The sequence below is a fragment of the Drosophila montana genome, unplaced genomic scaffold (genome assembly GCF_035044405.1).
Source record: "Drosophila montana isolate Dmon_TW-CO22-7 unplaced genomic scaffold, ASM3504440v1 contig_1417_1, whole genome shotgun sequence".
Classification (NCBI taxonomy): domain Eukaryota; kingdom Metazoa; phylum Arthropoda; class Insecta; order Diptera; family Drosophilidae; genus Drosophila; species Drosophila montana.
The window spans coordinates 413,383-557,561 of NW_026996370.1; the positions used below are offsets into that span (position 1 = coordinate 413,383).

The 144,179-nt window shown below is 42.3% G+C and overlaps 5 protein-coding genes and 3 long non-coding RNA genes across 11 annotated transcripts in view; 4 read left to right on the forward strand and 4 right to left on the reverse strand.

The window, feature by feature from the left end:
• Positions 1 to 28,672: 28,672 nt before the first annotated feature.
• Positions 28,673 to 34,766, reverse strand: LOC135429690 (cationic amino acid transporter 2). Of its 3 annotated transcripts, XM_064684119.1 has the most exons (8): positions 34,546 to 34,766; positions 34,012 to 34,354; positions 33,014 to 33,264; positions 32,670 to 32,954; positions 32,498 to 32,602; positions 31,631 to 32,440; positions 31,281 to 31,556; positions 28,673 to 31,184 (listed from the first exon to the last, which is right to left on the reverse strand). In XM_064684119.1, the coding sequence occupies exons 3-8, from the start codon at positions 33,252 to 33,254 to the stop codon at positions 29,755 to 29,757; spliced, it is 3,147 nt and encodes a 1,048-aa protein (XP_064540189.1). In that variant the 5' UTR covers positions 33,255 to 33,264; positions 34,012 to 34,354; positions 34,546 to 34,766; the 3' UTR covers positions 28,673 to 29,754. The 3 variants fall into 3 exon arrangements, with proteins under 3 accessions (XP_064540189.1, XP_064540182.1, XP_064540199.1); XM_064684112.1 differs by having other exon boundaries at positions 34,012 to 34,766; XM_064684129.1 differs by having other exon boundaries at positions 28,673 to 28,932; positions 34,012 to 34,765.
• A 2,356-nt stretch (positions 34,767 to 37,122) lies between these two features.
• Positions 37,123 to 39,093, forward strand: Best3 (Bestrophin 3). Its single transcript, XM_064684144.1, has 3 exons — positions 37,123 to 37,282; positions 37,345 to 37,455; positions 37,517 to 39,093. The coding sequence occupies exons 1-3, from the start codon at positions 37,212 to 37,214 to the stop codon at positions 38,994 to 38,996; spliced, it is 1,662 nt and encodes a 553-aa protein (XP_064540214.1). The 5' UTR covers positions 37,123 to 37,211; the 3' UTR covers positions 38,997 to 39,093.
• Positions 39,094 to 39,729: 636 nt separating this feature from the next.
• Best4 (Bestrophin 4) lies at positions 39,730 to 42,103 on the forward strand. The gene is made up of 6 exons (XM_064684582.1): positions 39,730 to 39,885; positions 39,953 to 40,063; positions 40,120 to 40,870; positions 40,919 to 41,128; positions 41,511 to 41,718; positions 41,779 to 42,103. The coding sequence occupies exons 1-6, from the start codon at positions 39,815 to 39,817 to the stop codon at positions 42,021 to 42,023; spliced, it is 1,596 nt and encodes a 531-aa protein (XP_064540652.1). The 5' UTR covers positions 39,730 to 39,814; the 3' UTR covers positions 42,024 to 42,103.
• Positions 42,104 to 42,192: 89 nt separating this feature from the next.
• LOC135430030 (uncharacterized) lies at positions 42,193 to 42,813 on the reverse strand. The gene is made up of 2 exons (XR_010436519.1): positions 42,673 to 42,813; positions 42,193 to 42,431 (listed from the first exon to the last, which is right to left on the reverse strand). It is a non-coding gene; the product is annotated as an uncharacterized LOC135430030 (long non-coding RNA).
• A 1,479-nt stretch (positions 42,814 to 44,292) lies between these two features.
• LOC135429684 (uncharacterized) lies at positions 44,293 to 113,215 on the forward strand. The gene is made up of 3 exons (XR_010436447.1): positions 44,293 to 44,412; positions 77,476 to 77,554; positions 113,191 to 113,215. It is a non-coding gene; the product is annotated as an uncharacterized LOC135429684 (long non-coding RNA).
• LOC135429831 (putative inactive polypeptide N-acetylgalactosaminyltransferase 12) lies at positions 68,322 to 70,102 on the forward strand. Its single transcript, XM_064684309.1, has 3 exons — positions 68,322 to 68,660; positions 68,783 to 69,406; positions 69,468 to 70,102. The coding sequence occupies exons 1-3, from the start codon at positions 68,322 to 68,324 to the stop codon at positions 70,074 to 70,076; spliced, it is 1,572 nt and encodes a 523-aa protein (XP_064540379.1). The 3' UTR covers positions 70,077 to 70,102.
• Positions 95,464 to 101,108, reverse strand: Tollo (Toll-like receptor Tollo). The gene has a single exon (XM_064684390.1). It carries the CDS (start codon positions 100,598 to 100,600, stop codon positions 96,497 to 96,499), a length of 4,104 nt encoding a protein of 1,367 aa, XP_064540460.1. The 5' UTR covers positions 100,601 to 101,108; the 3' UTR covers positions 95,464 to 96,496.
• A 30,414-nt stretch (positions 113,216 to 143,629) lies between the features above and the next one.
• LOC135429822 (uncharacterized) overlaps positions 143,630 to 144,179 on the reverse strand; it is a 1,124-nt gene continuing 574 nt past the window's right edge. For both annotated transcript variants that reach the window (XR_010436469.1, XR_010436468.1), the window contains exon 2: positions 143,630 to 144,179. This exon is cut by the window's right edge. This is a non-coding gene — a long non-coding RNA (uncharacterized LOC135429822).

Genomic DNA, 144,179 nt, shown 5'->3' on the forward strand with positions numbered 1-144,179 from the left:
ATTTCGTAGGCTGTGTGTGTGTGTTGGTGTGTGTGTGTGTGTAAGTTGCTCCTCTTTTTAGTTTACTTGGGAGTAACGGTATAAAATGAAAAAACTTAACGAAAATCAATTCCACTTGCAATTGGCCAAAAACTCTGCACACATATTTGCGGCCGCTACCCTTCGGTCACAGTTCAAGAGTTGCGGGGTGTGGGGGGGTTGGGCTGAGTTAATTGTAATTGGCGTAGCCAACTTAACGGTTTACAGTTACTCCCTGCCGCACATTATATTACAACATTTATCTGCATCACTTTCGTATTTTTGTATTCGTATGCTTTTCGTTTTTTTTTTATTTTTCGGGTTTTTGTTTTTAGGAACCTTGTTGGAATTTTTAATTGCTGCGGGCCACTCGCGACGTTCTTTTATCACTTTTCTATGTTGTTTTTTTTTTGTTGAGACAAAACTTGTAACGGTTCACGTGTGGGTTTGCATGCGGGCGTGCGGCGTATCTTTGGTATGTCTGGCGCGCACGTTGGCTGAGTGTCGACTGACTGCCGCAACGTGCGCAGCTCTCACTTAAATAGAGAGACGGTACACAGCGAGCGTTGCGTTGCGTCGGCTGAGGAGCCGAAGACTGCACAATACACGGCACGACAGCAAGAACAACAACAAGCACGACAACGGCGAGCGCAATAGAGAGGGAAATTTCAAAGGGAGAGCGCAACACAGCGGGAGCGCAAGCCTTAAAGGAAATTTGCTCCGCTTGAATGCGCTCCACAGAGCGAATGCTACAGAGATGCTGCTGTTGCTGCCTCTGCCGACGACGTTGCTGCTTAGAGGGTTTCTAATCGCATCAAACAGCTGGCGTCCTTTTTGCCCATGGTACTTTTTAGTACTCGCCGCAGCCCATTTGCCGAGAGCCGATTCGACTCGACTCGAGTAGAGTCGAGTCTCACAGGCTTCGACTTTGTCTCTGTTTTGATAATGAAAATATATGATGTGCAGGCGGCCAGCGCCAATCTTCATACAAATGTAATTTATTTTTATACGCATGTGTGTGTGTGTTTGTGTGTGTATGGTTGCCTGCTGTCTCTGTCTGCTGTGTGTATGTTTGTGTGTGTGTGTGTGTGTGTGGGTGGCTGTGAGCGTGTGACATATAAAAATAATAATTCCTTACATTCCATTAAATTACAATAATAATTTTAATTAAACTGTTTTGTTTGCGCTTGAGGTAACATTCTCTCGGCTCAGCTCGGCTTGATGACTTCCTTTGCATTCAGGAATTATCATCATCGTTATCATCATCAGCATTATCATTGTCCTGGCTGTGATTGTGGCCTGTTGTCATTGGCTTTATGATAATTTCTAAATTGGCTTCAGCAAGTGCTCTTTGCCTTGTTTCTTTTTTTTTTTTTTTTGCTTTGGGTTGGGATAGGCTCAAAAATCAATATGCTGCATTTTTGCTTTACGCCTGAGAAAGTAGCCTAAGACGATAATGATAACGATGATGAGATGATGATGCTGATGATAATGATGATAGTAATGGGCTCTGGGCGCAAACAGGAAGTTGGCAAACATGGATATGCTGTTAGCCAGTTGGGCGTAAACGGGTCAAGCATTCTAGACTTGAGAACGGAAAAAAGATTGCAAAGGCTGTTGGGCATCAAGAGATACGCTAAGACTTATAAAATATAAGGGACCACAGAGCATATACATATATATATACATATATAAATATATATATGTATATATCTTAAAGACTTCATTAAAAACTCATATTAATTTAAGCCTATTAAGCTGCTTACATTTTGTAAACTAACAAAATTACCAGGGAACGTCTTTTATCTGGATACGTTGCACTCTTTTAGCTAGATACCAATTTTTGTTCACTTTTCCCACAGTTTATTTTTATCAAGATCTTTGCGAAAAACTAAGCCAAGTAAGAGCTGATGCACTTTTGCAAATTCGCACCATCTGCAAGTTAAACATCTCATCTCAGTTGAGCTCAGGTATATGACACCTGCTGGCCGCCTGTTTGGTAAACACAGGTCCCAGCACTCTAATCAAGATGCAGCAAGGTAGAAAAAAGCGCCTTTCAGCCTATTTACTAAACTTATCTTTATAGAAGAAATCTGTTTAAGAAATGCGCTAAAATTCAAAGCTGCCTATGGCATCTGAGTGCCAACTGAATGGTCGTGGATGTTGGGATAAGGATGTATAACTCGGCGCATCCGCTCTTCAGCAAGCCGATTTGCTGGTCCTCCGCACGACATTCGCCTAATGCAAAAGCCAATAGTCATGCACTATTCACAATTGTGCGGACAATTGGCAATGAAAGGGAAGTCCAAGGTAAACACTTGCGGATGTAAGAGATTATAAAGAGATGAGAGACAGCGAGTGCGAGTGCGAGGTGGTCTTCATCTATATTTGCTTTAAAGGACACTTTATGCTCAGGGCCATTTATCTTCGAAGGAGTCGTTTGTCTCTGCTGCATTGAGGAAATAAAAAATTTGTTTGTCAGCTGGCCTGCCCGTCCGTCTGTCCTTTAAGGGTTGCATTGTGCAAAAAGAAGAGGAGAAGAGAAAAAAGTGTCCTTTTTTTTTTTGTAACGGAAGCAGGAAGCAGGACTCTCGCCTGTACAACTAGGTAAAGATGTCAAGTCACCCAGTTGAAGTCTGGCCTTGTCCCGTCCATTTTTCTCAATATAATGTCTATTGATTTTTGGCTTTTGATTGTTTACATATTTGCCGTATTTTGACAACTAAATCGCCAGACAGCCCGGCAGCCAACTCACACATAAGTCGGCCCACCCAGGCCCAGGCCCAAGATCTGGCTTGCACTTTATAAATTAAATGTCAGCCGTACAGTTATTGACCATTTGACTTGACACATGGCTCGATTTCCGGTCGCATTTCCTCTCCAGCTCACTTTTTTTCTCTGGTTTTCTCATTTTCTTTTCTTGGTTTTTGTATAACCCACAAAACTGTGGCCACTCCTGCGGAATATCGCCGTGAAGGTCGCCCAAGCAATTACTTTGTACGTCTAATGGCAGTCCAACTGCAGTCCAAGGATTCGCTACCGTCTACCGGCCCGTCGTGTGTGTCCTTGACTTGTGCAATTTAGCCAAGCCCGTCCGCATACACTCGCCGTGGCCATTAGATAAGCGCCAACTGCCTTCAATTTGTATCACTGATGAAAGCTGCCGATATGTCGTACGGGCAGGTTATTCTCATGGCTGCCTATCTAACGAATAGAGCTTTTTAATACAAAGATAAAATCAATTCTAGCTAACATGTTGCTACTATGATAAGGTCATAACCTTATAGAAGAACTAATAAGTTGGAGTTATATATAGAAATATATTGTAAAGAGATGAAATAGATGTACTTGGTATATTGTTATTGCTAAGAAATGTCATGTGTGTAAAAAATTTGATCAAATCATTTTTAAAGATTAATTTATTTTTAAACTTATATTATCTTTACAGCTGCATACTTATATATACTTCGACTTTACGTACAAATGTGGGCTTTCAACTCAAGTAAAAAAATGTATATAAAAAAATACTGTCAAGGGTAAGTCAGTTAATTATAATTATTATTATTATTCGAATCCGGCCAGTTTGGCATATTTTTCAGTCGAAACGTTTTTCTTTTATAAGATATCTCTATATAAATATCCCTGTGTCCTGACTGACTAATTGAATGTCTAACTAACTGAATGACTGACTGACTGATTGACTGACTGGCTGATTGACTGACTGACTGACTGACTGATTGACTTGTCTAACTGACTGACTGACTAGAGAAATTCCACCCGCTAGTGTGGAAAAAACGCGAAAAACGTTTGTATCTAACTTCTTTGTTTACCATCCAATGGTCTTCAAAATCATTTGCAAAGGTCTTTGCGAAAATTCATCAGATATGTGTTTTACAATCTTTGCAAATTAATTTGATCAAGCTGCGCACCACAACTCGAACATGGGTGCAAACAATTGATTTCAAATGTTGTTTCTTTATTCGGTGGACTTTAAACATATTTTTAAAAAGACGTGTAGTTCAAGATGTATATCTATATATTATAATCTTAACAAAGTCCGAGTACTGTATCACAAGCTCTATAAGAAGATTCAATCGAAAAAAGAGTTGATGTTGATCAAGGCCAGCTTCAAAGAAGCTTAAATTTCCTCTGACGTTTCTTGGTTCTCGTTTGATTTGGAGCCTTTTTAATTAAACTGTGCCATGAGAGATGTTTTTTCTCAGGCAGGTGAGCCGTGTGTCTATTTGAAAATAAGACAACTTCCTTTGGAACTAATTTTCCACTCTCTACTGTAGCCTTCTCCTGTAGATGGCTGCGCTGTCAAAGGCTGCTTTACAATCTCAATTCGGTAATATTCCCTTTTTATTATTTGAGTGGAGCTTCAGCTAATAGGAGCTAGGATGTCCCTAACTAGGCAAAGCCTCGGCTGTAAGTTGTAGCTTTAGTTTGCTGCTAATGAGCAATTCATGTCAATTGCTAATTAGTGCGCTGAAGATTTTTATCTGCTTTGGCTGACTTATCGCTGCCATTTTTATAACCCAGAAGCAAACGCAAATGCAGAAGCGGGTCCAGGACCGGGACCCGGTCCGGGCCCAAATACAATGGCCAAGAAATTAGCAAACCCGGCCAAGATAAGTCAATTAGGTTTGGCTTTATAGCTGCCAATGGCGACCAAAACAAAAGCCCAAAGACACAGACAGTCGGCCAGAAAGTTGTGCGGGGGAAGGGGATTGTGTTGGATTGGGTGGCGTGGGCAAATGGGCGCTGCGGCAAAAAGAAAGGCAAATCAAATAAAATGAGGCCAAATAAAGGCAACAATTAATAAACGCAAACACACAGAGCGCCGCAAGAAATAAAAGAAAAGAGGAAAGAAAAACAGCAGCCACGACGAAACTGAGCCGGACGCTGCGTATCTGTATCTCATCCCAGTCCGCTGCTGTTTAAGGACATTCCGCAGAGCGTGCGGTCCAATGGTAAGGGGGGCGTGCGGGGTGATTGGCCGTGCAAGGCGAACTGTGTGGAGTATCCTGACGTGTATGGGCAATTTAAGCTGGCATTGGACAAGCAACTGACAGGCGGGCAGGCGGGGTGTCATAGGAGCCGCACAGGATACATTCCGCCCCGCTACGTTTGTCGTTTAATGCCCCCAGAGAGACGCAATTGTTACATTTAATTGTGATTTTTGTCTTCGTGCTAAAGCAGCTTTCAGCTTTCAGCTTGCAGCCTTCACTGCGTCAGCCCACATCCTTCAGCTTTTTGAGACATTTAGCCTTGTCCAGCGCAGCCGTAAAATATGCAGCCTTTCTCTCAGTGTAGCGCTTGCCCTGAGTGAAAGTAATCCGAAATGCTGTCATTAGGCTCTGCCCAGGATCGTCCGACTTGAACTCGGACTCGGACTCGGACTCGTAGCTGGAGCCGGCTATGGAACCTACGCACAATTAAGAATGACTTGAAAGCCGCTTGGCTAATGCCATTGTTGTTGTTGTTCCCTCCCACACACACACACACACACACACACACAGAGACATACACACCGTGGCGAGTCCCTGCTCTGCACTGCTTGAGAGTTATGGCACTGTCGAAAAGTGGACAGCACTGTGGCATTTATCTACTCGGTCATTTCTCATAATTTTCCTTAGCCGAGAATTATTGCCAAAGTTAATATTAATGACGTTGATGAAAATCTTGTCATTCGCATAATAATAAAAAGAAAAAAAAAGTAGACAGAAAAAATGCGCGCCAGGAGCACATAAATAAGCCCAGCTATTGCTGGCAGGACTCTCGCCGCAGCCCGCTACAAAAGGCCCAAATTGATAACCACCAAAAAGTTGCTCGCATGTGGACACAAAAAGGCGACGGCGACGTTGGCAAAGTCGACGCCATTTACATTTGAAAGCCAAAGCCTGCGGCACAATGGCGTTGGGCGCCATTGCATCCTCCGCCAGATGGATCCAAGGATGCGAAGAAGCTGCGGCTTATTAGCACCCGACGTCGCGGCTGCTGCGCTGCTGCTGATGAGGCTGCGTCTGCGGCTGCTGGTGATATAATTTTAATAACTTACATAATATATTCTTTTGTGTGATGCCAGGCACATAATTGTTAGAAACATTAGGCAAATCATTAGCCCAGCAGAGCGGGCGGAGTGGGGGGTGGGGGGCTTTTGGAGGGGGGGAACTACTGACGTAATTTGCGGCGTGTTTAGCCATTTGTTTGCTTAGGCCAAACAAAATGTTGCACACTTTCAAGGAGTATTACTTACGACCAACATCGCTGATAAGACTCGAAACTGGGGCAAGCCGCGGACGGGCCAGCTGCTGGGCAACTGTTTTTGTTCCAGAAATGTGTTTGTAGAAGAGGTCTTGGCCTTGAAAACACGCAAGAAAAACAGCTTGCAACGAATTGGCAAAGTTATGCAACAATCTTCAGTTGTTGAGTGGATGAGAAAGTATACGAATTTAGCGTAGACCTTATTACGTATATTAAGCTCTGGTACCGAAAGAATTTGTGTGTCATACGTAGTTTCTTGTTTAAACGAGAGTATGTGGGGATATACTTTATTTACATTTACATTATTATTATTAACCATTAAAATTAGTATTGTTATTATAATTATTACCAATAAAATTGGTATTGTTATTATTATTACCATCAGCATTGTTATTATGATTAGCATTAGTATTGGTATTAGTATTATTATTAGCATTAGTATTATTATTACTATTATTACTATTAGCATTGTTATTATGATAAGCATTAGTATTGGTATTAGTATTATTATTAGCATTAGTATTATTATTATTATTATTATTATTATTATTATTATTATTATTTTAATTATTATTAATAATATTACCATTAATATTGGTATTAGCTTTATTATTATTATTACTATTACCTTTAGTATGTGTATTAGTACTAGATTTGATATTATTATCACCATAAGTATAAGTTTTTGTCTAATTGTTATCATTATTACCATTAGTATTAATAATAATTTTATAATTAATTGTATTATTATTATCATCATTATTATGATTAGCTAAAAACTTTAACCAACTTTGGTGTTTTGCTAAGTCAATATTACATCCAAAAACTAGCCTGGAATTAGAGTCCACTTTTCTTGATGAATTATTTCTTAGCACTATCAGATCAGGTTAGCTTATCACATAAGTTCCATTCAAAACTTCGGCCAGAAGTAACATTTTTGCTTTATTTCCTTGTTTTTCAAGATAGCCTGAGCTTGTTTTATATACCATTAAATCGCTTGGCAAAAAAAGGGTTCGGTAAGAGGGTTACCAATGATCGGGAATCGCTTTGTCAGGCAATATGCCAAAATTTAAACAGTTTTTTAATAATTCATACATTTGCTTAAACAAAAATAGGCAATTTTTTAAAAAAAATATTTAAATTTCAAGAGCAGGCAACTCTAAGCGTCTCAACTTTATGATTTTATGCCAATTCCTGAAGGGTTCCAATTCAATTAGGGCTGTGCAAAAGGCTTTTCACTCTTACAAATAAGATTTCTATGTAAATCGCTTAGGGAGCACATTTCAATTTCCAACGCTCAATAATCGATCCATCACATAATTTCGAATGTTATCCATCAAAACACGTGACATCCAAAGAATACACTCATTGCTCTGCGAGAATATGCGTTTGGAGTTCATTTCGAAATAACTGAATTTTAACAGGTATCATTTATCATTGCAATCTCGATTGTGGAACATTTTTGTAGAATTATGCGATTGCATAAAGGAATCTGTCAGCTTTTGCTCTAGACGGCCGCCTGGCATGTTCTGTGCCTGCTGTCAAAGCATTCCAAATTGAGTCAACCAGTACCCAGTCCAATCCAATTCCGGCCCAGCCCGGCAACAAATCACAATCAGACACAATTATTTTTCAGGTCTATCGTGTACGCTTTTCTTTTGTTCTCCGTTTCTGACCCAATTGAGAGCGCTTGTTACTAGCGCCTACTCCTATTTCATAAATTTACGGTCTATGCGGAGGCCGGCAACCGCCCCTAACTAGGAGAAAGTGTCAATTTCCAAGCGATTTCAATCCAACTGCTCGAACTTGTATTGGGTTTTATTTTGTTGTTATATTCTTTGTTTTTTTTATGATGCGGTACTCGATGTATTTTTCCTAGGTACAACTTTTGCAGGATCGAAACAAAGGCGTGAAAACAATGTCCTGCATTGCGGGCCAGCAATCAGTGTTGCTTTGTCCCGAGTCCAACAGATTTCACACTGTTTAGCTTGACATTTGGCTGTCTGTCAATCAGGACATGACATTGTCCTGCCGGGTCTTGGTCCTGTTCCTGCTCTGACTCGACGTTCTGGCCATGCCGTGAAGTGTGACTGCTCGGTATGACAGCTACTATAATGCCATTAACAGCATGGACAGCGCCGCAGGACTTCACACCAAAAACTCATTAAATCAATGCGAACCCCTCCCCCCCCTCCCAACCGGCTGTATAAAAACAATGCCGCGCATATATACGAAAAGCGTTAGAAAAAGAAAAGTCAGTTGTTCTGGACCCGAAATTTTTTCTTTAGCTGTGCGCCGCATGAGACATTCGAAAACAACAAAAAATCTTAACGCTACGCAGGATGTAAAATTCTGACCAAGATGGAACCATGTGCAAGACGTTTACTCTTTTGTATGCGCCCTCTGTGTGTGTGCGTGTGTTCGTGTGTGTGTTTGTGTGCGACGCTAGGTAAATGAAGCTGAGAGCGCGACAGCTGTTTGCCGTGGTGAGTTTCCTGTGCAGCCTTTGCAGCCATTACAAAAATTCACCACTGCAAGGCGCTCTCCCCATCACTTTACGCTCACTCACTCTCGTCTGACTGCCTGACTGCCGCTTGCATGTGTTTTGCTTCGGGCTGCGGCTACACTGGGTCAGTAAGGGAAATTTTTTTAATGTCGAGTTCTCTCTCCCTCTCTCTCTCTCTGCCTTACTCTCACACGCTCGCCGCGTGGGTGACACATTTCCGTAGTACGTTTGCGTTTTGTATTTTGTTTTTGTTTTTGTTTTGCTTTTACGTGGAGGCAAATACAAAAATAACTTTTAATTAATTGATGCATAATCATTCTAATTATGCTGGTGGCTTTCATTTTGCCTCTGAGTGCGATTAAGCTGCATTTGCATTACACTTAGGCTCATGTAGCGCTGCAGTACGAGCGAAAGAGAGAGCGGGAGCACAGAGCGCAAAAACAAATTGCAACAACAACAAAAAAGATAGAAAAAAAAAAACAGAAAACGTCAGAAATAAAGTTTGGACGCCTTTTTTACAGTTGCTGCACTTTTCGTTCAAGTCTCGTGACTTACTTTTTCACACCAATTCGGTGTCAATGTCGCCTTCGCACCTTGCCTCTCTCGCTCCTCTCTGCGTCATCTTCGTGCCCTTTCAACGTGTCGCGCACACGTTTCCAAATAATTTCATATTTATTGACAGCCATTGAACTTTTGCAGTTGCAGCTGCAATTGCTTGTCGTGTGGAAGGGGAAGCCGCCATCTTAAGCTGCTTTTACAGTTGGCACGAGCAGCAAAAAATGGCGGCAGCGGAAGATGTGATGAGCGTCAGCAAAGGCTTGAAGTATGCAATTTTTTTACTGCTAATTAGAGGTTGGCGTTTCTCCTCTTGACATGAACTAACTAAGCCCAAGGTTGTTTTTCTTTTTAAAAGCCTGAATTATGTTTGAGGAACTTGACGAACTTTGCTTGCGAACTTGACGTCTCAGTTAAATGTTTAAAAATCACAAATTAAGGCTCAAATTAGAAAAGTCATTATAACAAGCACGGCTTAAAGGAACTTTTCAGGCATGTTAAATAAATTAAACACAAAAATTTATTAAGTTTTATCATTGTTTTACGAGAAAGAGGGAAATTTTATTTTTTGTTAGTATTAGAATCTATTCATATTATAATAATAATAATTATAATATTTATTAATTCGTTCTCTACTTGACTATTAAACATTTACTTGGACATATTCCATCCCTTAGCTTATAAGCTTAAGATTTTTAACTAAGAAGATTAAGAACTAATACAATAGAATTGTAACTCTCTCTTTTCCCTAGCCAACCTTTTTGTTTTTTGAGTGAAAAATATTATAAACATATTTCTCTTAATAGCGTAGCTTGCAAATGAACATGGAAGCTTTCCGCTTTGTGCACAATTCCACATAATATTTGTCACGAAGATTTAAGTCATATAGGAAAATGTGCAAAAATCTGTACAATGTTGCCATGCAGTTGCCTTTTATTGCAAACTTTCGCTGAAAATCACAAACTGTTCATGTGCCAGCTCCTGTTATACTCTAGCAAGAACATCCAGCACTCCACTCCACTCCACTCCGCGTCTTTATTCCGGCATGCTGGCTTCTCATCAAGTGCTGCGTGTTGTGTGCTGTGTGCTGTGTTCTCGGCTCGCATGAGACGACGACGGAGTTGACGGCGCTTCAATTTTGACACAGTTTTGAGGCAAGTTTTAGTTTTATGCTCGGTTGAACCAAATCGTTGTGCGTTGTACTCAACGTGCCACGCGCTGTGGCAGCCAGCGTTAACTGGAGCTGAGGTTGAAAGCACTCCAGCAGCTCTGCAACCGCAAATATGCACGCGATGGCAGCTCCCATCAGCTTAGAGGAGACTCCTCCAAGTAGGTGTGGGCGCCTACAAGGCAAGGCAACAACTCAAACAGCAACTGCCATTAAAATGCCTGCCGGCAGTTTTGTGGAGCGTCGCTTGGCTTTGATTTCTGTCAAAGGTGCGCAGAGCATCAATTGTCTGCCGGAGTCAACTGCAAAAGGGTTCGCTGCCAGATGTCAAAAAAAAAAACAAAAAACACCAAAATTGAGAAATGAAAAATGACGAGCAAACGCCACCATGGAAACAATTAAAACGGCGCTGGGGCGAAATTTTTCAGGCATATTCAAAGCAAATAATTGACTTGAAAAGCGACCACGGGCACATCAAAAAACCAGGAAGCGCAATTAGTAATCGAAATGGCGGGGGAAATTAATTAAAATATTTCTGCAAATGGGTTCGAGGGTGGCGGCAATTAAATACCCTTCCGTATGCCATCATTAGCTGAACGCCGAACATTGGAGGGTTCACGGTGCTTAACCACAAAAACTGAAGGCTGCAAGTGCGCCAAATGCCTGGAAATAGGTTGGAGCTAACTTAAATCATAATATAAAATACTTTTTAATGTTTATAAATTCTAATTTGAGTTAGTTTAAAAACCCGGCAACTATAGCAGCTGGAAGATTAATATCCTTTAAGGAAGCACATGAAAACTAAGTAAGAATAAATAGATAAGTCTATATGAACTCTGGAGCTATAAAGTGATACCTTGTGAAACTTTAAAGAAAGCGTATTTCGAACATTTAAATATACTCAGTAACTAGGTGCTGACATGGCCTAGAAAACTGAACTCTCTGAACCCGCTGTCAAATGTCATGAAATGCCATTAAAATCGTGTCAATTGTAATATGTGAGCAAATGCTACAAAATGCCAGTTAGTTAAGCTCCCAGTTCAGCCAGTTAAAACCCGTTGGCTTTTTTATTTTATAGGCAGCTTTTAGTTGGATTTAAATTTGTCACGGCCCAACATGACAGCCATACGATATCATATACTATACAGATCCATGAGTAAATATGCATGCCCATAGAGTATAAGCACTACTTCAATAGAAATGTCACAAAAATTTCTAGTAATTCTCATATTTTTTTTATATTATTTGAAAATGCGCAAATAAATTTTAATGCCAGCTGCACACACACACACACACACACACATGTGTATATATATAGATATATATATGTATGCATATGGCGGACAAAAAATGGGCAAACGGTTGAAGTTTCAAGTGCAATCACACACTCACACATTCTCAGTCACACATGCAGCTTCCCTCTCGGCATGTGTGTGTGTGTGTGTGGAAAAATGCCATAAATTAAATTTTATGAAAAACAATTACGTATAGTCAAAGTCCGTACATCCCATGCCCCCCCCTCTAGCCACAAGCTCTACCTCTGACAGCTCTACATGTGCCCGGACTGCGGTTTACACTTGTAAGCATTTTCCCTGGCATATTTCATGGTGTGCGAGCGGCAAAAGGGAAAGGGCACAAAGACAAGCCGTAGCAGAACCAGAACATGGCCAACATTTGCAAGTGTGTAAATTTTATTTTATATATTGTTGCACGCGGAGTTTGACGTGGGTGGGAGGTGGTTAAGGGTGGAGGGGGGGGGGGGGGGGCAGCTATACCTGCAGCGCTTAAATTAGCCAAGAGCCACTACACAAAATGTGGGGCAACAGGTCGTAAGAATTTGGGTGTGTTCTGCGTGTGTGTGTGTGTGCGACAATTTTGGTTGCTTTTACTTTCGCTGCAATTGGGGCTTGCCTTGGGCACCTCTGGCTGCCTATACATCATTTCCGCTGTATGGTTTTATATGCTTTTAATAGATGCCTGCATTGGAAGCAATTTATTTGCAAAATGTTTGCGAATCTGAAATGTCTGGAGTCGGGATTCTAGATTGTGGTACTCTGCTAGAGGAAGGGGGTTGTTGCTGGAATTGTGGGTTTGCTTTTATTTGCATTTTATGTATTCAAATTGTGACATTTACAGACACACACACACGCGCGCTCTTACACATGTTCCACTTCTCATAGTCATAGATATTCATTTGTGTGCCAGTCGCTGCTGCTGCTGCCACACACAAACACCTCACACTCACACCCACACACCTGTTTCTCCTGCTCTCTGCACGAATGAATCTAATTGCGCAAATGTGTGTTAAATTATATTTTTGCATACACAGAAAATCGCACACAACCCGAGCTGCAGGCGGAGCAACATGAGCAGGAGCATCACGAGCAGCAGCAGCAGCAGATGCTGTGCTCTGTGGTTGTTCCAGTTGTTGTTACTCTGGTTTTTACCTGCTTTTCAGGTGGGTGCCAGTTGGCTGAGTGTTTTGTAGGCGTGTGTGGCTGCAATCGGCAGAGGGTCGAGGCAGTAGTTCGTCTCTCCAGGTGACACGTAAATAGATCACGCAGATAGACAAATGCATCATATCCAGTTGGCAAATGTGAAAAGAGAAAACTTTAGACAGACAAATCGAATAAGGTTTATAAGAAAGCTAAACTAAATAAATTATAAAAACTAATATCAGATATTGCGTGAGTTTATATTTTAGACTATTAATTTCTTAATTCATTACGATTAATTAAACATATGTTTAATTGGAAAACTATATGCTCGACTGTCTAAAAAAATATTCTTTCATTTTCATTGAATGTTGAAAATGGTGAAAATATGCTTTTAAGAAAATTCCATAAAAAATGTTGTTGCCTTAATTTTAGATTAAATTATTTCTAACCGAATCTCATAATCCCATTTTTACAAAATAGAAATGAAAAATTTTGAAGAATTTCTTGCTGCTTAAAATTAATTTCTACAGAGATTTTAGCTATAATTTTCCAAACATAGCTGAAATTATAAAGTTTAAAAACTCCAATAACAAATATCTTGCTCCTTTTATTTTAAACTAAAAATACTTCGAAGTCAGTTTCTTAGCCCTAGTTGCAGAAAGGTTATAAGACAAAGCGGAAAATAAAATTTTAAAAGATTCCAAAAAATATCTTGTGGCTTATAATTTAAAAACGAGCTTCTTAGACCTAGCTAAAGGTTTCCAAATATAGCCAAAAATATATTTTTTAAAAATTCCAATAAATAACTGACCCTAACAATTTCTTCAATGAATGACTAAACCCCAGAGAACTGTTATAGTTAGTTTTTTAAAATGATTTTATTATTCAATTAAATCCCTTATAAGTTTCAATTCTGTAGCATTTGTTCCCGGCCTCTGAGACATGCAATTGAATTGCAACTGGAACTTGTTGGCCGACCCTCGTTTAAAATAAAATGTGCCAACCATTGCCTACATCCCGGCGTAGGTTTTTTTTGCTCCTTAGCCCCCCCCAAACCCGCCACACTCACCATTGCCACAAACGCCCCCATCCTTTGATGCTTGGCATGTTGTATGGCTGGTGTGCCATAATTGTCAGTAGCTTTTGTTGAATAATTGCTGCCATGCCCAATGTCGAATGCCGGGGAATGCCAGGCCAGATGAGCATAACACACATGGCAATGCCAGGGGCACTTGCTGCAGACTTTGCAGCTCCGTCGCCGCTCCCCTGCGTGGCCCCTCTCCCCATGCGGGCACAAATAAATAAGAGCAGCCAACACGGGCCATGGACTTGGTGTCTCGCTCTTCAGAACTTGGAACTTGCCATGGAAATTTAATACATTTGGATTTAAAAGTCAAGACATGTTGTTGCCTCTGCGCGTTGCCAGGCGGCTCTAGCTGAGCAGGGCATGGGAGAGAGGCAGATGAGGGGGGGGGGGGGGGGGGGCAGCGTTGACCCGGGCACAAACAAATTGCGACTTACACGTTGCTATTTTACATAAATTACAAAAACAAGCAACAGCAGCAAAGCAACCCGGGCCTGTGGCATGCCACGTACGTTGGCAACGTGCAGAAAACGGGCGACATTTTTATCAATTAGTTTAATCTGCCAGCCAAAAAGGCGGGAGGCGCACGCCCAACTGTGTGGGGAGCCGCGCCTTATCAACTGTGGCAGCAGCAGTTGACAGCCATCCCCCCTCCCTCCTCCCTCCCTCCCTCCCTCCTCCTCCTCGACTTCAGCAATCGCTTTGCTGTGGTTTTGTTTTCCTTTTGGCTTTTTTTTTATGCAGACAAAAATCCTTAAAATTGATTTTGATTTTCGATTCGTGCCAAACAAATCTCAGGGCGAGACATCAGACAGTCCCCAAATCAGGCAAATTATATTAATTTCCACATTGTCAGTTGCTTTGACACAAATACCAAATACCAAATCAGAAGAAATCTTTGCCAAATGCTTCGCGCCAGACAAGCAAATTAGAAAATCGATTATTTTAAAGCACATACAGGGAGCACAAGAGAGATGGAGCGAGAGAGTGGGGTGAGGGAGGAAAAGAGACAGAGAACTTGGGACATTAGCCAAATTCAGACGAGGCAGACGAAAAAACTTCTTCAAAATGGCACAAAATGCCAACATGCCAAATGAAATGAAAGAAAACTGAATGAAAAAAAATTGAGAAGAAAATATGTTGTGTGTGGCATGGAAATTTGCAAATACGCTTGCGGAGAAAACTAACAAAGCAAATGTTGATTCTGAGTGAAGCTTCTGAGTAAAAGTAAACAACAGAAATATTATATAACAATTTTATTAAGTTTAGCAATTATAAATATATATAAAAGTTAAGAAAATAAACAACAACAAAGTTAAGATAATTTTTAATAATTATAAATAAAAACAATCGGAGTTTTTACTAGCTTCCAATAACAAACAAAACAATTAACATAAAGGATAATGTTTCAATTCCCATTAAGAAAATAAACGGCAAAAAGTTAACAGATTTGTTATAGAATTTTATTTAATAACAATCGGAATATTTGATACTCTTCCATAGACCTATTATGCACCGCCAGCAGTAAATATTAATTCTTACATGTTCTCACTTCATTTTTTCCCATATGGAAAATAAACGGCAAAAAGTTAAGAGAATTTTAAAAAATCTTTAATTAATAGCAATCGGAATTATTTGAAGCTTTCTTAAATAATAATACTTGCATGTCCTCCATGTTTACTTTATTCTACTAAGCAAAAGATCAACATGAAGTTCAATGTGAAATTTCCCATAAAGAAAACCATTTTACTATTTTCCAATGACAAACAAACAATAAACATGCAGTGAAATAATTCATTTACAATGCAGAAAACGAAGGGTAAAAAGTTTAGAGAATTTTAATAGAATTTAAATTAATACCAATCAGTATATTTAGAGTCTTTCAAAGATAATTTCGCCTAATTAAAGCCCAAACTCTTCATATAGAACAGACTCTTTGGGCTTAAGCAATGCAAATGATCGTGATAATAATATACGTACCTACTTTGGGGTTGCCACCTTGTGTGTTGCCAGGGCTGCCACCTTTTGTGCAGCGCAAAGACAAAGCTTTAATGGGTCGCTAGCCAAAAGGGTAACTGAGGGACAGCAAAAAGGCCCATGCGTCGGTCTGTCTGTCAGTCTTTTTGTCTGCTTGCCAACACATGGGCGTCTGGGCGTGGCCAGCACATACACACACACACGCACGCACACACACACACACACGCACACACACACAAGTTGGCGTATACATACATAGTTGGAAAAAACACTAAAATGCTCTTATTCAAATGCAGATTATCCTCTGCCGCACCCACACACACGCACACACACATACACACGCACAACTACAGTCGCCTAGGCTTAGTCCAAGGATTTACTTTCATTTGTGTACGAGGAGTGCGTGTATGTGTGTGTGTGTGGGTGTAAGTGTGTTTGTGGAGGACTCTACACGACAACGAGAATTAGACAAATGAAGTAGAATTTTGTATGTGGCACACGCACACACACTCACACACACACACATGAATTTAAAGTGCACAAGAGAAAGGCAAGAGGACACTTAAGTGCCTCCTCGTTGTGTTCACATAATTCGATTTATGTAGTTGCCAGTGTTGTTGTTGTTGTTGTTGTTGTTGTCGTTGTTGTTGCTGGAGTTGCAAGTCCGAATCCGAATCCGTATACTCAGCCACCTCATCCAAATGACAGTCACTCCACACATACACACACACACATTTGTCGCAGTGCGACTGGCTCGTAATTTCCATAAGTGTTTTTACATATTGCCATATATTTCAAGTGCTGGTGGCAATAATGACACTTTTTGTTTTCCAATTGCATGCCCAACAAGCCAAAAAGCTCATCATCATCATCATCATCATCATCAGCAGCAGCAGCAGCAGCAAGAACAACATCATCATCATCATCATCTGCATCTTGAGAAGATGTGTGCAGACAGGACAATTGACAGAGCTTGGTCAAGTTTTGAGTTGTGTCGAGTTGTTGGCCATATGGATTGTTCATATTTTTGGCAATTATCGATTTGACACATTTCGGTTTTTGGCCAATAAACATTTTGACCCGAAGTGGACACACAGAACATGCCACAACAAGCCTCAAATATTATGCATTTGATAATCAAATTTATAACACAATACAAGTGCAAATATTTCGCCTAAATGTACGCAATTGTGTTACACTTTGGCATTCAAACAATTTGGCATCGACAAGTCGAGTATTTACGGCCAGCCCACTCGCATTGACAGTTGTTTTTCAAAGAAATTACAGTTGCTCGTTAGGAAAATTTAGGTTCAAGTAGAACAGTCGCCCAATTCCTCAATACTTGGCAAAAATTAAACTTAAAATTTGTGACTAATGCCAAGAATGTGCTATGGAAGTTGTCTTAAGTAAATTGCAATTAGTACAAGTTTTTCACTAAAGGGCGGAAAGTGCAGGAAAAGTAAAAAGGGCAAGATATTACGACTTTCTTCGGCGCTCTGAAGATTTAATACCCTTGCTGACATTTGCTTTACGGCTGTACATGAACTTTGACCAAGAATTATGTTTCCACATTTACATGCCACATTGATCTAGAGGCCAAACCATGAACAAGGACCCAAACCTCGTGAAAATCGGATGAGATTTTGCCGAGTTATGGGGATGGGAATTTTTGACCTATGTCTATATAGGATATGTTATGGTAGTCTATATAGGATAGGATATGGTACCCAATATCACATGAAGTTTGACCAAAAATAAGGTTGCCAGATTTATATGCCAAATTGATCCAGAGGCCAAACTATGCACAAAGAGCCAAATCTCGTGAAAATCAGATGAGATTTAGCCGAGTTATGGGGGTGGGATAAGATATTTCAGGGTTCTTTCAAACAACGTATTCATTAATTTCTTAAATGTACAAAGCATAGTTATTAAGAATTTGAAAACTTGACAAACCTAAAAATATAGCAAATTATTTTGAAATTAATTTAAAAATATATTCTGTCAAAATTTAATCTTTCTCTTGCTTTAGCTGGCTTAACGGAAATCTTATGAATATCTGTTTATTTGCTTCAGTTTGCTTTCGCCAACATTTTCTCTCCTGGACTGCAATATGGTGTGAAATGTGCCCTATATCAATTCAGCGTCTACCAGGAAAAACCTATCGAAGCGAACTGGTAGCAAAATTCGTGCTAATACACGAGAATGCATTGTAAAAACTTTTCAATTCACGTTAACTTCTTAAGCGACTTTGTAATGTGGATCTTTGGGTATCAAATTTCTTGTTGTCACAACAGCCGGCATGCCCTTAAGGGTCGGGATCCTTCGTCGAAGGGTCGTAAATCCTATTAGATCCTTCGGCGCTGCAACATGTGGCGGCTGCATACAGAAATCTGCGTTGCACGTTGCAATTCCTTAAGAAACTGAGCCTTCTTTGTTTCGGTCTAATCGGCTTTAGCTCCATTGCGACAATTGTTGCTGTCAACGAATGTCAGGTAGAGACCCGTCCGTCTTTTCTGGGCAGCCTTAGTTTTATAGACTTTTCAGTTGCTATATCTCTCTAGACTCTCCTCTAAACTTTATGGGCTTTCAAGTTCTTCTAACAGCTAATGCTTGTCGCAGCCCACGGAGCTGCCATTATCAAGCCTTGTTGATCTTCACACCTAAAACAAAAATAACAAACGTAATCTAAGACTTTTCCCTCTGGTAGCCTATCTCTGATTTCAATTAAAACAAGAGCCAAGCTCTGACAAGATCGCAACGATCGTTGATCGGAAATGACTGAGCAGTTTTCATGAGGCGACCCTTGTATTGTCTTAACAAGTTCCATGTTGAACGAACGAAGCCATAAAAAACGGGCGTCTCCCATTCCCAAATCTATTTATCACGAGCAGCACAAAATAAACGAGATCATGACAAATCCGTGCCGGCTGACTGACTGTCCCGAGTCCCGAGTCCGAATCTCATGGCTGGCAATGACTTTTCAAGAAACTCTTTGCCTGCTGTTGTCCCACCATATGGCATCGGGAGCTGGGTCTGCTCTATGTTCGTCTGGCGCTGTCTGCCATATGTTCGACTCTTGCTCGGCAATTATCCTTTTCCGTTCTGGGCTCGGTCTCTTTTTGGCTATGGCTATGGCATTTAAGAAATTAGTTTCAGTTTCGGTTCTGTGGACCAAAGGGACGCCGATGCAGCATGTATCTGTGTATCTGTTGGATACAAGCCGCACACATAAAACCGCAGCTAATGTGCTTATGTACGCTCAATAAGATGCTGACAGGCAAGGTGAAGGGCGTGTGTTTGTGTCAGTTGCAACATGTTCTGTTGTTTCTTTCTTTTTTATGCAGCGAAAAAAGGTTTTTCTTGTAGTCGTCATAAAAGTGCCACCAACTTTGTGCTGCATAGCTCATCAAAGCCCTATCTCTGGCAAGTATCTGCATATGCATGTAAATATATATATATATATATGTTTGTATGTATGTTGTCTGAGATAGCGAGGCACTAAATCTAACGCCCCTGCCAATGGGTACTTAGCAGCAGCTGTCATATCCTTGGCGCTACACAGTTTATGCTGCTCCTAAGTGTTCCGTCTAAGGACGTTTTCTTCGTCTCAGCTTGCAGCTGAGCTCTTTGGCTCTGCCTCTGGAACTCCGCCCGGACAGACTTCAGCTAGTTTTGTGTATTTTGATACTTTCGGTGTCATTTATCATGACCTTCTGCTGCAGTTTCACTCCGGCTCTAGCGCTAAATATAGCAGGCGTCTAGCAGCCACATCGGAGAGTTAATAAATAGTCAAAATTATGCCATCGATGATAAAGTCAGCGCTCGCTGTACAAAAGAATTGAGTACATTTTTAATGGACTAGTGTTAATAATGTGGCATATAATAAGCTAGATTTATCTCTTGATTTGAATAGTCTTCATTTCTTTATTTAATGCATTTAAAAACTTCAATTAAATTGAATTTTCTTACTCATTCCTTTTTTACTTTAATATTTTCATATAGACGCAACTGAGAATTCAAAGTCTTTGGCCATCAGGAAAATTACTTACCAAAAATTTAGTATATTCTTGGAAATTTCAATTTCGTATATCATTAGCATAGTTTTCCCCTGACTCGGCCAAAGACAGTGCAACGAATTAATTTGTTGCTTGCCAAAAAAAAAAGAAAAAACGAAAAGTAAAATAAAAATGAAAAGCGAAAAATCTGCGCTGTTCTCCAATCGCACGCTGACTTACTGACTTGCCTGCGCCGCTGCTCCCCGCCCCCGCCTCTGCCCCGAGCTGCGCCCCCCTTTTGGTATCACGACTTTTGCGTACAAGTGAATTTTAATTTAATTTCCATACAACTAGACGGTTGAGACAGACGTGTGCGCCAGCTCAGAGCTCAACCCGAACCCCTGACTTGGTTATAGGTTGTCGGCAGTGCGGGAGGGGTGGGGCGGGGGCGGGGGGCTAGGTGGCGGGTAGCGGGCGCCTGCCCCTTCAGAGGTCCGGGCGCTTTAATTGTGTGCGGCATGACAGCGCACAAAATGGCGACGAGAGTTGCACGTCATCAGGCACACAGCTTCCATGGCTGCTGCTAACCTCCAACCCCCCCCCCCCCCCATCACACTCCTCCGCTCCCCCTCGACAGACAACGGCTCTGTGCGATTTTCGTATTTAGTTAAACAAAATTAAAACGTGATTTGTTTTCTTGTTTTCGCCTGGCACTTTCTACTACTTCATCGTCTCTGGCCTTTCGTTTTGCTCGCACATTTTTGGCGTTCCTGAAGCGTCTTGCCCTTAGCGGGAAAACGGCTGCTTCTGGCTAGCAAATGCTCCGCCCGCTTGGCTGTCAGTCTATCCGGCTGTCTGGTCGGGCTGCTCTTCATTATGTTGCAAGTTTAAAGCGTTTTAAATTCAATGCGCGCCCTTTGTGGCACCAATTGAAAATTTATTGCATTTACAAGTCGATTTATTATGCAAGTCAACGGCAATGGGATCTGCACGGAAGTCGGGGAATGGGGAATCGGGGAGTTGGGGACAAGGATACGAGTCGTGGCATTGCGGTAGCTGCTTCTCATCAAAAGTGCCTGCGGGTTCTAGTCTATGCCGCTGCTGCCATTTTCCAATCTGCACTTTCATTTCAATGCCCGTTGACAATTTCCATTTGGCGCCAGCTTCTCCAGCCGCCGACTTTCACCCCCGCCCTGGCAACCCCCTTCCCCTGCCAGGACCACGAGCCAAGTGAACCGCAGCTGCTAACCAACTGACATTTAGATTTGATTTGAAATGTTCAAATTACCAACATTATAAAAGATGAACAGCGTCAGCTCTTAGCTCTCAGCTTCTAACTCAGACAGTAGCTAAAACGTGGGTGGTTTCAAAAGTTATGAGCGTGATTAATGGAAGAGCTGATGAACGTAAATTGTATTTAAACTTAACAATAGCTTTAATTGTTAATTAATTATATCAAGGAGACTCTTTGTTGTCGCTTTCATATTATATTCATATTTAAAGTGAAATTGATTGAATAAAAATAACATAAAATAAAAACTTAATATTTACAAATATATATATGTACTTGTATAAGTTTGTGTATATATGCGTGGATATATGTATGCATGCTCTTGATCTTGATCTCTTATACATACCATACGCAGGCTTAGTTTGCTTAGCGCTGTTTGCTAAATTAAAAGTATTGCCTTACTATGCGATTCTCATACATTTTCCCTCTTTCATGCATGCATGATCTCCTTTACCAAATGCAGTCCAAGTTTGCATGGTCCTACTATGCGATTCTCATGATTTTGTTTATTTTTATTTTTAAGCATTCATGATCTTTTGTAACAAGTTCAGTCCAAGCCTGCCTAGCATTGCCCTACTATGCGATTCTTATAAGTTCAAATACAGACTTTCATTTATTAATAATAAGTATTTTAAAACAAGTATTTTATATTATTTTTCTCCTGCGTTTACTCTAATACCCTCTCTATTTCTTTTGTTTTGCTTCAGTGACGTGTAAATATAAAACAACAATGACTCCCTGCTACGGATACTTGGCAACAAAGTAAGCATGGGTAAGTTCATAATTATTTATTTATTTTATATGTTTATATGCAATTTAAATCTGTGCACGGGGTTTCTTTATTAATATATGATTATTCATTATTTATAAAAATGCATAAAGGATTTTAATTCATACAAGTTGATGCCATATGCATATGGTATATATATACTAGGCAATACCTTTTGAGCAACCCTCGTCGACGCACGCAGAATTCCATCCTGTTTGTCTCTCTGTGTGTATGTGTGTGTGTTTTAAACGCATCAAATGCTTGCGTGTGATTAGTTTGCATACAATTTGTTGCGGGGGGTTAGTGGAGGGGGGTGCGTGTACATGAGGCATTGGATGTGCGATGAGGTTGAGATTGGATGAGCTTCTGGTTGAGAGAATGAAGCCTTGTTGACAAGTGGCTGGCAGGCAACGTCGTCGTCGTCGTCGTCGACGTCGTCCTTGTTGGCATCATCATCGTCAGTGCTTAATTTCGCGGTTTCACGCTTAGAGCGCGTAATTCCATTCCTAACTACTCCAACAACAACATCAACAATGGACAACAACAATAGGCAACAACAATCGGCAACAACTACAACTGAAATGAGCATTTGAATACTAAAGGAATTGATAATGCGGAACAACGAGAATTTGGGCGGCTTTTGTTGTAATTGCGCTTGTAACTGGGCGTGGCTCAACGGTGTGATGCGCTCTGATGTGTTGGACTGTAATGTGTGTGTGTTCGAGAGTGTGTGTGTGTGTGTGCTCGAGAGTGTGTGTGATGTGTGTGCTGATGTGTACGCCTTGTTAGCAGCACGTTAGTCGTTCAGTTAGTTAGTTACCGCTTACACATTAGGCTGATAGGCGGCGCGTTATAGCGAGTAGGTGGGTCGCGTAGGGAGGGAGGGAGGGGGGGCAGTGACAGGGGAGCTGGGTCTCTAATGTAACTGCGTGGCAGGCAATCAGCAACAACTTGCCAAAAACTCACGTGCCAGCTGAACAACTGACAACACTCACAATTGCCAACATTGCCAATGGCAACAAACGTAATTTTTGTGTCCAAAAATTGTGGCTAATGAGCATTTGAAATACGCACATTTGACTATCAACAGCAACAGGCCTCGTCATATGCACACGAAAGAGCGAGAGAGGGGGGAAGGGCGAGTGTTTAAGCCTGGCCAGAAGCGTACGTTAACGGCGCCTGCTGGCAACTTGTTAACAAGCTGGCACCCGCAGCTGCCGCTGGACAGTCTGGGAATTGCGGCCCGGTCCCGAGCACTGCCATCGACTCTTGTTCTGCGCTTGTGCGCTGACAATTAAGCCCAGTTAATATGATTGCCACTTGATGTCCTGATGGTCCACTCCATACGGCTGCCAAACGAGCCAGCGCAATGCGCCACTAAAATGAAAGTTCTATAATATTTAGCTACAGATTGGCAAGCAACTATGAAAGTTGGACTCGATTTGACTTTATCCATATAGGGTAACAGAACCTGATTATCCCACAAATTGATCAAGTAGTTATAATACTGCTTAGTTATAATAATGCTTCACTTATTATTTAACAAGCTAAAATATAATTTGCATTTGGCGGCAATTACACGGATAACTGCACTGGATAGTATTTATCCAGAGAGTGGACATTCTGAATGGATAAATTATTCTGTTATGCGTTGGACTGCCGACTGCAGCTGCGCAAGAAAGCAACAGATAGAGAGAGCGATCAAAGCGGATAACAATTTTTAAGTCCATTGCGTCTACTGCATCAATGGTAACAATGCTTTTGATCCCGTTACCTGGTTGTTTATCCAAAGCGCTTACTCATAACGCGAGCATTACGAATGGTTGTTATTGTATTAGTGCAAGTGCGAAAATTTAGTTTGTGCGCGTCATCTCTTTTGATCGGTCGTATTCTGAGCGCGTGTGTATAAAAACGACAGTGAACCAAATTAAATTACATAATTATATTGTTATCATTGTGTTTAACGTGATTACCTTGTGTTAAATGGCATTTGTAAAAGTGTTTCCGTTCTTCTCAGTTGAAGTTGTGTTTAAAAATCGGTAAAATACGCAATCGTTTAATTTATGGTGCAAAGCTTTTTCATTTTTGGCGCACATTTTGGCAAAATATATGAGAGAGAGAGGAACAGTAGAAAAAAAAAGTGAGTACATTGCGGTATTTAAGACCCTTTGCGTGCCCTTACATTGGGTATTCAAATTGTTTACTTAATGTATAATGCATAGAAAGACCTAAAGACATAAAGTATTTTTATTCTTAATCAGTATCCATTGTATTATATATTACATAATTATACCGTTGATTTACATATATATCGATTCGAATTTGTGGTAAATACTCGTGCCAAGGGTATTCAGTTGTCGTTATGATTTTGGGCCATCATCCATTTATGGGCCATGTATCATAGTAGACCCATTTCTGCCATGCGGTTCTGCATAGCGCAAAATCTAATGTCAGCTTAGCGCACAATTTGTTGCTGTTGACAGCTGTGAGAGATTGTTGCTGATGTTGTTGTTGTATTTGTTGCTGCTGCTGCTGCATTCGGAGCAAAGTACGAAGCGAATAGGGACAGAGAACGTCAAGAACGGCAGCAACAGCCCATTGCAGGCATTTGCCATTTACCATTGTCCTGTTATTCGGTTCTGTGTCTTCTATGCCAGGATGTTGGCAGAGTTTCTGCTGCTTCGGTTGCTGCGCTGCTGCTGCGCTGCTGCTGCTGTGAGTGTCAGTCACAAATGCTAACGACATTTTGTTATTTACTTATTGCATTCATTTAGTCGGGCTCTCTCTTTCGTTCTCACTTTCCTATGACTAACGCACTCTGGACCACATTACCTCATCTGTGCGGAGAGGGAAGGGAAGGGAAGGGTAGGCCGAGTAACTCTCGTCTTGTGCTCATCTCTTTGCTATTTTTAATCTGCCGCCCTTTTGTATTGCACTTAACTTGGGCTGCAGTCTCTTCGCTGCCTCTGACTCGAGTTGAGTTGAGTCGAGTCGAGTGCATTGTAGCGTCTGCTCCTAGACCAGAATTTTAGTTGAACAATGGGCCTCAAATAATGGGGCAAATTGAATTTGAATTGGTTGGCTGCTCGGTTGCTTGGTATTCTATGCACGGAGACGTCTTCTGTCTTCGCAGTTGTGTTCCCCTACCCTGCCCTACTCCCGCCGCGTCTTGAGCTCAATAATTGTGCTCATTGTCAAGGAATTCAGTGTGAAAACAATGCGCAAGTCGTAGGAGTCCTGCTGGATGGGTGCACTGGCTCTATTGTGCGTGCTCTGTAAATATTATTCTACTTAAAAAATGTAGAAGCAGCAGCTAGGATACAAGATACGAAAAAATTAAAAAGGTTATGACAAGCAAAGCATTTGTCGTAAATGGTATAACGCCAAGCCAAGGGAATGGAAAGATAAATGGAAAATATAGAAATGTTGAGAGCTGTGTGCACAATGAGAAGAATGCGAAGAAACAGGCCAAAACGACGAACTGGCCATAAAAATCAATTGAAGTCGAGTTGAAAATCAGAGCCGTATTATTCCCTTTCGTTGATTTGTTGTTGTTCTTATTCGGGTTCGGGTTCGGGTTCGGGCTCGGACTCTTGCTGCCTGTTGTGGCAAATGACAAAGGAGCAATTATGTTGAGGTCCAGGCACACAAGGATTCAATAAAAGTGCTGAGAGCTCAAGCGAATTATAGTTTATTTCAAACAAATTGTGATTAACAATTTGCTGTTTTCAGTCAGAAATTAAATAAAAGAAGTTCCCAATAGACAAGTAAAAAAAATGTATAGGGAGTGAATTATATTTGAAAAATATGATTAACCAAGAATGAAAGCAAATAGAATAAATTGTTGGCTAACTTTTCCAAAAGGGGAGGCCCTGTGGCTAGGATACAACGGCAAAGTACTCAAAAAACTGTTCTTTCGAAATGATTATGAAGATATTGTTAAATAGGTTCCCTAGGGCTTTCTTATATATTTTCAATAAGAGCAAATACCACAATCCTTTTAAGCGGAAGCTGCTAACACTTAACCCTAATGTTAGTCATCAAAGAGTTATACCCGAAGCCAACCGCATAATCCTATACAAATACTGCCTAATCCAACTCTTGCACAAACTAGATCCACCTCTCAGTTGCATGCCTCAAATCCGTGCTGAACACATGCAACATTCTCGGGCAGACCGCAGTTGAGACCTTGACATAGGTGGGATTTATTGTTGCATTTGTCGTTGGCCATGGCCGATTTAACAAAATGCTAAACCAGATGCTAATCCTTTTTTCGGTAGTCCAATTCCATTTCCTATTGCACTACCTGCAACCGCGCAGCTGTTGTCATTGTTGCCACTGACTAGTTTTTGTATTTTCCGAATAGGGACGACAAATCCACTGATCCACTTTGCGTACAGTAGCAGCCGCCTTTATGTTTTGACAAAATGTTTTTGGTGAGTGCCCATTGACTTTGGCCAGACCAACCCGGGCAGACCGACCAGCAGACGACGCACATGAGTCTCCTTCGTCTATTTTTCCATGCAGGTTGCATACGAGCCCGCATTCGCATTCGTATTTATAATTTACCTGAGCCTTTCCGACGTTGACAATTTCCGCTTTTGGTTAGGGCTACAACTACACACATATTTTAATTTTCGGAACAAAAAAAAAACCATAATAGAAGAGAAAAAGGGAAAATTGTGTCCAAGCAGAGTCCAATACGCATTTGTAGCGACTATAAGCGGATTATGTTTTTCCTGAATGCGGAGGAAATGGAAACTCGCAATTTTTATGAATATGAAAAGCCGCTTTGGCCAGCAAAACTAACTAACTTCAAACAAAAATATTACAAGAATACTAAGAAAAAAACAAAATAGGTCCTGGAATGTTATTAGAGCTCAGTCCAAAAGCTTACATTTGTGTATATACCCTTACAGATTTGGCGTTGATTTTATGGAACGGATCATAGGGCTTCTATATGTTATACAAATATCAATATTTAGCTGAAAATTTGTGTGCGGCAGCCTAAAGAAATACCTATGTTTTTAAAATATCTGTAGGCATCGGGCATATTTGTAAAGCTTTCTCAATAAGAGTGCTTTGATTTATTTATCACAAGCTAAATTTCAGCGCACGTGAACTTTAATCCAACTATTAACTTATTATGCTTGTTTGCTTAACTTGTTTAAATGTTTTAAATACTATATATATTACATAGATTTATTGAACTCCAGCTAAAACTAAGCAGGGGGAAACTTTTATCCAGCTATTATGCTCTGAAAGCTCTCGTGAACTTTCGAATTTGTTTGCTTAATAACGACAATATGCTGCTTAATAATGTAAATAGTATATAGATTTGTTTTCCTTGTGTTTAGGCCGAGCACAGTTGAACTCTAATCCAGCTGTTTACTTTAAAAACTCTTAAAGCCTTCATAAGACTTCCAAACATTCAGAAATGTGGGATGTTATGTGGCAGTCTGAGCGTATTTCTTCAGTCACTCGAACTCCAAAAATATTCCACAATCCCCTCACAGATGGATAGTGTATATAGAAAAGTGTTCGGCGCGCTGTTGCTTCCTCTATTGAATATAATGCGCTTGCTGCTCTGTTAATTAGTTTTGGTTTTGGTTGTGCAATTTGTCACAGAGTCGTGTGTGGACTGTCTTAAAGTCTTAGCCCCGGAGACTGACTTTAAGTTTTGGCGCCCATAAATATGCCATAAAACTATTTGGTCGCTTGGCTAGATAAAGGGGAGGCGGACAGCAAGTGTGGCAAACGGACAAAACAAACCGAAAACCCACCACCAGGGAAATAGTCGGAGGGGGCGCAGCGCAAGGGGAATTGCGGAAGCTATGAGACTAGCGAGACTTCTGAGACTTCTGCGACTACTGTGCACCATAACAAAGTTAATAATAATAAAGCAGAGCAGAGCAGAGCAGAGCGGGCAGCTGTGGTGAAGGAGGAAGGGATAGAGAGGGGTCACAGGCACGCCCCCAGACAGAAAGATATTCATTCAGTGTATTCAGTGAGTGGTGCCAGCAAATACGATTACAATTTGTTACACTTACACAGCACAAAAATCGAGACCATCCCCCTAAAGAAAAAGGAGCAACAACGCCAAAGAGTCGCCAGTTGTGGTTATACAAATCTGGAATCTTGAATCTGGCCTCATCAACCTGACCAGAGAAATGCCCAGAAAACGAGCGCATAAATCAGGCAGCGCTGCCCCAAATCGATTGGGTGAAAGGGAAGGGCAAAGGCAAAGGCAAAGGAAAGGGCCCGAACGGCCCAGGGGATGTTTCAGTCTAATCAAAATCAATGTCAGGCAAGGGGAATGAACAACTGTACGAGTCTCTTGGCACACGCTCTCTCTCTAGCCGCTCTCCACCTCTCTGCCCTGTAGACGATCAGCGGACATGAATTAATTTATCAAAGTCAGTCAGAAGACAGGGCCTTCGGGAATTAAACGACAATGACGATCCATTCATGACTTATTAATAAACTAACGATCGTCTTGGGCTCTGCGCTCTCCACTCCGGAAGCGGCTGCTGCAGTTGCTCTCGACATTTCCAAATGGATGCCGATCCACTTGGCTATGGAGTAAATAGGTAAAGCGTTTGACTTTTATTAATTACAACTAGATCTTTATTTATAACAACAAATTGTTCACATTTATCAAATTGGCTTAGGACATAATACATAATACATCTATGTATTAATTATCATGTTTCGATTGTGTTCTATTCTTTGCCCTCAGGTTCTTTGATGTTGTTGTTGGGTCTTAAAAGTGTTCAGAATATTTGAGTTTCTGCCAGCCGGCGCGTTGTCTCCGCATTTCTCTATAGCTATTGGGCAGTCCATAGAAAAAGTATATGGATAGACCTGGGTAATTGAAAATCGAACTGATCGGATTAGATTTTTACAATTATAATACTTGGCAGCTATCATGCACATGCAATAGATTTACGTTTATAATACCATTCTTTTAGACTACATTTTTGATCTATTATAATAATTATATGTAGATTGCTTTTTATTGCTTGATTTGGAATAATCCCTGGGAGTGTTTTATCATAATATGTGCGAATAAGTTGTATCGACACTCGTTTCACTAATATTCTTTGGAACATTTGCTTCCCTTATTGTTTTGGTTAATATCACAAGGTTTATAATAAAAACCAGTTTTCTCTAGGAAAAACTAAATCCTAACTCTCATATTCGTTGCTCGATAGGGTTTAATAATCGATTTAAAGGCGTTTCAAGTTCAAGTGTTTAAAATGCTTACTTAGTCTAATTATTGATACAAATATTTTCTTTCTATTGGATACTCTTCATGAGCTAAGCACCCAGTTATTTATTACTAGCCCTCGCGTAATGTATCTACAATTGCTTGCTCTGCATTCAACAGATTTCGAGTGCCTTCCGCTTCAATTAATTGGCCCTGTGGCACAGCCGCAGACCAATAACTTCGCAATTTCAGAATTTTGCAATCGAATTGCACGCGTTTTCCGCTGTAGAACTAAGCACTTATCATCTAGTATTGCCTTCATGTAACTAGCTAACCGTTCTATAGCAACAGGAAATGCAACTACATCTACTACAACATTTGATTACTACAGATTACTAGAGTGTGCAGCAGAAACGGTAGCTACATTTACAGTATGCTACAAAATCGAGAATTTCAACCCTCATCTTTGGCTTGGCTCATTCAATTGGCGTTTCCTCGACGTACACCGATTGCGGCCGACGGCGCATCACCACATCCGCTCCCGGACGTTGTTGGAGGCGATGCGAGGGACCTCGTTGCAATATGGCCTCCAATTTCGCTTTGAATGGCACCGGCTCTGACTCTGCTCCTGCTTCTGCTTCTGATGCGGTTGCGGATACGATGGGCGTGGAGTCAACTGGAGGCTTGACTGCAGTTATCTCCATGTTCTTGGCATCCACCACGAGCTCTCGACTCAAACTGGGTCGCTGTTTGTGCAAACTAATGCTGTTTATGGTCCTATACAAAACCGGATCGAATTTCGGTGCGCGCGGTATGTGGCCAGCTCCAGGCGCTGTGGCCACAGCACCATCCTCATCACCATTGGCATTAGCATTGCGGTTACTGTTGCCATTATTATTATCAGCTTCAGTTGCATTCGCCTCCTCATTGTCCGTTTTTAGTTCTCGGATAGCCTTCAGCAGCAGCAGGCGGACATCGGTTTCACTTTTCGATTGCTTTAGCTGCGGCCTTGCAGGCTTCTCTTTCTCGTCTCCTGTCGCCGCCAGATGCGGCGGCTCTTCGTTTCGCTTGGCTCTGTTCGCATTCGGATTCAATATTAGATGACTTAGTCGATTCTTAAACTTTTCCGAATGCAACGGATCGTCTACGGCAGAGGCAACCGAAGCCTGCGAGGCTATTGAGCCAACGGAAGGAACTCGCTTGAGTTGAGCTCTAAGCAGGGCTGGCGTAAGCTGTGCTTCTTCTGCCTGCTGCTTGTCTGTCTCTAAGCCTATCCTCGCCGCCTGTAGCTGCTCGTAGAAGGCGTCGCTGTCGAATAACTCCTGCAGCATTTCGCTGGCTGCCTGTTTGCACTCCTCGCGCCTGTACAGATCCAAGGATCGCTGACTAGCAACTTCATCATCGCTGCTGCTGCTGTGCACAGTGGCCACAATGGTGGTCTCTATCACACTGGGATACATTTCCGAATCGATGCTAAAGTTACGCGCAAATATATGCTGTTGGTCCAGCTGCTGCTGCTGTGAATCCTCCGCATCTAGCACATCGTCGAGCATCGCTATGACAGAGTGCTCGTCCTCAGCTTCGTTGGCGCTCAGCGTAGTCCTGGAATGTACGCTCTTTGTATCCTCCACATAAAAAATCTTGCCATTGGCATTTTTGTGCTCCTTCAAGTCCTCAAAAACCTCGCTCATATTCTGTATTTGATCCAAGCTGCTGGAATTCCTCACAATTTGCGTTTCATTCGTAAGTGTGCTCTGCTTGGATAGGTAGCCATTGCCATTGCTACCGACCAAGGGTAGTTCCTTGGGCATTTTTAATGCTTGGTAGAACGCAACACGTTCGGGATTACGTTTTTTTGGATCTTTGATGTCATAGAGACACCAGCATGCAATGTATATGGGTATACCTAAGGCATTACGGTTAGTAGTACAATTTTAAGGTAACATGCATTAGTCAAAGGCTACAACATGCAAATTAATAGACAACTGTGCGGGCGACTCACCCACAATCATCCAGACACCAAAGCGTATCCAAGTCCAGCTATCCAGCTGCAGCATGAGATAGATATTAATAAAGATGCTAATCGCCGGCACCACCGGCACAAAGGGCACCCGGAACAGGCGACTCCGTGCCTCACGTGGCTGTAAACAGGTAAGAAACAGCACCACGGCAATCAGCACAATGAATATAATCAGCAGGGTCAAGGCCCAGGGCCGCTCGGAGCTGATGGCGGGATAGGCCTGCATTAGTAGCACTCCAAGACCTAAGGAGAGCAGACCTGCAAATGGCCAAGGTGTTAAAATAAAGTTAACAACGAGAAATAACTGAGGCTCACGCCTCACTTGCACCTACAAAACAGAGTTGTCAGCACGCCCACAATTCTCGTGGAGATCTGATTGGGCTCCGCCACGCGATGCACATTAAAGAGCTGTGTGCACATGGAGCTCCAGGTGAAGCGTACATTTCGCGTCGTCAGCGAGGTCGCCTCGGAGATAGCTGGAGATGACTGCCCCACGTCTTCGCTGTATTCCATGTAACGTAGAATGGTTATGGAAACGGCAACCACGCTATAGGCCAGCAGAGTGCCAATAGATAGCAGGCTAACCAGCTGTGCCAGATCGAATAGACCCGCAAAGAGAGCCGTAAATAGAGCTGCCACAATGGAGCCCGTTACTGGCACCTGAAAACGTGGACTGATCCTGCCCAGAAAGCGAAACAGCAGACCATCCTGTGCCATGGAATACATGACCCTGGGCAGTGGAAACAATGCGCCAAATAGACTGGCCAGCAGGCCCACCAGTCCGCCAATGGTAACAATCCACATGGCCACCGGCCAGCCCACATACTCAAAGGCGTAGGGCAGCGGGGCATTGATATCCTGCGCATAATACGGCAACATTAGCGTCAGCACGGTGGATACGCCAAAGTAGCACAGGAATATGATGAGCAGCGATAGCAGAATGGAGCGTGGTATATTCTTGCGTGGATGCCGCACCTCCTCGCCCGTGGTGGCAATGCAATCGAAGCCCACAAAGCCGAAGAAGCAAGTGGCGGCGCCCTTTAAGGTGCCCTCGAAGCCAAAGGGAAAGAAACCGCCATTTCCTATGTCGGTGCCGTTCGCAACACTCGTAGATGCATCCACAGTCCAGTTGCTGAAATCAGCTAAAAGAAGAGACTATGCATTATTTAGCGGGTAGTAGGAATAGATAAGAGACTCACCTTTAATAGCGCCAGCTATGATGACAAAGCCCAAAATGAAAATATTAACACATGTGACAAAATTGTTGGCCATGGCAGAGGTCTCCACGCCAAAGGCCAAGGCAACTATAAAAAGAGAAATCAGTTTGAAAAGGGATTTAACTTCAACTAAATATCGCTTCGAATAACTCACCGCCAAAGACCACAACCAAGCCAAAGGCGAGGAAATCAAAGTAGCTGCCCAGAAAGCTGACATGCATGGGCGCCACCTCGGCAAAGGTTTCCTTCAGCGTGTCATTAAGCAGCGTGTCCAAATAGAGACTTATGCCGCGACAAACGCTGGCCGTACCAATCACATACTCCAATATCAGATTCCAGCCAATCACAAAGGCCACGAACTCACCAATGCACACATAGCTGTAGACATAGGCGGAACCCGCCTTGGGCACGCGAGCACCGAATTCCGCATAGCAAATACCTGTCAGGAAGATGTATTTAAGAGTATGTCAATTTGAATGGAGCTCGTTTGCCGCTCACCTGCCAGGAGCGAGGCCAGCGCTGCTATGGCAAAGGATATCATTACCGAGGGACCCGCCTGATCCTTGGCTATTTGGCCTGCCAGCACATAAACGCCCGCGCCCAATGTAGAGCCCACGCCCAACGCCGTCAGATCCCACAAGCCCAGGACGCGATTCAGTTTGGTCTCACCCTCGCTGCCATCGGCCGTAAGATGTTTGCGGCGTGTTAGCACCTTCCACGCCGAATATTGCTGAACCATTTCGGTATCTCTGCGAATAAAGGTTCATTAAACCTCGCGTTTCGTTTTGGTTTCTGTGTCTATAAAAAATTCCATCCATCTAAGTCTTAGCTTAGGGTTCATTCATTGCAGTAGCTGTAGCTGCCAAGATCATGCACATTAATTGACATCGCCATACCACATATGCCATGTCCCAGGCGCTTATCAGTCCAGCTTTTTGTTTTTATTATTATTATAAAATGCAGTACAAATTATTGAGCTCAAATTGCAATCATAGACAAGTCGTGGCAAATCAAATCGAGGCTAGGCCATTGTTCCTAGTTCGAACTCAATTGTTTTACTTGAGTCTGATTATTTACTTTTTAACTGTTGACGCTTAGAAGAGAGGCAAGAGAGGTATCCTTTCCCTGGTTTTACTTAATGAAAGTTGATTCTTTGTGGAAATTGGTCTCTTTTATAAGAATCTGTGTTGGGCACGGTTTTGCATTCGTTTTGGGCCTGGTCCTCTTATCCAATGACTAACCCACCTAACTGATAAGCATAGATGCTCAACTATTTGGTTCTAGGCAGTTTATTTACATTTGCGCTTCCTCTTTAAAATTTTATATTCTTGCTTATAAAGATAATTAAGTGGGTCTAGGTGAGGCGGGCAGAATGTCGAATGAAGAGTTATGCGCGTGTGTGTTGGATTTATATAATAGTAGTTATTATAATGAGCATATTTTAAGTGTATATCTAATGATAAATTATTTTCTACATAGTTAATTAGTTGACTTACCAACTTTTAAACAGTTGCCGACTGCTGCAATTGCTGCAAACTCTGTCCAAATATTTGCTTTCTGCCGGCTGAGTCTGAGGGAGGGGCGGGTGTATGGGTGTTACTTCCAAGTATGAGTGCGAATACGAGTATATTCGATACGTATTCACAGTTCGCTGCCGACGACGACAACACAACTGGCAGAGTTCGAGCTCAAAATGCGTCTGGCAGGCGGACGTTGAGTTACAGCCGCGAATTCGAATTGTTCTTTAAGATAAGAAGACAGCAAATAGCACGAGAGAACGAGCGAGAGGGAGACGGAGAGAGCGAGCATCAGATACTGATAAGAGATACAAAAGCGCCGCTAGAAAAGTGAGCAAACGGTAAACAATATGAAAAACTACAAATGCTGCAGGTAAATGCTTGTCAGGGCGAGCGGGCGAGGCGGCAGTTCGAGCGAAATCTGCTTGTAATTAGAGCGCCTATGAAAATTAGCAGGTAAAACAAAAAAAGAAAGGAAAAAGATGCTGTGACTGGTCAGGTTTACGATCTTACGTGCCACAGATATCAACTCTCTCAGCTGTTGTTGTGGCCGGTGCCGCAGCTCGCCCCGCACTGGCAGCCGACTTCGAGTGTCATTTATTGTTATTTATGTTGTTGAGATAAGATTGTTATTTGCCGTATTGAAGGTAGTATTATTTCCGATCTGACGACGACTCGGCCTTAACGCCGACGCGGTTTAATTACTTCGCTCTCACTGCAGCTGTGTACGCGCTCGCGGAATCACGTTAACTGAAACTGAGTGATAATAAACACTTGCCTATATGGCCCACAGCAGCAGTAGCCGCAGCGAATATAATGCAATATCAGTTAGCAGAGAGCGACCGAGAGAGAGAGTGAGAGAGAGAGAGTGAGAGAGCGAGCGGAGAGCAGTCTTAAAGTTAGCTCTTAAATAACACTTCAACTTGCTCGTAAATATTTGTTTTATTTTATTTTATGGGTCAGCTAAAACGAGTTGAATAATATTTATAGATTGCCATCAATTCCCTAATGCAGTTCCAAAAATAGCTAAACTCTGTCCATATATCTTGTTCCATCTATTTCCAAATGTATTTTTATCATCATTTATACAGTAATCTATATTAGATTTCCATTTTGTTTTTCTAAAATTTAATTGATTCACTTTGGCTGCCTAGATAAGACTTGCTGAAGTGCAAAAGGCAATCTTTACATTCACAAGTGTCAAAGACATGCACAATAAGTGATTTTAATTAGTATATACTCTGTGTATGTATGTAATAAAATGTTTAATTTATGAATATACTGATAATAACGAGATACCTAGACAGCATTTCAGTCAGGTCCGGTAATTTCATGTATTACGATTTGTATCAGAAGTGAGAACTTCGACAAATTTAAATTGAATTGTTTTGCAGTTGACGCTTCAAAAACTGACGCAACAAATTAACAACCCCCTTGAGGGGGGACTCACTAACCCATACGTGTGCCTGTATTATTGTTGCTGAAACACTATTACATATATCTCATATGTGTGATAAACGCCTCGCCATTAGCAACTATTAAATTATCTATAAACTGATTACGGGCATTATTAAACCAAGGCGATCTATGGCCGCTCCCGGCCGTTTATGGCTATGCGTCATATGGGATTATACACTGAGCGAATTGATCAAGAAGAAAATCATACGTGTATTTAAAAGTTGTGAATAACAAATTCTTTTAAAACTGCCCTTAAAGAATGCTTGCAATCTTCTTATTTTTGAATCAAATGCCCATTTCATTTAATACAATTAACTTTTTTCGCTAAGTGTATTCGTCACTTTTCGGATTACGCAGTAATAGTCATAGGGCAAACGATCAAAAGGAGCTATAGCATCGACGACACGGGTATGAGTACTCATACTCATAATCGTAATCGAATGTACGCTCCGCTGATAAGATACTCGGAATGCTCTTCACACTTTCACTCAGGGCACATGATACGATTGGGCGTATGCCAAGTGAGGTGGCGAGGGGGTCTAAATCACGCAGCTCACGTTGTGTGGGCATTAAAATTTTACTGCCACCGACTGGCAAAGCTACCTACTAAGTAAATTCCCCCACACACACACACACACACAAGCTCACAAAGCAGCATGTTTTTGGAATTGTGGGGACATGGGAGGGGGGCCATTGGGAGTTTTCGAAGAAAATGTGCGGAAATGCCTAGCACTTGTGGCTGAGATTGCAAATTGGCATTGCGATTGCCTTTGTTGTCGCCAGCAAATAGAAATAATCTAATTTAAATAATTAAGCTCACAAATTAAATGCCTCAAATTGCGTTGCTGAATTCATTTAACGCCAGAATGACAATAAATGAGTTTTACTTCACTTTTTATACCCTAAACCCATTGAAAACGGGTATATTAGTTTTGTGTAAATGTATGAAAGGACGCATGTACCACACCATAAAGTATATAACATATGTATATTCTTGTTTGCCATGTCCGTCGTTCCGTATGCATGAACCGATCGATCTCAGAACCCATAAGAGCTAGAGACCAGGAACATTAAAACGTAGGTCCTCCTAGTGCCCATGCTACGAGTTTGTTTCCGGTAAACGATAACTTGATCCGTTTCCAATCAATTGATAACAACCAATATCGAAATTTGTTCCTTCTGAAAAGAGTTCTTAGTATGGGTGCGAGGTATAAGAGGATGGCAAGCTAGTCGGGCCCTCCCGACTATAGCAATCTTACTTGTTTATGTATGTTTTTTAATAAACGTTTGCATAAATGCAATATATATACATGTATTTAGTCATGCAGTATACATATTTATTAATATATGTCCCTTTACCAGACCAAGCTAAAAAAAAGTATTCTTAAATATTGCCCAACTATGCAATTCTCGTAAGGCCAATTAAGACACATTGGTTTTTATACTTGTTAATAATAAAGAAGAAAATTTAGACTTGGACAAGGGTTATAAGTAGTATTAGTATTAAGTTTTAAGCTTAAAGTTGCAATAGCTTCCGCTGCCTTGACTTTTGCTTAGAATCCAATTTTGGGAATATAACTTAGTAGACCTTCGCTTGCCTCCGTTGAGGAACTTTAGTAGGCCAAGCCACAAGTCATTCATATGTTCAGAAATCCTTAACCAGGTTGATTTCAATTCATTTCGACCTGCTTTGTAGATCGATTTGTAGAACGTGCTGAAACATGACTGTTTCCTATACTGCAGAGGTAGCTACCTGCCGCCGTTTCGGCTGCTTCTGGAAGCTACTGGTCAGGTAAGCCACATCTTGTTGTTAATTGTAAATGCATTGTAATAGCTTTCGAAAGCCACCGCTAGATGGCGTGCAAGCATTTACAAAATAATTTGGGCAGATTTGTTGGCCTTCTTGTTCGCTTTCTATGCCATGGCCTTCATGTATCGCTACTTGCTCGGGGATGAAAACAAACGGTTTGGAAAATCGATCATTCGTTTCGCATGTCCTATAAATCCCGCCCTACCCAATACCCAGCACTTTTGAAAATATTGTGGAATATTGTCGAAGCTATGGAGCTCTAATACCGCTGTCCTTTGTGCTCGGTTTCTATGTGGCCATTATTGTGGAACGCTGGTGGAGTCAGTACATCACGGTGCCCTGGCCGGATCCATTGGCTGTCTATGTGAGTGCCCTGGTGCGTGGTCAGGATGAGCATGGACGACTAATGCGTCGCACCATAATGCGTTATGTTTGCCTCTCTCTGACCATGGTGCTGACTATGATATCGCCGGGAATCAAGCGTAGGTTTCCCACCTATGATTACTTTGTGGAAACGGGCCTGCTCAACAAGAACGAGGCATTAATTATAACAAAAATGGATGAAAAGTTTCCAAAGCATTCCAAGTACTGGATGCCGCTCATGTGGGCCTGCAGCATTATGACGCGTGCCCGTAAGGAGGGACGCATCTGGGATGATTTCTCGCTCAAGTCCATGATCGACGAGCTGAACAAGTTCCGGGCGGGCTGCAACATGCTTACACATTACGATATGATCAGTGTGCCACTTGTTTACACCCAGGTGGTCACACTGGCAGTCTATACATATTTTCTGGCTGCCATTTTCGGTCATCAGTACATCGAAATGAACGAAAAGAAGTACATCGAGTTCAACGAAAAGAATATTGTCAACTATTATTTTCCAGTCTTTAGTACACTTGAGTTCTTCTTTTTCGTCGGCTGGCTTAAGGTTGCCGAGACACTGATTTGTCCCTTCGGCGATGACGATGATGACTTTGAGCTAAACTGGGTAATCGATCGCAATCTGCAGGTTAGCTATTTAATTGTGGACGAGATGCACAACGATCATCCGACCTTGGTCCGAGATCAATACTGGGACGAGGTCTTTCCCAATGAGCTGCCATACGCAGACGAGTCGCAGCGTCACGCGCCGCCCGAAGCATCCACCGCCAAGTTGGACCTGTCCAAAATTACATCCTCACAAATACCGAAGCGTACACCAACTAGTACCAGCGAGCGCGATTTCACTGATTTTGATGGCGAGGATGATGAGTACGTGAAAGGCAACGAGCTGCGTATCAAGTTTGCGTCACGTCGGTTCGATATTCATCGCAGCTCGTCGTCCGTTTCCTTTCTCGATTTTAGTCCCTTGGAACCCATGGATGACGACCAGGACGCCCAAGACGGCCAGGACGAGGGCGACGAAGAGGAGCTTATGTATGACTTGCAGGATGAGCCGTCAACTCGTGAGAGCAGCAAGGATGATTTTGATCGTCTGCGGGAAGAGCGGGAACGCGAACGTCACGCCAGGCAATTGCAGCATGCAGCCATGACCTTTGATCTGCTTAAGGGCGAACTGCATCACCTGTCTGAGTCAGGAAATCAATCAGAAGCAGTCTCGGTACAGTCACCTCCAAGTGACCAGTCCTCTCCCTCACGGAGGGATAGTACAGTGCAAACGGAAAAAAGTTTTGTTACCAAAAAAAGCAAAGAGTAATCACATTTAAAATGTGTTAAGGACCAAGAAACTATAGTACTCCATCAATATCAATAAAGTTTTTTATTAATGTAATAAAAACATAGATATAATCGAATCCGTTTTGATAAAGGCTGAAATTTGGCAGTAAACTGAACTGGTGCGAAGAGCAGAGTACATTTTGTGAGTGCATGGACTGCCTTCCACAAAGTTAGGGCCGGATTGACCGAATTGGTAATGAAGAATAGCTCCTCTAAAGATATTTAGCTCACCTTCATTATAAGGACTGGAAGACAATTCCATTTTCTTAATGAAGTTGTCGGGCAGAATATTCAAATCTGCACTTTTTAAATAAAACGAGAAAGGACATCTTTGGCGTGTCATAAATTTAATGCCCTTCTCAAGATTTTGTGAGACTATTGAAATAATCTTGAGAAGCAGAATACAAGAACCTCCCTTTCAACCGATCGTTCCTGTCAGCTATACGATATAGTGGTCCGTATATGTATTGCCTGCAACAGAAAGACGAACCTATGAACCTATCAAGACGATAGCCTTAAGACTGAGAGACTAGTTTGCATGCATTGAAAGATACAGACGGGCAGAGGAACGGACGGACAGACATGGCTATATTAACTCGGTTCTTGATGCTGATCTAGAGTCAATATACTTTATGTCTGCTGCAATCGTAGAAAAATATATTATATTTATTTAAACGGAATATTTGTTCAGAAAACGTATCGTATACGGCAGGCGTAGACATATTTCTCAGTTTGCTAAAGTAACTTGCCTGAAATATTGTTGGTTGATTTCAGTTGCTAACTTGATCGGGTTCAGTCATGACGGTCACCTACACAGCTAACGTCGCTACCTCGAGGGTTATTAGTAACTTTTTGCGCTTATTATTCAGGTATATTCTTGTTAGGCTGTGCTGTGTTAAAAAGTGGGCTTAACCCTAAGTTTCGTGTCTGTCACAGATGGCGCGGCAGCATTTACAAGCTGGTCTGGCTGGACTTGCTTGTGTTTCTGTTCATATATCTCTTATTGGCAGTATGCTACCGGACGGCAATGAATGACACGGCACGCAGGTGAGTACTTACCATAATCATCTGGCACTAACCAGCGCTCACCTCCTCGTCTTTAGAGGCTTTGAGTGTGTAGTTTTGTATTGTAATAGCCATGCCACACTCATACCGTTGTCATTTGTGCTGGGCTTCTTTGTGTCGATTGTAATGAATCGTTGGTGGGCTCAGTATACGACAATACCGTGGCCGGATTCGATAGCGACGCTCGTTAGCTCCAGCGTGCATGGCTTCGATGACCGTGCTCGGGCCATGCGGCGCACAATCCTGCGCTATGTGTGTCTGTGTCAAGTGATTGTGTTCACAATGATATCGCCCAGTGTTAAGATGCGTTTCCCCACCTACGATCAAATCATTGATGCGGGACTGCTGCAGGAGAACGAAAAGGATATCATTGAGACGCTGGATCTTCAATTTCCGTACTATCCGAAGCACTGGATGCCGATTGTCTGGGCGGCCAGCATTGTGATGCGTGCCCGTAGAGAGAATAAGATACGGGATGATTATGCGGTCAAAACGATTATCGACGAGCTGAACCGCTTCCGCGGCTTGTGCGGATTCCTGCTGTACTACGATTGGGTCAGCGTACCTTTGGTTTACACTCAGGTGGTCACACTGGCCACATATACGTTCTTCCTATGCAGAGTCATTGGCCAGCAGTGGATAGACAATCCGCAAAGTCGCACCGTCAAGAATAGGATCGACCAATACTTTCCCATATTGACAGTTCTGGAGTTTTTCTTCTACATGGGTTGGCTGAAGGTGGCCGAGTCCTTGATTAATCCCTTTGGCGATGATGATGATGACTTCGAGGTAAATAACCGAAAGCCTTAGTACATTGTATTAACAAGTGGCTCGCAGCTCAACTGGATGATTGATCGTAATCTGACCGTATCCTATTTGATTGTGGATGAAATGCATCAGGAGCATCCGGAGCTGCTCAAGGATCAGTACTGGGATGAAGTGTTTCCCAACGAGCTACACTATGCCGACGAGTCACAGCGGCCAGCACCACCGGAGCATTCCACGGCCAAATTGGTTCAATCGAAATCGGCGCGCAGTAACGTACCAGTAAGATAGTTGGGGTCTTCACAGTTGTCTGTCTGGCTGCATAGAGTAGATTTTGGTAGATGCTCTCTAGGTTCCAGCCTGATGGAACTTTTGTGAGTATACGAGTGGCTTTTCCGAGTTAAATCGAGTCCTTGGAGACATTTTCAAAAGTGGCCTCTTTCATTTTTTCCAATCACTTGGTATTTTTCGAAACGAAATTTAACACGATCCTTGCATATCTAGACTGGGCTCTGTTCCAGAGAATAAGAGAGTGTATTGTTTAGTTCTACCAAAACAAAGTCCACCGAGTCGACTTTATGCAGCTTTGCAAGCAACTGTGAATACCCTAATTATAATTAAGGCATTCATTTGATAATACACACAACATTGCTGTCACTTTTAGTCTGTTAGGTCGTCTGAATCCTATAAGCCGGAGCCGGTGTTCTTTTTGCCGCACTCGAGTAGTTTCACTACGCACACCAGTTCCATGAACTGGTCCACCTCAGGCATAACAATCGGCGACGAAATCGGCGACTCGTTATTTAGACACAAGCGCTACGAACGATTAAGACGCAGGCACGAATCCGACGAGGGACAAAGTAGTACTAGTTGTAAGTGTTCAGTGAAACCTCACAGCAATCGAGTGTAAAGTATATTCGTGATGTCCGCAGTGAACTTCGAGGAGCTGATCGAGCAGCGCAACCGTGAGAGACGTGAAAGGTTGCGCCATCGTTTCCTCAATATGCGCAACAATCAGAGACCTGCTTCGACCGGGCGTTACGTAGTTACGGTCTTACGTCCGCCATCGCCGCGTAGCAGTCAGCATTCGAATGCAGCGGAGGGGGAGGAGGAGGAGGAGGAAGTGATGGAGCCAGAGACAGATGTGCCCAATAATAAGCCAGATAAATATGAGTAAAATTGCATAATAATTGTTGAGCAAATATTCAACTATTAAAGAGCTATTGGAAGTCGAGAATATAAAATGGGATTAAAGTATTATTTATTGCATTTTTCATTTGTTTCCGTGATTTTCGCACTGGGGCACAATCCTTAACACACTCGCTACTATTCACATTTCAGTGGCAAAAATTGTCACTGATGGGTTAACTTATCCAGTTTTTTTTTTTTTAATCAAGGGGAACTTTTGGCTTATGACAAAAATAACAAGTGATGTGGCTCATTGTTTGCATTATCACATCCGAACATCTGAAAATCTGACACGACGCGTGTTTTTATTTTCTTCTTTTTTTTTTTTTTGCACTTTTCCCGGCCTCAATGAAAACTCATAAAAACAGCAGCTGCTGTATGCTGTGTGGGCGTATGGCTGGTAAATAAAAAATTAAATAAATTGCAATGACAGTCGCTATTTATGAAAGTTTCAAAATTGTATTATTTTTAATGCGCGCTTGTAATGTGGTTGAATGCGGTTCGATTCAGTTCGCCATTTAACTCATTTGGGTGTTGACTTGTTTTTAACTGTTTTTTTTTTTTGTTTTTTTGTAGCTGCTGCTTTTTACATTTTTGTATATTTATCTGCTCGTTGTTTTTTACGCCAATATACATACATATAACCGTGCCAATCAGTCAATTTTTAATAATTGCACGACGATGTGTACATTGTCAGTAGACCACAGGCAAAACGAGAAAAGATATTCCACTAAGAGATTTCCAAAGCTGACTAAAAGATGCTCTAAGGAAGAAAAAATATATATGCATGTATATTTTTTTATATTTGTAAATAATATTGAGACGAATCATTTAAATGCGGGCTTAAACTGTTTATAGGGCTTAAATGAAATGAAAAATATAGAGATGATGAGTGAAAATGAACTTCGAAATTGTTTTGAGATGGTTTTTTAATGGTCTTTTTGGTGTTCATTGTGAATTGCTTAAATCATTTTGCTATAAATGTATATTTTTGAAACTTTAACAAAAAATGATGGAATTTATGTGCCTAACCATAAAGAACTTCATTTTAAAGTAGCCCAATTGCTTGCTAGCGATCAATTGAATAAGATCATTTAATATTTGTTCTGTTCTAATGTGCACATTATTTTATATATCAAGACAGTGTTCTGGCTGTTACATATCCCCTCAGCTATTGCATATGCCCCTCGACTTGGTCAGTTAATGGTTGTGAGGACATAAATATATTTCATATTTGCGCATCGCGTAGCTATGTTTTGTCCGTGTCACGTGGCTGTGCTGATTGATGACATGGTGGCCACTTGGCAACAAGCGATTGAGGACTGCACTTGCTGAAGGATGGGAATGTGAGTGCTGCTGGCGGTCCTGATGCGGCAGGGGCGGCGGCGGCAGGGGCGACGGCGGCGGCTGGTGTCAAACAAAAAAGGGGTTAATTTAATTTCGCGCACGAACGCATTTGTCCATAATTGGCAATTAGCACTGGCCATTGGCATAGCCAGCAACATGGCCTGCCAACATATATACGCACACATACCAACACACACACACACACGTTGGCCAACTTACAGCGCGGTCTGCGTTTGCATTTTGCATTTGACCAGCGGCAACAAATATTTGCCCGTGTGTTCGTTTTATGGATCCTGAATCCTTGCACTGTTTGTTGCCTTTTTTGTGAGCGATTTTTAAAAAATTGTTCGAATTATTGAGGCGTTGAAACAATAATCATCGCCTCGCCTCGCCCCGCCTCGTTTCGCATTGCGCCGTATCGAATATTTATTGCCTGATTGCAGCTGCTGCTCGGCCACGTTAATTGCAACAGCCATGCAAAATAGGTTTAATACCAACTGTTTTTGGCCTGGGCAGGGGAAGGTATGTGGCCTTTGGGATGCGATTTTGAACTCATTTTTCACACAATTTTTCAAAGTCACTTTGGTAATTTGATGACACCTCTGGGAAGGCGCATTTCACCCGAGTAAATGCTAACTATTTGCTACCTTAGGGCAATTTATAACAGGGGTTGCTTCGCTTTTGGCAGCAATATTCAACAAGCTATAATAGCTTAAAAAAAAAAAAACTGGGTTTTATTTTCGGGAACATGCAGGATCTCAAGGCATGCTCGCAATTGTCTTTTAAACCATTTTTTAAAGTCGTTCAGTACATAAATATATTTAATTAATTTACTAGAATATTCTTAAATTTATATACAATTTAAATGTTACATTATATTCTAAGAATTTATTTTTAATTTCTGTTTATCTGCAGCAAATCTTGAACAACATTTTTGAAAGTAACGTGATAAAGATGTCAAGGATATACAAGGATATACTTGTCACATTGCTGACACGTGCGAAACTTGTAATCTCTACAGCTCTCCAAAGGTGAGTCCGTTTTTATTTCTTTGAGAAAATCAAATCACCTTATAAAGTCCCATTTTTGTTTGCGCCTATCTCAAATCTAAGATAAATCAGTTTAGAGTGCATTGGATTGTCCTTCCAAATAAATTTAACCCCAAACAGCCCATATCCTTGGCCGGTTTGTGAAAAGCGCATTAGTCGCTGGCAACGACACCGCCGGACATTATCGTAAGCATCTTTGACTTTCATCCCGGCTAATGCTAATGTCCTTTCGCTCAATCTCCATCTCTGTCTTTGTCCCTGTCTCTGCTCAGCTCTGGCTACCTTTTTGGGCAGCCGATTTTGTTGTTACAAGGCTAATTATGTGACAGCCTATTAGCAACTCGATAAATATGTGCCCGGCGGAGAGTCGAGTGCAAATAGACCCATTCCAATGGAGCTATTTTCATACTTTTTTTTTGTTCTGTCCAGCGAAAAGTTTGCTTTATGGCGCCTCCCCTTCACCTTCAGCTCGTGCACACCGCCCGTTCGTTTTGGGCCTCATTCATTAGATATGCGAACCCTGCTCCCGGGCTGATTATGACAAAGCACTTTTACCCAATTGGGTAAATTAGGTGGAAACTGAAAACTAAATGAAACGGAACTGGGCATACGCCCACTTTGCCCGGTCGCCAGTCGCTCTAATTTCGAGAGAAAGAGAGAAAAAATAAGAAAAAAAGAAAATTCCGTTGCCTCTCTGACGTGCTTTTTGCCGTGCAACATCAGAGCTTGGAACTGGAAACTCGGACCCGTAGCAATTATTCTGCATTAACAAAAGGGTTTAACATTTGGCGTTTTAGCCAGTTTCAAGCGAAGCGACGTCCGGCAACGTTTAACAACAACAAGCCGCACATTATGGGGCGCCGAAAGCAGAAGAAGGCGAAAGTGAGGGTGAGGTGGGATGGGATGAGGATGGCGATGGGGATGGGGATGGGGATATTTGTCCTGGGGGCTTGTATGCATTGTAATTCATTCGTTACGTAGCGTTTGTGACTTTTTTTGCAGTTGTTGTGCGGTTGCAGCGTCGACGATAAATTGTTGTAATTAATTTTTATTTAACTGTGAAAATGGAAACTTTTTTTGTGTAACATTTTCAGAATTGGCTTAAAATGTAAATTATTATTGCGGCCAGAGAATTCTGTGCGTCATGTTATGGAGGCAGGGGCAAAAGCCAGATGCGCATTGTGTGCGGATTTTGGTTGGTTGGAACGTGTGTTCCATCTATTAATTAAGCTGTGTGGGTGTGTGGGTGTGTGGGTGTGCAGGACCCCCTTCTGAGCTTGTGCCGAGGTGGGGGGTCTCGTGATGATGCTGCTGTGCTGTAAGTGATAATTACAAGTTAGCAACTTTTACACTCAATTGTCACAATTAGAGGGCTGCAGTCAAGATGAGGCAGTGGCCCAAGAGTAATTACAATTACAGGCAGACAACACAGCAAAACAAAATTGCAGTCGCAAGTTCTTTATTAGTTTTTGTGTGTTGTCAAGTGTTTGGAGCAGTTCGTTTGCACAAATTTACCAAACACAAACGCTTTTCTAATGCCCAGTCCCAGCCATAGTCAAGAATATTGTTTGGCCAACAAACTTTAACGTCTCAAATCCTTTAATTTAAAACAGCTAGATTTGCTTGGCGTTAGCTCTTGCTCTCGCTCTCGCTCGTTGGCTCTTTCGCTCCCGCTGCCCAGTGCAAATATCGCTCTGTAATGTGGGCAAACTTTTGTCTAAGTATTACCAATAAAATTGATGGAGAAATAGTCAGAAACTATTTGGTCGTAGATAAAAAACTTTTTTCCCCTCGAAAGTGTGGGGCAAAACAACAAATTCCTGCCAGCAATAGCTTGGTTTACTTATATTAAAATTCCCAAAAAGCTAGAACAAAAAATAAGAGTGCTCTAGTCGGATGCGTTCGACTAGGAGTTACCCTGCAGCCTGCGCCGTGCTACAAACATTCTAGCTCTTTGTCCTTTCGTCGGTGTTTGTTGTCCGATCTTTATGAAATGTACAGTGCATAAATGTAGCTGCCTAACGTGTGTATATACCGAATCGCAAAACTAGAACTTCCAAATAATGTTTGGTTCATGTTGCTTATATTTAAACCAAGTGTAACAATTAATTTTAAGAGATAGTTGGGAAATGGGACGAGATATCGACAAGCTCCGAGAGGGACGTATTCACACAGACAGTCAGACAGACAGACATAGCTTATTCCACACAGCTCGTCGTCCTGATCAAGAAAATATATAACAAGACTATGTATTCTGTCTGTCACATACATTGGCATAAAAACATGATACCCTCTTTACAAATTTTCAATGAGTTCAGGGTATAAAAATGAAAGCTAAAGCGAGCTTAAGAAAAACAAGCGCAAAATAAGTGCAAGTGAACTAAAAGTGAAGCTAACTGAAAACTGAACTGAAAACGATTTTTGAGCAGCCAAAAAGGGGTTCAAATTTTAAGTAAGTGTTTGGCTTTGGCTCTGCAATGCCACAAAAGGGATCCAAAACTCCTTGCACACAACTTTATGCCAAACTCATGAGTTTCAAAGTGGGAAACTCCAAAGCATTGGAATGTTGCAGAAGCAGCAGCAGCAGCAGCGGTAGATGAGGCAGGAACATGAGCTAAGGGCACAAAATGAATGAATAAATGAATGAATGGATAGCTGAATGAATTGGAGTTGGGAAACACTAAAGTTGCCCAACTAGAATGGAATTCATAATTGCTGCAGCTGAGCAGATTCCTGTGCACGAGGGAAACGGTCAGCGCCAACAACTGAAAATTAAATTTACCTTATTTAATTTATATTAAATAAATACTTTAACCGGCACTCTAAAGATTAACAAATAAGCAAATTTGAAATACGCGAAAATTCTTAAATATTTTTTTCTTATTTTAATTCAACACAATATACACCTTAAATTGTAAAATCGCATTTACTTCGCCCACTTGTTCGGGATCTAATCAACATTTTTGTTAAGAGCTCGCAGCGTGTTTTGAAAACTTTGCTCAAATTCTAGGCCAATTATTGACACATTTGGCAAGACGCCGCGAAAGTTGCCTAAAAGCTACTTCCACAGAGTAAAAGAAAGAAAAAAAAAGTACGAAGAAAATCATATAAAAACCAATCAAAGTTTCAAACAGTTTCGAACAGGTGTTTTGCCAAAGCATAACACCCTGTACCTGTGCTAAATCAGACGCCCCTCGCTCCCTCGCCCCTCATTTACCTTGGTTGTCCACCATTCATGCGAAAACACGCACAACTTTTAGCTACTTGTAATTAGCTTTTCTTGTTCGATTCGCTGGCAGCCGCAACTTGAACCACACAGCCCCAAAAGCGACAGTTCCTAAAACGCTTAACACGCAGGCCTTGTTCAAACGGATCCCCTCCCTGCCGCCCCCCCCTTCACTATGCGTCCCTTCATCCTTCGTCCTGCAGTGGTAGCAACACATTTTTGCGTGCCTCGGCAGCAAGCGAAATTTGTTCTTACGCTCTGAAAGATTTAACTTTTTGATTGAGAAAACATCATTAACGCACGTAAAAGGCCAACTATTTACGGCTTGGTAAGTGTGCGCGTGTGTGTGTGTGTGTGAGTGTCTAGGTTAAAAGTTTTTGGTTTTTCTGGTGCTAAAAATCAAATAGGGGAAAGCATTGCTAAGGAGAAGAACGTTCCACGAAACTTTCTAATCACATTTACCGCAATTACTAACAAGGTTTTTTGTTGACTGCGGTGGGTATTTGCGGCTCTTGTTGGGTTCTTCTACATTTCACTGGGAAGGGGATGATGCGGTGCTTTTGAGGTTTTCTGTCGGTATACGCATCTATTTTTAGTACAAGGCAAATTAAATAATTTAATTAATTATACAATTTTTGCTTCAATTTGCGTCGTTAAGCAGTCAAGCTTGGCATTTAACCACATCAGGCTTTGATATAAACACCAAATTAATCGCTGCAAATAAGAGAGGAATACCAAGAAATGAAATGTATTTAATTTTTAAGAAAGTCCTCTAATTGTTATTTCTTGTTTTCAAACCATTTGCACCACATTTAAAGCAAGTTCTCGCTTATATTTGCACCACCGTGAGCCTCTAGAGAAGTAAACGAACCTCATCACAGATGCACCCTTAAATGTATCGTGAAAAATAGTGCATAATCAATTAAACCCTATCGTCAGGGTTAGGTTAGGCCGCAAACAAAAGTGAATTCTCTGTCCATTCATAGGGAGCCCGAAACATTTAAATTGAGCTAATTCAACCCTAACAAATTGATAATACATTATCTACGCAAGCGGGATCTATGCAGGCTCTACTTTAAAAGGATCGTTCACATGCTCCATCAAAGTCAGGCCCATTGCTGCTGCTGCTGCTGCTGCTACCTGAATGCCAAATTATTTATATCGCACTTAAATTGCCAATAAATAGAAATTTAGGATCTTTTGTTGTGCGGCAGCTCAAAAGGGGTGAACATGTCGTCGACAGCTGCGCTCAACGCAATTTACAATTTTTTATAGAGCTGCCGAAGCATAAAGTCGTCGATCGAGACGCTTCCTACTTATAAGTAGGTACTCAGGTTCTAGATCCTAAGTAAATAACAATTGAGTTTGCGCAAAAAAAAAGGAGAAAAGTGAGAGGAGAAAAGGCAACAATCTTAATCTTAAAGCAATTAATGCCCGAACGCTAATGATAGGGGCGGGTCTTAGGCGACCAGGCGGCACAGCATAACAATGATAATCCCAAAAATATGAAGGGAAAAGATGTGCTTGGTACTTACGGACATAGTCGTATTTGGGCATTTATTTTTGTGGACACAGGACCGCTAAACAAGTGCCCGGGATTATGGTCAAATCGAAAACTTTCAAAACATTTTAAATGCCTCGGCGGACTGCCAGCTGTGTCGCCTCCATCAACAGGCCCAGCTTCAGTCTCCAGTCTCTGTTTATTTGCGGCTCTGTTGCTCACACGGATCAGGAGGCGTGGTTGGCAGGGTACGAGGCACGCCACGCTTAACAATATTTCAAGCGCCAAAGTTTTCTTATGGCTTGTGCGCCACACAATGTGCCGAAGAAGAAAAAAATAGAAAGGAAGAATATGGAGGCCAACGAAAAGAAAACTCGACGGGCTAAATGTGATGAAGGAAATTCAGGCAAACTCCTACGAGTACTCGCCGAGCCATGCCCCAACAACAAGCAGACAGCAACAACAACAACAAATTGCAGCAGAGTTTTATTAAAACCTATATTGAGGGTCTATAGATTCGACGTATGGACGGGCAACACGCCTATTTTACCTATTTACCAAAGTATTTTATCAAACTAAAATAATGAATATGCACATTACGTAAATCTTTTGTACAAGAACTCAATATTCATTGATATACTGAGAATATTTCTTTAAAAAAGATATATATATATATATGAAGAACTGATATACTTTATTGAATTGGATCACATATATTATATGAATATTATTTAAATATTCATTCATATATAGAGAATTTTAATATTTATAAGCTGAACTGATCTGCTTTATCTGATTGGGCCATAAATTATTTAAATTTAAATCAAAAAATATTTATATCAAATATATATACTATGTTATTCTTGCATTTGTAGAGCATTTCCACTTCGACTTGATACGTTATGTAAGGTCTTCAAATAGAATTCATGCACACACACACACCCACACACCCACTCACACACATTTAGCCATTCACATATTCGTCAGTAGAGCCAAAAAAAAAAAAAGAAGAAAAACGAAAAGAAAAGGGAAAAATTTGCTCGCTTCGTTTTCTGCTTGAATTACAAATTGCAACATCAAAAGTTTGACGTTCTTCGTTCGGTTTGCCACACCCCCGTTCCCCTCCCTGATCCCATGGTCCGCCCCCGTTGCCCACGACGCGCGCCGCTTGTCTTGGTCCCCTCTGCAGGCTCTACTTGGGTTCCTGTTGCTGTTAACAATGCTTTTCGGTTTTTCTCCTAGTTGCTCCTGTTCCCAGCTCCCAGTTCCCAGTTGCCAGTTGCCATTGCTGATAGCTGTTGCTGTTGCTTTTGCCGAAAGGAAAGCAATTTTCCAGCAATATGTTCTACGTATTAGAATTTTGTTTACACTCGAAATGGAAAACATGTTGTGCAATGCAACTTGTACATGAGAGTGTGTGTGCGCGTGTGTATTCAAGTGTGTGTGTATGTGTGTCGCTCATTTGTTTACTTTGAAATCGAGTTGTCAAACTGCTTTCCCCATATGAGTTTAGCATTTTTAAATGCATTTTCATGCCATGCATTCCCCAAAAAGTTGCGGCCAGCCCACAATCTCGCATCCGTCTTCCGCCCATTCCAGTCCGCAATATGCCCCTTCGGTCATATGCTAATTACTTTCGACAGCAGCTGTTGTAATAACTCAGCCATAAACTGCTCAATGTATACACTAAAAATTATGCATAATTATTTCAAAGCATTTTCATTAATTAGCTAGCGATGTTGCTGTTGCTCCTGTTGCTTTTGCGTTTGCTTTTGCTCCTGTTGTTGTTGCTGTTGCAGCGCTTCCTGCCAATTTTTGGCTGTGTGTGTGTGTGTGTGTGTGTGTGTGAGGTTAATGTAGGTCGCTAGGTGGCGCCACCGCACAGATTTCGACAATTTAACACCTTCATTATTAATTGAAGATGGACTTAAACCTGGTAAAATGCCCGCCCTACGCCCGCACTTCAGGCTTTTATTATAGCGCACAATTTACGCCAAGTTAAACAGGGTAAAAAATTTTACGTTTTGGCAAAACTTTGTGCTGAAAGCTTCTCCCACAACTTTTGGAATATTAATGATGATTTGCTGCCAGCGAACAGAAAGAGAGAGGCTGCGAATTTTCGTAGTATTATTATGGAGCTGGGCTTAACAGCTATGTGATACGGTATGCGAGAGATAGATTTCGGAACTAACTAAAGATTAGTCTCGAATAAGGTCCTAGGCCTTAATAACAATTTAATAAGAATTAAGCCTGATAGACTAATAAACAAATGTTAACCGCTTCCTCTTTAGTCGATCTCTAAGTGGTAGGAAATGGTGGTTAAAGTTTAGGAGAAACTCGCATCCAAGTCAATAATATAAGCGTACTTTGCAAATGTAGATTCGTAAGTGTGTGTGGTTTAATGTTTGATCAGGGAAGTCGACGGTTCAAATCAACAGCGTGTGCTATTTTTTATATTAACTTGTTTAATTTGATTCATAGACAACTGAAATACAACGCTTCAATATGAGCTTGCTATCATAATGTTTTGTGGCTTAGGTGTCTGATCGTCGCTGGTTCAAATCAAGCATATCATTTTGTATTTTTGCTTAGTTAATTTGTTTCACAAACGCGTGCTGAAAATACAATTTAATATCTCCCTGAAATTGAAACTTACTGCCAAAGCTTCTTCTTCTTGGAAATTCTTAGAAGACTATAAGATATTTCCCAAAATTAATTAAAAAGTGTTTGCAGGATAAGGGTATCATGTTTAGTGCTTAGAGTTTGGCTTTTCTTGATGTTTTTCTGTTATGTTTGCGGGGTCGTTGTTATTGCTGTCGATGCTGCTGCACATGGAAAAACGAGTAGGGAAAATTATCAAGGAGTTTTCGCTTCGTTTTGGCCCATGGCTTATTAATGCAGCTGGAGGCACGTCGATTGGCATTTGCGTTTGCTCTTGTTGTTGCTTATATTAGAGTTCAACAGGGCGTGCGCTGGCTTGAGATTTATGCTGATATGCTCGCCCACTTATATAGCAAATTCAAGAGCTCCTAATTGCCATAAAGGTTCCGACGATGGCCGATTGAATGCTTCTAATTGTGTGAGTGAGAGAGAGAGAACGAGAGAGGGAGCGAGCGAGAGAGAGGAACAAAGAACTTGTATAATTGATTGGGTGGCTATTGGAATGATGGATGCTTCATTTGTTGCTCAGTTGTTCATAAGCAGACTGTCATTTGTTACCTCAATTGATGCAGTTCAGGCTTACACAGAGTTGCTTATATTATTGGCTTACCGACTGTTCAACTTGGTTAGAAATGGCCAAATGAAGCAAATTAAGTACGTATATATTGGTATAGGTCTTTATTGTAACTGGGATTAAGTTAAATTAGGTGAAAGCCTTGCCTGGTGTCATTTATTATTAGAATTTGGTAATGAAGCCGAATCAATTTGGCATATAATATATGACGTATACAGAATATCAGGGTGTTTTTTGTGAAAGATGGTGCTCAAGTCTGGACAATTAAAGTATGTGTGAGATACTTGAAAGGCAAGAGATTTGCCATTTGCCTGCATCCTGTCGCAGTTCCATGCTTCTCTCCACACACATATGACAATGCATGGCGTCTGGCCTGTTGTGTGCGAACGTCTGAGAAGTGTGTCTGTGATTGCTATTGAGTTTTGGGATGACAGGGCGTCTAAAGCTGGCAGCAGCAGCCATAACAGCAGCAATAGCAGTCGGGACTGCAACACCAACAGCAGCAGCGAAATCAAATTTCCAACGCGCACTTTGAAAAATCAAATACAACAACGGCCAGAGGGGCTAGAGGGGGTAGACGGACAGATAGGGCATGGCCCAAAGTATGAAGTATTTGCCAAAATACAGAAAAATTGGAATAAAATGAGAGAAAAAGAAGGCACCGAAATGGGCACAATGCAGCGCAAAAGGATTCGGCAGCGAGAAAAGCTCGTGAATGGCATTTCCCTGCATTGTGCAAAATAAAGAAGAAGACGAAGAAGACGAAATAGCGAGAAAAATTTCGATTTCGGGGCAAGCCAAGTGCCAGATGATTGAAGGAAGCTGCCTGTCGTTCGCACCCTCCCCCCCTCCCCACTACCTTCCCCTACCCCGTCCCATTTCGTACACGTAGCTGGCCAAAGGCAACTTACATGTTTGCTAACAAACAAATGCACACATCAGGAGCAGGAGTCGCGCCAGGAGACAGACACACACACACACACACACACATATTCAATATGAGCGCAAACAACGTTGGAAAGCAAAGCAAATAGAAAAATTTGCTGCAGCTCGAGAGGACGAAGGACAAACGTCGACGATGTTTGACATATTTGCTTTGACAGTTCCAAGTGCACATTTTAGCCACGCTGTTGCCGCTCCTTTTGCTCGTGCACCGCCATCTTCTACTTCTGCTTCTGCTGCTGCTTGTGCTTCTTCTTCTACTACTACTGCCACTGCCTTTACATCCTTTTGCCATTTTGTGCGCCTTTTTCTGCATTGCAAATGCTTCTTTCAGTCCTTGGTCCTCGCCGCCTGATATGGAAATGGCCACTTAAATGGCCAGAGGGTCTGCCGTCTGATGCCCTCTGATGTCGTCTGCTGTCAGTTGACTGCCTTCAGCATTTGCTTCTAATAAATATTAATGCAAATTAATCCAATTAAACTGGCGTCAAAATTGTAAAAGACCTTATGATATATACGACTGTACCTAGTATCCCTCGCCTGCCTACCATACCGCACATATAGTAGCCATATTCAGAAGCATTGCGTGCAGTTGGTGGTTGCTCTCTGCTAATTTGACAGATGTTGCAGGGGTTGCTCTATGCCCCAACAGCAATAGCAGCAGCAGCAGCAACAACAAACAAACAAATAAAGACAGGGGCAGAGGCAGAGGCAGAGGCAGACACAACAAATACCCATGGGATTGTCTTAATCAAATTTATGAAACGCTAATGAGCAAAGTCGCCCAGGAATGAGAAATCCGAATGCAGTCGCAGCGTTTAATCAATGCAGTGAAAGCAAGACAGAGTGGAGAAATGGAGAGATTATAGCCATATAATACACCAAACAGGAGCTTAGCATTATTGTAAATATATTCGGCAAGTCGGGGCTGTAATATGTCAATGTATCAAAATTAAAACGGTAAGGCCTTGGGGATATACTTGACAAACAGGCAAATGAGTTTGATTAGCCACGAGCTGTTCATGGAGAGCTTTATAAATGCGTTTCATAATTAAACAAAATTAAATGTGCAAAGCAGCTGAGCAAACGAGGAACACAGTTGCATTTCTTGAAATAAACATGAATTATAGAACAGAACATTTGTTTTGGATTGCTTTAAAGTTGTCTCTTAAGTACATTATTTAAAATTTAGTAATTGAAATAAAACGGAATAGTTACTTAAAGTCTGCGTAAAAGCGAACAGCATGCAAATAAGTTTTCCACTAAAACGAATTATGGCCCAAAGCAACCTAAAAAACCATTAACAATAATACTTATCATGCTCCACACTCTGGCACGTTTAGCACCGACTGCGACGACTACGAGAAGGAGTCCAGCCCCTCCGAAACCTGCTCGAGGCTGCTTTCTTCCTGCAGCAAATGACAAACTTTGTGCGTTTTGCACTGTATTCGAATTTAACTCGTTAACAAACCATAAAGTGAAATTTATGTTTGCTACGTGTGAGTGTCACTTGTTAGCTGGCCAAGCCCACGCCCAAGCCCATGCCCAAACCCGAGCTCGAACCCGAAACCAAATGGGGCTTCACCCCAGCCCAGTCCAAACGCTCGGGAGCAACAGCATCGACCTGCAATCCGAGAGCTCAAACTGTTAGCTTGGCCTTTTTATTTAAAAGTTATCATTAAACTTGGCGATGTGCATTTTGACTTTGAAGTTGTATCGTCTGCTTGGGTGGAAATATTCCGGACGGGGGACGGGTGACGGGTGACGGTTGCCATCCAATGCCATGAAAAACGAAAGGATAAACCAGACTTCGACGGACTGACAGACATGGCAGCCCTTGTGCTCCTTTTTGGCTGCATTTGACGCTTTGACTACGTCATTGCACGTCTGTAATAAAGGAACTGGGACAGGGACTGGGGCAGGGACAGCGGGGGGCACACGTTGTAGCCATATGCATGACTATAACTGATATTTTACGTGCTCCAACTATACACACATGTATCTCCGCCCACGCTGTGTGTGTGTGTGTGTGAGTGTGTAATGATTCGGTATATGTTTTATGTCCTTGGGTAACATAAATTGAATTTCACAAAATTGTTGAAGCATAAAACCTGCTTCAAGTGAATTTAAGCCAGCTCATTCTTCTATACTTGTATAAAATGATGCCCTTTTTTGTCTGTCATTGCCAAGTTGTGACTCCTCGCGTCTCATATGCGTGTGGGTCGTCTGTCAGAGCTATTGAACAATTTACTCGACCACAGCCAAAAACGCCAAAAGCAACAAAATGTTGCCAACTCACACAACATGCAACAACAGCAGCAGCAACAAAAGCAACAACAATATTAACAAGAACAACAAACTAATTTACAAGGCGTTTTGTGTTTAGGCCATTGAGCTAACAAAAATTGGCGTCTAAGTCATGTGACCCCCTCACAAGCTCCCTCTATCTCTCCCTCTCTTTCTCTCATTGTCTGTGGCCCGTTTGGCGCATCCGCCATTTGCCACACGCCGCCCACTGGCAGCCGCCATTTGCCGTGGCAATCGCCGCTTCCGCATCAATGCGTCAATTTGATACGCTTCGAGGCGACGGTTGCATACAAAGTGATATGGCATAACAGGATACGCAGGACACACACACACACACAAGACACAGAAAACTTTGCCTCTCGGCAACACACGCACACAAACACACACATACACAAAATGAAGAAAATGTTTGTATTTTCTTTTATTTGATTTAATTTAATTTTTTTTGTTTAGTCATTTTACAAGGAATGGTATTTTTCTTGGCAATTAACTAACAAGAACAGCAACAGGAAATAAATACTACAGAATGGGCGAGACAAAGAGAGTAAAAGAGAGACAGACAGAGAGACTGAGAGAAAGAGAGAGTCAGAGAGAGAGAAAGAGATAGAGGGCAAGTAACACCAAAAAGTCGTGAAGTTGAAGAATTGTTTCCTCTTTTGAAGGTGCGTAGACATATAATTTGAAGTATTTCATGAAATGGCGAATTAAATGTTATATTTTTTAGTGCAATTGCAGTGCAATTCCCGTCGTGATTTTTTCAGCGTGCCTTTTAGTTAAGCCAATAAAATTATTACGTGATTCCATTCCTTTGTTGTTTTTTAATTCATTATTAATATTCTGTCTATGTGAAAAATTGACAAGTGCTGCTGCATTTGAACCAGCGACTTTTCGCTTGTTAGTCCGATGCGTTGCTTTTGAAAATCACAATTAATTAGCTACTTTGCTTTTGATGTTTTTTATACAAAGTTTGACTACCAGTTTCCCCCATTTTCGAGCTGAATTTATCAAAACTCCTTTAGACTCACTTTTAACCCGCAGAGAAACTTCTGTAAAGCTTCGAAGCGTATCTCTTATAGCTTAGACCGTGCGTTGTTCACAGTTGAGTCAGTCAGGGAAAAGTCTTTTATTTATATAGACAATCAAACAGCTATATATCATGTTTGACCCAATTAGGGCTCCCAATTGTCCAATCATCACACGCTCATTACTCATACGCCGCATGGACCACAAAAATATATATATTTGTGTATATGTACGCTTCCCATTCGGCCAAATGAGCTAAATGTAGAAAATCATGGCGCTGATTTAATTTGCTTTACAGCACAGCTTCCGAAATATAAGAGAGCACCAGCACCAGCAACAACAACAACAGCCACAACAAGAACTATAAGACCAGGCAAGACGAAGACGTTAACCAGCTCAATATGTATGGCCAGCCACGCCCACATCGCACGTCGCAACGTTTGCAAATTGTTAGCGAACAGATGAAATGAAGGGCGGTGCGGTTTTAACGACAGGAAGTTGCTTCATCATGACGTCAACTACACTTGAACGTGGTTGCGCGGAGCTGGTCGAGGGAGCGGCAGCTCGGAAGTTAAAAGAGGGTTGAACTTAAAGCAACTACCAAGGTCAAAGAGACGCCAGGCCCAGGCCCAGGCTTGTGACTTGGCTGGTTTGCCTTGTGCCATTGCCATATATGAAGAGAAGTGCATCTAATTGACACTTGAGTGCTCCTGCTGCTGCTCCGTCAAGTGGCTCAAGAAGGTTGCGAATCCTTTGGAACTGCCAGCCTCGAGTACTCGCTACAGCCTCAAATTGTAATTGCCATTGGCCATTAAACGTTTCCGTGCTGAGGGACGCCTTTTCGAGGGGGGAAACACTTGCACACACACTTCAACTTTTATGGGCCACAATTTACGTGCGTTGCCACTTGGCAACAAAACAACAAAATGGCCGTAAACAGATGCCCAAGGCAGCCCAAACCATCTCCATAATTCATCAAATGACCAAACATTGTCAAAGGCAGCAGGCAGCTGGGGTGCCGCGAGGGGGGGGGAGGTCCGGGCTGGGGCCCGTTCGGGTCGTGGCGACTCGGTGCAAGCAAGCAGAAAAGGGGCAACAAATGAGGTGAATAATTTTATAAGCAAATGAGCAGATTACAAACCGAAAATGGCACAAGACATTGACCAGAATTTGACCCATCATATTCCTGACGGCCTAAAGCAGGACAACAGTCGGCCATAACTATAGTTGCGCCTTGAACCCAAAGAACAACGTTGTTGTCGATGTTCTCGTTGTTGTTGTTGCTTGTCGTTGTTTGCGCTTGTCAAACCAATAAATGTAAAATTTTCTTTAAGTACATATCAAAAGGGATCATAAAATAGACCAATAAATGTTGAATGCTGGCGAGAGTGAAGAGACACGCACACACACCTACACAGTGCGTGTGTGTGTACGTATTTGTGTGCGTGTATGCGTGTTTGTCATTGGCATAAAAAGCAGTCATCAACCGCATTGAGTTTTATTGTGCAGTTTTCTACTTGATGCCTACTTGTGACTGCCCCCCGCCCCCCCTCTTCCTCTCCCTCTTCCTTAGATCCTGCTCCTTTAGCACTTTATTTCTTGTATAGTATAATAGATGAGACATAAAATAAATATATATATGCAAATGTGTGCGTGTATATATGTATACCATTGTATTGTTTGCATTGAACGCTTCAAGGTGCACGCGCTTCACTTATTCCAACTGTGTGTGTGTCTCTGTTTGTCCCTGTGTGTGTGTGTCTGTGTGTGTGAGCTAGCACAACAATTGAAAATGCATATTAAGTAGATATCAACAATGGCAATGATATAGACCCTATGAATTTTAAATTGCCCCCATTCAAGTTACCTGAACTTTAACCTTTACAGCACGCGGTCAGTCAGGCAGATGATTTAACCCTTTAAAAAATGCATTATATTTTCTTATCTGATCAATTTTTTAGAGAGCGTAAATATTGATAAACGTTGTATTGTTTGTTTCTATTGCTTGGCATTCATCAGTTGGTTAATAGAATACAACTCTTGTATTCGATTTAACCCTCGTGAATTGAAGGTTTGACTAATTATTCAGATATTCATCATATTAATCGCAGCTTGTTTTTTGCAAAGCCTTGTTCCATCCACTTAAGAGACTGCACGATTTGGCACGACTTTGCTACTAAAATAAATAAATGTCAGCTGATTGTTTCGATATAGAAAAAAATTACATAACATTTTTAAAACTTTTTTATAAACAATTTTATACCCTTGTAGAGGGTATTATAATTAGAAGGAGACGTCCCCATAAAGTATATATATTCTTAATTAGCATCAACAGCCGAGTTGATATAGCAATAGACGTCCGACCGTCCGTCGGCCTGTTTCTTTGTGAACTAGTCTATCAGTTTAAAAGCAATCGTCTTGAAAAGGTGCGTCTTTCTGTTGCAGACAGTACATATGTCGGAACCGGCCGGATCGGACCACTACATTATATAGCTGGCATATAAACGATTACTAGTTAAACTATGCTGCTTATCAAGATCGAACTACTATATTCTATAGCTGTATCAGTCGAAAATTAATGTTTGCATGGCAAAATATTCACTTTTCCAAGATATTTTCATCAAACTCTGCATTCCCTATGCTCAGATATCTTCAAAAACGTAAGGCAAATGTCTCCAAGGATATTTAATGTTCGGTGTGCCGAAGACAGCCGTACTTTCTCGTTTTGTATTTATTTCCATACTTTTTAATAACTTTGACAAGCTTAGAACCTGTTTGTCAGTTGATTGTAAAATAGATAATGCGCATTACACAGCACTCACTTATTCAACACAATGTCGCCCAAACTGTAAGCCACTTCAATACAGTTGTGATGAGTCCTTGTGTGTGTGTGTGTGTGTGTGTGTGTGTGTATTGCCTGTCAAATGGCAGTTAAACTGTTGCCCCGCTTGGATAGCACGTGCCTTTACAATACATATATTAGCTGCTTTGTAGGCGCAACTGCTTAACATTCATTTGGTCAAAGCCACCACCGACTACCACCAGCAGCAGCAGCAGCTCCCCCCCTTACAAGCAAAACCCACCCCCAATTGACAATCTTCGCCAGCTTGGAGCAATCCGCTGCTCGTCGCCTTATCGCTTGGCCATGCGACGCTTTTTAAGTAGCCGCCAATGCGTTAAATTGTATTTTGTTATTATCAGAGAAGCCCCTCCGACTTGGTAGTTGTTGTTTTTGTTCTTGTTGTTATTCCATATGACACTTTTGCCTGGGCAGGGAGGGAGCGAGGGGTTGGATCGCACATAAAAGGCGTTGAAAGCGTCGACACCTGCGGTCGATTGGGTAGAGCTGAATGCGAGGTCCTTGGGCCGTTAGGTTGCCGATTTTGTTAGGTGTGCGGCGCATTATTGTCGCTTGCGTGTTTGCTAGTGTGTGTGCGTGTGTGTGTGTGCTTGCGTGTATTGTGCAATTTATTTTAATGCCGCACGCTTCGGGCGTCGCTTTTAATGCCAAACGCGTCGAGCTAATTTTGTGGCATTTTTATGCCCCCTACCTACCCGCCCATCGCACCTCGCCCTACTCAGCCCCACAGCCACGCCCCGCCCTTAAGGAACTTTCGTGGTCCCAGCTGTGCGATCATTTATTTTTGGACGATATTGCGCGGTAATTAGATTATAAAATATGCTATAAAATATGTATGCACAACCAGTGTGCGGCCGTGTGTTAGTGTGTGTGTGCTCGTTGGCTGTTGTTATGCTTTTCTGTTTTTTATTACACTAAAACATATGTAGCCACCCACACACACACACACACTAACACACACAACTCCATACACACATAAATACTGCATGCCTCTTACATTTAATGTCCTTTCGGACTTGGCGCATTTTATGCGGCACATCCTTTGACCATTTCGCGCCAGCGAAAGCGTTTAAAAGCCATGTAAAAGGATCTGCTCAACGTTGCATCAACCCAACCATTTACAAATTAAGCAAATCAAAGGCAAGCTCAAATGAGTGGGAAGCTGGATTGGGGCGGGGTAAGGGCTTCGTAGTGTAACGAGGTTTATGCTAAAAGCGTCGCAAATGCATAAATAATGAGATGTTAGCGTTGTGCTCTTTTTTTGTTTTTGAAATTGTAATATACCCTGTAAAAGGCAAGTCGTAGAAGTATTAAGTATTAAGGTATTAAGGATATAGCAAATGGGGGCAGGTATATGAAGAGGGCAGCTGTAAAAGGATATATAAAAAGGGATGTGATATATAGAGATATAGGGCAGATATAGAAGTATATAGGAAATGAAAGATATATTTAGACTGGCTTGCTGTAGAAGAATATAGAAGATGTGAGAAGATACTAGGATAGGGCAGCTGAAGAAGATATATAGATATATATAAAGCGCAGCTGCTGATGTATATAACAGATCGGTGGGTATATTAAGAGAGATGTAGAAAGATATAGTAGAAGAAAGTATATATACGCAGAGGGCACATGCAGAAGGTACTAAGGATATACCACATGAGAGGAGATATATAGAGAGGGCAGCTGTAAAAATACATATGAGAAGGGAATATATATATAAGAGGACATATGTAGAAGAATATAGCCAATGGGAGGAGATATTAAGAAAAGGCATCTGTAGAAGGTAGAAGGGATATATCAAATATGAAACGGGAGTAGAAAGTATTAAGGATTGAAAAAGGAAAGAGAAGGCTGAGACCACAGCTTAAGGCATTCCTTCAACCACATACCTTTGCCACACTATATGGTTATTTATCAGGGTATCGCAAAGTCGTATCACCCTTTGGATAGACTAGCCATTCGGACATGTTGAACTGCATGTTGTCTGTCAAATGCTTTGATGTGTTTCTCTGACTGAAGTGCCCTTTGCTATTGCTCACCCGCTCATTTGTGCTGCTGCTCTCCCTCAGCTGCCAGCTGTGGCGCTGTTTGTCGACCAGCGCGCCTTATAATATGGTTATATTCATAAAATATGAACTCTCTCTTACTCTGACAAGTGCCAGACAGGAGACAGTTTCCTTTGGCTGCCCGACCAACTAACTAATAGAGTAGCTTTGTAGCCCAGCATTTTGGGCGAATGTGGGTCGCGCAGTTGGGCAAACTGAATGCTGGTTTGACTGGCTGCCATTAGGGGTACTCCATTCCGCCTGCTGGTAACGTCGCTTTTGGTGGCCACATAAGTGTTTGGGTGTGCGGCAAATTATATTTGTACATTAAGTTCTCGCAGTGGCAACTCAGCGACAGCCAAAGGCGAAACTCAGCGATAGACGGCAGTTGACTTTGTTCCTTGCCAGCTCCGTTCCTCCACTCCTTCATTCAACATGGCGACTCCTTTGCGCCTCTGCCTGCGTATGCCACAAAAATTCCTAAGAGCTCATTAATTATTGAGATACTATAAACAAACTGAAGCTGAAGCTGAAGCTCTTTCTCGCACCGAGCCAAACGAAGTCAAGCTCGTTTGTGGTTGCCTACAGCCCAGGCACATTTGCTTTGCAACCGCTTTGTGCGGCTGCCTGACTGCCACCCCGCCCCACCCCCAACCAATGTCCTGCGGCCTCATGCCATCTGCCCCTCTCCCTCTTCCGCTCCCGCTCCCTTTCTCTCTCACTGCTGTATGCTGTGTGTATAACTAAAAGTGGACAGTTTTTCGCTTTGAGTGGCCTGGCAAATGGGCATTTCCCTTTCTTAACCAGTCCCGAGTTCAGTTGTTAAAGCCAAGGCAGCAAACCGGTTTAAAGCGAACCGGTTTGAACTCGGAATTTCAATCCGTACCAAATGACATGACTTGGTTTCGATGCGTTTTGAGACTTAGCACCAAAGAAACCATTGGATTATAAATCAATTATCAAGGTTCGAGCCTGGACTCAAGGTATAGTAAAACAGGATTCATGAACGCAACCTAATAGCAAGAAGTTGGTTTGAACCATCAACTTTTTGCAGCTTAGCTCAAACTTCCTTTGGAAAAGTAAAATTTTAGCAATCAGGTTTAATTCCAAGCTCTTTTATTATGCAACCACTTGATATTTGAAATGTGGTACCCAAAATATAAATAAGAGACTTGATTTCCGTCAGCTCGTGATTTTCTTCAGGCACAAAGTGTATTAAAGCTTCGTCTATATTGAAAGTAGTTTACTTTACTTGTTTTGCTTGCCTCATGCTGCCTTCTCCCCCTTTCATTTCATTCTGGTCGCTGCTTTACTTCATTTCGCTCACCACAAACGCACACACACCACACACACAACATACAGAACACACACACTCACAACATACAGAACACGCGCCTCTTGCCTTATTCATAATTTATGCCAGAAGCACATTGGGGCGCCCATCCGGAGCACCGGAAATGCCACCATATTTATGCGTGTGTGTGTGTGTGTGTGTGTGTGCATATATGGGCGCGTGTGTGCGGAGGCATTCCTTTGGGCATCGAATGGAGCTGGGGCCACAACGAGAGCAGGGGCCAGGGCTACGACAACGCGTGACAATAAGAGGCCACGGCTGACACTTGAACTGCGCTCTTATTGTCATTTATTGTTGTTGTTGCTGGGTTAAGCCCAACCCCAATTTGCACGCTCTTTTCCATAAATGCAACCCGCTGCGCTTGGGTCTGGGCTGTTCCTTTTATGGGATTGCCAATGGGAATGGGATTGGGAGTGGGAGTGGGAGGGGGCAGAAGTATGCCAAGTGGACTGAGCGTATTCTCATTCTTAAATTGTTTCGCCAACGGTGCTAAATGGCACACAGACACACACACACACACACACACAAGCACACAAGCACACGGAAAGGTGGTTGAAGGGGAGTTAAGGCGGCATTAGCCATAATATTTGACCCATGCGCTGCAATTAACGTCACATAGAATAGACAGCACACAAATTAGAGTTGAGCTCCATAAAGAGAGCCCAAGTGTATAATTGTTATTGGCCTTGTGGGCAGGGCAGGTGGCATCGGGGGTGTGGCACTGGCAACTTGTTTAGCAATTTTTACTTTCAACGTTTTTTCTTTTCATTTTCCAACGGAGCTGGCAGCATTTTCCGAAGCCTAATCCAGATGAACTTTCTCTCTCTCTATATCTCGCTGTCTCTCTTGACCCTGACGCTTTTAACGAGGATCGCTGAATGGGCTTGTGCGGCTGCTTGACTTTGCTTTTGTTAACCCAATACATAAGCTTCTATTGAACCTTTCTAGCTTGCCGGGAATTCAGCAATTCAAAAGCAACAACAGCAGCAACAGCAACAAATCTCATTGCACTTCACATAGCTCAATTTTCATTTGCCCGATTTCAGTTTTTTTCTTCTGTTTTTTACTGTGCATTTTTTTTTTCAAGTGTTAGCTTTTGGGTGCCATAGAAATCGCCAATCGATTTCATTTCTTTGCCGCTGCTCGAACCACCCATTTCCATTCACCAGCAACCATCCCTTGGCTCAACCTCCCCCTTTCTCTTTCAGGAATCGCGTGCCTCTCCTGCCTTCTCTGTGTAATTTCGCTTCAAACACTTTTGGGCATGTGATTTGCTCGTCTCGCTACCAGCAGCAGCAGCAGCAGTAGCAGCAGTAGAATTTTTTGTGATTTGTGTGCCTGTCCAGCTGCCACCTCCAGATCCGGAATCAGAGCAGCCCACCTACTACCCTGCCCGCCCAGGCGCAGAGCCGGCCACTGCAATTTTGTAGGTCAATCGCAGAGTTTTTTCTTTTTTAGTCGGTTTTCTCGCACGCAGACGCGTCACTGGGGCGTCCGTTGTTGGAAATGTGATTGTGACAGTGGGCGTGCCAGCTGCCACGCCTACCACAGTTGTCATGCCAACTGCACTGCATACATGCCTCCTCCTCCTTCTTCGCCGCCTCCCTCCATTACCCCCCCTTCACTCCTGCGTGTTGCATGCAAACGTCTCGGACAATAAATTCGCATGCGTTTCCAAAAACTAAAAATTTGTGCTTGGCCAATTGCTTGGTGAGGGAGGGAGGAAATGGTGCCCAAGGGGGAGATGGGAATGTTGGCCGAAAACGCCCTGGGTCGTCGCTGCCACCGCATAGTGCATATTTGATTTTATCTGTTAACTCTTTTAGCCACAAATCCACACAACAACTTCCAATGCGAATCGTTGTTGTACGCCGCTCGCAGCTTCACTGCATTTGACAGCAGGACACCTCCCCGCGCCCCACATCCCTGCCAGCCCTTGGTCGCTGTCCGCTGTGTTGTCTGTACTGATGCCAATGCCGCTGCCGAATCTGAAAAGCCCGAGTCAGGCCTAGGCCTAGTTCTGTTCCTGGCTCTGGCTCTGACTCTGGCATAAATGCATGCGTACATCCAGGGACTCTGCTCGTATCTCGCCCCATGCTCAGCATCAGCCTTGCTGCCGTTGTTGTTGTTGTTGTGCCCGCCTACCCAATTTGTTTTATGGCACAACCACACACACAAACACACATGGCTGCCTTTTCTGGTGGAAGGAGCATAGCGACTTTACCATGCACCCTAGAGTATATTCAGTTCTAATAGTGGACTAATAAATTAATTTCCTATTTTTCCTATTTTACACACGATCACGACTTATCGTAAACATGTTTTGCGTAATTAAAAGCTATCAATCCATTATTTCCGGTTCCACATTCCAAACTTTTCGTTTCATCAAGCTAATTATCAGCCGCAGCTAACTTAACAAGCAGCAGAAACAAAACAGTGCTGCCAGATCGCTGCAATAGATATACATTTAATTATTCAATTAGGGTATGCCTGTTTCGGTGTGACCCCACGCTGCGCTGTGTTTAGATTTTTTGAGGCCCCATCAAAATTTATTGTTTATTGTGCGTTGTGCTATGCGCAATTCATATTTTTGTCATAGTTTTTTGGTCGCATCTGAGTTTGAAGTTTGATTTGTTTGGCGGCCCGCATAAAATGTAGTTCATCAGGTTTTCGAGCACGCAACGCATATTGCCTTTGATTTGCAATATTGCAGCGGGTCAGCCAAATTATTTAATATACGATCCAGTGTCATTCATGAAACTGAGTATGTATATATGTAGGTATTTATTTATGTGTGTATGCGTATGTTGTCATGGTATTTGGCTGGCTGGCATTGACAGCTCTTTGCCGTCTTTTGTTGCCATTTTAGTGCAAATATTTTAGACAAATAGCTGGGTACAAAAAGAATACGCCGTGAGGCTGCCTCCAAGTTGCCTCTCAATTGCAAAAGTCCAAGCAGCAAGTCAATGCAAAGCAAAGAAAAACATAAGCATAACAACAACACTTGCAACAAGAACAACAACAACACACATACACATTTCAATGAGCTGCTTTGGCATTTATCTCTATCATGTTACAAATTGCTCAAGTGCGGCAAGATATTGGAGCAACAACAACAGCAACGAGAAGCAGCAACCCGACTTTGACTTGGTCCACGTTTGGCTTGTCTTTGACCACATGGCAGAGCAGAGCAGACAAACCTTCTCTCCCCCCCCCCCCCCCTGGCCCCTGGCCGCTCAGCTACCCTCTGCAGCCAGCTAACAAATCATTCAAGTGTGCGTCCTGTGTATGTCCTGTGTATATGTGTGTGTCCTCTCTGAGAGTGTGTGTGTGTGTGTGTAGACAAAAGTTTTCCAAAGACAAATAAAACTGTTAAGTGAACTCTTCAGTTTGTTGCTGGCTAACGGGGCTGACAGGCTGACTGTCGAGCTGCCCCCCACACCACCCCCCCTCATCCGCCCTCTCTTAGGAACGAAAGGGGTTGTAAATATCGAAATTTGTAAATATGCATGAAATACGGGCATGTTTAGCATTTGCAAACATTTTCTAAGCTGACGTCCCCCCACACCCGCCTTTCGTCCCGCACAAATCCAGATACACCGCAGGCAATAATACTACGCACCGATCTGGGTACTCTAACTTTGTCAGGTGGCAACGCTGCAAATTGGAAATCTCTTGGGTGTTTTTTATAACTTGTTTGGGAGTCTTTAATAATATAGTTTGCCTTATGCTGTCTGTATGCGAGTTATATAAAATCTTAGTGGAGCATTTATCGATCTCCTCCGAAATGTTTACATACACCTAATAAAGGGAATATTATGTTAAAAGTCTTTCAATCTCTTTTCATATGTAGATATCTTTAATTTGACTAATGCCGCCGATATATTTATATATACTTAAAACGGGGGTATTAGTTGAAATTATGTATGAAAATCTCTCAATCTCTTGCGATCCGGGGATCCTGAGTCGTTAGATAGGCTAGTAATAACATATAATAATAATAAGAATATTTGAAATCAAATATATAATACTTTAAGTAAAATAATAATAAAGTAAAACAAATAAAATAAAATAAATAATAGAAATAATAATAAAAATCCTGCACTGCAGTCTATATTAGGTTACGCAATTTAGCGTATTCAATATTCGTTGCACGTCCCAACAAATTCGTCCTGATTTCCCTAGCTCATGGGCTGCTGTTGCCTTGGCTTACTTCAGTTACTTCAGGTGCGGAAATAGACTCTCCCTTGACCTGTCTTCCGCTTTGTGCTCGGCTCTCTTCCGTTTGCTATGACAATGTCCGTATTGTAGTTGAGTCAATATATTATACATTGTTGTCCCTCTGTCTTTCCTTGAGCTGGACTGGTATGGGTAGAGGGTGTCCTGCTAACTGATGGCTCCTAAACAAGCGTTTAGAGCTTTGTTAGCAGTTTTTCAAGTGAGCAACGCTTGAGAGCGGCAAACCTGGGGAGAGAGCGAGATGGGGCAGCAAAAAAAAGGGAAAAAAGTGCACAAGTAGCACAAAATGTCAATGTAAATAAATAAATTTTTGAAATGTACATTTCTCGCTATCTTTGCTGCTATCTGTGTGCCGCCCCCTCGCCCCCTCGCCCTCTCTCCACCTGCCCTTGTAAATGCTGCTGCTGCTGCCTCTCTGTTGCTTGTATAAACGTATCTCGATATCTACATATGAGGCTGCTGCTGCTGCTGCTGCTGATATTTCTCTCTGTTTTTGTTTTGCATGGCTTGTTACTACCATTTCGCCCCCCTCCCCGCTGCTGCACGCCGCGCCGCCCTCTTCGTCTACACGCATTTACAGATAGCTACACATGTTCAGGTTGGCAAACACATGGCGTATACGTAACGCTGTACCGTGGGAAATCGTTGTTGTTATTGTTGCTATTATTGCTGTTATTTGTTATTTGTTATTTTTGTACTGTTATTGCTGTTGTTGTTGTTGTTGGCTTTTCACTGTTATTGCTTGGGCATTGGGAAAATGTCGTTCGTTTTAGGCTTTTGTCGTAAATTTCTCGCCCTCTTTTTGTTGTCTTCTTAAATGTCATAATTCAAATTGCCAAACCTCTCCAAAGAGTTATTTAGACATGTTTCCATTTGACAATGGCTTAATCCTTGCAAATATTTGTGAGACACATTTAAATACCCTTCTAGAGGGTATTCAAATTTGGTCATGATATGTGTAACGCATAGAAGAATATATATTGTCTCCTAAAAATGTTTGTTACTCTGATAAAATTCTGTTGCGAGTTCGGTTCATTGGGTTATGCGACTGCGACAATGCAATTAGCACGCCTCGATTGGCCATGAAATGCAGCCAACTTGACTTGGACTTGGACTTGAACACATTCAGTTTTTAGTTGCACTCTGCATAGTAGAAGCGATGCATTATCGGCCCTTTCACTGGCAATTGTCGCAACGGGCGAGCCGACGTGGTCGGCTCAAGTTGTGGCAGGTTGCAGTGAGTCTCTTGTTGTTGCTGCTGCTTGGGGCGCTGCATCAGCAGCTGAGCCATTGGGATGGCTTGGTTGAGCCACTGCCAGCCGCGGGCATGGACAACATGCCCGCTGCTGAAGTTGGCGCATTTGCCAGGCTCTGGCTGGAGTATGGCTACAATGCCTGGCTAGCTGAGCGCATTCCAGTGCGACGCGGGCTGCTGGACATGCGTGATGATCGCTGCCTGGAGTACAGCTATCCGAAGCTGAGCGCACTCATGGAGCCGGTGTCCATTGTCGTCATCTTTCGCAACGAGCAGCTGGCCATGCTGCTGCGCACGCTGCACAGCATTGCGGACCGATCGGATCCGGAACTGATTGGCGAGCTGCTGCTGATAGATGACCACAGCGATGCCCGCAGCAGCGCTCCAGGCAGGCTTTCAGGGCGTATGTGCAGAGGTATATTCATGGAGCGGCACGTATCTTTCATCTGGAGGAGCACGTGGGCTTGGTGCGAGCGCGCCGCCTGGCTGCTGATGAGGCCAAGCTGGAGACGCTCATCTTTCTGGACGCGCACGTCGAGGTGAGCGAGGGCTGGCTGGAGCCGCTGCTGGCTGCCATCTGGGAGGATCAATTCACACTTGCCACACCACAGCTGGATCGACTGGACGAGGAGACGCTGGAATATGTGCGCGTCGTGGAACGGCGTGGCCTCTTCGACTGGAGCTTGCGGCGGCGCGAGGTGCCGCTGACATGGCAACAGATAAAGCAGCTGCCGCGACCGTTTGCCACAGCTGTGCTGCGCACCTCTGTGTTTGCCATCAATGCGGAATGGTTCAATAAGCTGGCACATCTCGACATGGAGCTGAATGCACCTGCTGCCGCCGAGCTGGAGCTGAGCTTCAAGGTGTGGCGCATTGGAGGACGCGTGCTCCAAGTGCCCTGCTCCCGTGTGGCCCATCTGCAGCCCAGCGATCTCGGCTACATGCAGCGCTATGGAGATCTTCAGCAAATGGCCCGCGAGCATTTCAGTGTGAGCCAGTTCTTATCGAATTCGATTCAAACAGTAAACCATAACTGGCTGTCGCTTTTAGAGCTACAAACGTCTGACGGAGATCTGGCTAAGTGAGCCCAGGTACAAATCTGTGGTCTATCAGCATCAGCCACAAATCCTGCAGGCCCACTTGCCCAATGTATCTAAGCTGCAGGAGCTCATTAAACGAGTCGATTTCGAGTCCTTCGATTGGTATTTGCAGCATGTGGCAACCGACCTGCTGCGGCATTTTCCACTGCTGCCTCGCATTGACCTGGCGCACGGCACCCTGCGACCCGCCCACCTGCCCAGCCACTGCCTGACGGCTGATTTGCAAACTCGACGCATTCATTTGCAGCCCTGCAATGCCGTCCAGCAGTTGACCCAAAACTGGACCCTAAGCTCTCTGAATGATCTGCGACTCGGTGTCGATATTTGTGCTGAGGTGCAGCCCACTCAATATGTGGCACTGAGTGCCTGCCACACGCTCGGCGGTCGCCAGAGCTGGCGACTGGACATGGACAAAAATTACCTGATTAGCAATAGGCACTGCCTGGAGTTCAATGTGCGAATGCGGGTGTACGTTAGGCGCTGTGACTACATGAATCAGCGCCAAATGTGGTTCTTTGAGCACACGAACGTGGCAGCAATAAAGACAAACGACTTGTGAGTTGGGACAAACTGGAAACTTGAGATTTTTCTCTTTATTATTCAAAATTAATATCAGTTTTTTCCCTCAATTTGTTGCTCCTTGAGTTTCACTCAAGCAGTCAATGACAGTTTTACATGCACATGCTCTTAATGCGGTGCAATACTCTGCTGTAGGCTTAGCTCACGTCACAGCGCCATCTATTGCTATTTAGTCAAGGCACCAACCATTGCACTGAGCGCTGATCGCTTAGCAGCTAAAAGTATGCTACATTTTTATATGCGCCCTTTGAGGTATGCAACACTTTCTATAATTCGCAAACCCCTTCTCATACAAAATTATTTCTGAAACTTAATTGAAAATTGCTTCACGACAGAAATAACTTGTGTTTAGCTTGAAACTACGTTAGATATGTTACTATTTTTAAGCTTTCATGCGAATTGTTGTTGTTTTTATTGATTAAAATGCCGCTGCAGCAGCTGCAATCGAACATGATGCAGCATTTTGTGGGCTGGCACTTGTCCCGGTCTTCTTCTAGCTGCAGGGCGCGGCTCAGCAGCTCAGCGGCTCCCGTTTTGTAGAAGTATTTTAGTTATCGGCTCGCTCGCAGCTGCCTCCGCCTTGCCAGCTTGTTAACGAGCGACACACGCAGCAAAAATCATCAACTGTTTTCAAATTGATGCTATCAGAGTGAAATGATAATTATCGAAAGACAAATGGTACGGCTGCCTGGCTGCCTGGCCGCCTTCCCGGCATCGAATCCGTTTAGAAATGCAACACTCAGCGGCAGTCCATGCGTCCAAAGGCAGATAGCAGCCACAGATAGAGGCGGTGGCAGGTCTCAGTATGAGTATGAGTGCGAGTCAGAGTCCGAGTCCGAGTACGAGTACCCGCAGCACGGGCTGCGCTGCGCTGCGCCGCTTGCTTGGCGGAATCCATCAACATGTGTACATATTTCAAATCCAATTTATGTACTTGCATAGCCGAAACGCAATTACTTCGCAGTTAACGCCCAGCCGCAGCCACAGCGACAGCCACAGCGACAGCCACAGCCAGAGCAACAGCAACAGCCGCAACCACAGCCAATGCCAAAGAGATGCGTTGCAAATCTCCACACGGCCAAAGTTGCAGTTGCAGCAACTGCTTTTGCTGCTGCTGCTGCTGCCGCTGCTGCAGCATAAAAATCAGCGCTCAGCTGCAGCAACTGCCGAGTGGCAACTGCCGCCGGTTTGTGTTACCAACTCGTTGGCTTGTAACCGATCCTGCGCCTATAAATTGCAACCAATACACACGGCGGCCCATACCCGCGGCTGCTTGTTATACACTGCCGACGAGCGCGCAGAGCTGAAAGCATATCAACTATGCCAGTCGATATGGATCAGCTTTTTCGCGAGTCGATCCGAGGATCATTGGCGAGACGTGTGAATAGAGTGTTTACTAAGACAATTTTACTTATTAGTTACTGAATTATTATAATTTAGGACAGTTTGCTTATCTTCCTTTTAAATTTGACACGCAGCGTTGCCATCTTGTTAAAATTGTTCTATGGCAGCTTTCTATTGAGAGTTAATTAAGAATTGTAAACGGACTTCTGTAAGATACACTCATCTTCCTTGTAAAGTTACCATACACTTACCAATTGAGAAACGCAACTATTCCGCCATGCAATAAATTGTCGTGTGCCAACTTTCTATTGAGAGTTAAATATGAATTGTCAAATTAATCGACGTCTTGTTCATGCCTTTCCGCAAAATACATTAGCACATTTTGCTCATCTTCCTTGTATAATTACCATGCACTTTAAAAAATAGCTGTGCGACAGCTTTCTATTGAGAATTAAACATGAATTGATAATTTGACGACGCTTAGCTCGCAAACTTCTGCAAAATACTCTCGGCAAGTTTGCTCATCTTCCTTGTAAAGGTAACATGCACTTTAACTAACTGATAAGCGCAGCGTTGTCACCTTGTAATCAATTGTCGTGTGGCAGTAAAATGTATCGTCTCCTTGTTAAGTTAACATACACTTTAAACGAATTGACAAACGCAGCGTTGCCACCTTATTGCGTATTAAATGTGAATCGTTAAGTTAATCGACTCCTAGCTCACGCACTTTCGCAAGAGCATAGACAGTTCGTTGTCTTTGAGCTGACAGGCCCAGCCTCTTATGTTTGTTGCTGTTGCATGTTGTTGTTAGCGTTGAATTCGCGTTCTCTCTCGCTTGAATTTGGCTTGCATGATGACCATCATGCCAAGAAGTTAACAAGTTTGCGCCAATGGGAGAAAGGCCGTCGACGACGATGATGACGCTGCCTGCGAGGCTGTGAGGCATTGAGGCTCTGAGGCTGCGTTGACGATGACCGCTTAAAAAGAGCTGTGTAAATTTTAATGGCTGCAGTTGCATCCGCAGCAGCAGCAGTAGAAGCAGCAACAGCCACACACACATGCCCCATACCAAGTCGGACGTCAGTCAGGCAGGCAGCTTTCAACAGGTAAGCCTGCGACCAAGCCCAAGCGCTGGCCCGGCTCGTTATATTTTTCCGGCCCGGCAGTGCGTAGGGCGCCTTCAGCTGGCTTCGCTGTCGCTGCTGCTGCCGCTGCCGCTGCTGGCGTCGCTGCGTAATTGTAGGCCACTGTTTTAGCTTGTTGTCGATAATTAGCGCTTGTTACCCCGCGCACCGCTTGCCGCGTGTTGCCTGCCAGCTAGCCAGCTAGCCAGCCAGCCAGCCAGCCAGCCTGCCTGGTTATTATTTATTATGAGCTTGTTGTTTTTCATCATAGCTCATTGCCCATGCCCATGCAAAGGAAACATGCCGTGGCCAAGCCCCTCTCTCTTCCCTTTGCCCAGCGACCAACGCATTTTCCATAATTATTTCGAGAGTTGTTGGGGTGAGCGCGCGCGCGCCTGCGCAAAGTGAAGGGAGCGAGAAGTCGGAGCGCGGCATAAACGTTGCTCTTTAGCCAAGACACACACCCCCCAGAAGATCGGCATTCACTTGTTGCTGTTGTTGTTGCTGTTGTTGTTGTTGTTGTTGTTAGCTTGGCACGAAGCGTAATATAATATAAATATAAACAGGGAGCAGTTAGTTTTCAATTCTTTTTTTTTTCGCATCCACTCGCTGAATTGGTTGCATGCGGCATCTTGCACGCTGCTCAGCTTGTGCCCCGCAGTTGTTTGAGCATTTCAGGCCGTTACGGATGATGCCAGTGCCGCAGTGCCATGGAGAATGTGAGAATGCTGCCTGGAAGCCTTGCGAGTCATGGCACAAGGGATATATTATAGTAATTACAAAATTAAGCCGAGGATCTCTCTCTCTCTCTCTCTCTCCTGCGCGCGCGCTCGCCTGGTGTAAAGCCTATCAGCAGCATCGCTTGACTATGTGGCAAAATCTGATGGCAGCGATAAGATGCGCGATTCAAACTCGCAGAAGATTGTGAACTTGAGTGTTGATAATCTCGCTAAGGAATCTCTTTAAAACACGCACTGAACATAACGAAGAAAATCTATTTGAGCCTTAAACAAAAGAAAACTCTTGCGCTTAGGTTTAAACTATTAATTGTTTCATTTTTTTTAATGGGAAGAGTAGCGTCTTTTTGTAGAGAGGCTTGTTTCAATTTATTTATGCAATTTTGAAATCTTATCCTCGCGCCAATATTATTTATTTTATTAATATATTTTTTATGTTAACTTAACATAGGCTCTAGTCTATGTTACTATCTTAACAGCCCTCTGCATAATTTCAAATATTTTGGGAATTCTTTTTAAATAAACAGAAAAAAAAAAAAAAGCTTCAATTTCGATATCTTATCTTCCTGCCCTTACTTTATTTCTATTTTATTATGTTAACTTAACATAAGCTCTAATCTTTGTAACAGTCTTAACAGTCATGTGCATAATTGAAAATGCCTCGCGAATTCTTTTTAAATAAGCTAATAACTTCCTGAATTCGTGTTCAATTTAATGTCTTCTTCTTTGAAATCGGATAATATTATCAAGAGAAGAAAAGAAACGAAGCCTGAGCATCATTATCAGCCCTCTGCAGAGTGTAAATTTTTGGTTAACAATAACATTGAAGGCAACCGCAATTCGGTGGCTGCTTATCCTTCAAGGCTGTTAAAACAATTTACACCAACAGAGTCACAGTCAGTTAGGCTGAGGTGAGTGCAGGGCCAGGGCCAGGGCCAGGGACAGGAACAGCGTCGGGCAACAATCGAATCTCGCATAACTTTGCGTTGTGGCCTCAGTTGATCGTTAAGAGCATTTTGTGTTGCCCTTTTCTGTCTGTCTCGCTGTCGGTCTGTCTGTCTGTCTGTCTGTTTGTCTGTCTGTCGTATGCAAGCAACAGCAGCAACTTAATCGACATCGTTTTCACATTGTCAATTGTCTGCAGCACTCTGCATGTCCATGTCCTCCACAACCTTCACCCATCATCAACAGCAGCCGCCGCCACAGCCGCTGCAGCAGCAGCAGCCAGCAGCCAGCATTAAACAAAAGCCAAGTCACATCATCAAAAAAGAAGCAAAAGCTTCAACTTCAGCAACAGGCAACAGGCAGCAGGCTTCAGCTTCAGCTTCAGCTTTAGTTTAAGTCTTCTCCTGTCTGGTCTCTCGGCTCTCAACTTCCTGTCAAAGTTCAACAAACCGCCCAGTCAAAAGCACTGAGCACTCGGCCAGTCTCTGCAGCTAAGCACCCCCCTCGCTCTCTCACACTCTCCCTCTCTCTCTCTCTCTCTCTCTCTCTCTCTCTCTCTGTCGGTCTCTCGCCCTGCTCTGCTTAACCATGCGCTATAATTGCAGATTGCAGTGGAAAAAGGCGAGCAGCAGCCGCAGCAGCAGCAGCAGACGCAGCAGCAACATTTGCCGCTGCCTACGTTTCGTTAATATTTTTGCAAATTTTTTTAACCTCCACTTTGCAGCGAATTGTTGTTGTTGTTGTTGTTGTTGCTGCTCCTGGCACACCAAAAACGTAGCCAACGATCAACAAAAATCTCAGCTTCAAATTGCACTCTCTCGCTCCCCCTCTCCATCTCTATCTCTCTCTGTCTCTTTCTGCATAATATCGCATGTGCACGCAGCCTGTATGCATAAACCAGTTTACACCCCCCTGACATGCACCTACCCCTCCTGCTCCAGCTGCTGCTGCTGCTGCTGCTGCTGCTGCTGCTCCTCCTCATATGGTGCTGGGTGAACGGAGTCTTCTGGGCTGCTGCCGCTGCCTGTGATCGATTGCTGTTTGAGCATGCAAATGTGTAAAGACGCCTCCACCGCCGAGGTTGCAAGTCGCATGTTGCAAGTCCGAAACCGGCTAACTGGCTAACTGGCACGGCCAGAAACGTGTCCGATTGCAGCAGCAGCAGCAGCAGCAGCTTTTTGGCAGCTCTTTTTTACTGCTTCTTCTGGCAGCGACAAAATGCAAAATATATTTGTAAGTTTGTGTTTTTTTGAAATATGTTGCTGACGATCGCCTGGCATTGATTTTCAGCGGCAACGCCTGACACACGCCCGCACGCCACCCCCTGCCCCCTTGCCCCCCCATGCCCCCTGCCCGCAGGCCTAGCCCTGCTGCAGCTTGGTGTTGCTGCAGTCGTGAGATGCTTGCTGCTGATTTTTGATGAATTTATTAAGATTTTTTCTTGAGGCTTTTTTTGTTGTTGTTTTGTGACTCGTAGCTGGACAGCATGAAAACCCAAAGATTCCAAAAAAACACAAAAAAAGTTGAAGAAAAACTCTAATGAGTTTTTGGGCAGCGAAAAGTCAAAGTCTTGTTTTGTGTTTTTGGCTCTGACCTGAGCCTGGACCTGTACCTGTGCTGGGCTATCAACGCCTTTACGCTTGGGCTATGATTAGTGTCAGGGTTTGGGTCAACCGCAGTTGGGATTGATATATAGCCCGTACCACGGGCTGACCGCGAGCATAGACCACACAATTTTTGGTTGTCCTTGCCTCTACCTGGTCAGGAGGATATCAGGACATATGCGCGCATCCAAATTTCCAAGCAATTGGCCGTGTCTAACAAAAACGGGCACCCAGTTAGGCTTCGCTCTTTGTAGGAGCCGTGACTTGGCAAGGGTCCTGCGGTGCGTTACGAAACACGCTCTCCGCACGTCTCACAGCACGCCAGCTGTTGTCCTTTTTCTTATTCTTTTTTATTTTTCTTTGCTGCCTTAGGGCCCAATCTTTTGAGGTTTGTTTAGCCAGCAGAGCAGAGCAAAGTAATTGTGCTTTTTGCCATGGCTCTCGGCTCGATTCTACCTATGGCTCACTGTAGCTCACCTTACCCTTCGATCCATCTACCTTTCTTATAATATACCATTGACAGCTGGTTCTTTGTGGCCTGGTCTCGGCGTCCTTTTGGGCATATTCGTTGTGCCTGGCGGGCAGTTTTCTTGCCTATCGGCTTCGTGTTGCCATATCCATTTCCCTTTTGTTACGCAAAACATTTGTTTACTCAAAACATGGGTAGGGAAAATTGGTAAATTGGAAAATTGTGCGCACAATTGCTGGCTTAACGTTTTCTTTGCCCAATGTTTTTGTCCGTTTGTGATTTATTTTGATCGATCGTTTGCCGTAGTCTTCTTTTTGGCTTAAGAACTCTTAAGTCTCTACGGGCTGCCTTTGGCTTCTTCCCCTGTCTTCCCTTCTACTGCCTTGTTTATTTATAGTCTTCATTTTGGTCGCTTACCATTCAATGAAAATGCCCCACAAATAGTTCCCGAAAATTGCACATGTCCACACAACATTTGTGTGAACATTTGACAAGGATTTCCTTCGGGGATCTACATTTTTGTGTAGAGCTGCCCGGTTCTCATGACTTGCCAGGTGGGCTGACAGGATTCTACTACTGTGGCCACTTGGCAGTATCTAAAGAGCGTCTACCACTGAGCTCAAGCATCTGCCTATTGTATGCCATTTACACTTCGATCAAATCATAGAGGGTGTGCGAATATTCACTGTTGGAAAAATCCACCCGCAAACGTGGGAAATTGCTGAAAAACGTTTCTATAATACCCTTCTATTTAATATCTTTCTTTTAACAGATCTTTTCAAAAATTCATTTCAGACGTGTTTCACATAGTGGGGAAAATTGTGTGGGCGAAGTTTCAAGTTTCTATCTCAAACCTTTTCTTAAAGCTTTACATGAGATCTTTACATGTTTTAATATATAATTCTTAAAAACATGTGTTAAATAAAGCTTTATTCTTGGATTGCTCATAACTCCTATGCAAAAAAAAAATATTTTTAAATGTTGCTCTTCTATGCGATTCTCATTAATTCAAATAAGATTCATTATCATCTTATTCTCCATCTATCTCTGCTCATACTCTAACTTCAATTAACTCTCTCGCAGTGCACGCTCTCTTTCTCATTTGATATCTCTTTCTCTGGCTTTTTCTCTAACCCGCTCTCTACTTTTATTTCAGTTTTATACTTATACACAAGCTGTTTCCCTCCTACTAAGATTATGGCAATAAAAAATCATGCGTGGGCTTGTGAAATTGGGTAAGTCCATATTTACATATTCTTATATAAATGAGAACATTTAGATTGATATTTGGATATTTCATTTAAAAAAATGTCTGCGGGATTGTGAAAAGTAGCTTCTATGCATAGACGTTAACACTTGAGATTGGTAAAGAGCATAAGATAACATTATAGAACAATTTGACCCGCTACCCGGCATCCATTTTGAGTTATGCAAGTTGTCAAGCTTTTCTTGGGCTCTTCAAAGCGGAATCTTCACAAAATCCTCTTCTTTGGCCCATCAGACAATTCTTGAATATCTTATTAAATTATAATATGTTCTTATGCATACATGATCTAGCACAAAACTGCCTTGAAATGCTCTTGAGAGATTACGAGGACCTGCCTCAATCCTCCAAGCATATCAATGCAATTATCCAAATCATAAAAAATAACGACTTGAGCTCTCAATCAATCAGCAGCTGGCTAAACCAATTGTATTGAGAAGAGGAAACCCAGCTTCGTATTCAGCTTCAGCTCCGAGTTCGAATAGCATTTAAATTATTGAATGCCAAATGCATTAGGCGATTTAGTGCCCCTCAAGCGGCCCGCCCCACCGTAAGCGCCCGCAGCAAATCCATAACTGACAAATCATTTTCAAGCGAGTTAAGTGAGTCCCAAGCACAAATATCTGGCCGATTGGGCAGCTTTCTCTGTCTCCCTTGCTCTGTCTACATATATCAATTGCCTGGGCTGTTAAATAGCTTTGGGTGTGTATGGGAATCCAATAAAGCTGTCACATGTGCCCGCCACTAAGAAGAAGCCTTTTGTATGCCTTTGCTCTGTTGTTTGGGTGTGAAAATCAAAAAAAGTTACTTCGCATATGCCCCCAAATTCCCCGTCCCGTTTGTCAGCTGGCAATGCCGTTTGGGGGGCAACTTTCGTGCAAATTGCCAAGTGCTTTTCGGGTTTCGAGTTTTGTGTATGCAGAACTTAACAAATTTCCATAACATTCACACCACACAATGAAAGGCACACAAGCCGCGAGATGGCAAAGCAAACCGCAGCCTGCTTCTTCGATCCCGGCGCTCCGTCTCACAGTCCGACTCACAGTCAGAGTCAGAGTCAGAGGCAGATTTCTTCGCAGTCGCAGTCCCAGGTATCTGTCCAGTTGCAGACGTCGCTCTGTTTTATTTGCCACGTCATTTTTTTGCATGCCCTGTAATCAAATGAGGGTATATAGTTGTTAAGTGTTGGCTACTTTACAGGCAAAGAAAGGCTGACGAAAGTTGGCAAGGAATAGTCGAATTTTGTATGCAATATGATTACATATACCAGAAGAATCTCTTTTTTTTTTGTATTTGCTTAATTGTATTAAAAAAAAAAAAAAACATTTGCTAATATAAAATAATCAAAACCCCTTCGTCTTGAAGGGGTTTCGATACCTTAGCTTCGTGCTCAACGTGCCAGCGCTTAGGGTTGCCAAACACACTTATATGGCTGCATTGTTTATGTTCCTCAAGCAAACTTTAACCACTGTTAAGAAGTTTCCATTCTTAAAGGTGGAAAAAAAGTGGAATAAAAATGCATTAAACATATTGCTTATCTCATGGGTGCATTGTTGATATTCCTTAATCTAACTTTAACCACCGTAAAGAAGATTCCACTCTCAAAGGTGGAAAATAAGTGAAATGAAAATTCATTAAACATATTGCCTTACTTATGGATGCATTGTTGATTTTCCTCAAGCAAACTTTGAGCTTCCTTAAAGATTCCATTCGCACAGGTGGAAAATAAGTGGAATGAAAATTCATTAAACATTTTGCAAACAAGCCGTAAAGAATATTCCATTTGCAAACCTTTTTCGCACTTTTTGAAATGGGAAAAAGCTGTTTAAATATGCGCCAGAATTAAGGAGTATATTCAAGTCGAGCTGTTTTGCATATGAATATGAATTGGTATTTTGTTTTTGGCTTGCGGTTAGCCAGCAAGACAGTCAGACAGTCAGACAGAAAGCCAGCCGCCTGCAATGTCGTTTTGGCTGGGATTGTATAACGTTTTTGATTTTTTAAGTAGACACCTAAATGTGAATAGCGCAACGAATCGTAGCAATGCGAACCACGTCCGCATCCACGTCCGAATGAGCGCGAGTCGCATCTGTCAGATATATTTTTTGTGGCTGCTTAGTGAAGTGTAGTTAGGATCGATGCTTCACTGGGTCCAGTTCAAGCAACACAACACACAGCTCCACCGCCCCAAACAGCTCGGCTCTGGCTTGCTTTTCACCTTGGCCAACACGTAGTAAGGGAAATGGCAATGCTGCCGCTGCCGCTGCCGATGCCGCTGCCAATAATGCAATGGAGAGGCGTGATAATGCAGTTTAGTGAGTGCTGGCTGCACCGCTGTGTCGTTAGCCGCCAAATTTACCTACAAGCCGGGCCAGAAAGGCCTTAGCCAAGGCAACAATCAGCTGCGACGCGAGGCAACGTCTAACGGATTGGCTCGGATTGGATTGGATTGAGTGACTGACGTTGTTGGGGTTTCTGGGCCTGGGTCTGTGACTGTGCCTTTGACTGTGCCTAAGCTCAATGTGCAATATGCAGCACTTGGCACGATATTTTTTTTGTTGGTTTTAAATCATTTAACTTGGGCTAGAAGACAACAACGACAACGACGACGAGGACGAGGACGAGGAGGATGATGATGATGGCGATGATGATGGGCTGGCGATGGCGATGGCGACGGCGACGCGAACGGCGCAAGACACTTAAAACGTGATCGAAAATTGATGTTGGTTGCAACCACCAAACAAGCAACCACCGAGAAACCTCTTCAACCACACAGCAGCCTCCCCGTTTCTGGCTGTGCGGGGGAAATAAGGTCACGTGCAAAATATGTTCGTGGTGCTGCTGCTGCTGGTCGAGTTGGTTCTGGCCCAGGAGAGATGTTAATGATTTGCAGCTCAACTCCAACTCCGACAACAGCTCCGAGTTGGACCTCGGCTCGGGCAGGCAACAATTTTGCATATTTTTCTCTGGCTGCAGATAGTAGGTAATATGCTTGTTAATGTGCCCAGCTTTGGCTTGATCTCTCGCTCTCGCTCTCTGTCTCTCTGTGGTATGTATGTGGAGTTCAAAAACCAGGAAGTGACTCAACAACAACTGCATACAACTGGCAAAAACGGAGGTGAAAAATATGACTTGGTTATTTATTGTTGAAGTGTTGCAGTGCAAAAAGCAAAACCAAACCACACTGAAAACCCAAACGCAAAGCGAGCGTTGGGCCTAAACTACGTTTGGGGTATTTAGCCAAGTGATTTATTTAGCCTGGCACGCCAGGCGGTTAACCGCTTGACAAGCACTACCTGGAGCAGCGCGGCTCCAGCCTCAGCATCAGCGGGCGGATCTCACCGTGGAGCAGCAGCTGCCCCAGCACAGGCACACAAGTATCCCACATACCACATGCAACACATACGACTACAATAAGCCATAATTATCCAAACGTTGATCCGACTGGTTCTGCTCAACATGCCTCTCGCATCCAGCGAATTACTATAGAATCTTGAAATGCGCTACACTAACTGCTCATAACTCAGCATCCACTCGAGCAATTTCCATAAAATTTATACAGCTTCTCGAATACCCATAATCAACTGTGTTTCGATACATTTTCCAAGTTAAGCCCCGTAAATGTTAACTGATATTGTAATTTTCTACTAATTACAATTTTGATATGGGTCACTATTTACAATTGATGGGTGATGGGAAGTTTTTCTTCTATGATATTTATTAGCTAAAGTAATTATTATGATTATTTTTTATTTCATTTTATTTTTAAGGAATTCTCTAGAATATTTCAATAAATAAATGCAGGGTCCTTCAGCAAAATAGACCATTTTTTTACTCTCTGTTGACAATTTTGATATGGAATTCAAGAATGCGTAGCTTTTTTGCACCATTTATTAATACAAAAAAATAAACAAAATATATACAATTTAATTTTATCTAATATTTTAGGTAATTTCCTAATATATTTCCAAACTCCTCTTGAAAATCTTGAAAAATAAAAATATATTTAATTAGAATACATTATTTGAAAATAATATTATTTTCTCTATTTACAATTTTGATTTCGGACTCGAGCATTCGAAGTTTTTGCATAGTCTTATATTTTGTGACACTGACTTATGATAATTGCTTGGAAAACAATATGAAAATAGAAAAAATTGAATTTCATTTAATTTTCCATTGAATTTTCCAAATTATTTCATTTAATATCTTGTCTCGAGTATACGCAGTTCTTGCATAGTCCAATCTCTTAAAATATTATATAGTTTATTTTATTTAATTGCTACCATTTATTATTTAATTCCCTCGAATAAATCATTAGATAACTTCGGAATCTATCAACACAATGTACCTTTTCTTCTCTCTATTGACTGTTCCCACAAATCAAACGTTGTCTACTTATAATTCCTTTGAGTTCTGCCCTCTCTCTGTGACGCCTCCTTCCGCTTGTGTTACATTCACTGTCACGTATCGCATGGACCCTGCTCAATCAATCGATTGCTCGAGCTGCAGGGCGCAGGTTGCTGGTTGCAGGGGAGCTGAGGTGCAGAGGTGCATCTAAGGTGCTTGGAAACGTCGCATCGATATCGTCATCGTCATCGTCATTGCTACTCCTGTGCTGCCCCCCGCACCGCACTGCTCCAAATGCGGCCTGGGCGCTGTCCAAATCGATAAAATGCACCGCGATCAGCGCGGCACACATCAAATTAGTTATTAATTGAAGTGGAAAGTTCTCAGAATGTGTAGCACGGCGGGCGGTCAACGCGCATGCGTTCGTTCAAGTCCGGCAGGTCCAGGTTCGCATCGGGCAACGGAATTGGGAATTGAAGTTGGAGTTGGGATCGGAGTCGGAGTCGGAGTCAGAGTCGGATTGGGTAGCTCTGCTTGTGGTAGCTGTCTATGTGTTAGCTGCCCGACTGCCTTGTTAGCCACTTTGTTAACCTGTTTTGGCGGTGCGCATTTGAATTTTCATTTATTATAAGCGAGTTGCATTTCTAATTTGAGTCATGTGACCAAAAACAGTTTTGTCCTAGTTGTCGCCTCCTGCAGCCGTCGACTTGCAGCCGCAACTGTGTCTTAAACAATTGGTGAATGGTTTCGGCCATAAATCTTTTATTTCCCCCCTTGTGCTGTTGTTGTTGTTGCTGTAGTTGTTGTTGCTGTGGCATGTACACACATTTGTGCCATTACTATGACAACAAATTCATGAGAAAGTACGGCGGCTGCTGCTGCTGCAGCAGTAGCTGCCACAAGACAGACAACACAGCCTGGGCTGGCGGGGCTAGCAGGAGCTGGTCGGGGGTTGGGTACCTGCATCATCTGTTTGTTTGCCTGTCATTAGAAAGAGAAGAAGAAGAAGAAGCAGTTGAAAAAAAGCGTTGAACGTCGAGAGTTTTGAGTTGTGTGTCGAGTTGAGTCGAGAGTCGAGAGTCGACACTAGACCGAAAGTCTGCGTTCACTTGTGCTTCTTTAGATTGGACTCGAAACTCAACTGAAGTGCACTTGTACGCCAAAACAAGCCACGTCACTTGGCCACTACACACACGACACACACTACACTACACTACACTACACTACACACTACACACACTCCCATACCATTGCCCAAGCACTCCACTCCAATCCAACACACACATACACACATCTCGCCATCATCGTCATCAGCGAATGGCCAGCACATCAAATTGTGGGCCGCTGGCAGCGCCAATCGCCAAGAAGCCACAATAGTAACAACAACAGCCGCAGCAACAGCAACAGCTTTTGGCCAAGTCTTTGGCTATGGCTTTCACTCGACATCTCGTTAAGTGTCTTGTAAATGGCATTGTTTTCGTTTTTCATTCAAAAATGTGCGTTGCACTGTGCCAGACGCGGACGGAGGGAGGTAGAGAGGTAGGGACAATGGTCCAGGGTCCAGTCAAACGGAGGCATCTGTTACCTCAATCTCCTCCCCCCCCCCCCCTTCCTCACATGCCAACAACAAAGTGGCAGCCAGTTGTGCCCTAGACCGTCATCATATTTGTCATAAACTTCATAAATTTTCTGTATAGCCAGTACCTTTATAAGGCCGAATGGACGATGCTCTGGCCAATCTTGAATATGTGTGCGATTCCAATTTTGGGCTCTGGTGTCCGAAAAGAAACCCAACTGTTGATTGCCACATCAATAAGTCTCTGATTACATTATTGCATTAGCAGCTGGATTTACATAATTATGTTTATATCTGTCTACCTACTCATACGATTATGATCGAGATATGAATAGATACACAGCTCAAATCGAAATCTTGCGGAATTATCATAATATGCATATTAAATTCAAATTTGAGCCAGTTTCTGGATCAAATCTCATCTAACTTATCAGAGGGCTAGGCTTTAACCCGCATATGAAAGAGAGAAGAGTGCAGTATTCTTTTTTTTTTTTTTGAAGTATCCGCAGAAAGTATTTGAATTTTAACACCTGTTACTGGCATTTTATCTGATGTGGCAATCTTCAAAGCAAATAATAAGCTGAGATAAATCTTTTTGTTATATGAATTCCATAATTCGCATAAATTCAAATTCTAGTTGATCAGCAGCTGTCATCTTGACGATCTTCACACCGAAATCTAAATGAGTTCTGATCAGATCTGCATGAGCCGAAAATCAATTGCTTATCGTGATTCGGTAATGATCTTCCAACTCTCTTATAATGCTGTGTAGTCAAGTGCAAGCTGTGGCTCTGCCTCTTCGACTGCCGTTTGATTGATCTTGACTGATCGCAGTGGAGCCAAAAAATAAAAATAAAATCCACTTATCGCATTAGCAATTGTCAGCATCTGAATGTGGCCGTCACGGCTGCTACCTCTGGAACTGCGGCTCATGAGCGAGGATCATCTGTAATTTGCTTTCTAAAGTGATCAGCTTGCCTCAGGCCCGGGTCTGGGTCTGGGCCTGGGCTGGGGGCCTCGGGCATCAGGCATCAGGCATCAGGCTAGTGCCTACAGCTTTTCATATGCCTTTTTGACAATCGTCGCTGCTGTCGTGGCATTCATCACAATTTCCTGCTGATCGACACTTAACATACATACAAATAAATGAAAAAAGAAAGAGAGAGACACGGTAGCAACGCTCGGGGTTTATTCGTTTGATTCGTTTGTTTGTCTTGTCATTCACTCAAGCATTTAATTGTCAGGCGACAAAATGCAAACAGATAAGTTCAAGAAGCAGTTCAAATGTACAGCATTTTCCCGCTATTGATCTTGAAACATGCTGCATGCAGCATGCGGCATGCAGCATGCAGCATGCAACATGCAACATGAAAACATGACCGTGATTGGTGGTGGCCCGAGGTTCGAGGTTTGCTTTTTGGGGCCTGCTCTTAAAATGAGCTCGCATTCAAATTGCCGCATTGACTTGTCCATTGACTATTTTTCTTCTTCTGTGTTTTTTTTCTTTTTTTTTTTTGGTTTTCATACATTCAATTCAATTAAACAAATTTTGCGATCGGCGCTGATCGCTCGCCGATCGCCGACTGCACTGCCGACTTTTCTATTTTGGCCCCAAAACAACAAAATGCAGAGACGAAGAAGAAGAAGAGCGATGGAGGTGAAGGGGGGAGGGGAGAGAAAAAAAATGCACAGAATTGTAGAAAAAGTAAACAACAAAGTGTTAAGACAAACGTGCAACGGTTTGGGGTCAGTACCATTCACTTTTGGCTCGTTTTAAACTGGAGTTAAGTGCTATTTGAGGTAAGAATTTCATTACGTTTACGTACGTGCGCCGTTTTGGGCGGCATTCAAGGGGGGCACACACACACACACACACACACTCACACATACATATACTATATGGGAGGGGGGCTGCAGTTGTTTTAGTTGGGAGCTGGGAGCTAAACCAACTGCGCATGCATATTGCTTCGAAGACGACGACACGTTTGCATTTTGAAAAGTCACGACCCACTTAGCCAACCATGAGTAACGGACAGCGGCCAAAATACACACACACACACACTCACACACACACATACACATGGAAGATACACTAGAGAGCCAAGTGTTTGTTTCTCTATAAACAAATCGAATCGCAATCGCATCTGATCGAATCACAACGCATCGCATGGAATCGCTGTTGGCGGAGTTAACGCATTTCATGTTCCACTTTCAGGGTGGGTGACTCACAAGATTCGAAGCTTGTGAAGATGCCAATTGGAGATGCGTTGATTAATTGCCATACTGACATCTCTCGCACCGCAAAACCCAAAAAGCCACTCAACAAAAAAACAGGCAAAGTGAAATCCAAAACTGTGTTTTATGTTTGTTCGTTTTCAACAAACATTTTTCTTCTTGTTTTTCAGGCCCTATGTTCGAACCCTCCCTCTCTTGCCCTTCCTCTCTTCCTCACGCTGTGTGAAAGTGAAGCTTCAACGAAAAAATAAAAATAAATAAAAGTTCACAAGCTTTTTGAGCCGAACTGCGCAACAATAGCTGATAAAACAAATACATTTGTCGCCTCTATAAGAAATGTACATAAAGAAAGATTCGGTCGAAATGTAAAGATATTTGTTAAGATGCCTACGCCAAATACAAAGGCCCTGAAAGTCTGAAAGCCGAGAGAGTCTGTCTGCTGGACTAGGCCCCGTCCGGGGCACGGGCTGTGTGTAGAAGCCGTGATTTATTTGCTTGTCAGTGCAACAGCAACAACGGCTAACGAATATGGCTGGTTAAACGATGCGGGAAATTCTTAAAAATTTGACGCTTAACCACAAACAACATAGCGAAGGCAAATGCTCGTGACCGTTAGACAAATAATATTAAACACCAGGTTTTTTTTTTATTTTAATTTTTTTCTAGAGGGGTATTGCCGCAAGGGGCAGGCGATTGCGATTGCCTAAAGTCTGTGGAGCTGTTGTTGTTTCGGGGCAATACGAAATTAGAGAAATAGAGACATTGTCGCCGTGCGAGACAACAGCGGAGAAGACACAACATCATCAACAGCTATTGAAAGCTTTGAGTTTCGACTTCATTTACATAAACAAAAGCCGCAAAGCTGATGACCGACCGACGACCGACCGATCGACCGACCGGGCGAGAGGCACCAAGGTATCCAGGGCCCAGAGCTCCGCTCCAGCCGACTCTGTTAACTGGCCTAAAACGCATTTTTCTGTCGCTGCACGCACGCGCTCATAAATCAAAAGCCAACTTGTTTATAACTGAAAGCGATCAATTAAAACGTTAACGCAAAAAAAAAAACAACAACAGCAACAACTAAAAACTGAGATGCGAACCGCGTCTGAGCGATGAGCGTTGATCGAAGCGATCGGAGAAGAAGATCTTCAGTGCTTGATCGTGCCGAAAAAAAATAAGATGAAGAAACACAAAAACCGAATTTGAAGCTGGTCAAAAAGAGATGGGCAACAACAAGAGACGGACGGACGGACGGACGGACGAACTGCGGCCAGTGCATTCCGCTGGCCTAATTCTCTGTAAAAGAAACATTTAAGCAAGGCTTAATGGGCGAAGAGGGGATAGGCTGCAGTTTGAGGTTAACTAAATACTTGAAAGAAGAGTAAATTCCAGTCAACTTAAAGCTAACTGCATTTCGGTGTCGGTAATGAATTGTGCTGCTGCTGCTGCTGCTGCTGCTGCTGCTGCTCTTGGCCATGATCAAACGAGCCAATCAATTGTTCAGCTAAATGACTTGCCCAGGCCATAAACTGGCCACGCAGATGATAAAGTATCCCGGCATTTATAGTTTGCTCTTAACGATCGGTGGGAGTCACTGCGAATCCGCACCCAACTGTGCTCTTCTTTTTTTTTATTTCACTTTTTTAAGATCGATAGATCTTGTCTAGCTGGCAGCTTTGCTAAACGTTTAGTGCGTTTTGTACTTACCGAATGGTTAATTAATTTACATCCAGTTTAAGATAAGATCGCGCAGAGGTATTCCATTTCGGTATGCACCTTCCGCTTTATGCTGTTGAATATAAAATTTCATATTGATGACAACTTTGTGATCCATTTTTATGCGAGATTTCGAGTTTTATTAAGGGTTTTCTCTATTTCTCTTTTTCATTTCTTTTATTTCAAAATTGTGCCAGCTATTAGAAATTGTTTACAATATCCCCAAATTTAATCTATAAAATTATATTTTTTTTTTAATCTCTATATATAAAACTGTTTGTCCTGACTGACTGACTGACTGACTGACTGACTGACTGACTGACTGACTGACTGACTGACTGATTGGTGATCAACGCACAGCCCAAACCGTAAGAGCTAGGAAGCTGTAATTTTCACTGTGGTTACCTTATGTGATGTAGGTGCACGTTAAGACGGGGTTTCGGGGAATTCCCCCCGCAAGTGTGGAAAAATTGCGAAAATCGCGATCGGCCTCAAACTCCGATCGGCCTCAAACTTATTTTCAAAGATCTTTGTTCAAATTCATTTGAGGGGTGTTTCACACTCTTAGGAAAATCGATTCCTCCTTGGTGGAAATGGAGGTCAAAGATTTGGTGGGTGACGTTTTGTGCTCAAATTCATTTCCAAAGATCTATAAGAAAAATCATTTGAGACGTGTTTCACATTTTTCGCAAAATCTAAACTCCTTCGCTGAAAAATGCATTTCAAAGATTTTTTTGTCGAATTTTAAGTTTTGTCCGATTTGCATAACAGTTGTTTGATTCCCGTTCGATCAGTTTCTAAATCACTTTCAAAGCTTTTTGAAAACATTGATTTTATAACATACGTGCCACGGGCAAGGCCGGGTTATACCCGCTAGTTATGTATATATTAAATTATATTTATACTATTCACATTATATTTAGTTCCTGTGCATAGCCAATGACCTCAGCAGCCAGAGCTATGTACAGTGGAAACTCTCTTGAGCGACCGTACAGTAATTTTTGTCCGCTCGAGAGGAGAATGCGCCTAAGAGGAGTGTAAATTAGGGGAATTTTTACTGCAGAAATGAGCTAAAGCTTTAACTAAATTATCTATGGAATTTACTCAGGAACTTCTCTAAATTTGCATTTATTTAATTTCAATATGCTTGGTGACATTTTGCCTTGTTTTTGGCCACATCTTGCAGAAAGTATTTAGTCCAGTTACCAACCTTGCGGCTTATCTCTCACATGAAATTGCGCAGCGGAAGATCTTCTGTACAATCAAATTCCAGTTGCTTCCCTCAGTACACGCACACACAGACAGACTTTTGGGCTGCTTTCTCTTTACTACCTTACAACCTTGTCATGGTCTTACCGATTCCCGATATTGATCGCTATCGCAGACTGCAACACCCCAGAAACAATGCGGCCTTATCAGCCATGTGAGCGACCGGGCCGTCGTGGTTGGGTAAAGATATTTTGCTCGGCTTGACAACACCCCTGCAAATGGAGTCTCGAAAATCTGAGGCAATGTTCAAGTCAAAACGCGTATCGGGATTATCAATAATGTGCAATGCTACAGCTCATAAAATCTCTGTGCGCAGAGCCACAAGGAATTACAAAATTGTGCGCGCAGACAGCGGGCAGCCATGGCCAAGGTGCACCGAGTCCCAGCCCGGTGCCCGTCCAGTCCCGATCGGATCTCTTTTTGCCTTGATCAGGTGCCGCCGACCGATACACGAACACTTAGCGAGGCACAGCCAAAAGATGCTGCCAGAGTCGAGCCAAGAGCTGAAGCAGGTCGGCACAGGGCGGGTGGCAGGTGGGGCAAGGCGATCGCGATGCGTGCGGCGCGATAAGAAGCCGATGCAAACCATTAATTAGGAGCTGCAGATACCTGCAGATTTTGTCCAATGTACGCAACGTTAAGAAATTAAGGCTTTAATCGTGCATGAAAATACGTGAAACTTACGCGTCTTCGGTTCGACTACTCTCCCGGACGGGCCCATCGTCAGATGCAACGTGATCGCGATAAGATAAATCGCATACAAATTTGCCTTTATGCGAGAGCGCCGAGTACATCCGAAATTATGATGATTATTTATGCAGGGTATCAAATGTGCCTCCAACGCGTGTGTGTCAACAACCCAAACTCTGTCATTTATTTCAATGAAAACAATCAACAGCTCTCTGTCTCTCTCCCTCTCTCTCTCCCTCTCTCTCTCGGTCGGTCTGTCTTTCTCCTCCTCTCATTAATCGACTGCCAATATGTCAATGTCATTGTCTTTCGCTCTCTGTCCATAACCTAACCCATTTTGCAGTCACACTGATGTGCAAATTAACATAACTAACTGTAAATGTGAGCACAAATGGGTATATGCGAAGCTCAAATACCCTAGCTATAGTTATATGCTTATGAAATAGACTAAGGAGTGGAAAAATATTCAGTTTATCAGTAAAGGACGTATGAGCTAATCAAAATAGTTGGGTGAATGCAAAGGTGAAATATCCTTGCTATAACTATTTATATATGCAACTTTTTGAAGATAACAAAAAAAGCTCTTATAAGTGGAAGTTTATATAAAAAAGAAAATACCTCCTATAAGTGAAGGAAATGTGAGCTGAGAAGCATCATAGCAAACCATATAGTTGGGTATATGCAAAACTGAAATACCATAACTTTACTAGATAGAATAACTTTTATAGAAAGGGTGAAGCATACGACAAGTGAATATCTAATACTCTTACTGAAAAAAATAATAAACAACGATTCTTTTTTTCTGTTTTTCTTAAATTTCTTTCTAAATTCTTGGTGTAATGGATAATTAGGTCAACATATTGTTTGTCTGTTCCATTCTATTTTATTTCTATTTATTTTTGAATGAATGAATTTTCCCCCACTGGCCACATTTAAATGTTTTGGCTAGGGTATACACATGGTTAGCCTGGCGCACTCACTCAAAGTGCAAATGGCTTCTCTGCCTCTTTTAAATTTGCGCCCGCCCCTCCCTCCGCACGCCCCTAGCCCAGTTATCACTCTGTGTATCTGCATTGAAGCGCGAAAATTGCAAACCAATGTTGTTTTGACAATGTGCAATAATTTGTAGCCAATTTTATGTGTCTACCGGCGGTTCAGCTTGGTTTGTTTCGGGAGGCTTTGCCGAATCGACGCCTCAACCCCTTCCCCTTCCCCTTCCCCTTGCCCGTCCACCACCGCCCCCCTTTATGGGTAACGAGACCCCGGGCCGAGCCACATGGACCGACAATTTATGGCCGCTAAATTAGCAAGAAATGGAAATTAAGAAAAATGTTGCTTTTATTGCAAACAGTTGTAGTCGTCTTCCAATAAAAGCATATTTATTTATACACAGCCCCGCGCCATGGATGTGCCCATATAGCCTATAGCCGCAACTGAATTGTTATTGTAGCTGTATCGCAGACGTTTATGACTCTTGCCCGATTCTCGATTCGTTGGAGGCTAATGAGCCAAGTGGTTTGCTGCTGCTCGGTGCAGCGATTGGGTGGCTAAGCGAGTAATTGACGAGCCAAAAGCCAGCTGAGCGCAAATTCACATAGCTGAAGTTGCGGCTCGCCCTCCCTCCACCTCTCTCTCTCTCTCTCTCTCTCTCTCTCTCTATGTCGCTCTTTCAGACATTGCCTGCATTTAGTTGGGCTCTGATATATGGTTAAAGTTCAGGTGTTTGGATTAGATATACCGAGATGCTGGGCCAAGCACTTTGATTTGACTTTGAGCCCAAAACTTCAAACTGAGCCAATTTTTTGATATAGGTACATTGGCCACAAAACTCAAAGGCGAGTGCCCCGAAAATAAGACAGGAGCGGTTCAGCGGGCGCACATTAGCAGGCGCCTTTTATAGACAATAAAAGTAATTGCCATTACAAATATTAAAATAAAATAGCCTGTTGCCTAGTGAATGATTATAAACTTCAACAAGGGCCTGCCACTGCAATGAATACACTCCTGTCATCTGACTAGCTGGCGTATCTATAAATAAAATAGCCAACTTTTGACACTAAACTGACTTGTTAACCGAAATATTTACGTACGTATGCTGTGCGCAGACCAAATGACATGCTACCCGCAGCCGCAGGGCCAAAACCCAACTCCAACCCCCCCAAAGACAAACCCTAAGACAGACTTCAACTTTTGCTTGGCGTACAAAAAAAGTAATTCAATTGAAAGTTTTGCTTAGTGGGCGGCTGTGGCCAGATCTCATCCATTACGGCGTAACAAATCCCACAAACGAAATTGAAAAAAAAGAAAAGAAAAGAAAACAGGAAATACATTTATCTAAGCCCGTAGAAAGTAAAAGCTGAAGAAAAGTTTTTAATATTTGACGTGTTTTTTATTTTCTATTTTTTTTGTTTTTTCAAACTTTTTGCATTGAAATAGGTCGAACCGGTGAGCCGCTTGGAGCAGGGGAAAATACGTAACAAAAATTGAAAAGGGTTTAACTTGAGCTTGAACTTTTTGCGCCTTTTTGCCGGTTAACCCATATACGAGTACGTGCTCCGCCACATGAGTAGCGCAAAGATACACACACAGACAAAACCAGATACAGATACAGATACAAATACAGTAACAGATTGAGATTCCTTAGGCTCGTTGATTGGAGATCAAAGACGCGTCGACGTTGGCGGCATTTCGCCTCCTAATGATTGATTGTAAAATTTGCTAATTTAAGCAATGGGAATTTATGTTGGCGAATCGCAGCTCGAATCGCTGGACTCTCTTTGCCAGGGAGCGGAAGGGGGGAACAGGTTCCCCATCAATTTTATTGAGCATTTAATTGATCATAAAAATTATTCATTCATTTCCACAAAGATTGCAAAATCAGCAATATGCGCTGCTCTAAATCCCATTGACTGAAGAGAGGCTAAGGAAATAAAAAAAAACAAAGAAATTATACGATAATAGTGCTGCGATATCTATAAAATATGCATGAGCAGAGCTTGGGAAAAAAAGTAGGCGGCCCAAAAGTGTTTAAGCCAAATTCCAAAGAAGCTATCGTGGGCTGCTCGCCTGCTATAAACGAGGGCAATAAAAAGTGTTTGCAAAAACTCAGGAAAATTACTTCCGAATGGGAAGATGCAAAGATGAGTCAAGGAGAAAATCCAAAAAATATAAAAACAGTCAAGTATCTATTTTGTAGCAGACATTAGTTAATCTACCAACTGAGTATTTGCTTTGTATGTATTTTGATTACCTGATATGAGATTATAATATTTAGGAAAAAACTGAAAATAGATACTATTTTGTAAATTTTATAGTAAATGCAAAAAAAAGTTTTCCTTATCTTAAAAAGTCGTCAGAATAAGAAAAGTTTACTAAATCATATTTTCAAGTAATTTTATTGCTTAAAAAATGTTTTCTATCAACAAAATTTCACCAAATTTAAAATTCTTAGAAAATTCTGAGAATTGATTTCAAATCATTTTATTGTTAAAAAATGTTTTAGTCTTACAAATAATGTATCCGAAATTTAGAAAAGTTTTCGAAGATTAGGGAAGTAAAGAATTTTTGAGTGGAATTCTGCTCTTGTTGAGAAAGTAATGTATGAAAGTATGTAAAGAATACTTTCCAACCCATGAAGAAGGCATAATTCTTATATATATAGATCTTCACTTCTAGTATATCAATCAATAAAAATGCTTGAACAAACTTCCCAAACATCTCTCGTCTGCTGCCATTTTTATTTGTTTGTCTTGCAAATTGTTAGGTAGTATTATCCAGCGACTGCTCCAGTAAGCAAAACGTGGACAGCCGACGAACCCACTCACTCAGTTTAAGATTCAGAGATACGGATTCCGACAAACCGTGCGACATTGGACAGCGGTCAGTGGACTGCTTGTGTGTTCGCCGGAATGGGTATCACATGTCAGTTCGGATGGATTTATGACTTATCAGCCATATACTTACATATAGCATCGCTCGCTATATGCTGGCCGAAAAGTGCTGCCGTGCGAAATTTAGCTATAAGCATGCAAATTAAATGAGGTATAAAAAATTCAGTGGTTTTTTTTTTTTTTGTTTTCGATTATCAGTTTTGATTCGTTATATATTTTTCGCTTTTTGGCTATAAACTAGAAAACATAAAATTACAAATACAAATACAATATTTACAACGACAAGCACATTGCGTACATCATAATCAAGGGTTATAGCTAACAGATACATGTACATATCTAGATGTAATCAGTCGATTTATGCTTTTTATATTATTAATATAGTTCTTTAACACACACACACACACACGCACGCACGCACACACACATATGTGACATTTTATAGAGTTAATATGGCTGTAAAAGGTGTGTGTATGTTTTGTGTGTGCGTGTGTGTGTGTGTGTGCTCGATATATGTTCGGATTCGTGCTAATTAACTTATCGACTAACATAACTTATGAGGAGAAGAGTTTACAATTTAAATAATTATTGATAGGACAAATATAGCATCGAAATAACATAATATTAATAGTTGTTGTTTCTTCTGTTGTGTTGTGTTGTGTTTTATTTTTCATACATAATTTAAGCTTAATTGAACAAAATATCACAATTATTAAACAAATAAACATACAATTTAACATTTAAGCGGGGGACTCCTCTTAACTCTATTAATTTATTTACAAATTTTACACACAATACGAAACGAAACGAAACGAAATGGAACGGAACGAAACGAAACGAACTTATGTAAACGTTTAACAGTTAACTAGTTTCCTGCTTTTGGAATGCATTTAGTTGGATGTTTCTATCTTGGCAGCTATCTGAGAGTGAGAGAGATAGAGCAGTGTGTGAGCGAGAGAGAGAAAAGACAAACAGGCGTAACAAACAACAACAAGGTAGATTTTAATCGCAGCCAACTAATCTGTAGCAATGTTCGGTTCGGTTCTGTTCTGTTCAGTTCTTTTCTGTTCTTTGCAGTTCTATTCTCTTACATGTTCCTGTGTATCTGTGAGTGTGTGTGTGTGTGTATCTGTGTGGGCTTTGCGAGGCCTTTGTAGCTGTGAAAGCGCATTTGCCAGTTTGATTTTGCTGAATACCTTGGCCCAGGCAACAGGCACGAATCGAGAGTTTCGTTTGGGCCAACGGCACACGTGCGAATCTTTTGGACGTTCTGGCAGGCCTGGGAAAGAAATGTGGGCTTTTGGCTCAGCGCAGGCTTAGCTCATTTGGCAAGGTCAGCAACAAGTCAGGGAATGCAGTTAACAGAAAAGTTAACAATTCACTAATTTCCTCTCTCTCTCTATTCAACTATGCTTTTCTGTAATGCTAGGATTTAGGCGCAGCCAACTTAACTTTCAGCTGTATTCTTTGATTTTGGCGCAGCTAACTTAACGCACGCAAGTGCTGCCAGATCGCCTTAATTCCAAGAACTAATTTTCGGTAGCCTTTAAAACTTTTGTATGCTTCACAGAACTTGGTTTACCTTCGTGCTGACCTTTCGCAAGTTGTTGGCCAGAGCTTAGCCTGAAAGCTGACCTCAGTTTTGAGCCAATTTCTGCGCGTAGCTTTGCATGCTGTTTGATCTTTTAGCTTTGGCGCCCACATTCGGTAACCTTAGCAACAAGCTCGAAAACTCTGGCTAATTGCCACGTGTAGCAGGGGCCCCAAAAACTTTGCGAGTGTGCCGCGTGTGTGTGTGCCGTGTGTGTGTGCTGTGTGTGTTGCAGCTGCCAAAACGCCTCTGCCACAGCATACGTATCGTCTGTTGCCGGTCTAGTTCTATGTTCGTGGCTGTGCCTCTCGGTCGCGTCTCCGCCCTGACAATGCAATGGCCCTGACGGTGTCGCTCGCCTCACTTTTTGTAACAATTTCTTTTCAGTTTCTTCTCTTCCCTTTTTGTTTTTTGCCTAGACATGAGCTCTCTGACGTTTCGCGTTGCCTATTTTCTATGCCCCACACACATACACACACGCTGAGCTTGTTACTGTAAAATGCAGCAGTTAAGATGAACTAACGAGTGAACGTTGCAACAACATACGAAATACGAACAGAGAAACAAAAAAAAAAGAAAAAGAAAATGTTGGTACAGAGAGAAAATAACAAAAGGAAAACAAAAATTGTTTTGGGCCTTGGCTGCGTCTACAACGTCTGCGCCTGCCCGCCTGCCTGCCTGCCTGCCCGGCTGCATGCCCCCGACTGGTTGCAGTTGCTCTTGCTGTTGGTGTGTTGCATGCAACATCAATTTTCTGAATCTTGCTACGAGCCAGGAAACTGAAAATAGCTTGCCGTAAGAAAACAGAACAGGGCCAACAACAATTGGCTCGTTCTCCCCCGTTGCCGGGCATTTAGTTGCCGCTCGAGCCCCCTTCCTCTCTTCCTCTCTCTCTTGGCCAACTATTTGGTATTTTACTGTTTACTGTTGTTGTTGTTGTTGTTCTTGCTGTTGCCTGCCCCCAGCTGCAATTGTTGTTGTTGCTATTTTAGCATGTAACTAGGCTTTTATCGCTAAACGCTTTTCATTTGCATATTGGCTCTTACTGTGACTCTCATTTCATTTCGGGCAGCGGCAAATCTCTTAAGCCTCATGCCAATTGTGGTTTGCTCTGAGCCAGGTTTTTTAAACGGGTTTAAAACCAAAATCCAAATTGTAACTGTTCGCAATATAGAAACTAGATTTAATTCGGTTTGATTCCTTGATTCTCTCGCCTTACTCACTTTGTCTCGCCCTCTCTCTCTCTCTCTGTCTCCCTCTCTCTCTGCTATTCACTCTAACTAAACTGATTTAAAAATGATTCGATTCCTTTTCTTCTCTCTCGCTTTGACTTTCTTTTAACTTTTGCTTTTGTAACTCGAACTTGGTTTGAACTAGCTGCGAACCGAACCAGCGCTGAACCGAACCAAATGTGAACCGAACTCTTTTTAATGCTGTCTTTTTATGTTGTCTCTCTCTCTCTCTCTCTCTCTTTCTTTGCCTCACCTTTTATTTTGATTTAAGATTAATTTTCATTAAGCTTTAGCTTAAAGTTTAATTGAATAATGAAATTAGTTTGTCTCTCTCTCTCTTTCGCTTGTGTGCCCTCTCTCTCACTTACATGTGCAAATTACGTGACGCTGGCGTTGGCTGCGACGTCACCTGCGGCGGCAGCGGCAGACTCTGCTGTTGTATGCCACCCGCGAGTGGTATCATTTGTGGCTGGGCGCTTGTGGCACCACCCCCTCCGCTGCAGCTGCCGCCACCCATAAGCAGCGCCGCCTGCTGCTGCTGCTGCTGCTGGTTGTTGTTGTTATTCGCTGCGGCGCGATGCTGCTGCTGCGTGGAGGGCTGTCGCCGGAAGCTGCCCGGCTGCAGGGGCAGGGGCGGCGGCGGCAGCATGAACTGCTGCTGATGATGCGGATGCGGATGGGGCACGGGATGCGCTGCATGCAACGGCAGCTGCTGCGGCTGCTGCTGCTGTTGCTGCTGATGCACATGATGATGATGATGGTAGGCGGGATGGTTGATGGGCGCATGACAGGGCTGACCCGAGCGCTGGGCATGCGAGGAACTGACATCGGGCAGGGCGAAGCGCAGCTTCTGCCAGAAGAGCTTGTCTCCCCACTGCAGATACGTGTTGGTCTTCAGATAGAGCCGCAGATCCGGATCCAGTTCCTTCTGCGGCACCTCGCCCAGCACGATGACAATGAGGCGACGCCTGCGATCCCGCAGCACCGACTGATGCGCCGACTTGAACTCGAAGCGGCACCATTCCGACTTGATGAAGTTCTCGGAGACGACCATAATGGTGCGTCGGCTGCTGTCGATGGCCTGGACAATGGTCTCCGGCAGGTAGCCGCCCACAGGGAAGTCGCGCTGATGCAGGCACAGCTTGTAGCGGTGCTCGCCCAGCTCCAGCATGGGCGCCAGCTCCTCGTTGACGAACAGCTCATCCTTGGAGGAATACGAGATGAACGCATCGAACAGTTTCTCGCGCTCATTCTTGTCCACATCCTTCTGCCCGTTGTAGAAGAGACGAACGCCGAAGCGCGAGTGACACCACACGCGCATCTCCTGGCGAAAGATGAACACCAACAATGTGCAGATCATGATGAAGATGAAGGCCGTCAGTATGGCCACCAGAATGGGTATGTAGTCCTGCTTGGGCGGCTGTGTGAGTATCATCTTGGTGGAGGTCATATTCCCACCGGCCGATTCGCCGGCAGCGCCCGCACGTTCCGCATTGTTGAAGCTGTTGTCCAGACCCAGCTGCAGCGTTTGGCTGCACTGCACCACGGGCAGGGATTCCCCAGCTGCCGCATAAATGGCCATTTGCACGGCCTGCTGCTGGCTGCTATTGCCAGGCAACTCGCAGCGCAGCTGCTGCCGATCCCGGACGTACTCGTGCCGGCCCATGTAGTCGCGCAGCTTGTCAATGAACTCGCAACGGCAGCTCCAGGGGTTGCCCGCCAGGCGCAGCTCATTCAGATAACTGGGCAGAAAGTTCCACACGGCAAAGGAGCCAATGGCATTGTGGTCCAGTCGCAGTATCTTCAGGTGATAGAGATGTGTAAAGGTGAGCGTATCTATGGTCGCAATAGCATTATGCTGCAGATACAGCTCCTGCAGATTGTCCAGACCCTGAAACTCGTTGCCATTGAGGGCGCGCAGCTGATTGTTCTGCAGCTGGAGCACCTCCAGCTCGAGCAGGCCGTAGAAGGTGCGATTGTGCAGGGTCTCGATGCGCGAATGATTCAGATGCAGCACCTTGAGCCGTTTGCGTCCAATGAACGCATGAGACTGCAGCTCCGCAAAGTGATTGCCATCCAAATACAGCTGGGTGGCGTCCATGGGTATGTGCGAGGGCAGGGCGCGCTCGTAGCTGGCGCGACTGCAGTCGACAACATTGGAGGTCCAGGACTGATCGTGATAGCAGGAGCAGCGATCGGGACAGTCCATTTTGCAATCGCAGGCCTGAAAGTCACAGCAGTGGCATAGGGCAAAGCAGTGCGACTCGTATTTGCATAAAAAGTCGTTGGACTTGGCCTCGATCAGGGATAGATGCGTGGCGCCGCGTGCATAAGACAATTTGCAATAGATCTGATCGAGATCCATGAGCTGCGGCTGCGTGCGTGACTCCCGATTGATCTTCTGCAGCCAATCGAGATTGCAATCGCACTGGTAGGCATTGTGCCCAATGTAGAACTCGGGTATCTCGCGATCCTCCGCAATCGGCGACAGCCTGAGCGCGTTCGGCTCCAGCGTGGTCAGCTTGTTGCGCACGAGATCGACGCGCGTGAGATTCGGCTTCTTGAAGAACGTATATGGCTGTATCTTGCTGATCAGATTGTCGTTCAGATAGAGCACCTCCACGCTGTCCGGTATGGAGCTGGCCGTGATCTCAGTGAGCAAATTGTAGCTGGCATCGAAGGTGCTCAGACTCAGGTCGTTCTCCATCTGCAGGTAGTTGCCCAGCTGTGCTATCCGATTGGCACGCACATCCAGCCACTGCAGCCCGAAGGGTATGTGCGAATAATCGAACTTTTCCAGCCGATTCCCAGAGATATTCAGCCAAACCAGATTGGGCAGGTCCGTGAATAGCCCCGCTATGCTCTTCAGCTGATTGCCATCCAGGCGTATCGCTTGCAGCTGGGTATTCCGCTGCAGTGCACCCGCCTCAATGGACTTGAGCTTGTTGCCCGACAGATTCAATATCTGCAGCGAGCTCATGCGGTCAAAGACGCCTCTGCGTATGTGCGTCAGTGAGTTCTCCGTCATGCGCAGCCCATACAGATTCTCCAGTTGGGTAATGCTCGTATTCTCGATTTGTGCAATCAGATTCTCGCCCACGTCGAGTGTCTTTAGGAGGGGCACATGGGCCAGTGCCTCCGGCACCGCCTGCAGCTTATTATCATTCAAATGCAAATCCTGCAGCTGGCTGCAGTTAATCAGGGCACGCGCATCCAGCCGGGACAGCCGATTATAGTCCAGCGAGAGCACCTGCAGATTATTCAGGCCCTGCAGCGTGCGCTGCTCAATCACCGAGATGCGATTGTTGGACAGAATCAGCGTGTGCAGGCTGCCCAAATCGGCAAAGATGCCCGCGGGCAACTGATCTATATAGTTGCCCTCCAGCTTCAGTATTTGCAGGCTGGCCAGCGGCCGGAAGATGTGCGCCTCGAGGCGGCTTATCTTATTGGCGGACAGATCTAGCAGGACGAGCTGTTTGAGGCCCACAAAGGTGGCCGCATTGATCCACTGCGAGTTGAGCTCGTTGTTGGCCAAATCGAGCACCAGCAGCTCGGCGAGCTCACCAAAGATGCCCGGCGCCAGCACATTAATCGAATTGTTCTTCAGATAGATCTCCTGCAGCTGCTTCGTCTCGGCGAACAGCTCCGGGGGCAGCGAGGTCAAGCGGTTGGCGGACAGATCCACCACGCGCAGCGATATCAGACCCTCGAATGCCCTATCAGCCAGAAAGCTCATGCTGTTCCGTGCCATATTCAAGTGGGTCAGACGCACCAGCGCCGATAACATGGCCGACGGCAGGCTGACCATTTTGTTGGCACTCAAGTCCAAGGATTGCAGCGTCGAGCCGCACACACGCGACTTCCTGGAGCTGAGCGAGGCGCTAAAGTAAAAGTTGCTTATGTCCTGGATCTTGTTGTACGAGGCATTCAGATGCTGCAGCGACTTGAGCGGGCAGACCATGCCGTCCGGTATCAGCCAGATGTTGTTCAGGCTCAAGTCCAAGCGCTCCAGCTGCCGGAATTCCACAAAGCTATTCGAGGCCATCTCCAGCGACATGGTCGACCAGTCGCCATTGTGCGTGCGTATCGTCAGATTCCTCAGCTCGTGCAGGCCGCGAAAGGAGCCCTCCGTCAGATTGCCCAGCTTGCAGTACTCGATGGTCAGGTCGCGCAGCTCCACCAGCGAACGGAAGCTGTCCGGACTGAGGCTGCTCTGGAAGAAGAGCGCATCGTTGCACTCCAGACGCAGCCGGACCGTATTGTGTGGCTGGATCACACTGAAATTTGTGTTCTCCAGCTCCGAGTTGATGGTCCGCAGATGGCAGACCAGGGTTATGTCGTGCTCCCCGCCGCCGGACCAGCGGCATTCGTCGGGCGCCTGGTACAAAACTGTTTTGCTCAGCGCCGCCCCAAAAATGGGCATGACACAGCTGGCGATGAGCACGTAGAGCATGTGGCTAGCCAGCATTATTTGGCTTATTTCTAGCTAAACTAGCTGGAAAACCCACTAGTTGACTGGGCTAGCTCTTTCTCTCCTATTTTTCGTTTGTTTTCTGTTTTTCGTGGGGATTTTGGGTTTTGTTTTGGGGGCTGCAGTTGCTCCGTTATGTGCAGCCCATTTTGTGGATATTTTGTAGATCTTTTATAGATGCTTGCACAATCCACAGCAGTGTGTTAGATGTAATAATAATAAAACACAGCACACAACAACACATAAAAACAGCTCTTGATTTCTTTGATATTTTTATGATATATATGTGTATACATATATATCTTTTCTTTTTCAAATTCAATTTTCTTGTTTCTTAGCTCATTCGCGCTGACCGTAATCCAAGTGGGGGGTGCGATACGCGTTGTTTTTTAGCTATGATAAATATCTTTTCGTATAACTTTCAAGCACTCTGCGACTCTTCTTCATTACGCGACAGCGTCTCGATTCGTTTCGTTTCGTTTAACCGACAACGCGTGCGCTCGTCTCAAAGTCTGCTCAAAAACTGATCGCACACTCTGTACGCCAAAGAGCAGCAAGTGCCGCTGAGATCCCCGAGCGAACGTCGAGCATTGAGTGAGTTTTTGTCTCACTCAATTTATGCCCCGAGGGCGAGCACTCACTGAACACGCACACAAAGACTGAGAGCGTTTGGGTGCACAACACCAACACGATTGAGAGAGCGCAGGGTGAGCAAAACAAACAAAGCGAAACTATGCAATGCAAAGGCGAACGCACAACGCAATGCATTGCACAGTGGGCTTAATGTTTACAAGGCAATCAATGCCAGTGTGTGTGCGAGTGTATGTGTATGCGTGTGTGGGTTGTAAAACTAAGGCAAACAGATATTGCGTGTGAGAGTAGGAAATGCCTTGCTGTAAGTTGAGACAAAAAGAGGAAGTGAGATCGAAAGATAAGCAGGTGATATTGATATTAGAAGCTGTAAGTAAAGATAGGAACTTAAAGATATTTAATAACAAGAATGGTTTAGAATTCTTTGACGATCCACCTAACTAGATAAATTAGGGATTATGTATTATGTAACCGACCAAAGAGCTGATATGTAGCTAAATAATATATGTACCTTTAGATACTTTAAAATATAAAGTATATTATTGTTTTTTTTTTGTTAAACTAATTTCAGATCTTTTACACTGCACCCGTGCAAATATAAAACGTACTTACACTGCGAAAACGCTAATTATATTGCTGACAAGTTGAATTCTCTTAACTTAAATTTGGGTAAGTGCAAAAATTCCCTATTCCTTAAGTTTCACATTAACATTTTATAAATATTAACTAAAATACAAAATCTCGAGTCAGCTAAACTAAAATTTATCAAAGATAACAAGCTATCATAAATAGTTTATATCAATTATGAATGGTCTAATGTCCATTGATTGCTCCACTGTGCATGGTGTCTCCCCTGTCTGTTTCGTTGAGCGTCAACGCCAAACTAACAATTTCCAATGAGACATTGACACTCGTCACACCGGTTAGACGAGTTTCTTTACGTCCAGCTGAGCCAAACTCAACTCGAGTGAGTTTCATATTCAGCGCCTAAGCGTGAGCGTTAAACAAAGAACGAGAGCAACAAAGCGAGAGAGTGAGAGAGCTGGGTGCTGAATTGCCTTGAGCAGCATTGAGTGTGAACGTGAGAGCTTGCCTCTGATCTGCGGCAGCGGCAGCGGCTTAAGCGACGAGAGCAAAAATAATAATAAAAAATTATTGAAATCAATTGTTAATTCAGGCAATGTCAGTTTGATATACGCGCCGTACGTACACACATAAAAAATTGACTGATTTTTCTTGATTTATGAGAGCAGTTGCTGGCCTGGGCCTGGGCCTGGGCCCGGCCCTGGGCTTGGGTCTCAACTGATCGCCGATCGCTGATCAGCGGGACTTGACCGGCTGCTCTCAATCAGCGGTCCCGCTGTCCGGCTGTCTGGCTGTCCGGCGATCTGTTTTGGTTTCTTTACTGCTTTGTTTTTGTTTGGCCAGAGCGCTTACTCATTATGCTTTTGGCTTGGGACGTAGGCTGATCTCGCCCCATATGACTTAAGCTACGCTTTCAAACTTTCCCAAAAGCAAAATGATTTTACTCCGATTCCCGCTAACTTTTTTTTCTTTCGTGTATTGTGTACCTGTTGACGCCGTTACACCGACAGGTGCTGATTAACCAAACACATCCCCAGATCGAGTCGCAGTCGCAGTCGGAGTCGCAGCCTCAGTGCAGGCGATGCGTATCTGTCAGCCAGCCTGTTAGCAGCCGGGCTCTTCTTCGGCCTGTTCTCAGGAAAACCCACACCTCAACAGCAGGTAGCCTACAAATTGTTGAAAGTTGACCGTGCAAACATCTTGGCGTGTTTGGCTCAGGTACATTTCATTGCGTATTTGTATCTTTGGCCAGGATTTTGTTACAAACGGCAGAAGCAGCGTCCTTCTCAATTGTTTGTTCCTGCCGTTGTAGCTGCCTCCCTTTGTGCCCTTTATCGATCGATCAGGCCAGTTGGGTGTAAGCCAGGAAGTGCTACAACAACAATCGGGATTAGGCCCTTCCATTGCACAATATGCCCGATCTCTCGCGCTCATCCTGCATGTATTCTACGGGCACGGTAACTCCATATGAGGGGCGTCTCAGCCAGCATTGATTTGATTTGATTAGATTAGTCGAGTTCAGTAACATTTGCTGCGATGACGGATCACTGCTATTATTCTGAGTTCTACCTCTCTCCCTCTCTCTCTCTCTCTTTGCCCGATTTCGAGTTCATTTCTGCCTCGCAATTTGCGCAAATTATTTTTCTTTGTAATCGCTCCGCTTGTCTTGGGCTTTATTGTTGCCCAACCAAGACCCAAGTGTTGCTGTTGTAGGTGCATATTGCTCATTGGGTCACACTCACAGACCCGATCTCAGACCCATTTCCAGTCACATTATGACTCATGGCATCTATAGATACATTGCCAGCAGCTGCTTGCGAAAATAATTCGCTATATTGTAATTGCTTTTGCTCTTTATCAATGACAATGAATGCCCCAGCGAATTGTCGAACAATCGAAAGACAACCCTAAAATTGGTTGCCTTAAATCTTTATTGTGTGTATATAAGTGTCTATTTCCTCAATCAGAGTGTATCTGAGAGTATCCGCTGAGAACCTTCAGCTTATCAGCAGGAAACCAGGCTATGACATAATTTAACCGATTTCTCTACGCTAAAAAAATTTTCCATTTGGTTTCTAAATTATTGAAAATTAGCATAAAATTAAAAATATTTTTTCTATTAGAAAATGTTCTAGTTTTTAAAAAAATATTTCCCCTAATGCGAAAGAAATTAATCTTAAATATTTGTTTATAAAGAAAGGGTACCAATATTAAGAAAGATGTTAATATTTTTTTAAAATTGTTCTTTGAGTGTAGATTGTAGAGATTTTCTGTGCATGGGTAATGTATTATTTATTTATTTATCTTTTTAATTTATTGATGGTCGATAAAACGAGTGTCAACCTCTTAGTTCATAAGAATAGAAGAAAACAAAATTTCTTTTATTGAAAAGTTATGCGAATTAAATCTGATCTGAAAAAAGAATGCTAATAATTACCATATATGAAGCTCAACAGAAGAAATACTAAACAAGAAATAATACAATATTAGTTGTATTCATCTTATTGTAATGTTCTATTGATATTTAAAAACTATTAATCATCCATTGATTGGCTTTGCAGTTCGAGCTGGGGACTGGGGATCACTTGGCCCATTCATCTAGCGGGGCTACACTTGACAGAGTTCCTAATCTAAAGCCTCTTAGTCATGATCTATGTGAAAGGCTCCAATCATATTGTAAATAGCTTTCAATGGATCTCGTGTGGTAGCTGAGGAAAACCTTGCCATTACAATTAATATGTGTCATAGCAGTGGAATTCGTGAGTCCACATGAATGAGTTTCTACAACTCTATTTTGTATTACCCTCTCTCTCTCCCTCTCTCTCTCTCACTCTCTTTGGCCTCACTCTCTGTCTCCATTTGAATAACTCGGCATTGTTCTTAATTATAAAGCGTTGTCATGTGAGCTTCCCATTCATTCCGTTTGGACAGCCGTCGGCTCAGCTCAGCTGTTCTTTATGTTCTTTATGGCTTGACGCCTAATAAAAATTAATTTAATTTGTCTGTGTATTGCGAGAATATCCAACTGCCTCTCTCTCTGTGTGTGTCTGTGTGTGTATCTTAATATGTTGGGGGTGTGCAGTTAACGCTTATGTAAACAGATTCACTTGCAGTTCTCACGTATCGCATCGTATCTGCTGTGCAAAACATATTAATTAGCATTTCCAATTTTTTATGCATATCTTTTTAACTATCTCGTGATGCAACGTTGCACACACAGAGAACAAGAGGAAGACCAGCCTGAGCATTCGCAGTCGCCGTCGCAGTTCGTGCTGGTCAGCGAATTTAACTATATTTCTTTTATATATAAAAAGTCGGCACCCATTTAAAATGTGAGCGAAAAAAGGGGGTTAAATATGGAGTTTTGTGCACCTGCTACAGCTAGCAGAAGTAGACATACATATCCATATCCAGCCAGTGTATCCAGCCTATATATACATATATATAATAGATCTGATTGTTTAACTCTCATGATAACTTTTCCTTTCTCCTCCCAGTCCTCAACTAGCCCAAGGGAATCACAAAGGTTTGTAAGAACCTGACTACAGGGTACTAGCTAGTCGTGCAGGCTTGTCTAGAGCATTCATTCTTGGTTTTAATTTTTGTTGTTATTCTTTTTAGTTTTAGTTCTTTTCATACTTTTATTGTATGTATTTTGCGAGAATTGTTGGTGGAACTTTGGCATTGCGTCTGGCGCGACTTAACGAGAGCGTAAAAGCGAAAACATCAAAATAAATAGCTCAAAAAATTAACAAGACAGCAGCGACGTCAGCGTCGCTTTTTGTCTGGTCCGACCTGGGCTGGACTGGCCATGAGGCCCTGACTGACTGACGGACTGACGGACGGACTGACGGACTGACTGACAGACAGCCGCCGTGGCAACTAATCGAAACGCGTTGCAGCTGCCTCAATTCGAGTCGCGCCGCGTCGAGTCGAGTTGCCTGCAAAGTGGTTGCCCAAGTTGTTGCACGACAAGAGCTTATAGATACTTTTATTTTTAGGCGCGAGTGTTTACCTACAATGCGCTCTCAAAAACTTGGCGGCACGACTCTCGGCTCTTGGCTGCGTTCCGACTGGACGCACATCAACCAGAGGAGGCCATGGAGCAAGAGAGACGCGATGTCAGGCGACGCGTTGAGACGACACGGACAAACAGGCAGCTCGAACACTGAACAGAGCATTGAAACTCTTCTCCAGTCAGTCATGTGGAGAGTCTTCGGGTCTACCTTTTGTGTTTTTGAGCCAATTGTTGGTTGGGCTGTGCCGCAGGCAGGAACGGATACACAGGATACACCGAGTAGCTCGACTGGTAGCTCTATATAATTTGATGAACAAACAACGACAGCAGCAACAACAACAACTACAGAAACAACAACAGCGAACAACCTTGAGCTGACTTCCAAGCTTTAACTGACCATCAACAACATATGCAAAACGTTCTGGCAATAAGAAAAGAATCGCCCCTTCCCTCACATAGCTCATTCGCTTTTATACACACAGATATATTTGCTGTGTGATCGTTAAGAGACAGCCCACAATATTGCCTGGGCGTAACGCACTTGAAATTAGCATAAGAACTCCAAAGTTGATTCATTGCAATCCATTAGAATTAGTCAAATTATAGAACTGATTCACTTGTCTCGACTCTACGCCAAATGGGGGTATATTGAATGGCATTCGCTTCGAATTCAATTCATTCACAATTAACAATGGGTTAGACACAGGCGCACAGGAAATGGGCATGAATAAAACCCATACATACGTAGCACACACACACATACATACATAGAGGGGGAGAGAGAGAGAGAGAGAGAGAGAGAGCATGTCTGTGTCTTATGTAAATGTCGCTTCTGCAAGATGCTCTATAAAAATTCGTACTACATAAAAGAAATCCATAAATTAAGGCATTCGATTCAATTATGAATTCCACAGGCCGCCTTGCGAGCTGCGTAGATCAGACAGATGAGATCAGTTTGCAAATATGATTATAAATGGAATACAATAGTCGACTTTTTTGTTGTAAGACATTAAACAATGGCTGTCTAGAATAATCAAAGAATTCCCCAAGTCTAATGGCATGTCATCCATGAAATTAAAACAAGTTCAGATCTTGAAGCTTCTCAGTTATTCCTGTAAAAACTGAATGCATGTTTACTCCGCCTACTCTATATTGATATAAGATAAAGTTCGTCTAAGCACCTATTCGTTAAACTTTAAATAAATTCTCCATTAGAAAACAAATTTACAATAATATAATTAATTACACGCAATTTAATACGAGGGCAATTTAAATGCCTAATTTTGGTTAAATAAATATTCCGACCAAGCCCAGCCCAAATACCCAAAAGGGTTCAGCACGAATCTAATCAGCTGGCCAACTAATCAGTCCACAATCTTAAATAATGAGCTGCCCCGATTCGTAAAGTGCACTATATATCTCACTAATATGTCATCAATTTGCAACTAAATCCAATCAAAAGTCAACAAAACAGCGTCAAAACCTGTAACGATCGATAAGACTGCGGACCGTAACAAATAAAAAAAAATTTAACAAATTAAATCAAACAAGAAGGAACGACTTTCTTCGGCACACCGAATATTTAATACTCTGTATAATTAAGGTGGCTTCGATGTTAATAAGAATTGCCTCATATGGAAGAAGCGTAGTGAAAATAATAAATGCCGGGATTGATCAAGATATATCGTTCCTACGGCAACCTTATGATATAGTACGGAGCATATTGAAGCTAATAAATTCCGAGTTTGGTCAAGATATCTTATTAAGATTATTATTTTGCCAGCGTTCATTTCTATAGTAGATACATAATATAGTAGGCCGATATTGATACAATTTGGCTCATATGGAAGAAGCAGCACAGATATCTTGGAAAACTAAAAAGTTGTTTATACAAAATCTGAGTTTTCGACCGATCGTTCCTATGACAGCTATATGATATAGTAGACGGATGCTGATATGATTTGTTTCATATGTAAGGGGCAGGTGAAACTAAAGTATGACAAGTATGGTCAAGATATCTTGATAGACAATACAATTTTTCTTACAAGAACTTACGGGCGTAAAGACCGATCATTCCTATATAGTGATATAGTGGTCCGATCCGGCTGTCTGTTTAAAAACTGAGAGACTGCTTTGCATAGAGGTGGTCAGACGGACGGACATGACTATTTCGAGATCGAAGATGCCTTCTTCTATGCGTTGCACATTTCACAACAAAACTATGTCACCCTCTGCAAGGGTATGCAAATACCGAAACGATCAAGAGACGAAATCACATTTTAAAGTCTCATAGACACTACTTGATCAGTGCTCAAAGTGAATCGCGATCGAAATCGAAATAACGAATCACAGATTAAATTACCATGTTTGTTCTTACAGCTCACGATCAACGCTTGCTATCTCACTCTCTCACGCACTCTCCCCCCTCTCTCCCTCTCCCTTCCTCGCTCTGAATTATTTTCTGTTTCGACTGCTAATTAAAAGCGAGTAAAACACAGTCGAATCAAATAAATTTCTTGCCCCAAAGAAGCAGAAGAAAAAAGGGTAATAATTTCACAGACATTTCATATAAATAACATCAATAGAGCGCGCTGAGCTGGCTTCTAGGAAACGTGGGCCAAACGTTTTCTGAAACATTCTTTTTGTTTGGCTCTTCTTCTTTTTCACTCTTTTTTTTTTTTATCTAACACCCAAAAAAGATAATAAAAAAACAAAAAGAAGAAACATCATTAACATGTCGTAGATACGCGCAGAGATGCGAGTTTGATTCTTTTGCTGTATTTTGTTTTATATCTAACTGATTAACAATCGACGGGCAGTTGTTGGTGCTGCTATTGTTGTTGTTGTTGTTGCCTCATATCAGTCAGTCAACGCGCCGCAGCTCAGCCCGAGCCCAGGTTGCAGCATAGTTGCCCCCATAGACTCGAGATCTTGCGACTTGAACCACGAACCTCGATCTCGATTGCCGTTCAATCGAGTACCCTAAGCTGCCCCCGCACCGTCCCCGTCGCCGTGCGACAATCGTGTGAAGCTGCTCATGCAGCATCTCAGCGAGTCGTATCTAAAATTTCCAACTGTTGCGTGGAGAGGCAGCAGCAGGTTAACACGCCAGCGCAGGTTAAACTGACCCGGGACCGGACCAGACCGAAGAACCGCAGCTCTTTTGTGTTGTGTTGTGGTTGTGTTGTTGTTGTTGTTGTTGTTGTTGTTGTTGTTGTTGCTATTGCCTTGGCCCGAACATTTTTGATTGCTTTTTTAATGTTTCCAATTTATACGAATCATTGTTGTTTTTTTGGTTTTTTTTTCTGTTTGTGTTTTTGGCCTGGCTGCGAGAGTCCATAATTTAGCCAGCACACAACGCACACAGAACACGGAGAAAAATGTTGAGAAAAATTACAAAATAAATAGCCGCATGTCTCTTTCATTTTGCCATGCTTGCGCTCCCACTCTCCCCCTCTCCATCTCTATTTCTGTCGCTCTCCCGCTCCCAGTCTCTCCTTGGGCCATTTCAAATGTCATAAAGTCAAATGCTTTGTCGGCGTTCGCCGCTTCTCATCGATTTCAGTTACGCATTGCGGGCAATGTTTTTAATTAGACAGTTTTGATGTTGCGTCAATTGTCAATTGGCGACAAAAAGGGGCAGCCAGGCGAACAGGCAACAAGTTGCCTGCAACTTAGACGCCTGGGCCTAAAAAGGCGACGACGTTGTCGCCAACTTTGGCCAACAAATCTGTGTCAAGCCATGGGCAACATTCAACATTCAACATTCAATATCAAACATTCAACATTCAACTGGCGGCAGGCAGCAGGCGGCAGGCAGAGGCAACAGGCGGATGATCTGAAGCGCGACAAGTGATTGCCATCAGTTGTCAAGCCGCTATCGTTGATCACAATGTCAACAGCAGTAGCAACAACAACAGCAGCAGCAGCTACAACAACAACAACAACAACAACAACATCAGCATCAGCATCAGCAACAACAACAACAGGCAGTCTGACTGGCGGCGGCATATTCCCGTGGGGAGCTGCATTTAAAAGGCATTTAAGCCACAAAATCTCAAGACCAGCAGCAATATCAACAGTTGCCGCAACAATTACTAAAAGCAAGACAAACACATAACAACTCAACGAATAGCCAATGCACTGTCATTCATTTTATTACACAAGATGCTTCTAAAAAGCAATTGACAAGTAAATTATCAAAAAGTTATTTAAAAAATATAAAACGCTTTTTAAATTTATTTTTACAAATACCCATAGTTCTTGGTACAATTATACCTTAACGTTTTTCAGCGCTTTTTTTTCTAGAAAAAAGCAAAAGAACTTTGAATTTTGTCTCCAAAATAAGCTCAAAGATATTAACATATATTTTATTTAATACTAGAATGTGTTAAAGACAAATTTCATTTGACACCCAAAAGAAAATATATATTTACCATGAATAAAATACTTGAAAAAAGTATATATTTATGGAATATCAATATCTTTAGATTGATGATATGAATTAGATTTATGATATTGATGAAATATTAATATCATTAGGTCTAAACACATTAAAATATTTGTATTTTGAAGAGAGAAGCTATTTTAAGCATTTAAAGTTTTGTTTCATAAATTATGTTGAAGTTATGTAAAATTAAAAAGCAATTGATTTTAGCGACCTTTTTAGTACAAATACTAGTATTAAACTGGCCAACTCTAGATCAATGTTGCTTATTTTTGCTCAACGCTTGTAATTCTCAACAAGTTGAAGCACAGAAAGGGGGACTCGGCGCTTGCAATTCTAATGCTCATGATAGATCTGTGAAGTACTTAAAAGATTTTATTACAGACAAGCTGCTTAGTTTTTGCTGCTCAACACTCGTTGATTGTATTTTAATATAATTATACAATAATTAGCAATTTAAATGCAAAGTTAGGCAATTAGTACTCGTTAACAAACAAGTTCGCCAATTAGTACTCGACAAGCTTAAATCATATTTTGTGAGTCGAAGCTGCACTCGTTTCTCTCAGTGTATTGTATCAAATAATTTGCTACAATTATCGCTAATGCTAATTTAACTATTCATGTGAATTGTGTGTCGGTTTTGAAACGCTCTCAAGTTGAAGAGCATATCTGTTAATAAAATGCCTAATTGCTGTGCATGGCACACACTTAATGACAAAGTTATGATGCCCCCACTGGCAAAGGGCTGCCGCAAATGCCACAAGAGGAGACGCCGCCGCCGTTGGTAACCGCAGCAGCAGCAGCTTTAGCTATAGCAGTTTTTAGCAGCTGGGAGCCAACTTTCGTGACATGACAATTTCGATGACGACGATGAGCTGCCGCTACCGCTGCCGCTGCCGCAGCCCGAGCCGCTGCATCTTGGCTGATCAAGATCAAGGCAGCTTGCAGCGACTGCATGATGATGTTGTCGTTGACATTGACGACGACGACGCACATTGACGATATGATAGACGCACTCATCACATCAGATCACATCACATCATCTGGCGGGACGTGCGCGTTGATTGTCACAGCGTCGTTTCGTGGGCAACTGGGCCTGATCTGAGGACTGGAGCTGGGATCTACTGCTACTGCTACTGCTACTGCTGACTGCTACTGCTTGCTGACTGCTGACTGCTACTGGCATGCGGGTTCCACTCAACCTTCAACGAAAATTGCAATTTGCCGTCATTTTGTAATGAGGGAGCGCCGACGACGACGACGTCGTCGTTGACGTTGTCGCTGCTCGAAATTATGGCAAATTGTTTATGGGGTGTTTAAATGGCCAGCAAAGTTGTTGTTGTTGTTGTTGTTGTTGTTATACTTGCTGCTGTTGTTGCACGGCCAGTTGGCTACGCCAAGGCGAAGCTATAATTTTATTTGTAAATAAATTCACGAAAAACCAACACAGAGATACCTAAACTCCCATATAACGAGATAAAAAGCGAGAGGGAGAGACAGAGACAAAGACAGAGACAGAGACAGAGAGAGAGAGAGGGAGACTTTAGTGAACCCGCCTAACGCGCGCTCTGATCATTAATCATTTGCACCCTGGCAGCGGACAGCGGACAGCGGCAACGCCTGCAACCAGCGTAGTAAAGGTTCCAGTCCCCAGTACTCAGTCCCTAGTCTCAGCCTCAGCCTCAGCCTCTGCCCAATGCCAGTTTCCAGTCGCAGTTCCAGTGCGTGTGTATTTAACTAACTCATTATAAATAAGCTGGAATCCCTAACATGCAATTAAATAACGTGGGTCTAATCCTAATGAGACGACAGGCACTATGTCATGTAGTTGTTGTTGCTGCTGTTGTTGTTGCTGCTGTTGTTGTTTGTTGTTGCTGTTGGTTGTTTGCTATTCCCTGTTTGCTGTTCAGTCTCCAGCTCCCAACTTGGCCATGCAACATTTGCGTTTGCGCATGCCCATTTCCCCTAGTCCCGACCCAAAAACCGTTCCACGCATGAGTGAAAGCTGCGATTTAGAGAATGCCAGAACATGTAGAGAACATGAGCAGCGAGACACACACAGAGAGAGAGAGAGAGAGAGAGAGAGAGAGAGAGAGAGAGAGTGCGAGGAAGTAAGGCAAACACGTGTTCCAAGCCAATTGCAAAAGGCATGACTTATAGACAGGCACTACGTCTGCAGCAAAACCCAAAAATTAATCATATTTGAGCTGAAAAATATTGTGGCTTCCCATACACAGACATGTGCTGGCGGCTGGTCTATGTGGCATAAGTCTCCGTGTCTCCGACTGTTACTTGTGTTGGCGTCTCTGGTGGGCATTCTAGGAAAGCCAGCGTTGATTTCAGCAGCGTCTGAGTTCAACGACAGCGAGCTTGCGCTGTGTTGAAATATCAGTTCCATTATCAACGAGCAGAGGAAGTGATCGAATTTCTCACAGCTCTGAAAGTTGCTGTAGAAAGTGAATGAATGGTGAGCGGCGCTTCCACAGCAAATGTATTCTTAATTGACACAATAGAATTCCATAATTGGCCTCCAGTAGCATAGTTTCGCTGAGCTATATCTATCTCTATATATAATACTATTTCTCTTGACTATCTGAAATTCCACTCGCCTGAGTTTTTGGGGTCGAAAGTTCAAGTTCAGCTTCAAACTTCACTTCAAAGTTTTACATACAAAAATAATAATATTTTAACGACATTTAGAGAACCATTGCTGCTAATTTAAACGTATTTCTTTATGTCGCCCTTCTATGCGATTCTCACAAATGCAATTAACACACGCCTTGATTATAAGTATTATATGAAAAGGTTGTATTGCTTGCTTTGTTGTCATATTTGCTTTTAACTAAACTCCCCTTTAATTTGTCTCGTTCTCTCCCTCTCTCTCTTTTGTCTTATTCATTTTCAGATCGTACTCTTACTTTCTTCTCTCTTCTTTGTTTTTTTTAGTGATATGTACATGTAAGGATCTGGCTGTGAATTTGTGAAATTTTAAGGTAAGTACTTATTTACATATATAATTAAGAATTTATGTTTAAATAATTCAGACCGAGGCACGGGCTATCTTCTAGTATACATATTTACTTAACTTACTTATTTATCCTGACGTAAACTGTTTGTTGATTTTAGCACTAAATTTAGAATAAATCACTTCTTGGTAAGAAGAGTCTCTGCAGGGGCGCATTTTCCTCTCACCTGTAATTAGGACTGGTCAACCTCTAGACAATCCAAAGATGATGCTGCTCAGTAGCCTCAAGTTTTGATCTTTAGCTAACAGCTTATCCCTGAGCTCTTCCACACAAATACCCAAAGGCTTCGGCCCACGCACAGCGGTTGAAACTAATGAACCGCGGCACTTACGAGCGGGGTCTAACCCCTCGAGTTCAGAGGCCTGTCGAAATTCCTAGGAAAATCTTTTATGATCTCAGGCAAAGAGACGAATGTGTAATGCTGTAAACCCTTACATCGAGCAGCACACTCTAATTGCTGCTGCAACCATTTCAAAGTGGGGACGAAGGGCTATAAAACTTATAACCGCAGGATTTTCACTGTCAGCGCAGCCATTAATCCAGTCGGACAGCTACGGCTACGTCTACGGCAACAGCAACGGCAACGGGCGGGTTTCTGGTCTCAAACAACTTGGGTAACGCCCTTGTAAAGAGCTGAAGCGATTCGGCTTGTTTAGTTTTGTGGAGTCGGCAGAACTCTGGGATGGAGTTTTTGACTTTTAGTCCATTGACACTGCCGGACAAGAGTTGGCTCTAATAATTATGTTCATTATGAATTAATTTAATTTGAGCAACGGTCGCGGGTTTGTTTGAGTATGGTCAAGCTAGCTAGGGGGAGGGGGGAAGGAGGGCGATTGGGGAGCGAGTGAAAAGGTTGCCCTCGAGAGCACAACGGGTGGGCGCCACGGATTGTGTCAAAGATATGCGACGCATGTGGCGCAAAGTTCCGCCAAATGCACAGTTGGTAGTCGCCCCCGGTTCGGGCCATTGGAATTTTTATACCTATAACCCATTTTCTACAGGTTTCTAGAGTTATATGAGAAAGAGACAAACAATATATGTATATGTTTGTATATATAAATGCTTCTTGATTCGCTTCAAAAAAGGTCAAAACGCAACGCCAAATTGGCTCACAGCATTTGAGGCCCGCAGTTGATCCGACGACGCGGGGCAGCTAAAAGTTTATCGAAGAGTCTGCGCAGTATTTTTAGAGTCCCAGGCAGGCAACGTTGCGTGTCTGGCCGGCTTTGACCCAAAATAAAGTTGGCATTTTGAGTGTTTTATTGCATGGACACAAGTTTCAAGCAATCAACAAAGCGACTGATCAAATGCAAGATCATCCCAATGGACAGACATGCCATACACACTCAGTCTCTCTCCTTAGAGGGACAGAGACAAGCTGCGAGACAGCGAGAGGGCAGAGCGAGAGGCGGCGACCAAGTACCAGAGAAATATGTTTATAAACATGCACATTTGGCACGCGATCATCAATTTTCGAAGCCTACAACTGCGTACTGTAAGATACTTTTACCATTTCAGCCCTCAACAGCTCTCATCGTTATCACTGTGCAACAAAGACGATGCCAAGACTTCTACTTCTTCTTCTTTTTCTTGTACCTGTGTAGAGAATGAAAAATGAGAGGAGCTGCATACACTCATATATTATTTTCAGAAAACCTGAAAAGTATTTTAATACATTTCGACTTTTTTGCCTTCTTTTAAAAGAATATATAGTTTATTTTTAAAATGTTCGTAAAAGATCATGAACTAAAGCTTTTTCTTTTAAATATATTCAGCTTTTTAACATAAATATTTAACATATATTATATGTTTATATATATTTGAAAGATATAAAGAAATAATTTAGCGTAACATTCGAAATTTCGTGGTCAGTTCTGTGGTCAAACCCATTTTTCGAAGCACACACCGTTGTGATTTTCCCGGTAAATGTTCAGGTAAATCTATTAGTTCCGCTGCAGCATTATTTTTACCTTTATCAGGAAAAACCTTGAACAATTTGCAGAATGTTTGGTCTATTGTTTTGTGGCTACGACGAGAATTTTTATTAGTTTCCGATTACTGAAGGTTATGGATCGAAACAGCCCTTAATAGAGTCTGGTTAGCTCAACAGATACATAAGGTATAAGCCTTGCATTTATATATTGGCATCTTTTAACATTTGAAAGACATTTTTAGCAGAACTTTTCCTTTATAAATCTTCTATGCTCAACTTGAGCTCTGACCAACTCACAGTAATGATTTTGCTGTAAAGAATAGAACTTATTATATTTAAAATTGAAACCTGTTAAAGCATATTAATTTGAGTTTTTGCAAATTCATTATTTTTACTTATCTGATTGCTTCTTCCTTTTGCTCTCTTGGGAGGCGGAATATGCTAACATTCTGGCTACTTATGTTCATTGCGTTTGTTGTTGTTGTTGTTGTCGCTGTCGTTGTTGTTGTTGTCTAGTGTTGGATTCTTTACCTTAATTGTTACACAATGATCGCGCTGAATCTGCGCCTCGTTGGTTCCCAATTATAAAAAGCCGATTAGATAACCAGCGAGCCCAAAAGCAAAGCCGAGCCGAGCCAGAACCAGCAAGTGGCCCATCATCATGTTTTATTATTATGCCAGGCAGCCTCTTTGGCCAACTGTCTGCGGCTGCCTCCTGCGCTGTGCTGTGCTGTGCTGTGTTGTGTGTCGGTGCTGTTTTTGGATTATAATACCGAAGAACAGCAACAAACAAGAGGAGAAAAAGTTTCGACTCATTCGCTGCCATTTAGAGCAACAATAGGAGGCCGGCAAATGTAAACACCGAGCGCTGCGATCGATACGAAAATGAGCAATAACCAAAAACTGTACCCAATCTGTGGTGGTGGACCCAGCTCTGGCGAGGACCGACCAATCGATCGACCTTCTCTCCAACAGCAGCAGCAGCAGCAGCAGCAGCGGCAGCGGCAGCAGCACCACCAACAAGCAACAAGTATACCCAAATATGCGATCATTACTCATGCGCGATTTCACAATAAATCAACGAGACGTGTTCACAATAATTTTATTCAACTTATTTTCTTGTCGGTTGGTCTCGGCCCGGTCTGGTCTCTGGTCTGGTTTGGGCTCTGCACTCTCGGTGTGTGTGCCGATTGTTATACCCTGTAGCCATTAACATTTTTTGTTAAAAGAAAAGTGTTTATCCTAAAGTTGTGCACACAGCCAAAAGAGAGAAGCATCGAAAAGTCTTTGAAGAAGATCTAGTTTTAACTAGCGAGTAGATCCTGGAGTCATGTGGTTAAACCAAAGCTAAGGCTCTTCAGCATTCATTATGTGTCTTCTAAAAGGCTGCAATAGGTTATGAGCAACTTGTTCGGCTGGAACCCGGAATTTCATGTTATAGTATATTTTGAGCCGAACCTTAAACCAAAACAGTTACTCAAAAAACCACCTATCGCAAACCGAAATTATTTGAATTTGCTCCCCAAAGATGGTTTTGTTTAAAATAAGGAAATCCTGAGGGCAACTCAGCCCCAAAGCATAAATAACCTGAGACTTAATCTTTCGATTTTTCTAATCATTTTTGGTATATTATTGGTATATTATTAATATTATTAACACTTTAAAAGCATACGACAAACCAAGATTTGAACCAAAAGCTGGGCACATGAATGTGAAAAATTGGTTTATTAACAGAACCTCAAGGCTGGAGGTTAAAGTCATAAACCGAATCCCCGACCACTTGCAGTCCTGCTCTCTATTTCCATCCCGACTTATAACAACTAAAGCTACTTCCTATAAGCGCAAATAGTTGGTACTTTAAGTATATTCAGATTCGAATATCATATTTATCCATCGATGGCGCCATCTATTGTTTGGCAGCAGTACTACGTTTGAATTTTATGCCTGTGCACAGGGTATCTTCTAGTTGTTAGCTCTCGACTAGAGCATTCTAACTTGTTATTAACTGTGTGTATGTGAATGGGTGTGTGTGTGTTTGTTTGTTGCTGGCTGCTTGTTGGCCTGGCCAGCTAAAGGAGCGCAGGCTTTTATGTTGTTGTCGGCGGCGTCGGCAACAATGAAACCGTTTTTCGTTACGACCATCGGGAATGTGTTGCTAAATATGCAAAGCGACTTTGCAGTCCACATGGACAACGGTCGACTCACTGCATCGGCAGCTAGCTTAACCTGGTGGCGGTTGCGGCCGCGGTGGCGGTGGCGTTGGCGTCGGCCTCGGCATCGGCGTCGGCGTTGACTTCGTGATGTGACGCTTCCCACTCTGTGGTCTGTGCCGGCGCTCTGGCCGTCTGTGTTTGCCAGTGCGGAGTGCAACTATTTTCATGTCGCGGATCGTGATGAAGTTAGGTGCATGGCCACGCAATGGGGCATCCAGCTAAATGGCTGCCGCCCGCCCAATGCCTGCTCCTTCGATCATTTGCAAATTGTGTGTAAGTGTGTGTGTGTGTGTGTGGTGCATAGCGCAGGCAAAGAGTAGAAGCTACACGATTTAATTGTTACGCACAATGACAGTACCCGACTCCCGGCAGAGGGATTGGAGAGGGGAAGGGGTGCAGCTACAAACAAACAGCGGAACTAGCATTGTATTGTTCCTCAAGTAGCTAAAGGGTTATGAGCCGAAAACATATGCAAAATTGTGTTGCTTCTCTCATCCATGGCTCAGCATAACTATTGCTCAGGAGCTATGCCCTGCAGCATTGGTTGGGCATAACGATCAGATTGTTATGTTGGCAACATTTAACAGGGCCCCCAAGGAGCTATAATTCAAAACGTACAATTGTCTTTTAATGAAGGGTTTACCATGAAGACAGAAAACTAACTATTTTTGTCGTGAGCATTGAGTTTGACTTGTGGTTGAGCTAGTCTCCACCAGTTCCCTAGGCTCTCCTCAGCCTCAGATCGAGCGACGAGTGTGTGTGTGTGTGGAGAGTAAATATGGTTAAGAGATCAAGAAAGTGATTTATTTCAAAGTAAACATATATTATAATCGCGATTGAAAGCATTTACTTACTTTAAATTTTATTACCAATTATGAACATGGAATATGATGATGGAAATATGATGCTTAAATCATGATATTTCGTTCTTTCTTTATTTTTCCTATTATTATTTGTAAAGGATAAAGGAACTCAGCTAAAAAACTCTCAAAAATTTCAACTTATTCTAGAAAAATAAGAAATATATGTCCATTTGCTCAAGAGCTCTCGCTGGAATTCACAATATATCGATAAATTATCAGTGCACAAATATTCTGTGGAGAATGTTTGTTGTAAAGCATTTCAAAAAGAATTTTGAGCATATGCTTGGGGAAAACTGAACAAAATTTGTCAAAATTGTGGCAGCCTTTCGCCGCGGCGGCGTGCTTTGGGGTTAATTAAAAAATGCTACTCATAAGTCAACAGCGACAAGAAAATGGGGAAAAGCGCAACAACAACAAAAACAACAAAAGCAACGAAAAAGTGGAATAATCTGTCAACAATCTGTGCTATGCGGCACTTGTGTAAAGGGCATTGGAGGCTTCGTCGTGTCGCATACTTTGCATTTCGAACATGTTTTATAAATAACGCTAAGCAGCTCGAAGCTCGACAAGTCAATGAAGTGGAGGCTCTCTTCTTAAATACATGAAGAAGAAGAAAAGAACAACAACAACAAAATAAAAAAATAAAAAAGTGCGATCCACACGGTAATCCTCTTGGTAACTAAAGCGCAAAACATGGATTTCGTTTTAAAAATCGTGTCTTGTTCTTGCCACGGTCAGGCCAACAACCACAACAACAACAACAACAAAAGGGTAGCAAGAATATGCTGAACGCGGGCTGGTGAAGGGTAAAGCGGCAGGGAGGGGGGGCAGGTGGGTTTTCAGGGGGGGTATTCTGTTTAGAACGCTGTCTCAGCCGCTGATGGCTATGGCTAATATGCATGCAATCAGCCAACGGTGGGGCCTATAGGCCGTGTACCGGGCCACGAAAATATGTTGCGGTTTTTTTCGCTCTTCTTCTTGTTGTTGTTGTTTGTGTAAAACGGCTGCCACGCAAAAACCAATAGATCAGGCAACAAGTTAGCCAGCCTCGCTCTCCGCCCTGCCACAGCTGCATGCCCCTAATCCATGGCACATATTTTGCTTAACGAATGTCACACAAGCATCGATGACTGGCGGACTGACTGAATGCCTGGAATGGAGCGGAATGGAATGGGAGATGCTTCAATGCATTTACATTCACTCAGTCTATGTGTTGGCTCACGTACGTGGCTGTTGCTGTTGTTGCTGCTGCTGTTGTTGTTGCTGTTGTTGTTGTCAAGCCAAACTGCTACTGTCAAAGTCACGTTTTAATGTAACGTTGGCTCGATTCGGTTGCCTGAAATATTGAGATTGAGTTACGAGCAGCCAACAACTTTTGTCAACACGCGAAGCTGCATAAATGCCGCTTAAATGGCATAAAATATGCATATGCATTTTGCCCAAGGAAGCAGCCACATGCCCAGTTGCAAGTTGCCAGTTGCAGCAGTTGCTGGCTGCAGTTGCAAGTTGTTGGCTGCTAGTTGCAAAGTTGCCAGTTAAGAGGGCCCGGTGTTACCTGGCCAGTTATCGCAGCGCGTTCAACATATTTCAAAGTTACACGACTGACGACTCGACTTGCCTGACACGCCCTTAGTTAGTTAGTCGGCCCGTCCGTCTGTCCGTCTGTCTATCTGTCAGGCCTTCAGTCAGACCGTCTCAGCTATGTGGCCAGTTTCCTGCTGCTGCAGGGCCAACGTTCCGTTTCTCGGCTCAAGCGACTTGAAATTCTTTGTAATTTGCGTTTTTCACACCCATTTGATGTAGCGCCCAGTTTTAATCTTAATCCCTGCCACCGAAATTGCTAACTACTCATAAATGCCTGACCCTTACCTCTAACAAAGGGGTTGAGCTCAAGATTCCAATCCGGACAAAAGAAACAACACACGCCATAAATCGATGGTGTTGGCCAAGCTAAAAGAACAAAAACAACAACTAAATGCCTCGTGTTTTTCCAGCTTTTCTGTGCCGGACACTGGGAAAAACTGTCATGTTTTTCATGTTAGTTCAGCTAAGCGCTGATAACGAAACTTTGAATGAAGCTATAATAGAAAATCAAGTTAATTGTGGCTTTCGGAAGGAAGCGCGCATAATATTTAAATTGAGAGAGAAACGAGCAAGCCAGCAGCTATTCAAACTATAATAGCCTTAGTTTTTATTGAATGTTGAGATAGAAGCATATGTGTATAGCATACTCTAGGTTTCGTTGGGCATAAAGTTAAAATTGTTTCCTTTAAGAAAAGTTTTTACTTGAACTGGTTGAGAATTGTAAGCTCTATGCTCGCTCTGTAGATTCATAAATAAAATATAAATGCACATATGGATTAAGTATCTAGCTAAAGTATTGAAACTAAAACTTATCTCTTTATCAGAAAGAGAAAAACTCAAATACAGTAAAGTTTTATTTAGATTTTTTTACATTCATTAACTGATTGGTTTAGTATACGTAATAAAGGTTTGGTTTTAATTTGAAACGTATCTTATATGTAGCCCTGGCTAATATGATCTTAGCCATATTCAATGTCTATGACCCAGCCAAGGCTTACCCAGATCCGCAGCATTTAGTTGGCGATCACACAGAAAGCTCATCCAATATAATTGATATAAGCCACTTACTAAGCATAATGCCCCAGCTCCATTTAGGTGTCAGTTATCAAAATAGCTGTCGTTGATTAGATGTCAAACATAGCTGGAATACCATTATAATTGCAATATGATTTACCATTAAATATTTATGCATGGAGCACACAAATTTATCTGTGGCTGTGGCTAAAACCTTTGCCAATTTAAGAGGCTCATCAATTGCTTTGTCAAATGTGAACCGCAAGCTAAAAACCACTTTTCAGTCTTCAATCCGCGCCCGGTTATCAAAAGCAATTTTCGACTCGTGAGGAGTGAGGAATGGGGAGAGGGGATTGGGTATTGGGGATTGGAGAGCGGGAACAGGCAAAAGTCGTCGCCCGATCCAGCTACCCATATAGCCCGCAGCTGATAAAACTCAATACTTTTGTGTGTTTATGGCCAATCAGAAATCATGCCCAGGCCCACCTCAATATATATAGTATGCACGTATATATATACATATATATATATATATATATATATATATGCATAAGCAGCAGCTTCTGTCGCACATATGCCCCCTCTTCCCCGCCCGTCGTTCAATACCCTGCCCCTCGAGCGCGACGCCCCTTTCATGGGGCAGTGAAAACGAGTGTCATTTTTAGCCAATTTCGCTGCGTTGCGTTTGCGTGGCATGAAAACTCAATGGACTGGACACGAGCCCATGGTCCAGACCAGGCCAGGCCAGCGAAGACCAGACCTGGCCGGGGAGTGTGGAAAAAAAAGTGCGAACGCGTTAACTACATGGCGTCGCCAATCTTAGCTGGAAAACGTACGACAAGACAAGACAAGCCAATTGCAGGCCGTGCCTCAAGATGGAGTTAGGAGCAGGAGACGCTGCCCATTCGGGGGCTAGAGCGCCGAGGAGTGCACAGTAGCGCCTGCGGGCCAATAAGTGTGTGAAATAAACAATGTGCACACGTAGCTCTCTTGCCGCCGTCCATTGCTGCTGCTGCTGCTGCTTCGTGTTGCTCGTACATTTTTGTGCTCAACCAGACGCAGCAGCAGCAGCAACAACAACAACAACAACAACCACAAGAGTGAACACTGAAACGTGTATAAAAAAATGAAGAAAAATAAATAAATAAATTGCAACATTGGCAGCATATTTTTACACTTTGGCTTGCACCAAAAACCCACGGCCCTGGCACTGTCCCTGGTTTAGTCTGAAGACAACGCGAAACGCACTTTTTGATATAAATACTACTCCCATTGGGTATAATACGTTATTAATGCATTTTGTCACGATTACCTACAATTAATTGAGACTGCAATTTATTATGTTAGTCACGGAACTAACAAGTCTCACCAAAATAATCAATCAAAGTTGCTTTGCAAGTCGGAAGTTAATCATGCTTATATTATATAAAAGTTATAATCATAATAACTTTGAATTGAGATATGGATTTACTTTTTCGGAATGTGATCTATATTATTATAAATATATAACTCATTGTCCTGTCTTGTCTGGTAGTTAACAAGTAGCTCAAATCGTCAGGACAAAAAAACTGAAATGTTTGAGGTATTTAGCTTATGTAAAGAAATTTCACCCGCTTCTGTGCAAAATTGGTGAAACTTTCTTTCAAGTTATGATTCATATAAATATTTAGCTTATGTGGAAAAATGCCACCCGCTACTGTGAAAAATTGGTGTAACTTTCTTTCGAGCTCAAACTCATTTTCAAAGATCTGTGTGAAAATCCGTCTGAGAAGTTTTTCGAAAAATCTACCAGATGTGGGCTTGGTTTCAGGGAAGTGCGGGTAGATTTCAATTTCACACGAGCGGAAAGTGCCTGGAAAATAAGAGTTAAGAAAAGTAAGTAATAAACGTAATAAATATTTAAAAATCGTCTTAAAAAGCAAAACAATGATTTATTTTAGAGTATATTTAGTTCGATCAAGTTTAAGACCTTGCTTTGCTGATATTTTATTTTTGCCCGAACGTTTAAGTGGCTCGGCATGCCTAGGCGACGTGTCCAGCCTCAAGTTCAGCTGCAGCTTCGCACCCGATCCGCGAGCCCTAGCCCAAACCCAAACCCAATTCCAATTCCGAACCCTACCTGTCAGCGCTATGGCGTCAACGTTACGCAGCGCAGCTGAGTCCGGAGTCGGAGATCTGAAGGTCTGAGGCCAGTTGGCTTTTTTTATTAGTCAATGCTGTTGTTGCTATTGTTGTTGTTTTTGGTCAGTATCCTTTTGCCGGGTGTCTCATCAGGCGCTGCCCTTTTGCTGATTAAAACTGCGAAATCCAATTTATTTCAAAATTTATTGTGTCTCACACGCGCAGAGACGTACAGGAATTGAAAAATATCAATAAAGGCATATGAATTGTTACCCAATAATAAATCAAGTGCCCTGGCACCACACGGCCACAACGTCCTCGCAAACAAATATGCCTTTTATTGTTTATATAAAAAATAACCCGACTCTGGCATTTTTCGCGCCGGACAACGCGAAATATTTCAATGCGAAAATCACCGAAAATCGTTACGAATGTGGGTTTTTATTTTTTTTATTTATTTTTACTTTTTTTTTTTTGCACTTCACCACTTTGCTTCACTTTGGTCTGAAGTCTTTGGCAACGATCCCGAGCATCATTTCATTTCAATGAGGACGGCAATTTTCTAAGAACGAAGCGCATACCAAGGAATCAGAGAGGCAGCAAGAGAGTAGCAGGAGGGGCAGCAACCACGCCGGCAATGGGCAAATGGCAGCTTTGGTGTTTCAGAAATATGTGCAAACAATTACGAAGCATTTGCCAGAAAGACGGCATCGGGACTCGGGACTGGGCACACGGCACTGGGCACTGGGCACTGGGATGGAGATCACCGGTCGCTTGTCTGTCTTGCTGATATTTCGTCAATTAGAATGTACCAACGAGCTGCGAATGTGCGAAGATACATTTTTGGGAGCCGGGAAGACCCTGAAACCATCAGCGGCAGCTCAAATTAATATCTGTGCGATAACTCAAAGTCCGACCGACGTAGACCCGTGGAGGAGACCCCATGTTGAAGAAGCCGATGCAGCCGAAGAGCTCTCTTCCCAGCGCCGTTTTGTATTTCGCGTCTTTTTTTTCTTCTTTTCTGTTTTTGATTTGCAAATTTTCGAACTCCACGTTCCAACATCCTGTTTCGTGCCGTTCATCTTGTCTTTTCAATTGTGGGGCTGTCTCTGTTGTTGTTGTTGTTGTTGTTGTTGTTGTTGTTGTTGTTGTTGTTGCAGCCAGCTAGTTAAGCAGTTAAGCAGTTTCGCGTAAACGTTTTTCCAATATGATTTTGCAGTCGCTGTTGCCGCTGCTGTTGTTGTTGTTGTTGTTGTTGCTGCGCCTGTGTGTTTAGGCTGTCTTCAGGGTTGTTATTTTAAAATTAGCACTTTGATTTAAGTTGTCTACACTCGTGGCGGCCTGTCTCTCTAGTTAGTTGCCCAGTTCCACACAGGCAGCTGCAGCAGCTAAGGTGTTGAGCAGCTGAGTGAAGGGACAAGCGGTCAGCGGGGGAGGGGCGTGGAGCGTGGAGCGGAGGCGGCAGCGGCTGGCAGTATGTTGTTGATGCCTGATTGCTGAGCCACAGCGAAAGGTTGAAGGTTAGAGCAGATAAACTGTTTGATGTTGTTGCTGTTGTTGCTGTTGTTGCTGTTGTTGCACCAAAATCCTATTATCTACATATCATATGAACGATGATAGGCGGCAGCTTGTCCGAGCCATGAGAAATGCCCAAAAAGTCAGTTGGGAAATTTTCTTCAACTGTCATCTTCTATTTCCTGGTACGTCAGTCAAGCTCTCAATGCTGTTAAAAGCATTAATAATCTTTGTTTGTATTTATAAGAAACATTTGTGCTTGAACTGTGAAGATCGGCTATTTATCGTTTATCGAAGCTTCGAAGACTGAGTTTTGAACCCTTCTTGATTTAACTAGGCATTTTTTTGGGTTATCTTAAAAAATATATACATATGCGACAGCATATCATTTTATTGATATATAAACTGCCGGTTAAAGTCAAACTTGTGCATAAAAAACTATTTTTGATCTTAATCTTTCGAAATATCTTGACCTATCTGAAGAATATAATGTCCAAACATGCTTCTCAGATTTGAAGTAAGGATTATTTGCTTATAATAGTGGAATTTCGAATTGTCTGATTTTTAATGATATAAGAGGAAATCGGGGGTGTCCGCCTAATACAAGTGTCCGTTAGGAGAGTTTTCACTGTCTTATGTCTATTAAAATACAATTCGACAGCAAAAATCGTTTTGTATTAGTGGATATTTTTCTATTACAAAACACCTTTAAAGATCCGTTGCTGACCAACCCATCAGCTTGATTAGTGGAATTTTGTTGCTAAATTTCCTCACACACATTTTTTTCTTGTACTGTTGCTCATAAGAAATTCATTAGGCCGAGCTCGGCGTCAGGAAAATCAGTTGTTCGGCGGATAAGTTAACGATAAATCGGCGTTAACTTTCACGTATTTAACTTTGTGGCCTGTTTAGCAATCAACGTGCTTATCTGCGTCTGGCCGTAATCAATCATCAAGAGTTGCTTATCAGATGCGCGGCAGTTGCTACCGTCAAGCGGCAAGTATGGTAAGGGGCAAGCGACAGGGGCAAGGGGCATGCAGCAAGCTGCATGATGCTGTTTTTAACGGCCTCCGCAGCCTCCCAATGTCAACACGTAGCAGCTTCCGGTTAGCTGGGCCGCCGGCTCTTAACTCAGGCGCTTATCACTCGCACAAACACACGCGCACACTTGGTGTTAATTAAAGTCAGCTTATGAATAAATTGTGTGAATGCCATAAACTGCATTCGCCCGACAGCAGCACACTCACAACTCAATACTAATCAGACGGCGGGCGCCCAAAGTTTATACATTTATAATGCGCATTGCGGCCGGAAGGAAGCGCAACACGTAAACGTGTTAATATGGACAGCACAATCTATTAATTTGTCAACAATAAAATGAGACCGAGAGACCGAACGACAGACGAGACATCAACATCAACATCCACATCGACATCAACATCGACAGCGGCATCAACGAGACGCGTCAATGAGAGCAGCAGCAGCAGCAGCAGCAGCAGCAGCAGCAGCTGCAGCTGGAGGTGGAGCCGCCGCTGCAGTTGGAGACCGGCTAACTGGCGCGATAACGAAGCTAACCAGCCGGCAGCCGGCGAACGTCTCCAGTTGGCCAGCCAGACGCACGGAGCGGCAGCTTTGGCCAGGTTCGCCGCTTGGCCGCTTGGCTGCTTGGCTGCTTGGCTGCTTAGCCTGGTTGACTGGTTCGCTGCTTGTCAGCACAGCAGGTACGAAATTAATATGCGAGCAACAATTAAGATAAGCGCGCAAAGTTGTGAAGTTGCTGCTGGGTTGGGGGCACAGTCGGTGGCCAGTGGAGCCAATGACTAAGCCCAGGCGACTTTTATTTTCTTCTTCTTACTTTTGGTGACGATGCGATCGACCAACCGACCGACCGACAGACCGACCAACCAACCGACTCTGATGGCACCTCCATGGACCAGACACTGCGACTGCGACTGCGTCTGCGGTAGCCCCTAAAAACATTATCCATTAACCGTTGTCTTTGCGGTTGTCGTTCTCATTGTTGTTGTTGTTGTTGCTGTTGCTGTTGCTGTTGGTGTTGTCGCCGTTGCAAGGTGGCCTTGATGACAAACGGCGGCATGTTTTTTAAACGATAATAATATGCATTCCATATATACATATATACTTTTTTATGGGGACATCTTGCATAATAATATTAATTGCAGGTTGATTGCGCATTTTTATTGGCAATTTTTATAAATGTCTTGCATTTTTGGTCAACGATTTAAAATCGTTTTTTTTTTTTTTATAAATAAACGATCGTGTAAGCATCATCTAGATAGCTTTTAATTCATATTAATCCAGAATTTAAAGTTTATATTTTATAAGTTTTTAATGGAACGTAACTTTTTCAACCGATATTAGTTTATTTTACGCTACTTAGTTTTTTTTTTATGATGCACTATGTGCGTGTGTTCGTATGCATGTGTGTTCCTCATTCCACACAGTGTTGTGTGTTAAAAAGTTGTTTTGGCAATCCAATAAAGTTCATATTTGTTTGTGTGAACTTTTGTATGTATATAGGTATGTATTTACATATGTATGTATGCCTTTATGTATGTAAGTAGGTATGTTTTTATTTGTGTATATATGTGTGTATGAATGTATGACCAAGTTTACTTTAATGCTAAGCTGCAAATTCAAAAAAAAGTATTCTTAAATATTGCCCTACTATGCGATTCTCATGAATTCAAGTAAGCCTTGCTGGTTTGCATTATAATTTGATTATGTGTGTTGCATGTTTAAAAGTTTTGTTGGGAATCTAATAAACTTCATATTTGCATATGCGTACTCTTGTATGTAATTATATGTGTATTAAGGTATGTACGTATATGTATGTACCAATTTTACATTCATATGCTTAAATATTGCCCTACTCTGCGATTCTCATAACTTCAAGTAAGAATTGCTGAGTTTCTTGAGACGATAGTGTAGTAAAGTGTTGTGTGACCAATCTAATAAAACCTAATTAACTCTCTTGCAGTCTTTCTACGTTCTTTCACCTGCTCTTATCCTTAAATCAGAGATGCCTCTAACTCTCTGATGAATGCATTTGTGCGGCTTTATTTCAGCTGTTCTTTAATCATTTCAAATGTATGCCATATACAAATATAAATCAATCACTCAAAAATTCAGTTTGCATGCAATTAATTGCAGGCAATAAAAATTATTTTGTCATAATGCTGGCAATTCTCCAAAAACTGGTTTCGCATAACACGAGAACGTGAGAAATTTCGTTTCATTTTGTACACTGTTCATTTTTTACATTTTTTCAATGTGATTTTCAGGTATTTTGTCATAAAACACCTGACAGCCGAGCGTAATTTGAGCGCTTTTATGAGGCTGCTATGCGGTTGACAATCTGTTGATTAATTGATAAACGATTTCTCAAATTGATGCATTTCTCACTTCGTCAGACCCGCTCTCGCTCTTATAGCCCGACCCGCTACCGCGCTCAGTGAGTGGCTTATGCGGGGCAGGGGCGTTACTTTTAGCAATTTGACAACTTATTTGAGGCGCGTCAATTACCGCTACCCACATATGCTGACAGTTGCAATTAAAAACTAAAAAGTTGTGGCACAAACCAAGGCAGCAATTGCTGCAGCAACAACAACAACCACAGCAACAACAACAACTCGTTGGCTTGTTAATAGACATGTAAACTGCAATTAAAACACGCGGAGCAACCAAAATATTTTGAGCGCTGCCTCGTTGTTGGTTTTTGTTGTTGTTGTTGTTGTTGTCTATTTTTCTTCTTCTTAATTAAAATATTTAAGCACGCAAATAGTAGGCCTGGCAGTTGGCTAGTTTACAACCAGTTGGCCAGTTGCCCAGTTAGCCAAAGGCTGCGCGGTTTGGTAACCCGAGTCGGTAACTCAACTGGGCGTGCCCGGCGCTGCTGCGGCTTTAATCAAAGTTGTTATTTTTGTTTTTTTTTTGCCAGCGGGGAATCAATCATTTGAAATTTAAACGTCATCGTGCGTCAGAAAACTCATAAGACAAAAACCGCGGCAACAGCAGCAACAACAACAACAACAACAACAACAACAACAACAACAACAACAACAACAACAACAACATGCTAGGCAGTTCCAAGTCGAAATCCTACTTGAAGACCCGTTGTGAATGCGAATGTGGCGTGTCCGAGTTTTTAGCGCGGCCAGCCCCAAACGACGAGGCGATGCCCGGCGATCCCCGGCGATCCCCGGCGATCCCCCTGCCAACTGCGCGCGCACAACCAACGCAATCCCACAAAACATTTTTCTTTTGGTTGTTGCTGCTTTTGTTGTTGTTGTCTTAAATGAAATCCACGCAAAATTAATGCGTGTGGCCAACGCCATCAGCAGCGCCCCCCAGCTTATCACTGTCAGGCATCTTAACTGGAGCTCCAAACTCGTGAGTTCATCCAAAAGTGAACCAAAAAGAAAGAAAAAAAAACATAAACTGGAACTGAAATTGTATCCGTAAACTGGAACTGGGCCTTGAGCCGAACTTAAAACGCCGCCTAATGACAGAGACCATGTTTTAGTTAATTTATTTGCCAAATATCAATATAAATTTTATTATTTTAGTGTTTTCGTAGTAAAAAATTTATGCGACTGTCACCCGCTGCCGCCCGCTTTTGAATCTCTTTGTGGTCATTTTGTTCATGTTCGATTTGAATAGATTTTTAATAAGTGATAAACATTTGGAAACGACAATTTTAAAGTCGATTAATTAATTAAATGGCAATTGAAATCGCCAACGAGAATGACAACAATCAGCTATAAAATACAAAATTGATTGATTTTCGGTCTGTTTTAGTTTATTTTTATTTTGTGCAAACTTAATGAGAACATTTTGTAAATTGGATTCTATTTTGGAAATTATTTACGGCCTGTTGTCGTCAATGTGTTTAATGTGTCTCTGCTATCAAAGTTACAATCAAAGGCCGAACTAACGAGAAAATATAAACTCCGTTTTAAGTAACGAAATTAAAAACAGCAAAAGTGCATAAATTATGACAGCTTAATCAATCTAGAAACAAACCTTAGACAAATATTTAAATCTAACATGAAAATCAGTTCAGTATTCGGAAACATCAAAACTCAGAATATTTTTTATTTATTGCCTAGTTTTTTATTGTCGCAAAAAATAATCAGCTCTTAATTAATTTGAAGCCGGCGTTTTATACAAATATCATATAAAATAATTCTGACAAAATTAAATATTCAAAAATGCCTGAATTTCTTACAAGCAGCATCAGTTTGCATGAATTATAGTGTCGTTTAAGTATTGATTGATTGAAAATTTTGCGAGCTCAAAGTCCAAAGTTCAGAAAACATCTAAATGATTGGGCAGTTTGCGTGCAATGGAAAATAGCCTAATATGAGAGGAAAGAGCTCAGTGCGTTACGTATTACGTAATGCGTATGTGTAATACGTAGTCGTAATCACGTCATATGCATTGCATGATTAGGGAACATTCTAAATTTCTATCTCACGCCCCGTTAAGCAACCCGTGAAACGATTTAAGTTCAATACTTGAACTCTTTTTAATTGATCTTGATTAATCGCACACCAGGCTCCATAACAACTCCCATGCCACACACACACACACACACACACAAGCACACAAGCACACACACGCAGGCAACCATTAATTACAGTTTAATTGCCAAAAACAAAAAAACATGTAAAAAATAAACCAATAGTGAAAGAATGAGAGAGAGAGAGAGGGAGAAAAACTAACGTTAATAGTTTTGTCTTATCAGCATAAACTTTTTCTCCTAATTTCATTAGTTTAATGGCGAACGAAAACTGAGGGCAAACCCCTAGAAAAAAAAATAAAAAAAAATATATAAAAACCAACAAAACCAAACAAACGAGCTACCAAGCTACGCAAAACGTGCAAGCGGAAGAAACAAAAAATTGTTAACAATTGTGAGAATAAATTGCTAAATAATTAAGTGGATCAACGGCCTGAGCACAGACCCAGGCCCAGGCCCAGACTCCAGCTCCAGCTCCAGCTCCAGTCCCAGCTCCAATCCCAGCTCTGGCTCCGGCTCCCGTTTCGACTCGGACCCTGACTTCAAGAGACAGACTCAAATTGCATATGATTAATTAAAGGAAATAAAAAGCTGACGACGCGAATGAGTAGCAGAAAAATAAGAAACGGGCCAAATGAACAAACGAACAACGAAATCTTTTTCTTTAATTAATATTGAAGTGAAGTGAATTTACAGTAGCGGCATTCAGAAGACCAAAGAACCCAAAAAACAAAGACAGGAGGCGTTTTTCAACTCATTAACGTTCAAACGAATTCATTTACATATCGCATAGCTCTCTAGTCTCTGCTAGGCACCGGACCGACCCTCTCAGCATAACCTGGCCCCAAATTAATATTCCATGGCCAAACATATTTCGTTTTTTCTTGCCGTAATTCGGAAAATTTGAAACGCTTAAGAAACGAGCTGAGAAATGGTCTCACACACAATTTGAATGCACACTGTCCAACTTTTTTCCTTTTTTTTTTTTTTGTCTAAATGATTTTTATTAACGTTTTGCGTCAGGTACTCGGGGGCGGGGTGCAGGCCAGGGTACCCGAACAGAACATACAACTCACTCGCATGCCCACATTTCCATTTGCTGTGTCACTGAGTGAGAGACAGAGACGCCGGCGCATAGCTTGCGCCCCGATCCGATCCGTTCCGTTCCGATCCGACCCGATCCGATCCGAAGCCAAGTCAGTTAAAAACAACCTCACCGAACCGGGCGTCAACTGCATGCCATGCGTAAATGCCAAGCGACCCTCGGCTCTTGGCTCTTGGCTCTCGGCCCGCCTCTTATCTTCTGGTATTCATCTTGAAAATTGTTTCTAGTTGAAGTTTGCCTTTTAATTGTTAGGCGCAAACAGCCGACCGACTAAATTAAATTTATACAGCCTGTCCCGTGTTCTTTGGTTCCATGTGGTTGCGTGTCTTGCGTTGTGGTCCAAAAACTAACCCCTGTCCTCATCGTCATCGTCATCGTCATCGTCATCATCATCGTCAGCGTCATCATCATCATCATTATCATTGCCGTCACATGTCGCCCATTGAGCATGTGCAGCCTTTTAGGTTACAATTCGGACACCCGACAGCCGGACTGGCGACCAGCAGGTCAATAAATTCCTCAAAGTGAATTATTATAACATTTTTATTAAAGCCTAGTTCATTTCTATCTCACATAATTAGCATATTTATAGGGGTATCTAGGGGTTGTGCGTGGGGGGAAGGGGGAGGGGGTGGTTGCAGCAACTGTCCAATTTTTCACTCAACTGTCCACATTAGCGCATATCATGCACACGAGGAAATTTATTAATTTGTTCAATTCCACTGACAAATGATAAAAAGCTCGAAAATTAATGAATATATCTGCAAAAGGTGTCATTTTAATTAGAACAACGCGGGGTGTACGACCCACAGAGCGGGGGGTAGCAAATCAACAGCTATGCATAAATTTGCATTAACCGTATAAACAGTTGAGTTAGGTTTTTGGTAATATGCGGCTCGTTAATATTAAGTAGAAAGGTGAATAGATAAACATGCACAAAGTGCATTACCTGATAGTGTTGTAGGTTTGGGTGTTGGGCGATTTTCGTATAATTGACCAAAACTCTTGCCCTAATCCAATACTGAAGCGTATGACAGGTGTACTATACTCTTTGGCTAGGCTTGGCTATATTTAACCATAATTGCATTTAAATGGATTGGGTTCCATATGCTTATGAACAAATAGACACATATAATGAAAAGACTTTTAGGTATAAAAGTGCAAATTTTGTTGGTTATTCACAGAAACTCTTCTTTACAGTCTAAAGCATTTTTAATTAAGCAATTTCCCTTAATTTTATATATTCCAGCAATAATTATTTCACTGCAAAAACTATTGTTTAGAATCTAAAGTAATTTGTTCAATTCAGAAACTCTTATTTGCAGTCTAAAGTATTAAAATTTAATTCATTTTCTTTAATTTAGTTATTCCAGTATTTCACATTAGAAACTCTTTTAGAATCTAAAGTATTTAAATTTACCCAAATTCCTATCAATTTATTTATTCTAGTTGTCAGAATCTTCAGAGTCTCTTATTTAAAATCTAAATTTCCTTTGAATTTATATGTAACTCTGATTTAAAGTATAACGTAATCAATTTCATTAATTCTGTATATTTCAGAAATTCAGTTTAGAAACTTGTTTAGAGTACTTTCAGTGTTCCAATATAAGCAAATTCCTTTCATTTTATATTTCCAATAGTCATAGCTTCACTTCAGAAACTCTTATTTAGCCTCTAGAGTATTTCCATTCAAGCCATTTAATTTAATTTTGAATTTTCTTCTTCATAAAAAAAAACTCATTATTAGTAGGATCTCAATCCTGTCTTAGAGTCTAAATTAATTATTTAATAATTAATTTCAGCATTGATTTCACTTTAGTTATTTTCATTTTAAGGCTTAAGTGTTTTAATTTAAACAATTTCCACAAATTTTATATTTTCGAGATTTAATTACTTCATTAAGTTTGATATTCAAAATAGTTTTGAAAGTTTTCATAACAAATGCTTATACCTTGTAATTCACAACTGGTTTATGCCAAGATCTATAAGAAAAAAAATCTATAGAAAATCATCAGCAGTCTGTTGAACACATGTTTCATTAATGTTTAAAGATCCATTCCAATCGATCCGTAGACACGTTTTCTAACACTATAAATTACCATATCAAATGAAGTTTATGTTATGTACGCCATAGTCATTCATTGCTTTGTAGCATTGTTTCTCATAGATCGCTTTGTACTACATGGTAAGACCTTTTGGCCATTGTTCAAGGCCCCCCAAAAAAAAAAGAGCGCCATTTAAGCCGCTTGTTGTAGTTCCAATCGCTCTTGTTGTTGGTCTTTTCACAGCTCAACACAAAAGCGCACAAGGCAAGACGCTGCAATGTCTCCAGCCGTGAGGACACGATCGACTGGAAATATGTTGCCCAAAGTTATCTTTTGAAAAGTTTCATTAGCGTTTTGAATGTGTACACCTGATTTTTTCGGATAGCCCATTACATGGGCACAATGGAACCCACAGGAGGTGCGCGCAACTATTTTGAATAACACCGAGTCAAAGTCGAGTCAAAGTCAGCTAATGCAGCCCAACAACAATGGGCCAGGTCGAGTAAAAAATGTTCGGTTCGAATTGTAAGACGGATGTGCGTGCATTTTAGGGTTCATTGCGTTCAGCACACCGCACAAGTTGTTCACATTCACATGACTCGGCAGATGAAGCGCACTCAGAAATAAAAAACACAAAAAATGCAAGACAATTAAACAAATTAACAAAACACAACGGCTACAAAAATAAAAAAAAAAACGCCTGGCTTACAGCAATTTTACACATGAGAAAATCGAAGAGCATTGAAAGCCATTAGCCATTAGCCATTAGACCCCGCTAACCGGGCTCGTAACTGCGCGGGTGTAGCCCAACTGTCAGCTGTTTGTTACTAGAAACTTTCCGGTGCCAGTTAATTAAGTTTCGAATTTTACTTTCCAATGGGCCATAATGTTAACCTCCAGCCAGCACGGCGAGAACCCTTTCGGGTCACATGTGCGCACTAGAAGCCAAGCTCGACTCCCAGGCAAGTTGCAAGAGTCGCATCTAATTTCATGGCTGTTAGTGAAAGGGCCATGGCCAAAAGGTCGCGCAAGATGCACACAGCACGCATTTAATATGCACGTTAGTTGAATGGGAGAAGACCGAATTTTATTATTGACATCGCAAGGGACAACAACAAGTAAAATGATCAAAATGGTCAGAACAAGTAGAAAATATCCGTTGACCAATGTACACCAACCTATGAATGCTCTTTCAAACCAAGCAACGCGAGTTTAAACAGAGAAATAAAGATAAACGGATTTTAAATATCGCCCTACTATGCGATTCTCATGAATTCAAGTAAACCTTATTGGTTTGCTTGCTCTGACTTCAAGAGTTTGTGTGTTGATTTATGTTGAGAACATAATTAAATTAATATTTGTATGTGTATACTTTTCTTTGTATGTATTTCTGTATGTATTTATGTATGTATGTATGTATGTATTTATGTATGTATGGTATGTATGTATGTATGTATGTATGTATGTATGTATGTATGTATGTATGAATGTATGTATAAATGTATGCATGTATGTATGCATGTATTTAACTATGTTTGTATGTATGTATTTATGTATGTATGTATGGAAGTATGTATGTGTGTATGTATGTATGTATACTTATATGTATGCATTTACCAAATTAAACATCTGCTGCTCTGCAAATTTAAGAAAAACGTATAATTTAATATCACTCTCCTATGCGATTCTCATAAATTCAAGTCAGACTTACAGGCTTCCATGCTGTGGAAGCCTTTTAAAATAAACTTCTGCTCAAATTCTCGATGTAAGTTACTTTCTGCCGGCACTCTCTCTCTTTCTCTCTCTCTCTTTCTCTCTCTCTCTTTCTCTCTCTCTCTTTCTCTCTCTCTCTCTCCCTCTCTCTCTCTCTACCTCTCTTTTCTTATTCATTTATTCATTATCCTGCTCTTACTAAATCCCGCTCTTCACTTGTTTTTTTCAGTGATGTTCCTCCTTCTAATATAAAGCAACAAAAAACCATTGCGCGCATATTTGATATTTTTGGGTGAGTGCATATTTAAATATTTATTTATATTTAATAAGAATATGTGTCAGACTTAGACACTGGTTGTCTGATACTTATACCATAAAAGCTTAGGCTCTGCATAATACAAAGATTGAGATAACAAATAGAATATAAATAATAAGCTCTTAGCACATATATATATTTATTTATTGGTTGTTATTGTGAGCTAAAACAAAGCTCTCCAAAGGTCGTCAGTACTCGCTACACTCTAAAGCATCCGCACATCTACTTACAAAGAACGCAGCCAAAGTTCAGGCACCAAATAGCGTCAAAGAAGAGTCATAAAAACGTTTAATGATGTCACAAACGCAATAAAAATGCAATAAAATGTCAAAATTATTGAATTTACGATACGAAACAAGTTCAAAATAACAATAACAACAGAACGGGCAACAATGCGAACAGCAACAACAACAACAACATTAAATTGTCAGACGGCTCGCAGGCTCAGAGACAATTTCGGGAACACCTCTGCAACAGACTCCTCAACTCTTTCACCGCCTGGATGGGTTATAACATTATGTTCCATTGTTATTTTTATTCCTTGTTGCTGTTGCCATTGTTGATGTGGTTGTTGTTCTTCTTGTTGTTGTTGTGTTTGTTGTTGTGCGCTGTAGCGTTGCATGCAATGTGCGTGCTTTGGGGCAAGGTGTCGCACTGCGAACTGCTCTACCATAACCTTTGCTCATTTAAATAAATTTTAGCTTAGTTTATTTTTTTTTTTTGTTATTTATTTATTTTTGTATTTTTTTGTTGGGTGTTTTTATTTTCGGGTTAACATGCGTGCATCTTTGTGCACAGAGAGCACCGAACCGATTGATTGTTATCTAAAGTGAAATCAAATTGAGTTTCCATTGCTGACCCGTTGACAAAACCCGCCGCGCCGTGCCCCTCCTCCGGCGGCGCGGGCCACATGAAAGATGATTCGGGAAATGGTCGGGAAATGGTTCCAGAGCGTCTGCTGCGGGCTATGTGTGTGCTTGTATTTGGTATCATGGTGGGGTTAAGGATCAAAAAGTGTTTGAGTAATGGACTACATGCGTCGCCACATCGATAAGGCTGCCGGGGACCCTAGCAATTAACATATTTATGCCATAGACACGGTGTCTGCAAAGGAGTCCCAGCACAAGATCCAGAACCAGAACCAGAACCAGAACCTAAAAGCAGACCCGGCAACAACAGCAGACAGCTTGACTGGCTGGCTGACTGGCTGACTGTGCCTTGATTTTGATTTCACATTTGGGAGCCACCATCATTGGGACAGTCGGATCCTTTTGGCATGCAGGTCGTCCCATCACCGCTAGCTGCTTTATATGCAGGCATGAGCGGGCATACTAATTAGCTCGAGGGCATCTCAAAGTGAGCGCTGCAATGCTTTGATTTACTTACCGAATCAATAAAAGTGTTGCTCGTTTCGGGCTCGGGTTCGGGTTCCTTTCCTTCTCTCCCAGAGCTCCAAAAGGAAGCATTAAACTCGCATTGTTTATGTGGCCAAGCAAGCCAAGGGACGTGTTTTTGAGGCTACACCTAAGTGTAGCATCTGCTCCATGGGAAGATTTCTACTCAAAATTTGAAATTTGAGTGCAAAGGCAGGTCTTTAATGAGCACACAATGTGCACTGCGTATCAGGGCAGGCGAACAGATGTTATTGGAATTATGTGAATATTGGCTTAGGCAAAAGAATAACAGCTGAGTAGCTGGCTAGCTGGCAAGATTGACAAGTTTTGTAATGCAGATACGATTCAAGAATGGAAACATTCATTTAAGTTACCTTATGTCTTATCAATTTAATTGAATGTGAGTATTTGAATAATGAAGTCATGCTCATATCTAAAATGAGAATCGGAAAAGCATTTAAACTGAACGATTAAATACTCTCTAGCTTCTGATATCTGAATAAGCGATTGACCGGAAAGAAGTTATTCCACTAACTAAAATATTTAGTTATTCCATTGATGTATGATATATTTCTTTAATATTGTTTTCAAAAATAGATATCAATATAATTCAGCATAAAGTATTTCCAAGAACTATACGCTTGGATATAATTCTGGTACATACAGTATTAGGTATTAGGCAAAAGGTTAAATTATATTTCTCTGTGATATGTTTAAAAAAAATATATGTCAATATTATGCAGCATTTAGTTAGTCCACTAATTAAATATTTGGATATAATCTCGGTACATAAACTTTCAACACAGCAAATTTAACTATTTAAAATATTGTAAATGGCAAAGAATTTTTAATTATCAATGCTATTTGTTTTTAATTGATTTTCATTTCATTTGGCAATAAACTTTCTGTGTAAGCCACAATGGAATTGTTGGATATTCGTATCCAAGCCGAGAGATGCACAGCCCAATTGGCCAGCTCATGCAGCGCTGCATGCCCCAATTGAAAACGTCAACCTATCAACAACAAATTAACTCAAAATTCAAACAAAAAGATCAAAAACAAAAACAAAGAAAGCGAGCGGGTTAGCTGAGGCTGGTCAGCCAGTCTATAAGTAAGTTTGCCGCCTGCTGATTGCTGATTGCTGTTGCTGTTGCTGATGTTGTGGCTGATGTTGCGGCTAAGACTGAAACTGACTCTCCGACTGTTGATGTATGCCATACAGAGCCGGAGAGCCCTGGCTAATATTTATGTACCACAAATGTCAACTGTCAATGTCAATTTATATTATGCTGCTGCCACATTGCGGATATGTCAGCAGCGAACATATGTATCTCAAAAACCGAGAACCGACAACATTTTTTTCGTTGTTGTTTGTTTTTCTTCTGTTCATATATTGTTTTTTTTTTTAAGCCCTAACCGGGACAGCTCGAGCCCAGCCTACGCAGCCCCCAATCTGGACAACAACATATTTATAATATTATTTTCGCACTCGGCTCGATATTGATGTGTGCGTGTTTGTGTGGGTGTTCTTTCAGGCCAATCCAATCCGAATCCCGTCCCAATCCGAACCCAGCTCATACCTATACCCGATCCCGTTGCCGTTGCCGTTGCCGTTTCCATTTAATTTGTGTGTTGTCAATGCTGTTGCTGGTATTTAATTTGCAGCACGTTAAACAAACAACATTTAAAGAGCAACATGTCTCGAAAAGTTATTTGGGGTCTCAGTTTCGGTTAACGGGGTTGCAGGCCACTATCAAAAGTTCCAGTTGTTCGTATGGTATAAAAAAAATAATAAAACAACAATAACAAGAAGGCGCACATTAATAATCTTGTTGAACCCGGCAATTTCGACCCTATAATCAACGAGTGAAACGCATATGCACATATAGAGAGACGTCGCGGACATGGACAGATCGGTCAACTGGCCGAATCGTGGCTCGTTTGGTTGGTTGGTCGGTTGGTCGGTCTGGCTGGCTGACTGGCTGGCTGGCTAACTGGCCGGCCTGGTTGGCTGGTTGAGTTAGCCTGGTAAACGCCTCTGGGGCTCCGCCTGCTCATTCCATTGTTTGCTGCTTGATATATTTTTTTTTCGTTTCGAAGACGTGGCTAATTTGAATCAACCGCCTCTCGCTCATTTTCGCTGTCCCAAAATGAAACTGAAATTCAGGCAAGCCCCGAGTCGCAGTTGGGACTGGCAGTCGCCGTCGTCGTCGCCATCGTCATCGTCCCCAGTCGTAGCAAATTAAACGCATGCGCAGCGCCCGCAGGCTAAGACGCATTCGCTGCCGCTCTCCAAAAGACCTGGTGGCCATCGGAGCTCGGCGGACGCTACCGCTTCCGTGGCCGAGCGCCCCAAAACAAGCATGTTGATAATTGTTTCCTGGACGCGGTAACCCGAGCCCAAAGCCGAACGAACCTAAACCTAAACCTGAACCTGAACCTGAGCTGGCGGCTGTTACTGCGATTGCTTTGGCTGCTGTGGCTGCTGCGTCTGCGCCGGCGTCTCAAGACATAAATCCAACAGTAAACATATAAATTTAGCTATAGTTATGTGCAGAGAGAAAAATTGATGAATGCGGCGTCGTCATTTGATTATTCAATTATATTCGTAATATATCATTTATGATCCTCAGAAAAGACAGCTGAAATACTTTACCACATATGATTCCTGAACACTTTGAAATACCTAGATTACTTCCCATCACAATGCCTCAATAGACTTCAACTTCTACCTTTTCGCTCAGTGTAGCCATATCTTTATGGCGCTGTCATATGAGCTTGTGAGCTCTTGTCTACGTATTTTGGCTTGTTTAGAACGTAAATTATGCAATTATCATAATTGGTCAGCGAGGCATTTGGCCAATTATGATATATATTTATGAGCATTTCCAGCCATGCCCTTAGCCCTGTCACGCAATCTCTAATCACATACGCCCACAAAAAAATTCAAACAGAAAAAGCATATTCAAGAAAATGTAAATAAAGTAGTCAAAAAAAAGTTCTCTAGCGATTGACGGGCTGCACTTGTCGCAGCCTTAAGTATTATCATTGTGCAGGCATTGTTCCAATTACGCGGCTCTGCACGCACTTTGGCCCTATCCACTGCTCCATCCAATATAATGCCATATAATAGCTGGACTGCCCTTTTTTTTTAATATTATTTTTTTTACTCGTAGTTGCCCTTTTAAATGCCGATAACCTTTTATGCGCCCGCCGAATGACTATGAAAAAAAAAAAGAAAGACGCAGACTTGAGACTCGAAATGCATTAAATTAAAATTTTTTTCGTTGGAAATTGTTTGCTGGCCAACGCGTTTTTTAACGCCATGAAAACTAATTTTATGTTTACAGACACTCACACACACATTTACACACGCAATTCAATTACATGGCCCGAAAAGTGTGTTCAATAGACGCAACTTCATTTAAATGGTGGACCCGACCGACCAGCACCTCGCTTAGCAATGCATGACCAGTCCTCAATGTAATACCCCGCAATATCTTCTTGCAAATGTCTTGCACTTTTTGTGCATGCTAATTGGCATGGGGGAATTACGTACACATATGTGGGTGTGTGTGTGTGTGGTTGTGTGTGTATGTATGTACGGCTGCAGACTTAGGGCCAAGTTTTGCATAAACCGTTAGCAGCTGCCTTGGCTAGCAATTCTCACGATTCTACCTAGTAACTGGCAATTTAATATATGGCAGCTATAACTATCACATAACTAATCGTAAAACCTCTAAGCACGAACGTTTTATCGATTGCGCAAACGCATCTAAAAATGTTGGCAATACTCGTAATTAGTTTTGTTTAGGGCTTGTTCTGGACGCACCTATAGCGAATATTAAAGAGTTCCTTATTGGATTATTTCTTTATATTTTATTTCAATAAGCTCTTGCTGTGCACATTAAAAATCGTAAAATAAAAGCGTATATTAAGGTGGGACAAATATTTGATGAAGGCATCTCTGTTTTATATAAGCATATCGAGTTTGTTTTTATTGATAATTCCTTAAATTCGAATCGCCCTTTTTATGGGCTTAGGTGCCAACCAGATTTTTATATTGTTTCGTAATGTAATACTCCTTGGCCTTCTTCCTTATCTTCATTGCTTCTTCTCGGTTTTCCCAACTATTTCTTTATATTTCTATCACTTAGTGAAAGAACATTCGGCATTTAAAACCATGAAAATCGCATAGAAAGGCGATAGTGAGATGAAGATTAAGCAAGACGGCGTGTTATGTTTTTTTATGTGCATTGATTTTCATTTAGATCTTGCCTGCATGGAAATTAAATATTTAATATACCGAGCATTCCGCTTGTTGAAATTAATTTTATTTTATCTAAGATAAAATGATGTATATAAGTTGTTTATTATTTTTTTTGTGCGCTTTTAACATACTTTAGATAACACAACCTCGTTTACGATGTTATAAACAGTGAATTCCACAGTCTGAATGATGCCATCATTGACTGAATGTGTCAATTGGCTTTGATGACAAATGTTAGCTGATTGACAGCTTAGCTAACGATCAGCTTTATTTTTATCATTTTTATCTACTTATATACTTGTTGCCTATGTAATCTTAATTGAGTTTAATCATTTTTAAGCCAAAAATCTCTGGTATTTCTGGCTCTCTTAAGGGCATGGACAGTTCTTGCACAATCCCAAATCGCTTCACAAGTTAGCTCAAGCTGAAAGCTTACCATGCAGATCGCTTGACTTCACCAATCTGTTGCCAATTGGATCACACACACACACACACACACACACACACACACGGACTGTGCCTCCACATCCTCTGCAAGGCCAAACATATCTGAGAATTCGCACAAGAATTATGAAATATGCAAAGCAATAAACAATTTAAAATCAAATAAAAAGACAACTTCATATTGGGCAATGGCAAGCGGCATCGAGCATCGATTCTTGCCTGAGCCCTGCTCCAAAAATATGTATATAAATATATATATTGATACATATGTATGTATTTATATGTACCAATATTTTATGCTTTAAGCGTTTATTTGCTTAGAGCGACCCCCAAAACAAGCAGACGACGACGACGACGACGACGACGACGGATCAGCCGCATGCGACTGGCAACTGGTAACCAGGCTGGGAGCACCAGAGCACATGGAGCATACACATGGCACTGGCACTGGCACTGGGTATCCGTTTTCTCGGCAGGCTGTCTGCCTACTGTTGGCGGACAAAAATGTTGCGGCTGCCGGTTGCCGCCGATTCGCCGTTGTTGTAGTTGCTGCAGTTGTTGTTGTTGTTGTTGTTGTTGTCTAAATTTATGATTATTGCCCTGCCAAGCATCTTACGAGCAGCGGACTCAATTCGCCTTAGCCCAAATGGCGCTGCTGGTGCTGGTGCTGCTGCTGCTGCTGCTGGTACCGAGTGGGGGAGGGAAAGCCAAGTGATTCTGCAGTTATAAAAATTGGATTTTGCGCGCAACTTAATCACATTTTCGCCTTCAACTGGCGACTCAAGAGTCGACTCGACTCGACTTGACTTGACTCTGGCGACGCTCCGCAACTCTCCGCTCAGCTATTTTATTGCTGTCGACTCTTTGTGACTTTTTTTTTTGTATTCTTTACTTTGGTTCGGTGTGTGGTGGCTCTGCGCCTGGCGAAAATTTACGATTATATCGAAATCTGATGGTTTATACGCGACCGCGGCCAAAAAAAAAACACAACAAAAAACCGAAAAAAACTACTTTGTATGGAGCTGGTACGGAGGAGACAGCACCGTCAGAGTCTGTGAAGATTTACGGAAAAAAATTAATTTACGATTCTAGGGAAAATCAAATTACGTAGTCGTCGTACAGTTGAAATCGGTTCTCGACTTCGTTTTCGCTTTATGGCAACATTTGCCACCAACAAAGTTTTATTCAAATTACGATTTAGTAATTAATTTCAAAATAGGCCGTTTGCTAATCCGTGTGACTCTAACTGGACTGCGATAATAACAATATGGGGCCAAGGAGATGGTGTGGCTCAGTGGCAGGGGCACGGGCAGGGGCAAGCAGCTATGACTGTGTCTGCAGCTGATTAAGGCACTCGATGATAAAAACCCGTTTGAAATGCGCTGTTTACTTTTAATGTTATGGCACTGCCAGCGATGATTAACCAATAATGATAATGGATGAGCGGGAACGGGAATGGGAATGGGAACGGGAACGGGAACGGGGCGTCTCACAGAGACTAACTGCCACTGACACTGACTGACAGCTCAGCCTAACGAGTTGGGGAATTCTTTATGTATGCAATTGCATCAAGTCTTCTTTATTTTTGTTTTATGGTCTTTGAGAAGTTGGGAAAGTGGAAAAGGCGGTCATACGACTGCAGTTCTAATTAAAATTGAGCAACGTTTCGTACTGGCAATAAAATGAAAATGAATAACTATTCAAATAGTTAAAGTCGATTTACATTTGGTGTCAGACATTGTGAGAATCATATAAACAAAACCCGGTTTGCTCATAAAAGTGTTTGACTACATAACCCAATCAAAGTTACGTTAGAAGTCTGAATATGTTCGTGAAAAAGATTATGTATGTACATATATAAAAAGGCTAGTATATTAATGAATAATAAAGGTGTTAAGATACCGATATTATGTGACGTACAGCGTTTTACATGAGGCAGATCACTTTGTTAAAGTTCAGCTACATTGAGAAGCGCAGAGAACGGCTTGCAAGCAATTAGATTGAGAAATAGGAAAAAATCTAAAGAGATATAGACGGTTTGTATTATTATTCATGTTCTTCTTATCCTTAAAAAAGTTTTAAAACAGCTTTTACCATGCAAAATCTCACCGAAGAGCCAAAATATTGTGCATCTCTTGGTTTTGAGAAGCGCACAGAAGAAGATCAGAGCTTTAGTGCAATTAGTTCAATGGTATTCATCTGCTTACATAGTGCACCTACTGGCCTTGCTCCAACTGTGAGTACTCAAAATATTTACCTTGTGGGCCTTTCTGTCAGCTCATCCTTTCATTTTTGTTGCTGTGCCTAACGCAAGAGGCGTATGCTCCAAATTGGTTAAATGTGAGGCGCTGCCAGCTTATCGAAGGTGTTGTGTACACGTGTGTGTGCATTGTGTGCTCGTCTGGGCCGGGACCCACCTCAGACACAGCCATTTGCCAAAACCACTTGGAATTTGTTTGGCGTTGCGAAGTCATCGGCAAGAGTAGCAGAGATTGTATCGATGGCAAGGCAAACGACTGTCAGCCAGAGGTTCAAATACTAACACTTAATGAACTTAACTTGGCAACAACATCAAATTTCCATAAGAAAGGCAAAAGGAAAAGCCAGCTAGCTGTAGTTGTTGCTGCCGCTGCGTGTTGTAAGTACGAGTATCTATTAGATACGCTGCGTTGCAACAAACTGCAATATGCAAGGCTCGTACGATTTAGTGTCTACCTGCCCCACACACTTGTTGTTGCAGTTGTTCTTGCCTGTGTTCTGCTTGTGGATGCTGCCTGCACAGAGGCATCAAGATACAGGCCCAACAACATTGGTAGCAAGTAGCTGCCGGGTTT

Coding starts and splice junctions, on each gene's coding strand:
- LOC135429690 (XM_064684119.1), bottom strand. CDS start 33,254: ATGGTTCAGCAATATTCGGCGTGGAAGGTGCTAACACGCCGCAAACAT. Junction 32,603..32,669: donor CTTGGTTGTGGTCTTTGGCG/GTGAGTTATTCG, acceptor CTCTTTTTATAG/TTGCCTTGGCCTTTGGCGTG. Junction 31,185..31,280: donor TGGTGTCTGGATGATTGTGG/GTGAGTCGCCCG, acceptor GTAATGCCTTAG/GTATACCCATATACATTGCA.
- Best3 (XM_064684144.1), top strand. CDS start 37,212: ATGACTGTTTCCTATACTGCAGAGGTAGCTACCTGCCGCCGTTTCGGC. Junction 37,283..37,344: donor TTCTGGAAGCTACTGGTCAG/GTAAGCCACATC, acceptor AGCCACCGCTAG/ATGGCGTGCAAGCATTTACA. Junction 37,456..37,516: donor CTCGGGGATGAAAACAAACG/GTTTGGAAAATC, acceptor CCCAATACCCAG/CACTTTTGAAAATATTGTGG.
- Best4 (XM_064684582.1), top strand. CDS start 39,815: ATGACGGTCACCTACACAGCTAACGTCGCTACCTCGAGGGTTATTAGT. Junction 39,886..39,952: donor TTTTTGCGCTTATTATTCAG/GTATATTCTTGT, acceptor TGTCTGTCACAG/ATGGCGCGGCAGCATTTACA. Junction 41,719..41,778: donor GGGACAAAGTAGTACTAGTT/GTAAGTGTTCAG, acceptor TGATGTCCGCAG/TGAACTTCGAGGAGCTGATC.
- LOC135429831 (XM_064684309.1), top strand. CDS start 68,322: ATGCATTATCGGCCCTTTCACTGGCAATTGTCGCAACGGGCGAGCCGA. Junction 68,661..68,782: donor TGAGCGCACTCATGGAGCCG/GTGTCCATTGTC, acceptor AGATGACCACAG/CGATGCCCGCAGCAGCGCTC. Junction 69,407..69,467: donor TGGCCCGCGAGCATTTCAGT/GTGAGCCAGTTC, acceptor TGTCGCTTTTAG/AGCTACAAACGTCTGACGGA.
- Tollo (XM_064684390.1), bottom strand. CDS start 100,600: ATGCTGGCTAGCCACATGCTCTACGTGCTCATCGCCAGCTGTGTCATG.